Below are 121481 nucleotides of genomic sequence, written 5' to 3' on the forward strand. Positions count from 1 at the left end.
TGGGTGTCACCGAAGTGGTAAACGTCTGAGACCTGCATCACCTCGTGCTTTCCTCCCACATTAAGCTGACACGCTGTTTGATAACTGGAATACTGTTAAAAGCGGCGTTCAACCCAACTCACTCACTCACTCATAAACGAGTGAGCTAGCAAACAAGTTGGATTATCGCTGATTGGCGCCTCTTTAGAGAACTTGACCAACAGTGGCCCGATTGTTCGTTCTATCCAATTTCGTTATTTCCAAGTACACGCATGAACATTTAAAACAAGGTTTGCAATATTGTTGAAACGTCACGAACCTCTCAAACATGTTAATAAAGACAGAGTAAAAATTTATTTTGTAAGGATACAACGACATCTACTTCACCTTATCAACCAAGATACTGTGTCTGTAACCATGGCAACAATGCAGTTATTGGTCTGTGTATTGGTTAAAGATTGTTGAAGTACCATGGCACCAATAGCTGTGACGTCATCCACTGCCATGGTAACGTAGGCATTCTTTGAAGTACAGCTGGAGGAAAGGTTTACCATGAGAACTCTGAATACAATAACGACGCGGTAACGAGAAATAAAACTATAGCACCCGACGTATTCAGCACTCGAGTATTTAAAAAATTCAAATTCCACGTCGTTTGAAGTTAGTTTGTTGTTCAACGCCGCACTCAGCAATATTCCAGCTTTATGACGTCGGTCTGTAAATAATTGAGACTGGACCAGACAATCCACTGATTGACATCATAAGCATCGGTCTACGAAACTGGGATATGATGACATGCATCAAGCAAGCCAGCGAGTCTGACCACCCGATCCGATTAGTCGCCTCTTACGACAATCATGGGTTGCTGAAGATTAGTTCTAACCCAGATCCTCACGGATCTACGCGTCGTTTGAAATAGGTTAAGCTTTTCAATATTAAATTGCGATAAATGCAATGCATTATAACTATGTAAACGATAGATATTCATATTACACAATAAAGTTTGTTTGTTTGTTTATTGTTTAATGCCGCACTCAACAATATTCCATCTATAATTGAGTCTGGACCAGACAATCCAGTGATTGACATCATGAGCATGGATCCACGCAATTGGGATACGATGACATGCATCAACCAAGTCAGCGAGCCTGACCACCCGATGATGTTAGTCGCCTCTTACGACAAGCATAGTCACATTTTACGGCAAGCATGGGTTGCTGAAGACCTATTCTATCCCAGATCTTCACGGGCCTGCTCGATAAAGTAATATTTAAATTAAATTCCCAATACATATGGGGGCCCTAATTGGAGCTGGGACATTCAAGTGTTGAGTACGGTCAGGAATAACATATGCCGGTACAAACAAAGTTACAGAATACCCATGAAAACAATATTGGAGCATTCTCTAATATAGTAGATCACTTGAGAGACAGTCCTTGGCAAGCCTACAGCGACACAGTCTTCCCGAAGACACTAAAGCACCAAATTTAATTCAACCTACCTCCTAGGTTTCAGACAGCAAATTTGATCTACAACCAGAATACAGGAAATAAAGAATAACTGTCGGTACTTTGGCTTGTTCATCCTGGAACTCAAGACTGAAGAAAATAATGTCAAGCGTTTGTGCGATACGTTCTGAAGACAAGAACCATGTTCAAGATGTGTAAATATACATACTGATCGTATTGGGCAAACGTTAGCTGGGGCATGGGTTATACGAACACATATCTGGTGACTTATCGTCAAGCGGTTCACATACAAATGACACCATGAGTTATATACTAGTATACCTGATATATACACTGTTCTCTGATATATTGCCCCAAAATGTTCACTGACATATTGCCCTACTGTTAACTGATATATTGCCCTACTGTCAACTGATATATTGCACCCACCGGTAACTGATGTGTTGTCCACACTGTTAACTGATATATTGTCCCCATCGGTAACTGATATATTGTCCACACTGTTAAGTGATATATTGCCCTACTGTTAAGTGATATATTGCCCTCATTGTTAACTGATATATTGCCCTCAATGTTAACTGATATATAGCCCACACTGTTAACTGATGTCCTTATAGGTAACTGAAATATTGCCCTCACTGTTAACTGATATATAGCCAATACTCTTAACTGATACGTTGTCCCTACCGGTAACTGATATATTGCCCCCAGCGGTAGCTGATGTATTGTCCACACTGTTAACTGATATATTTCCCTACTGTTAACCGATACATTGCCCCCGCTGTTAACTGATATATTGCCAACCCTGTTAACTGATATATTTCCCCACTGTTTACTGATATATTTCACAACTGTTAACCGATACATTGCCCTACTGTTAACTGATATATAGCCAAAACTGTTAACTGATATATTTCATGACTGTTAACCGATACATTGCTCTACAGGTAACTGATATATTGCCCTACTCATAACTGATATATTGCCCACCCTGTTAACTGATATATGTCCCACCCTGTTAACTGATATATTTCCCCACTTTTAAGTGATATATTGCCCTACTGTTAACTGATATATTGCCCTTATTGTTAACTGATATATTGCACTCACTGTTAACTGATATATAGTCCACACTGTTAACTGATGTTGTCCCTACAGGTAACTGAAATATTGCCCTCACTGTTAACTGATATATAGCCATCACCGTTAACTGATATATAGCCCTCACTGTTCACTAAAATATTTCTCACACTTCAACTAGAAATATAGAACACGTATCCAAAACGCACCTACTATGGACGAAAATTTGTAGTAAGTTTAACATGTGGTTCCAGCAGGTACTACGTCAATAAACTAGAAGAACGTTAAAGGTGAAACAGGACATAACTCTTATCTGTATAGCATGGTCAACCTGCTCTGCGAGTCATGTTTCGCGTCCTTTATCTCTCCGGTCTAATCTGTCGAGTTCACCATTCGGAAGGTTCCCATCGTCCGATTCTCCGAATGGCAGTCCTTATTATGAGCTCGAGTCTCGAGTAGGCTGTCTGGAAGAATCCAGCATACTCAGAGGTGAACTTAGTACTATTATGTACACGACAAAATATCTTATTTCGCGGACGATTTCCGTAGTATACGACAACTAAAGCTGCCTGCTTTCAGTGGCTTATTGTAAAATCTAAAACCTTGTTAACCGATGTTATATCCGCTTGTATATATGCACTTATTATGTCATCGAAAATGCCAACCGTTATTCTTGTGGCTCGCCCATGACCATCGGAGCCCTTATCGACCTTTAGGGGTCAGATTTACTATCCGAGTTAGGATGGTTATATTTATATAAGATCCTCATTATACCCAGACATGGCATGGTAAATGACAAACAGCGCTCGGGTACAAGGGCTTTAAATGAGTAGGTTGTACGTCAATGTTCCTTCAGCTACTGGTATCAATGGTTCTATTATGGTGATTATTCAGAACTTTACTTAGCAAACCTATACCTAAACTGTACTGTTTCGTTTGTTGTTTAATGCAGCACTCGGCAATATTCCAGCCTGTAAAATATTGGAGACATTCCGGTACGATGACGAGTTAACATGTAAACGTTGACGTCATAACAGGTAACCGAGCCTGACCGATCCATTTAGTCGCCTCATGCGACAAGCATACTAGGTTCCTGGTCTATTCCACCCCGGGATCCCCATGAGTTTAACTAAAACGGAGTTTGATACGTATGTGTATGCGTATGTGTATGATTCTGCTTATGCCTGTTTAATTGTACAAGCCCAGAAAGATACCATGCTTCGGTTTAGACATGGGTACCCAACTCAAACACAGTATACTGACTCCATGCAGACCAGTCCTTGTTCTGTCCCCATAATGCCAATCGTCAGGCAGGGTAACAACAAGAACCATCTTTTAACATCTGTTGGTATGACACAGCCATCGAACCTCGAACATCGACTTTCCCCTCTGGGGGTTTACACTCTATCCACAATAAATGGTAGGCAGTCACATGCAGCTAAACCAGACATAACATTGAAAGGAAAAAAGATTAATTGCTAAGATAATTTTGTGGAAGAGGCTGCCTCTGTGGTCTAGTGGTTGAGCGTCCGCCCGGAGAGTGGCAGGTCCGGGGTTCGATCACCGCCCGCGTCATACCAAAAGACGTCAAAAGATGGTACTTGTTGTTACCCTGTCTGGTGCTCGGCATCAAAAGGGCTAAAATAAGGACTGGTCGACTTGGAGTCAGTTTTCTGTGTCTGAGTGGGGTATTTATGTTAACGTCATTGTATCTCAGGGGGCTAGCACAATAAGTCAGCATAAATCCAGACTAGTACACGCATGCATGCACACTCGTCGCTATGTAAGTGTAATAATCTTGGACACACCTTACCTTACCTCACCTTTAGTGGAAGAAACCCTGGATAAAAGAACAAACAAACTAAAGAGCTAACAAGTTTATTCCATATTCATCTTATAAATTGCAAGCATACACAAAGATATCATATTTAAAGTGAGTCCATTGAAGGCCCAATGCATTCTGTTCAGTTCAAGTTATACAGTTCAGGAACATTCTCACAGCCATAACTACAGCTAATGTAAGGCCACAGCACAGCTCATATACCAACACATGCACACAGCTGCATTCTTAGCATATTTATAGTGTTGACAGACCTGAGTGTCACTTAATTAGATACAATCCTACCAATACGTCAATGAGTGCAACTCTTACTTTGTCACATAGATAAGTGGCTGAATATACCTAAGTGTCATGTCATGGTGGTCATAGGCAGATTCGGGGGGAGGGGAGGGGGAGGAGGACGGGGGGAGGGGGTGTTGTTGGGGGGGGAGGAGGACGGAGAAAGGATTTCGATAGTCTGGACCCCTCCCTTTTAAACATGCTGGATCAACCCTTGGTGGTAATCATTTCAATAAAAGGGTCATAGGCTTCATGCAACTGGACAATCATTCTGCTCTGTCTTTCAGCCAGGGAGTAGTTTAAAACTGACATTCTCTTCCGTTTGAAATGTCAAGGTACAGTCATCTATTGTAATCTAACACAACATTCACCACAGAGATTCAAGTGCCCTACTTTGATAAAAAAAAAACGCAATTTTGATCTACCTCAGCTAGTTAATTGAAACATGAATATTTCAATGCATGTTAAGATGCAGGTACATGTATTGTTGATAAATAATTACATGCTGGCTGGCAGGCACTGCTGTGTCTGTGAAAGGAGGCCATTGCAGGGAAGACTGCACAATGAGGGATATCCCTGAATGTAATTCAATATGTTGGAATAACCTCCTCTGTAATGCAACGCTTACTGAATTCAGGCTGAGCTCATGGAAGAATGTTGTGACGTCCTTTGTAACACAAACACAATCAAATAGCATGTATTTAACGCCAAGAAAAAAGTTTCGAAAACATTTCTGTATATATTATTAATAATATATCTCATTCTCTGATAATACAGCCCATTTATAAGCAACAGCTGCACACAACTTACTTAATCTACCAACTTGTGTCAGATCGCTTTGACCTAGGTGTTGACAATTTCAGCTGTTGAAAGAAAGGGACAAAAGTTGAGAACTGAATGCTCTATATGCTCAAAATAAACTAAGGTACGAATAAATAGTGCACCTAATGCTTCAATCAAAATGCACATTGTACGGAGCACGTGTCTAGTTTATATCACATGCTTGTCATCTTGACAGGTTCAGTATGAGCATTTTGTGAGACATTTTAGTTTCTGATCTATATGCTTGAAGTTTCATACACTGTAGCTAACAAAACAAAAACATGTATAACACTGTCAGCAATAAATGCTTAAATCAAAATACACAATTTAAAGGATAAATGTATAATATTATCTATTATATGTTTATCTTGAAAGATTCACCATGGACATTTCATGTTAAATTATTTTTTTCTCATCTTATATATTTGTTTGAGTGAGTTGTATTTTATGCCTCTTTTAGCAATATTCCAGCAATATCATGGCGGCGGACATCAGAAATGGGTTTCACACATTGTACTCATGTGAGGAATTGAACCTGGTCTTTGGCATCACAAGCGCACACTTTAACCACTAGGCTACCCCACTGCCCTCATATTTGTTAAAGTTTCATACACTGTAGCTAATGAAACAAAAGCCCTCATAGGGAGCAGTCAACTGATGAACTGATCATAATTAAAAAAAAGCTATGGCTTTGTCAACAGCGAGATTGACAAGAGCATGTACATCAGCCATGGATTTATCTAGGCCTTCTCTTCGGCCGATATCAAGCCCTAAATCTGCAGCAAATATTAATAAAAAATGACAAGCTAAACGTAAAGATGACCTAGTCGGTTATCAGATATTTTAACTGGTAATAGCTTTGCATATATGTAACTCTATAAGTTTACGTGATTACATTGAATACAATGTTAGAATACCTCTTAAACTAAGATCAGAAGAACCTTTCAAATTCCTAATTTTGGACAAACACATATTTGTCACAATAAGCCCACCACAGGCATTGAGTTGAGAATCCTAGATACATCCCCTGAAGCACCTTAATAAGATGACAATACACAACACAACATAAAAATAACAATTCTAAATAAAAGTAATAATTTAATATGGGAAATATGTACAAATAGAAGACATAAATTCAACACATGAATTTACAAACAAAATACGACTACAATACATAATAATATGCAGCTGAACCTTATTATAGGAATGTTTGTTTGTTTGTTTGTTGTTTAATGCTGCACTCAGCAATATTCAAGCTGAGAAAGAACGAAAAATTTAATTGGGGCTTAAGCTTTTCTTACCACCAGCTTCATAATCACTCTTACAAAAACTAAAAATCACACATTATTTTCTGTCTGATCTTAAAACATGCCTGCAACATTTAACAAAATTGGCTAATGAAAAAGAGAGAATTTAAAATTGTAAAGAAAATTATCATCCTTAAGACCATGCTTCTTTTTATTACAAAGGGACCAATTATATTTCTATATTGGCCACCAACCCAAGGTGTGAGAAAATAATCTGTTAACCAACTAAAAAAATACAAATAAGCCTAGCATGATTACTGATCTAGAGTCAAAGTAATAAAAAGCTGGATTCTTCATGTGAGCTTGTCCATCCCAAGGTTCATAAGAATGTCATATGTTTCTTAAAACACATAAAGATGTGAGCATGACAAGGCCATTGCAAAATAATAAGCATCTTTTCTGAATCAAATCTACAATAAGTAAACAACATATCCTACTCCACTTTTGACAGGGATGTTTTTTTATCTTTCCATGATACCCAAAAACTGTTTGTCATTATATGTCAAGTGTATACTTAAATAGAATGACCTATCTGATAATCCCTATCAAGGCTGAGTAGAACATTTAGCGTCCATGTGTTGCATCCTTGTCTGATGTGTTCTTGTCGTCACTACACATATGAATTATGTAAGGTTCAGCTGCATAGTTAGTGGACAAGTGTTCTACAAGCAACAGCCTTCATAATTCAAGAACTAGACTGTTAAAGTGCTGCCTTTGGATATTTTGGTATCACTGACCATTATCTACAAAAGATTCTGAGAGTGGAGTAACGATTCATTGTAATATCAATGCATGGTGAAGCACACGATACTTCATTTCTCATCATTACACAAAAATATGAAAAAGATCTATTTGTATCCAAAAAAAAATACATATTGCTGCTACTCATGAAGCTAACTTATTAAGTCTATCGAATATTTTCCTATCTCCTGACTTATATAGATCTCATAATCATTCATTATAGAATTGAATGTTAGACTTTCACCTTCAGATATGATACATTAAAGTGATTATGTTGAAACATGTACCATGATACAGATTGTATCCAGGGGCATGTATCATATCCTGAGTCATGTCTTGTGACTGTCCTAGTGGCGGATGTGCATTGTCCACAGCACTGGATCAATCATCCACAATTATTCAGTGACATGAAGTTTGGGCTGGAGCAAACATGAGATTGTCGGTACTTTAGAACTGTAATTGTATTTACCATTACACTGGAGAATCTTCCATATGAGGCAATCAGTAGTTTTTAAATAACCTTAACATAAAAATCACCTGTACATATCTCCGTTCTATTATGATAAATAAACTGGAACCATTTGCTGGTATAGCTTTCGTATTTGCTGGTATAGCTTTCGTATTTGATGGTATAGCTTTTGTATTAAATGACTCAAATTACAGTGTTGAAACAAGCTGTGGTACTGCAAATACTAAATTTGCCTTGTGCCATCTCCTGTACACATGATACAAATGAGAAAGCTTGACAGCACAAGGACAACTTTTTTTCTGTGAAACAGATCATTTATAATGACGGCCTGCTTGATGATAACAAGCTCATGGCCAAAGGAATTCAGTGCCAAGTGCACCATCAGGGAGAAACTATGATATTCCAGGGTGAATATCATAACAGAATGGAGACATACTACACTGGAAAATCATGGATATGTATTAATCTGAAAGGGAAGAATTGACAGAACATGACTTAACATGCTACAAAGGAGTCTCCTTTTCATTTTCTGCAAAAGATATCCAGCACCATATGTCCGTAGTTTGTGCATAGAGGACGGAATGGGGGGGGGTGATGCCGAGATCAGTGAGATAACATCTTGAGTGCTCGGACTGCAGGGACGATCTGATCCAGCCTCTCTATACCTGAATCAGAAAAATTCTATATGAACTTAATGTTTTGAGCATATTGATTATAACGTCTTTAACTAACCAAGATGTCAGTGTTTCTGTATCACATGTGTCAGCATGTATTATGATACCTGTCAGTGTTGATCCACTGATATCCTTTTCACCTGGAGTGAGTGAGGTGGATTTTATGCCACTTTCAGCAATATCATGGGACACCAGATCTAATGGGCTCCAGACATTGTAACCTTGTAGCCATGTTGGGAGTCAAAGTCAGGCCTGCAGCATGACAAGTGAAAGCTCTAACCTCTGGGAACCCCACCGCCCCGTTTCTCCTGCATATGTTGGTGTGGACACCTTCAAACAGTACACATCATGACTGTACAAATTGATTTACATGAAAACAAGCTCTCTAAGTGTATCTGTGAGCCATCTTCCCAAGGCAAGGGGTTAACTGACTTTAATAGTCCAGCTCTAACCCTTGCCAAACTAGGCTGGAATTCTGTGGCTTGATTGTAGCGCCACAAGTGGCTATTACTAGGTATGTCCCTTCTATGACCCTCCAATTGACCAATCAGATTCAACCTACCATATTACTTGAACTAACTTCTAACTAATTGTCAAGGCGGTCTCGTCGATAATAAAGATCTATATTGATATAAAATAGGTCTAACCCTACAAAATGCATCAAGTTACTTGAGAACCTTGATTTAAAACATGAAGAGATTTGGAAAATATCTGTAGACGTCCAGTCGAAGGTACAATTGCTTTCCAAATCCTGTAATCGTGCTAAATCTGCACAGCAGTTTACGAACCAGATTTGATTTCATTATGCGATTTTGATTGGACTATGCATAGACTCGATAGTCCAGCCAAAACATAATTCCGAAATTCCAGCCTAGTACAGCAAGGATGGAAAAACTGGACTTTTATAGTTGGTTAAGTTCCTTGCCTCGGGAAGATGTCTATGAGCAAACTGATGAAAACATATATACCTAATATCTGCAACAGCTTCTTGGTGAGTTCCTGAAATGGAGGGAAGAACTTCCTGTGCTCATCTAGTCTTCGTATTACTCTGTGAATGGATACATCAGGCAATGTAGGAAAACAAGGGGAAGCAAAGTGACATCGGCGCTTGTACCATGCATACATTATCTTACTACTTAAATCAACATCAATCATGATAATAAGTATAATAATATTCCGCAACCATAAAGGTGCATCTACCCCATGATGATGACTAACAGATATACTACAAGACAAATGAAAAATGGAGTTATGAGTGAGTTGGGTTTAATGCCACTATCAACATTAGAGCATCAGCTTAAAGGAAAGGAACCCCATTGACAGAATGGATTTGGTTCAGAAAGACTAGGGCCTTGTTCAACAAAGTGATCTCAGGGCTATGACTGTCTGAAATCAATGTTAAAATATGGGAGAAATGATCGTCTGAGCGCTGAGGTGATGTTGTTGGATTTGAGGCTAGGCTCAGCAGATCCTGGCACAACTAAGGGACACAACCATGAGTCTTCATGTCCTTCAGGGGTATGAGGCAGTGAGTCGAAATAGGGTTATAGATTACTGCACTTATATGGTGATTGTGCATGCATGTGTGTTCTAGGCTGTTTGTATTATTTAGTCTGGACTTTAGACGTTTTACAAATCTTGTCCTGGCCTACTGAGATACCATGCCCAGTTTCACATGGATATGCCACTTAGACACATTATGCTGACTTCGGTTCTTGTTTCATCCCCTTAATGCTGAGTGCCAGGGAGGGCAACAATAAGTACCATTTTTTTCTGTGTTTTGGTTTGATGCGGTCTGGGATCAAACCACTGAAGTTCCGGTCTACAGGCAGATACTCTATCCACTAGACCGCAGATGTTGTCCTCAGGGGTATGATGAATAGCAGATATCAGATCTTGAACATGTCATTGCCTATTCAAATTTCAATGTATCAACTGGTATGGTGATGACAAACCTAGAAACATAATCTGAGCGACCAGGAATTCAAACCCACAATCATTGGTTTCTGGTGTAGCCAAGGGACACAACTTTGCAAAGCGAATTATGGTGCCTTACACGACTGGGCCACCAATGCTCACGTGATATAACTGAGATACTGTTGAAGGTGGTGTGAGGCTCAGTGAACTACAGGTCTACTCACCCATCCAGGTCATCGGTCTGCAGCAGTTGCTTCAGCTGTTTGGCTGTGGTGGAGTTGTGTGCCTGACACAGCCGCCCTACAGAGTCCACCACTGCCGATGATTTACTATCATCACCTTCAACAAAAACAAACAAATACACTCAATATGAGTATGGTTTTATGCTGCTTTTAGCAAATTTCCAGAGCATTACCACGGCTGGTGACACCAGGAATAGGTTTCACATTGAACCCACTGACTAGAGGTAAGGGGGGGGGGGGGGGGAAATGGGGTTTAACGTCGCGTCCAAGATTATTGCACTTATATAGCGATGTGCATGTACGTGTGTGTTTGTGTGGCTGCTTGTACTAGTCCGGACTGATGCCGATTTATAGTGCTAGCTCACTGAGATACCATGGCGCAGTTGAACATGAATACCCCACTCAGACACAGTATACTGACTCCAAGCCGACCAGTCCTTGTTTTAGCCCCTTAATGCTGAGCGCCAGACAGGGTAACAACAAGTACCATCTTTTAACGTCTTTTGGTATGACGTGGCCGGGGATGGAACCCCGAACCTTCCGCTCTCCGCGCGGACGCTCTACCACTAGACCACGGAGGCGATGACATTGGCATGAGGAGCACGTGCTATTACATAAGGCAGCCAGCCCTCTGCCCTGTAGGGCTGGGACCATCCACCAACTGTGCAATCCAATACGTATCACGATACCTATCACGATACTTGCATGTGCTCTTATCTGTGGTCGCTAAGCCATCTTTTTCATAGACAGGATGGCTAAATACCTGATTTACATTCAGCAGTGTGAAGTATGGCACAAAGAATGAAAATATTGATGTTTTCACTATAAACTTCAGTGTTACATTTATTAAAGCAAACATTAAAGGTAAGAATCGATACTCTTTACTTTGTGCGCGACTTTGATCGATACTTGTATCAAGAAGTAAAAAATCATGATCCACCGATGCAGAGTGAGTGAGTGAGTTTGGTTTTATGCAATATTCCAGCAATATCACAGCGGGGGACACCAGAAATGGGCTTCACACATCGTACCCATGTCGTGAATCGAACCCGGGTCTTCGGCGTGACGAGCAAATGCTTTAACCACTAGGCTACCCGATCCGCCCCCCACCGATGCAGAGAAAACCAGGGAGTGCCTTCTAATCATCGTGATCATAAATTTTCAAAGTTACATCAGTTGCAGTTCTAGTTAATTTTACCTTTGTTATGAGTCTTTACAGCATGCTAAACAATGCCTTACACAAAGACAACCTAGTAAAATGAGATAGATTGATGACCAAAAACACCACTCTCAACACAAAGATACCATGTCTTGGGTACTTGACAGACTGCATATTCTGAAGTTGTATTGTTCAAAAGCACTGATCTGTTGCCCTTGTCAAGGAAACCTGCATTTTGTTACGATGTTATCAGGTCATACACCGTTTGTTCAACATGCTGAAATTGTGCCAAATATAAACAGCTATTATTTTCTTCTTCAACAACCATCGCTACCCTAAAATTGAGCATAAGGCAAATTTTAAAAAAAACATTAAAAAAACAGCTTTGAAAATATTTTTTTTAAGATGTTCTTCTCTGTATTTAGTTAAACCATTTACTTTCAAAGCTTTTTGTTTGTAAACTAATCTTAGATATTATTAGATTTTCCTTTTCTGCCTCTTGGCACTTGCCAAATTGGCCAAATATTGGTCATAAAACAGGATAAAAAACTTGTACCACTCTTGCAAACTGAAACCTGAAAACAGAGCTATCGGATGTTTAAAAGCAAGAGTTTCTCACCAAGAGATAGGATGTTCCTGAGGGTGTTCATGACATTATAGACCTCGCCTAGCTTTGTGTAGAGTTCCGTCATTCGGGGGAAGACGCCAGCAACTGAGGGGACATCAAACAGGGTCATAAAGTGTTCAACAATATTTTCCATGTCAGCTCTTGAAGTGTGTTCTTGGCCATCCTGAAAAAAAGCAACATAAAACTTACAAGCTAAATTAACAGTACAGGGTATCTTTCCACAAAGGGATCTTAGTGCCATGAATATCAGAATTTTAACAGTTAAACACAGACTTATAATAGCTGTTACAACAAGATTACTTTGTGGAATAGGCCCCTGGAAAATGTCTGCATCGGTTTGAGACACTAGCCATTTATTATTGGTTGTGAAGCTGTAGTCTAGTACAAAAATCATCTGAAACTCGTCTAATAACAGTTAACATATCAATACTATAATCTACCAAAATAGATAGCAAAAGACAAGTTCAGGCAAGTAGATTCAATTTGTTTACAGTTATTGAATATATTCTGCATTTTATAATGTCTTTAAGAGTGCTTCAGAAAACTCAACTGAAGTTGTCAAATACAGATACGTACCCTCTTAACATTAGAGCCCTCCTGTTCTGCTACGTTCTCGAGCGTGTCAATTATTTCCTCAACACTGTGACCTCCAGTCAGATGAATCCTTGCCCATGGAGCAAGTCTGTCTAGCAATGAGTTGATGGTCAACTGGAGCTCCTGTTAGAGAGAAACCTTGTGTCAGTCTACATCTTTCTGTACGTCATTGTGACTTGTTCACCTTTGTGAAGTGGTGGTGTGGTGTGGTGTGGTGTGGTGTGGTGTGGTGTGGTGTGGTGTGGTGTGGTGTGGTGTGGTGTGGTGTGGTGTGGTGGTATGACGTGGTAGTGGTAGTGTCAGGCGAATACTTTATTTAAACTTAACAAACATGAAATACTCATATCCCCCGCCAGTATGACATGTCCACCAGGCACCAGTTCACCACTAGACCTATCTATGTGCCAAGTTTGGTGAAGAAATATTGTAGGGTTTTCAAGATCTGCCCCGGAAACGAGGACTACCGCCATTTTCAGTCAAAGTCAAAGTTGTTGTCATGGAAACTAGAAAAAAAATATTTTTTTTAAATCCCAGACTATCAAAAGGCACCAGTTCACCACTAGGCCTACCTATGTGCCAAGTTTGGTTAGGATATCTCTCATGGTTTTTGTGTTCTGCTCCGGAAACGAAATGTGATGGACGGAAGGATGGAAGGACAGATGGACGGCACCCATTCCTATATCCCTCTTCCACTTCGTGGCGGGGGATAATAAACCATCACCTTACCAAGTAAGTTGGCACCTGACTTGTGGGTGAGCAGAAATTCAAAATACTCTGTATCCTGTAACTGTACTATTTGTATCCTGGGTTATTTCCCATAATTAGCTGTATCATGTTTATGTACATGATGTATCTAACCTACAGTCATAAAAATAATCTTACATATCATTTTATGTTAACACATGTAATACATTTGTGTAAATTAGAAAAGAAAATAAAACAAAAAAGTGAAAAACAAAATAATAACATTATCCATACCTAACTCCTGTCCCATACCTGCATTGAAGCAATATCTTTGCTCCAGCTCTCTACCACAAACATATCATGTTGCAGACTCTTGTCTGACACCTGCATCATGTGGTTCTTGGGGCTGGATCTCTGACCTCGAGTTCCCTGGTTTCCTCGGTCCACGGCTTGTACAATGTTGTGAATACGTCTGCAACACTGTAGCAGACATACCAATCAATAACAGTGGAAACATTGTTTAACTAACATTATACATAAACTCATTACATTGTCATAATGATTACTGAAGTTTTATTGTTCTTTAACACCACCCTCAGCAATATTCCAGATATGTGACAGCGGTCTGTAAATATTTGAGCATGGACCAGACAATCCAGTGATTGATATCATCACTTCGGGCTTTCCTCCCACATCAAGCCGACACGCCTTGCTATAACTGGAATACTGTTAAAAGCGGTGTTAACCATTCCTCACTCTCTCACAGTTATAAGACGGTTTGTTTGTTTGTTGTTTAACACTCAGCAATATTCCACCTATATGACAGTGGTCAGTAAATAATCGAACTTGACCAGACAATCCAGTGACTGACATCATGAACATCACAGCTGCATGTTATGACAGTGCTGTAGCCATAACTATGTACTCTGGACTGAAGAAAGAAAACAAGGGAAGAGAAAGTCTGCCTATTATTTCCTGATCGTGTCACAAGGTTGCATGAGTAATTTTGATGTGATTTTCATTTAATAAATATATAAGTATATTAATATATATAACTCAAAACAAGTTTTGTCAGAGATAGAGCGATAGTGAACAATCTTATTTCAAATGTCGATCAAACTATTAAAAAATGATAATAGTTACTTGGCAATTATATACCCCATCATAAATACTGTTTTTTCTGATAAAACAATATACAAAAGAAGATAAGGTTTTGGTGTCTCAGTAGGGACCGCTTGGTATAAAGATGACCTACAGATTGGTCTAGTGGTTGGTCTGAGGTCCCTTATTCGAGGAAGGTGCTTGATATGGCAAATAAGGTATACTGATATACATGAATGCCTGCATACAGAAATGTGTAACTGCAATGTGGGTACATGACAGGGATGTGATTTGAGTCCATGTTGTTTTCATTATTTATCATGTTTAAAAAATGATTCAACCGATAAGGTAGAAAGTTCTGGTTACTTGGGTATTCAGTTAAATCCATGACTATTTTGCCACTGTTTGCAGATGATGCGATTCTCATCTCTCGTAGGTTTATAGATCTACAAAGGCGATTAAATGTATACAAAGAATACTAATTACGTGTAAAGATGGATAAAACTAAAGTTGTTGACTTTAAAAAAAGAGGAATTATTTCAAGAAGTGAAAAGTGGTATTTTGGAGATGATCTTATAGAACTTGTTCCTTCTTATAAGTATCTTGTTTTTTTATTCTTCATGGAATAAACACCTCATTGCAATTAAAGAAGGCACTATTCGGATAAATTAAAATTGTTGTCAAAATTCAGACACTTACCATACGATGGTTTTTTTCAGAGTATTTCATATTAAGATTGTGTTAATATTTTTGTATGGTGCAGGAATATGGGCTTTAGATGTTAGTTGCAATAGTGTTATTGAAAGAATACAGATGCAGGCATGTAAATATTTTCTTGGTGTTAAATTGTCAACCTTGAATAATGTTGTGACAAATGCGGGAGATATCCAATATTTATTTATGGTTACAATCATCCACAACGTCAGTCGGTACTTGCTGAAGAAAGGTAATGCCAGAAATGTAAGTCATTTGTAAACATGTTACATCTGATCTAAATACGTAGTCGAGCTTACTAACTTATGATGTATACATGTTCGTAACCCAGGACAGAAGCATTCATAATTACCCCTTCATATTTCTTGCATTCTCTAAGTTCTTCCTTGATGCTTTGCATACACATGCTTATCCTTTCAATGTCATCTATACCAAGCTCAGTTGATATGTCCTGAAAGAGAATTAGACTTATATCGTCATATCGTCAACATGGTACAACACCTAATTAATATTAACAAAGATAACAGTTTAGCAAGAGGTAGCTTATGATATGTACTAGAAGTGGGATGATACACTGATGCTTTGGTTAAACACATTTTTTTTACTTCTTGATACAAGTATCGATCACAGTAGCATGCTAAGTGAAAAATATTGATTCTTATATAAAATGTTTGCTTTAGTAACTTTTACACCATACACTAATTAGAAGTGAAAATTAGTTGTGAAAATGTAAATATTTTCATCCATTGCGCCATACTTTGACACTGCCAACTGTAAATCGTCGGTTGCCAGGTAATTGGCACAACAGATAAGAGCACATGCATGTATATTGATACATATCGGATCATGAGCACGGTATTGTGATACATATTGGATTGCACAGTTGGTGTATCGTACCAGCCCTAATAATATAATTTGTCCAAAAAGAAGTAACTAAATTTAGAGCTTTTCCTTCAATGTTATAAAGGAGATATCTCCATCTTGTTATGATTAATAAAACATATGTGGCAATTAAAAAATGTTTATTATCAATCATATGTTCAACGTACATAATTCATTTATACATTTCTATCGGAAGCAAAAGGAATTATGACTGAGATATTCATCATGCCACAAATGGCTGCAACATTGCCGATGCAGCATTAAGCAGTATGTACTCACTCATCATGTCATAGATGGATTAGAAAATGCATGAGTGTCTCACAAACTATGGTTACCCTGACACACCTACCCTGAGATATTGTTGACAGAAGTCCAAGGGGAGATAATCTAAATCTTCAACTCTTGTGCTGTATTTTCTTTTGAGTCTAAAAGGATCTTTGTTGCTCTTCTCTCCTGGGACACTAGATAACAGAGGCCAACATGGAGCATTGTTAAGTCACTGTGGCTCTATAACCTACATTATTGACTTGAAACCTGGTTCATAATGAACCATGTAGTACACCCATACCCCTAGGAGACTAGTGGAAACTGTCAAAATGGAAACATCTGACTTCACAAGCAATGGAGTGAGTGATTGACTATAGTTTTTGCCATGTTTAGTAATATTCCAGAAATATTACAGCGGAAATGGGCTTCATACGTTGGACCCATGTGGAGAATCAAACCTGGCTCTTCAGCGTGAGGAGCGAACGTTTTAAGCACTAGGCTGCCCCACCGCCCCTCAAGCAATGGAATTGATAACACAAGGGTTATGTTCAAACTGCTTGTTTTTTCATAAATTTACGGTCAGCATTTGTAAGCTTATCCTTTGAGTTCCATCTTGGTCATGGGGTTTGGCATGTAATAATAATAGTACCCTTGATACCACTTGACTCGACACAGAAGCATGCGCTGTCAGAATGCTGTCACTGTATCAGTGCACATTTATATTACATTCTCAACTTCCTTGGGAGTATACAACATTGAAATACATGTTTAAGGAAGACACCTTTGATTGGTTACACGTTTATGGGTCTTACGGACTCACAGATGCCATTGTGATATTTCATAAAACAATTCCAGTTTTCATTATTCTGGTGTAAGTTTCTTTTTCAATAAATGTTTAAAAAGTAGGCAAACAAAAGGCAAAAACAAGATAAAGAGAATTGTAAGAGTAAGAAAACTTTACATTCTAGATTATCACTTCAATATCAGAAAACTATACATTCCAGATGATCATATTCAATATCAAGGATGCTCTCTCAATCCCATGCTACCTGATGTTATGTGTGGCCAGGAGTTTCTCCAGCTTCTTAACTCTCTGTGTAGCAAGTCTGTAGTCCTTCACTTCAGGCCTGAAACACAAGGCAACACACTACAGAACTTGATGGAAATGCAATTTTTACCTCCGCTACTTAATTATTTTTTTTGTCAAACTAATGTCTTTTTTATATTGTATAAATATAACAACAATATATGTATATATCAACTGAACCCATCACTGAGAACTGTTTTCCTCAAATATGTAGAGAAACAAACAACTGCATTAATTATATCAAGCGAGCCTCATTGTAACAAAGAGTTTCTTCAGCTGTAATTCACAAGCTGTAACTGGGGAATTGACCTGATGGTGAAAATAAACTAGCCAACAGAGTGAATGTTGTTTTACAACAGTAACATTTCAGCTACAGCATCATTGTCTATTAAGACAACAGTGGACGACATTCTCAGCAATGGTCAGCATCATCAGGATAACATGGCACGCACTCAGCCATGTCTAAGTTTTACTACCAGGGCCCTTATTCAAAAAGCAATTGCAGCGCTACGACTGCCGTAAGTCAATGCTAAAGACTGGGACTTAGTGCTAAGATTGGAATGCGGAATGAGGCCCTGGTCCCCTTGTAGCATGTGCATACAATAATCGTGGGGAGACATTCATGAATTCCGCCAGTTGACCCACAAACTACCTATTACATTCAAGAAACTGACTCTATCTGGCAGGTCCTATTCATACGTGTTATAACAACAGTTAATATATGACGCTGCACTCAGCAATATTCTAGCTGTATGAGTGTGGTCTGTAAATAATTGGGTTTGGACCAGACAATCCAGTGATTGATATCATGAGCATCCACTCACGCATTTGCGATATGATGACATGCATCAACTAAGTCAGCAAGCAAGCATGGGTTGCTGAAGACCTATTCTAGTCAGATCTTCATGGGTCACTAGTCTATACGTAGATGCAACCAGTGTAACATACTTGGAGCCCATATCCAGCTGCATCAGCTCCTTCTCCTCCTCCAGCCGCTTCACCCTCTTCTGCAGCGACTGGGTACGCTTCTCGTATGACTGAAAAACATGTTACATGCATGTTAATATATTTAAACTCAACATGTACATCATTTTTTTAATAATAAAGTAAGCAATATATAAGAATAACAGTTCATGATATACCACAGGGCGGTATTTTTGTATGAATCCAAATGAAGTACCCTTGGCAGGCAAATTGAGAAAATAATTGTAACTTTGTTCAAATTTGCGTTATTTCTTAAAAATATAATTTTACTAAATTCTGAAGGATGGTAACATGGCACTCAATGCAATAATGTATGACCAAGCATTACATCTACTTCTACTTTAGTGATCCATTTACCAATGAAGTAAAAGTCACTCTGACGAAGTCATCCCTTTAATTTTAACCATAACCGCAGGAAGTAGGAAATTTCAATTTGGGAATTTTTACTGACATTTGCTGCAAAGCTGGGGTCAAATACAGGCCTCTGAACAGGTCTAGATAAATCCCAGGTCATGACAGACACCATTTGTCGCCAGAGTTGTAACTTTTAGGTTATTCAATGTTTGAAGTGCTCCTACTTGATTCCATTAACTAGGGGAGACAACTCTCTTTACATATACATTCGACAACAGCAAAAACACAATTTTACTTGATGCAACTGATAGTAAAGTGGAATCATTAGATCTGGACAAACCTTCACAATTCCCTTGACATTCTGTGAAGGGTTTGGGTGATGAGAAAGGTAGGACTCTTCACTGTCTTCAGCACCGAATGGCAAACCAGATCTAGGGGGTAGAGAATTCCGATACTAATGTCTTGACCAAAAGACAAAAATCAAGGTATTAATCACATCCAGTGTCTGACTTTATACCTCAGTACAGCCAATAAGGCTAAGCTAGCAAGCCTTCAGGGATACAGCATCGTATCAAGAATGGCACCATGACAACAGAGATCATGAATAAACAACAAACTTAAAATCTTGTGGACATGCAATCCATCAAAACTGCCTTGTGGTAAGTCCCTTACCCATTTCCTTTTTCCTTATCTTGAAGTTTCATTGGTCAGTAAAATCAGTAATGAAAATTAAGAGCAGGTACTTTGAGATTGCAAAAACCATGGGAATGGATCCAGATTATTAAATTATATGACGTACATGCATGTGTATGGCTGCTTGTACCAGTCTTGTACAAAATTCCGGTTTTACAGTGCCAGTCCACTGAGATACCATGCCATAGTTTAACATGGATACCCATCTCAGACACAGAATACTGACTCCGAAGCAACAGTCCTTGTTTTGTCCTCAAATGCTGAGCCCCAGCTAGGTTAACAACAGGTACCATCTTTTAATTTCTTTTGGTATGATGCGGTCATGGATTGAACCACCGACTTTCCGCTCCCCATGCAGATGCTCTTTGCACTATACCAAGGAGGTGGTCCCTAGAAGTACATGATCTGACCTCAAGGAGCTATAGAATTTACCTGGAATGATCCAGCTCCCTCTGCAATGTGTTCACTTGCCCTTCATATGCATCAATGATGTCAAGTAGTCTGAAATGCAGGCAATCTCATCAGTTAACTTCATCGTTTCCACGTGCAGAAGTTCTAATTCATCATATTTTTACCAAGCTTGACCTATTTTAGAGCAAAGTATTCCTCTTAAGAACCATAAAATTCTGACACAAAACATCATGCGTATAAATTTTACTGAATCATGTCATAGGTCCAATAGTATAATTTGAAAATAATTTGCAATTAAAATTCTGTTGAAATTAGAGTTAAATAGATCAAAGAGCTAATTACTTTTCATCCATGACACTATGTGCTCTTGAAGTCCTCTTCTTGAATTCCTGGAAAACCTGATTTTGTCTGTTGATTCTTCTCGTCTCCTTAAAGAGAATAATACAAGACAATATTATACCCTTTCCAAGACAAATCCTACTGATCTAGTGCTGGGTGTGTTAAAAACATGTGAAGCTGGATGGTCATGAATGGAATGTGTTGTACATCTACTGACAGACTAACCATGCTAACTATCAAGCTGACACCCAGAAATAACAGACATACATTAAATAAACATATACTGTGTTAACAGGAGAGAAATTCTTCATAAAGGTGATGGTGATAAGAAAATGCTCAGCTCAAAGCTAGTTGCCAATGTAGTGGCCATAAAATTTCCGAGACATACTGATCCAAGGTTGAACGCCTTGTCCACACGACCAAAGATGTTAACCCCATCAGCAAGATGACAAGGTAAGGATGTTATCTGTCGGATGACTCAACGCCCTGCTACATACTCCACTGTCAACAGAAGGCACATCCCAGGCCACATAGTTGATACTGAGACTTATTTTGCTCAAAGTTTACATGAACATGCCCAGCCCCCCATTGGGTGCCAATGTAGTGGCCCTAAAATTTTCGAGGCCTGAGATGGGATTCAGACAACGGACCTTCTGATTCAAACCTGCAAGCTGACAAGATAAGGATGTCATCTGTGGGAAGATGCCATACCCTGCTACAAAAGCTAATCAAAGTCAATGTGTTCGGACTAAAATATACTGAAAATATTGCAAAGGGAAAAGTTTGGGCTAATATCAGAGTACACATCGGTTTTGGGGACAGACTGTCAATTGGTGAAGCAGCAAGTTTCAAGGCTCCAAGACTTCCAGGACACAGGTCTTGATGACCACCCTGCAGTCACTCGCCTCATCAACCATCCGCTTCAGTTTCCTCCTCAGCATGTCAATCTCCAGCTCCTGTTCCTGAGACTGCTGTTCCAGCTGGCGGTGTTTGGACACGATAACATTCTTTGTGTTACGCAGCATCTCTCCTTCGTCTTTGTGGTAGGATAACCTGCTCTGTGCATCTTGCTCCAGCTCCTGTAAGTCGTACATACACTTCAATAAATACCATCAGCATTATCAAGAACAGCATGACACTACTGTTGTAACCATAGCATATTGCAGGCAACATATATTTATAAACCTACTGGCTGTTTGTGTAACTCGATATGGAGTTTTTGAAATTGTGGTAACACCTCGCAGGAGGTATTACAACGATTGTAACACCTCGCAGGAGGGCTTACAACGATTGTAACACCTCGCAGGAGGGCTTGAAACAATTGTAACACCTCGCAGGAGGGCTTACAATCATTATAACTTCCGTTCAGATTGTAACATGTACCTAATTTTCTTGAGTATAGTGCGCACTTTTTTTCGAAAAAACACAGCTGTGTAGAAGGGGGTGCGCATTATACACGAATTATGAGTTTGGATGTTTTTTTCCCCCATGGAAAGACATTACCGTGAGCAGAAAACACCAGAAATACCATGTCAACAAATCCATACTGAAGTACGCAAAATAAGTCTGACTGGTCAGACTGGTTCCATGTAAAAAATAATACCCGGGAATAGCGATCGGCTGCTTCACTTAGGGTTATTATTATTTTAAATATGTTTAGTAAAGGCTGCATATAATTAAGAAAATAATGGAATATATTATTCCTGATAAAAAAAAATAGTTTCAGATACAATTGTTGCCGATCCTTGCATTAAAAATCCTATAAAGTTATATCATTGGGTGTGTCTTGACCGAATCACCGGTCGATTCCAAGAAAACGTGTGTACAGCTGATTGCTGTTTCCGGCTTAGTTTACGAGAAAATACACAAGGTAATCCTAATCCCTAGATATAAAACAATGCCTAGCAGAACAATAAATACTATTTAAACGTTAAATAAACTTGTCTGGTGATTTTTTATCTCAAATTTCGAATTTGTATTGACGAAGTTTCTCAGCACCCGTTCGTTTGCCGGACTTCGCTGAAAGGGTACGGTGAAAATTTTTTCTGCACATAATATTCAAATTTCTTTTTTTCCAAAATATTGAACCCACTAGAGGGGGTTGCGCATTATACATGGGTGCACACTATACTCAAGAAAATACGGTAATGAAATGTAAAATCAAATGACAAATGTTTTCTTTATATTCCCGAGGATCGAACTCGTAACCTTCATATCTGTAGCCCAGTGAGTGTACCACAAGGCCACAGAGGTGTTGATAAGCAGCACTGCTTTTTAGAATGTCCTTTTCAAGATCTGTACGCCAGCAACAGGCTGTACAATGAATGAGCGTCAGTCAAAGCAAAACGTGTAATAGTCTCAGCCTACGAGACGCATGTGCAGATTTCGTGACATTGCGAGACGCACGTGCAGATTTCGCACCGTTGCGAAACCCACGTGCTGAGGTCGCCGGTTTCATTGAACCGAGTTCACGACTGCAGGCGATATTTCATCTCCGATACAGGTTATACATTTGAGAGTTTTTATTACAGTTATTTAATTAAAAATGTTGTCTATGCGATGAGTCAGTTTATAAGTTGGACAAACCATGTCTCCTCGAGATTACCAGAGATTGTAAACCCTCACATTCGGGACGTTCCCTCATGTGAGGGTTTACAATCCCTAGTAATCCCTCGGAGACATGGTTTCTCCTACACATATATCATTTTCACTATCTTCATTACCTAAAGTTAAAGGTTAACATGAGCTGTCATAAATTCATTTGACCGTGACCAGCAAAATTCAAGACCTACACAGACACTAAATCTATGTGGGAATTATCAACTGTCGACTCACCTGCAGAGTCATAACATGAACAACCCTTCATGGAGTGAGTGAGTGAGTGAGTGAGTGAGTGAAGTTGAACTGGATCATGAGGACAGGAACATGTGCCTGATCTGTATGTGTGTGAGTGTGCATGTGAAGCAAGTAGAAGGCCCTACCTGCACTCTGGCCCTGGAACACTCCAGCATGACCTTGAGGTCCTTCACCTTGTTCTGATACTTCTCCATCATGGAACTCTGTTGCTCTGGCTGGTCACTAAGATGCAGAACAAACACCATTGTCAAAGTCATAGATAACATTCATAAGTGTATGTGACATTCTTTTTCCTAAAAAAGCAATACTTCTACCGATCACACCTATGCACATTGAAAGAGAAAAATAATTCATTTAGCATTTATTAGGAAAATCTCACAAAGTATAGCTAGTAAGAAATAAGCCTTATAAGTATTTAATCATTTACCTTTTAAGTGTTATCTGAATAAACTGATTCAAAATTGAAAGGAAAAGAAATTCACCCATAAGTAGCCACTCTCAACATGTTAACATACAGAAAGGGGGCTAGTCTATCTCATTACATAATGTACTGACTATTTGCCTGCATTTTGATAAAGATTCATTTTATTTAACAACATCCAATAACTTGAACATGTTGAAAGAGCAATAAGGTTATTTATCAATGTTGATGTATCAGCCTCAGTACTAAAATGGATCTCTAGAAACAAAGAATCCATTCAGGCTTTTATCATGTTTATAATTCCAATTCTTTTCTCCAATTACCACAGTAAGAGTTTCACCGGTTCATGGCAACGAAATGATCTGACGTTCAGTTGCAAAAATACAACAGGGAAGTAAAAAATGGTAAATCCATGAATGGCGAGTGACTTGAAGTTCTGGAAGTCAAAAAAGGTGTTTTACAATACAGCAGTGTTTTATTTGAAAACTTTTTGAAGCCTTGACACAGAATCTTGCTGAAATTAGCCTGACATGTCACATACCTCAGAAGAGATGTCAAAGTATCTCTCAAGGATTCACTTGTCGCAAGATCAATACAGACAACATTATCTGAAATACAACAGCAGCATAGTTACTGGAATATTGCAATCTCATTATCAAAGGACAGAAACATGATAACGACCTCCTATTCAGCATGCTCATGTAAACATTTATAAATATTTCTACAACATAATAACTTGTAAGGAATTCAATTTGGGATTTTATAAAAAACGGATTACGTTCAACAATGTTCAATGTGGACATGTTAATTTGACTGAAACATAATTATTTACCTGTTGCAAGAGAAATATCTGCAGGATGCAGAAGTTTAACTTTTGCATAACCATTCAACCGCAACAAATGATTCACATTGCACCATGCTTTCACTTCACCCTGTAAAGAAACAGAACAAGATTAACATGCATAAAACAAGGAAGAATCTTAAAATAATCTGACCATACAAACAGTCATATTGATATTTTTTGTTTTGGAAAACCAATATATCCATGGAATACCATAATGATTATCTTTTCATCTAACTTCAGTTTTTCACAAGCTTAGAAAATTAGAAATAAGGGGTAAGAAGAGGCATTTGGTCTATCATAAAACAGCTGGGACATACCCTTCATCTATCATCATGATCATATGTAGTAGATATGTAATGACAGGGAGACAGGCATTGATTACAGGCCTCTGTCTCTCACCGTGCTCTCTACCACCTCAGTGGTCTAGTGGATAGAGTGTCTGCCCTATGGTTCGATCCCCATCCGCGTCATACCAAAAGATGTTAAAAGATGGTACTTGTTGTTTCCGAGCCAGGGGCTCGTCATTAAGGGAAGAACTCCAGGAATGGTCAGCTCAGTCAGTATACTGTGTCTGAGAGTAGTGATTTTGACACAAAAAGCTGTATATCCGTCAATAACTTGGACCCAAGAAATTTAATATAAGTCAATGGTAAAAATCAATACATCAAGTAAACAAAAATGGTGGAACAACCATAACAACACATCAATGCAATACCATTTGTGATTGGATGAATATATGTGATCAGGTGATCTGGCCAATGAATGTCACGATAAGAAAAGGGCTTGACTAAGTCACTAGAGCTTTGACAGCCTTTCCCTATAATACAGAAAGTATGATGCAAAGACACACTACTCAGAATTTCAATCATGATTTTTTATGGCTGTGCACTGGTTTATTACATCAACACTGTAAACGTGTACATGTTGTAGGACTAATCCTTAAAATTTACTTTATATTTATGAAATTATAAAATCTGTGACACCTTGCTTAGCATTTCTATAGCTCAAAAGTTAAACTACCGTACTTAAAAAAAATAAGTCAAACTTAAATTGTATCTGTCTATGACCAGTGACCAACTACCATCTGAAACTCTGGAGTGGGGTATTCATGTCAAATTGTGGCATGGTATCTCAGTGGACTAGCACTATCAATCGGCATCTGTCCGGACTAGTAAAGAAGCCACACATACTCATATTTATGCATGTCACTATGTATTTGTAAGTGCAATAATCTTGACGTGACGTGACGTTAAACTCCATTTCAGCTCACCTTCCTCATGATGCTCACCTCATAGTCATAGCCAGTAATATCCATATTGTCTTCCACATCAACTCCTGGCTCTGTCATTCGAGGACTCTGAATATTCAGTTTATCATTAAATATGCATTAAATGTGACATAATATGATCTGTAATTATTAGTGGTAATGCCACACGCTAGCAAGCTGTTTAAAAAAATTATGGGGTTCAATAACAATGACATGCATTACCTCTTACTAAGCTTATTTCTCAGTACAGAAACCTTTCATTGAACAGCAGGGTTAGAAACTTACAGTTTTTGTCCACTAGTCCTTATAATGATAACAAAGAGCAAAACCCTTAAAATGGGCCAATTTCTACTAGTCCTCTACTCCTTAGGATACCTTTACCATTAGGCAACTTGGTAAGGACTACAGGACTAGTGCCAATTTGAAGCAATTTCTAACGCTGAACAGTGACATACACCTTTTAGCTATTCAAATCTTAAGTATTTCAAAACTACAGGAACATGCATTGGGAAAGTTCAGTACATGTATTCTAATAAAACCATGCACACTGTCAACTGCAGTATTTAGTGGACTTTTGTGAATTGAGATTAAACAAAAATTTGATCTACTGTAGGCAAGTTGTTAGTGATCACATGAATTTGACACATCCCAGAAAACCATTTCAAGTAATCAAAACTTTAATCGACTTGTTAATGATCAAATCTTGAAATTTCTTTGAAACATGCATGCTGTTCTGACATACAGTTGGTCTTGTCATGGTCGCCAAATGTAGATATGGTAAATGATAATCAGTCATTGAGACCATTCTCTACACGAGTGTAAGTGGTTTAAACATACTGAAGATCACAAGGTTTAACAATTTTTATCTGGATTCACAATTTAATGTTTTTCTAGACTGAATTTTATTGAAATCATTAAAAATAAATTCAGGCAGGATGCGCAATAACACAACAAGTCTTCTCTCGAAAAGTGAAAAATAGAATTGGAGAGGGAAATGTCTATTGAGTGGGTGCCATTCTATTAGTATTTTGGTATAACTTTCAGTAAACCATTATATTGGGATAAGCACACCAAAAGTGCAGCTTTTCAGGCTAGAAATGTCTTGTTGGGCATCTTAATGATAATACATAAACTTAAACCAATTCTGTTTGAATTATTTTTTAGGATATTTGACACTAAAATTATGCGTATTTTACAGCATGGGTCTGACTCTCAACACCAAATTACACAGTATTGGGTAAATTTGGCAGATATCTTATCTGCATTTTTGCATTTAAAAGTTCTATTAAATTTTGGATTAGATTATTGCATATGCCAAATGAAAGATATCCAAAAAAGTGTTACAATATACTTTTACAAGCAGTAAACTATGGCAAAAATAACTGGGTTTCCAAATTGAAGTATTTGTCGTTTGGACTTAGATTTGGCTATGTATGCGAATCACAAACAGTAAGTATAAGAATCCTTTATCGGGGAACTAATGACAAGATTAAGATGTCTGTTTGAACAGGAATGGCATGCCTTTCTTTTCAGCAATTCTAAAGCCAGAAATTACAATTTCTTTAAAGGTATTTTTGGAACAGAATTAAACCTTAAACATGTAATAATAGCAAAATTCTGCATGGCCATGGCACAATTTTGTAGCAGTTCCCATGGTCTCAAAATAGAAACTGGCAGGTATTTCAATATTCCTAGAGATAAAAGGCTGTGAACTCTTTGTAATGAAGGTTACATCAAAGATGAATACATTTTTGATGGTTTGTGTCTGGTATAAAACACTGCGTGAGAAGTGCATACCTACTAAATTTATATCATACCCTACACTAACAAATACATTATGCTTTTGGCATCAACGGATATAAATGAAATTCGACACCTGACTGTGTATATTTATTATGCAAATTGCTTCAGAACGATCCATGTTGACTGATAATATAATTATTGTTACATATTGGCCTAGTATTAATCGCTGACTGACCACCTGTATGAACATGGACCGGAGGCCTACATTCTTCACGAATAAAGATCTGTCTAATACTTATTCATGCTGTATTTACTTTTCATTTTTCCAGATGCACTGATTACAGTAAAATCAACAGAACATCAGTCTGTATACTTGGTAGAAATATCTGTCAACACCGTGCGAAATGTTACCAATGTTCATAACATGTTTTGACAAGTCTGTCGTATTCAAATTTACCGCCAGAACAATAGAATTTAAAACTGACAGTACATTGTACTCTCTATCTTTGTGAGCGTTCGGAAAATTGGTTTGGGCATTTAGATTTAACTCGTGGATCAGTAATCGTTTGAATAATTGAAAGTTAACTTACAATCCAACGTTGTTTGCCAAAAGACGCCATGTTTGTTGTTTGACAGGTGCGCACTCGGGGACGGGGAAAGTAACTCTATCGTCAAAATATAGAACACATTTAAAAATACAAAGAAAATGAACTTTGTGTAAGATTGGGTAATCGGATCTGTAAAATAGTAGGTTTGCTCCCAACCGTAGGGTATCGTTGAAAACATTTTGCTGCGAAGTTACCCGGAAGTGTGTAGATTTTGAACTGTTGTTGCCGAGCAGCAAGAAGCGGCGAGTACGTGCAAATATTAGGGTTTGTGTGACTCTCTTCTTTTCAACTTCTACTTATGTCTATTCAAAATCAACGATCATAACGAATAAAATCTTGTCAAAAGTAGTCAATATTGACTTATATGCAGGACCTATAATGCTTGCGATACACAGTCCAGTATGCCAAAGTAACAATAATCTATAATATGATGTATAATATCATGTGATTGCCCAGTATTGAAGCACAGGACCATGTCACTAATAATAATAACAATAAAAAAACTCGAGGTTTTTTTTGTTATTATAAGTTACACGGTCCAGTGATTGAAGCAAAGAAGGGGTCCCGTGTAAATATTTTTGCTTTGGAAAAAAACACGGCAGTCGTATGGACATGGTGTGCAGCTGTTATGACTGTGCTTTTTTAAATGCTTAATAACAGCCATCATTGCGACTGTCGTTTCCTGTACCGTTGTGTAGCACGTGCATGGTCATGGTGAAATACCGGTAGCCTACATTATTACCCACGTGGTACTTACTACATGGACAGCTATCATTACAAACTGTTTACATGTCAAAACACCTGCACAGAATTTGACCTTTCTGATTCTTCTTTGGATTGCTTCATTCATAAACTGGATTACAGTATTGCATTTTTCGAGTCAATAAAAATAGATATTGACCTCTTATTATGTTCATTATTGTTTTAGATGCTCATTTCATATCATATAATTATAATTTGCTGATTAAACATGAAGAATAATGATACAAGTGTGATAACTATTACATATTAGTCAGTCTTACTGATGGTTTGACAATGTAACATTGTTTTTTTATAACATTTTTAAGTTTGTGTAAATGCATTCGTGACTCTCAACAATGTATTACATCTCTATCCATTGTTGTTAGTTCCCCAGAACCAATTTGCCACCATAGCTATGTTTAAGGCCCTGTTCATATAACACATTGCTAAAAAAAACATCTGTCAAATACACATGATGTATTCTTAATTGATACCCGTGAAGATCCGGGATAGAATATGATTTCAGCAACCCATGCTTGTCGTAAAAGTCGACTATGCTTGTCGTAAGAGGCGACTAATGGGATCGTGTGGTCAGACTTGCTGACTTGGTTGATGCATGTCATCGATCCCAATTGCATGGATCGATGCTCATGATATCAATCACTGGATTGTCTGGTCCAGACTTGATTATTTACAGACCGCCGTCATATAGCTGGAATATTGCTGAGTGAGGCATTGAACAACAAACCAACAACAACTATTCATAATTGAAACAATTGGTGTTATCACCCATTTCGACTTTCATGAGAATAAAATATGTTTAAACTGAACAAGTTTTCGACTCTCGTTAGCATACTGTCTCAAGTACAACTGGGGGTGCTTCATAGCACGAGGACCCCCTCCCCTATCTTAACATGAAACAGGAAACATATTTCTGGCTGAACGATCATTTATGCACACATCTTGTTCAATTAAATGTGTCGAGGGAGCACTCAAATAACCCCCGTAATGCTGAAATTAGTTACACATACATATCACAATAGACCCGTAAAGATCCGGGGTAGAATAGGTCTCCAGCAACCCATGCTTGCCATAAAAGGTGACTATGCTTGTCGTAAGAGGCAACTAACAGGATCGGGTGGTCAGGCTTGCTGACTTGGTTGATGCATCTCATCGAATACCATTTGCGTGGATCGATGCTCATGATATCAATCACTGAATTGTCTGGTCCAGACTTGATTATTTACACACCGCCATCATATACGTGGAGTATTGCTGATTGAGTCGTTAAACAACAAACAAACCAAACCAAACATATCACAATAATGCCAAACTCTCACTTCAGAAGGGTCTTTTTTAGTTGGCTGTTGATTTAAAGCTCATGAGTGAGAGAAATTCTGTGACAAGAAGGATGAAGACTGACATCACTTGTGAAACAGGGTCATGTTGGAAAATGGATCCAGGGCATTTACCATAAAAGACTTGAGGTACAAGGATGTGTTATATACTCCTCGGGGATCTGAGCATGACACCTCATATGTACTCAATACATTGATCAGTGCAGTAATAATGTAGCGCTTCGAGCATTGCGTATGGAGTCATGTGCATTACAATCAGATTATTATTATTATTTTATCTTATCCTGACTCATACAAATGAGCAATAAGTATGAGTCAGGATAAGTATAAATGATATTTTTACTCTAAAAAATACATATTTGTTATTATTCTAAATATTATTATTATGGTGAAAATTCTCTACATTCTTTTATAGGTTAAACAGGAATATGTCCAGTGACCTTGTGGCCACCTGGGAGGTCGCTCTAAGTGATGGGGTGCACTCGATTGAATTTGAACATGGGACTACCACGGGCAAGAGAGTCATCCGCGTTGATGGGAAGGTGATGCTGTTTCCGTGTTTTATTAACTCATCGTCAATACTTCTCATTTTGTATAAACTCTTGAGGATACAAACATGTTTAGTCTTCTGGACTGAGCATGTAACCTGACATCATTTTCATTAGATCTCAGTGTTAATGTATGGACTTCTTTAGCAAAGCTTACAGGCCAAACGAATTGTTACTGGACTGGGGCTTCGGAATAGTGGCTAAAGTCACAGACTGTAGTATCCTACGTACCTACATAGCCCATGAACACATACAACCACATCCCAGTGTAGTAGTGTCATGTGTCATGGAAGAAGTCCATCGAAAGCGCCAAACTCTGTTCAGGAGCTTCGTACAAACTCAGCCATTGCCTCATATTGAGTGAGTGAGTGAGTGAGTTTTGGCTTTACGCCGCTTTTAGCAATATCCCAGCAATATTACGGCGGGGGACACCAGAAATGGGCTTCACACATTGTACCCATGTCGGGAATCGAACCCGTGTCTTCGGCGTGACGAGCGAACACTTTAACCACTAGGCTACCCGACCGCCCCGCCTCATATTGAAGCAATGTATAGAGTACATTGGCACGAAGCTGTTTATCATTTGTGTAATGTAAGAGGGTGCCACCCCCCTTATGGTACGCCCTGTTATGTCATATTCTGGATGCCACAGTGCAGTACGCCGGATGCCACGAAATGTTTATCTGGTTAGCGAATGCCAATATTTCAATGTTGAAATTTATATTGCATCTTTTTTTTCTTGCAAAGATTGACAAATTAATAAAAAGTTAGCTCTGACCGTACATGTCTTATGAGCAGGCATGGCCATGCAATCCATGTGAAATTCCAATCTAATTTACTTGTACTAGCTGTGTACACTGATATGACTCTAGAGTTCTTAACTTGGATGCCAAATAAATGATGTGCTGGATATACAGTAAACCATGTTTATTACAAACATGCTTATACCAAACTGATAAACACAGCAAACTTATTTTTTGCTCCCGGCCATTTGCTGTATGTATGCTTGTTATGAACTATGGTTATAACAAACAAAAATGAGTGGTCCCTTTTAGTTCGTTATTACCATAGTTTACTGTATAGAGATGCTGTGTGCGTTCCAGTTGCCAAAAATGTGTTGCAGTATGTCATGTAACATGAAGGATTTGTGATTGATTTAATGTCTTCCAGTAAATTATATAGAAGCTTTGGTTGGTTGATGCGATCCCATATCAAGACATCTAACCTTGCCTTTTGAATTCCAGGAAATTCATCGAGAAGACTGGATGTTCAAACTGGTTGGCAAGGAAACGTTCCAAGTTGGCAAGGCCAAGTGTGAAATCGCCATCGAAGCAGTCAGTGGATTTGCCTATGAGTACACCTTGCAGGTTAATGGCAAGAGTTTGCAGAAGTTCCGTGAGAACCAGAGGAAGATCACGCAGTCCTGGATACTCCACATAGGGGACAACCCAATCAGGGTCACCATGGGTAAGTTAAGATTTGTTTGTTTGTTTGTTCTTCAACGCCGCACTCACCAATATTGCAGCTATATGATGATGTTCTGTAAATAATTGAGTCTGGACCAGACAATCAAGTGATTGACATCATGAGCATCAATCCACGCAATTGGGATACGATGACAAGCATCAACGAAGTCAGCGATACTGACCACACACACCCATCCCCCCCCCCCCCGATCCCGTTAGTCACCTTTTACTACAAGCATAGTCGCCTTTTATGGCAAGCAGGTCCTTCAGTGACTTGGTTGATTGCATGTGTTCGTATCCTGATGATGGGGATCGTTGCTCACAATATCAATCACTGGATTGTCTGGCCCAGACTCGATTATTAACAGCCGCCGTCATATAGCTAGAGTATTGGTGAGTGCGGTGTTAAAAAACAAACAAACAAACAAATACCATTTCCAAACATCAACCAAGAAAACAAACAGCAGATAAAAATTCCTTTCTGTTATTGTTTTAAACTTTTCAAGGTATTGGTGAGGTAGGGATGAGGTCAGTCTCATTAAAGTCAGATCTTAGTTCTTGCTACCGCTAAACAAAGATCTGAAGACAGCCCATTAGGGGTCACGTCAGAACGACCTTTCATCCGACCAATCAGAGCGTCGCTTACCAGATTATGAAAGTGGCAACCTAATCATGCAACCTCGAAAACTTTAACATGGGGTATTGCGAACGATAGTTACGGGTTTAACGACTGAATCCTTACAATCTAGACCATCTATTAGCCATTCCAGAATGTTTTTTTGTTCAGGTTTCAAATTTGTAATCGAGAATTTGTCCAAATATGTTTCGAAGCATTGTCGCCAATTTGAAATTAGTGCCGTAAAGCATGAGAAAGGTGCGTTCTGATTGGTCATTCCATTTGTCGGTCAAAGTTCACGCAAGGTCGGTCTGATGTGACCCGTAATGGGATCTCCTCAGATCTTTGTTCAGCGGAAGCGAGAACTAAGATCTGATTTTAATGAGATTGGGGATGAGGTGAAATGAGGTTTAAAGTCGTGAGATTATTGCACATGTGTGGGTTTGGGTGTGGGTGTGTGTGGCTGCTTTAATTAGTCCTGGGTAATGCTGGCTTTATAGTGCTAGCCCACTGGGATGCCATGCTGCAGCTATTACCAGATTTAATGGGATAACCCACTCAGACACAGTATACTGACTCCGAGCTGACCAGTTCTTGTTTTAGCCCCTTAGTGCCAAGGGCCAGGCAGGGTAACAGCAAGTACCATCTTTTAACGTCTTTTGGTATGACATGTCCAGACATCAAACCACAGACCTTGCACTCTCTGGGCAGACACTCTATTCAATAGACCACAGAGGCGTTTTATGTTATTCTATTGGAGCAGGAAGATACTTGATCCAAGGAATCATAAAGTATAGGTTTAAAAAGAATTAAACTAAAAAATGTAGCTGGAAGCAAACAAACTGTTTTGAACATATTGTGTGTTATGTTCCAGAAAAGGACACAGTTGATGTATGGGTGAACGGAGACAAAGTCAACACAGCAGTAAGTACACTTAATCTTAAATCTCATCCATCAATCAGTAGCATCCATGATACCAGCTGACTTGTTCTCGCACCAGCAGCAGGGTGGCCAGGCGTGCAAGGATTCTATGATCCTAGATTCTTCCTGATCAGGAACCTTGGGTCATCATTCCCATATTCTTGCTTGTGGGTGTCACTGAAGTCGTAAAAGGCTAAGATGTGCACCAATTCGGACTTTCCTAACACCTTAAACTGAAATATTATGATATAGCTGAAATACCATTCAAAGCATTGTTAAACCCTATCTAAATTCAACTCAGATCTTCATTCTCTTTACCGCTAAACAAAGATCCGAGGACATTCCATTACTGGTAACAGCAGGATGACCTTTCTTCGACCATTCAGAGCATTGCTTACCTGATCAGGGAAGGGTTAGTTGGAAAGTACTTTTAAACAAAAAGGTTAACACAGGGTATTCCGCAAGACCTATATAGCTGATTCCGTCAAAATCGTCTATCTCCCGCTTCAATGGGATAAACATTTGAAACAGAAGAGACTTTCCATAGCCCATGGAAGTATTGCTATTCAATATCGGGCATCTATTAGACATTACAGAATTTTCAGTTTTTAGATTTTGAATCAATGTTTTTCAAAGTGCTGTCTGGTATGGAAGTTGTCAGTTTGAAACTTGTGCAGTAAAGCTCAAGAAAACTGCTGATTGGCGAATGTCATCTTTCTGTTATTCATTTTATTGGTCGGTCCAAGGTCGTGACATCAAATTGGATGTCGTCTGATCTTTGTGTATCTGATTTGAATGTGATTGTGTTAAACCCAACTAATTCTCAATCCAGGCCGAGTTTGTTGATGATGGGACCGAAACCCACTTTGAGATTGGTGCTCATTCTGCCTACATCAAAATCTGCAGCAGTGGCAAGCGTCGGAGTGGTCTGGTGCACCAGCTGTTTGTTGATGATGTGGAGATACCCACCGTTAGTGACTGAAGAGGGAGGAGGGTATCCATCACAGGAAGGGATAATCAAAACACTTCACCTCATTTCATACAGAGATATGATTGCTTGTGGAATAATTGTAGAACTGAGCCGAGCACATGTGAATGTTTTGTGTGATCTTTTATTAGAAATATCATGGCATTAACATACCTCAGTTGTCTGACAAAATACATTAGAAGGTATATTTATTGGTCAACAATTTTAGAGACTAAGACATTAATGTGTTTATTTTCTATTTTTCGTTACTTGAATAGATCGAATAGAGCTCGCCTGGAGCAGACTGAGTGAAAGGCATCATTCAGACGAGTATGACTGTCCTCTTTTTATCACAGTAACCAAATATTAGTTGTTGTCTTATGGAAAGAGGAACAGATCAGAGCGAGAAGAAAAACTTCTAGAAAGTCTTACATTTTCAGTAATTTTAATGTTCAAATGTATCCAGTCTCATTAAAGTCACATCTTAGTTCTCTCTATCGCTAAACAAAGATCTGAGGATATCCCATTACAGGTCACGTCAGAACGACCTTTCATCCGGCCAATCAAAGCGTCGCTGACCAGATCATGAAAGTGACACAGTCGGAATGTGTTTTCTAATCATGCATCCTCGAAAACGTTAACACGGGGTATTCCGAACGACAGTTACGGTCCGTACAACGGATTCTGTCAAAATCATCTTCTCTCTCTCGCTTCCGTGGGATAAACATTTGAACAGAAGAGGTGTTGCACAGTACTTTGGAAGCACTGCCATGCAACCTCAGTCATATATTAGACATTCCAGAATGTTTGTTTGTTTGGAAGTCGCCAGGTTGAAATGAGCGTCGAGCTCGAAAAAGCTGCTTTTTAATTGGCTGATGTCGACTTCTCGTTAGTAATTACAGTGGTCGGTCAAAGTTTGCGAAAGGTCGTTCTGACATGACCCGTAATGGGATGTCCTCAGATCTTTGTTTAGCGGCAGCAAGAACTTAGGTCTGATTTTAGTGAGATTGAAATGCATCAACGATAAAGAAGTACCAAATGGCAAGCGCTCTTTACTGTTCCTGTTCCCTTCTAATTCTTTTCACAAACTGTTTTTAAGTTTATGCTTGTCATATTTTCTTTCCCAGAATCAGATCATAGTGATTCTCCTTTTGTCAGGTTTTTCATAAATCAGGTTCTTTTGCCTTTGGGAGAAACAGTTACGTTTCAGAGACTGGTATGGCAATGGTAAGATGATGTATGCATAAATCCTGGATATGTGTTCTAGCATGTTCTATCTCAGTGCTTGGCATCTGGAAGATTGTAACAATATAGCATTGCATACTGTTCCATACTTTACCGTCCATGTATAGAGACTTGACATGTTACAATAATAAGCCTTAACAATTTAAGGACTTGAGGCTCTGTAATTTTGTCAACAATATATATCATGATATATTTAGCATTTTTGCCTTTTATCTATTAATTGACAAAATATTTAATGTAATTAGAAAATGAGTATCACATTTGTAGTTGAACGAAGTAGTAATTTAAAGTCTATTCAACCACCATCCTCCATCCTCCACCAGCCACCTTAGTGAGTGAGTTGGGTTTAACGCCGCTTTTAACAGTAGTCCAGTCATATCATGGCGTGTCAGCTTAATGTGGGAGGAAAGCCCAAAGTGATGCAGGTCTCAGACGTTTACCACTTCGGTGAAACCCACGAGCACGGGTATGGTGCTGACAAACCTAGAAACATAATCGGGGCGAACCGGGATTCGAACCCACAATCATAGGTTTCCGGCATGCCCAAGGGACGCAACTCCTCACAGCGAATCGCGGCGCCTTAGACGACTGGGCCACCCGTGCCCCCCCACCCACCACCCTCCTTAGAACAAGTAGTAAGTTTGTTTGGGCCTAATATTGCTTGTGTGTTCCTGTATTTCTTTGTGTTTTTCATTTATTGGTGTATAGTATGTTTTTTATTATTATTTATATATATTTGCACATTACAATCCAGAAAATATAAGCAGACCCAGTTTTTCAATGTCAACCATTACTTTGAAAAGGCAGCACAACGCAACGCAACACAACATACATCAGACCATATACTCACATATCGCACAACACACAAAAACCCCACACACTCACACATCACAACACACATGCACACACCACAACACACACGCACCCACCACACACACTCACACACATTCATACCACATACAATGTGTCAGTTAATCCTTCAGAGACAACTATTAACGGCATGTCAACCTAGCCTCCAGACAATATTCTAGCTTCACGTTTGACAAGTAACATTAAAATACATGTAAAAGTTTCAATTAATTCATAACACATTTTATATTTCCATTTGCATAATTATCAGATAAATAATGATTTTTTTGCAATGTATGGTATAGCCCCTTGATATGAAGATATTGTCTATCTGTCTTTGCCGGTTTTATTTGGTTCAGCTATGTTTATCAAATATATAGAAACCTCAAAAGACTTTTGATTTCACTTTGTTATTTTTTTTGTATTTTTAGATGCAAATTAGAAGTTTTGTGGAAATTGGGGTATTTTGTATCTTACTAGTACTTGTGTTCAGTGGTTGTGTGACACATCAGATCTGCTCTATGTAGCGAAGTACATAGACGTGTGTTACAGAGTTGTTCCCCTTGCACTTCAAGTTACGTTGCTTGATACTGTAATTCATTTGTTGATTCATTTTCATTTTTGTTGATCATATCATAAGCAATAATACTCACATCCACTTTTCTTTCAAAATGATCTTAATAGGTTATACTGTTCATTGTTAAACCACTAAAAGAAACTTGTAAATGCATGATGCATACAATTTTTCGTCATAACATATTTACATAAGATGTCCATAGAAACTGCTTAGCGTAAAATAAAAATGGTTATTGTTATCACCCTCAAGTCTCGTAAAAGTTTTATGAAACTAGATCTAACAACTCAGTTAAACCAGTCAGTGTTTGGTATTTGCAAAACACAAATTGCAGGAATGAAACAGCTCAACCAGCTGTCCCCAAGTTTCCATAGTGACGGACTGATGATCTGCGTTACCATGGAGATGATTTCACATCTTAGATTCAACTTCACAACATATCCACTATTTGTGTGTTTGTTCACTGATTAAACCAATAAAATAATACAGAGCGACAGATAAGCAGCGTATTTGCGTAAAGTACACCCCCCCCCCCCCCCCCCCCCAAAAAAAAAATATTCAAACCCCAATTACTTTCAATTAACTTGCTTACAGAAACGCATGCATTAAATGAAAAATATATAAAAACAGCATGCGTATATACCCAAATGAAGCTTTTTCAGCATGCGTACAATGGAGCTAATTGCCGAAACACAATAACGAGCTAATTTACTTTTTGAGTCAAGCCTATATATTTAAAACAGTTATCATGGTTTTGTACATCTGAAACATTATTTCATTTTCTTTTTTAATCTTAAAATGTCTACTCTTTTGGGGAAATACCCAAAAGAGTGATGAATAGATGACTGAAAAAATATTGCTTACCCAATGAAAAATGTAATAATCCAATTAAAATATATGTCATCGCCCAGTTGGCGGTACACGTGCTTTGCAAATCCGAAATCTGCACGCCAAAATCCATGTTGTTCCTTACACAATTTTGACTGGACTATTCATAGACTCGTTAATCAAGCCAAAATGTAACTCCAGAATTCTAGCCTAGTTCAGCAAGTGTGGGAACAGGACTTTTATAATCAGTTAGCTCCTTTGCCTCTGTAAGACGATTGACTCATACCACCACCACCCCCCATCAAGACCCTGTGTCATGTTGTGTACATTTTTCATCAAGTTGTGTGTATATTTTACTTTTATGATTGTGTTTTTCATTTCAAGACAAGAGTATAATACTTACTGACATGTTTTCTTTATTTTGGGTGTCATAAACAATCATTTTACACTTGGTGTTTGTGATACTGTATGTTTGTGTGCTTGTATAATGCATAATACTATGTACACATGCAATGTATATGAATCTGTCCAAAGGTTCACCATTTTTAAGCTTGTTGTTTAACATCAAGTAAGTATTCAACAGACCAAAATATAGCAATCAGGGTATTTTTACTACTTTGCAGTTTATTCCCGACATTAGAATAAAAAGGGAGATTGTTTTCATAAGTCATTTGGACTGAGAAGTCGGTTATGCTTGTTGTCATGGATACAGTTGTCATGGTTTTCTGTGAACTTGCAAGGTATTGATATTCATGACTACACTAAAAGTGTGAAAAATATTCATTCCATTTAAGGTTTTGAGCAATCTCATATCTTAACTCTAATGAGATATTTCTTTGCTCGATCTGATCCCTCCATATGAGGTCATGTTAGGTGAAATTCTAATCAGCCAATCAGCATCAAGGCTGTTTAATTGTCGGATGGAGTACTGTAAACGAAGCTTTCAAAGTTTATAATAAATTTAACAAACACATGATAACTGACTATTTATGAGAATAACATCATACCATAGCACATGCATACAAGACTAGTTTCTTTGGCGTTAGGGGATTCTCATGTTAATACTAACTACTACTATAACTATAACAATGAAACCTGTGGTTGAGCATCAACCTTAACCAGACACAAATTACATGCCCAAGCATTGGGAGCAACTACCCGCATATAGTGCCGCATGTATAGTGAGTGAGCATCAGCGGAATGAGAAGCTGCTTGACTGACCATCAGTCATTACTGACCCCAGCATGGGGCGCAGTCGAGTATATGACTTACGCTTCTGAACATCAGAAACAGTATTTGGCAGCATGTAAACCAATAAATAAATAAATAAATAAACATGTACAACAATGAATGGTTTGGGGAAAATATCCCCGAAACATTATGGACATGTTAAAACTACCTTCTATGAATCATCATGAGAATCCCTGTCCCTACTGACACACATTTGAAAATGTGATTAAGCTGTTTGTGTTATTATAAACCCAGTCAATCTCATTTACAATCACATTTCTGATTTCTGTTTCTCAAAAATGAAATTAAACGGCCAGTTCCGAATGTAAGTAATAAAGACTATGAATAATATAGTGTGTATTTACACACCTGGTCATTTCTGAGCACTATGGCATCTACACCCAACTGGAAGTACCATAGAAGGAACATTTGGCTTCTGTGTTGATTGTCAGTTTTTTTCAATTGAATTTTCCGAATTGAGGTGATAAAGAAATTAAGCTGAATTGTTTTAGAAATTTCAGAAATCCTCGCATCCTTCATTTACACGGGGCTGTCAAGGTTCACTCAACATACATGACCTTCTATGACAGGGTTGTGAGATCTTCACACAGTTCTTGTATAAACACAGTTCATATAAAATGTAATATGTAGTCTCTGAGTCATGACTTGGTGGTAAGTCAATTATTGTTATTAGTTAACGAGTTATGTTGAAAGATTTTTTTTCATTAATAATGGAAATATTGTTTGTTGATCTGTCTATGGCATAATATCCTACTGATGTGTGATGTGTAGTTATTTTATAACCCTGTTGTCTCAGCGAGCGTGTTGAGGATGTCTTGTACAGCATGTTCATGAATGTTAGTGAATATGTGATCAACTGACACTAAAGCCTTGTTTAACAAAACTGTTTGTGTTTTATTTTGAATGATTTGGTCTTCATTTTATCTTCACCTAGTTGCTGATCCCACATCCACAGAGATGCTAACCATCATGATATTCATAGAATCATTGCCATATTTTGAACCAGGGCAGTGTGGTAACCTTGTGGTTAAAGTGTTTGCTTGTCATGTGGAAGACACAGGTTTGATTCCTCCCATGGGTACAATGTGTGAAGCCCATTTTTGGTGCGCACAGCAGTAATATAGCTGTAATATTGTTGTGTAAAACTCAACTTACTCACTCACTCACTCACTCACTCACTCACTCACTCACTCACTCACTCATATTTTGAGCCAAATTTCCCCACGTACAGTTATGTGAGATATTTGATGAAATTTGTTCAAACACATCGCCTGTAATTTAAACTGTATCTTGACCTTGTTACATATGGTCTGGTGGCAGAGCATCTGCCCAGAGAGCGGAAGATCCAGAGTTCGATCCCCGTCCGCATCATACCAAAAGACTTATTGTTACCCTGCCTGGCGCTCAGCATTAAGGGGCTAAATAAAACAAGGACTAGGCGGCTCGGAGTCAGTATACTGTGTCTGAGTGGGGTATTCATGTTAAACTGTGGCATGGTATCTCAGTGGCCTGCACTATAAAATCGGCTTAAGTCTGGACTAGTACAAGCAGCCACACACACACACGCACACGCGCACACACACACACACACACATCGCTATATTAGTGCAATATTCTTGAACACAACGTCAAGCCCCTTTTCACCTCACCTCATTGCCACATATACATTCCATTAATAATCAATTCATTATAATTTATTTGGCTTGTGTGAGAAGCTTTTGTTATAAAGCAAAAGAGGATTTAAACTCAGACCAGCTATTAATGAGGACTAATTGAAGAAACAACTAATTCTGGATGTGAATTACCCTGAATATTTTAAATTTAAATGTGGGTCAGGGATTCAGATCCCTGCATTCCCTTGCCATTATTGATTTAAGCTGTGTAATACTGACGTGCTACTGCTGGGTGCTGATATGGATATCCTAAAACATTTTTAAAACTATTTACTTATCTGTAACTAACTTTAAATAGGGATTCTGGATCAAAAACAAATCATGGTGTTGATTTGGAGGGGTCAAGCATATTTTTAAATTGCCATGGTAAAATTCTGTTTATTCCAATCAGAATTATCACTATTTTAGTGCAATAATCGTGATGGCAACGTTAAACCCCATTTCATCTCACCATACCAATCAGAATGCATGGTTTAAAAATGTCATGAGGAAATTCAGTTTGTTCCAATCAGAATGTGGTATTTTAATATGTCACATGGTGGAACATTTATTATCCCACACAACAAAGTGGGGTCTGGATGGAAGAACAGTTCATCCATCTGTCCATCCATCTTTCTGTCCATCATCTGCTTCTCAAAGGGGACAAATTTTCTGATCTGTACCTCTTGGACTGCAGTCACATCTTGATCCGGGCCTTTTCACCCCAGTCAGCTCATGATCTGTACCTCTTGGATTCCAATCACACATGATCTGTACCTCTTGGACTCCAGTCACATCGTGATCTGTACCTCTTGGACTCCAGTCACATCTTGATCCCGGCCTTTCAGCCTCCAGTCACATCATGATCCAGGCCTTTTGACCCCAGTCAGCTCATGATTTGTACCTCTTGGACTGCAGTCACATCTTGATCCCGGCCTTTTGACCCCAGTCAGCTCATGATCTGTACTTCTTGGACTCCAGTCACTTCAAGATCCGGGTCTTTTGGACTCCAGTCACATCTTGATCCGGGCCTTTTGACCCCAGTCAGCTCATGATTTGTACCTCTTGGACTCCAGTCACATCATGATCTGGGCTTTTTAGACCTCAGTCACATTATGATCCGGGCCTTTTAGGCATCAGCTCATGATCCGGGCCTTTTAGACCACAGTCAGCTCATGATCCGGGTCTGTTAGGCCCCGGTCAACTCATGATCTGTACCTCTTGGACTCCAGTCACATCATGACCTGTACCTCTTGGACTCTAGCCACATCATGATCGGGGCCTTTTAGGCCTCAGTCACATCTTGATGCGGGCCTTTTAGGCCTCAGTCAGCTCATGATCCGGGCCTTTAAGACCTCAGTCAGCTCATGATCTGTACCTCTTGGACTCCAGTCACACCATGAGTGCGACTTTAAACAACAAACAAACAAAACTATATCTTTAGATCGGTTATGTCACTACAAAACTTTCCTTATGAAACGAAACACTCGGATCCACGTCACATTCGTAGGGCGTTCTCTCCCTGAGTGCTCATACATGTTAAATAACGTTTGCCAGTACATGTTATGCACATTCTGTGACCTACGTGTGAGATGCTGTAGATGTTTATTTCACCGACAAACGTTGAAAGAATTTGGATGACTTCATTTTAGCGAAAAAGGTAGGTTACATTCTTACTCAAAGGTCACGTCTTTTTCGGCCTCGGAATTTCCCCTGGCAACATTTTCACATCATATCTAGAACAGAAGATACGACCTTGGATTGAAGTAACAGATGATTCATGAAACACAAGATGGTTTTTGGAATGATTGTTCTACAACTGATTATTCTGATTAGTCTCTGTTGGAAATATGTCAGAAAACCAAACCTCAGATTTCATTCTAGTTCTTTACGAATTTCAAGAAACCGTCGATTATGTAGAAAGAAATAGGATGTCATCAAAACACAAATTGCAGGAATGAAACAGCTCAACCAGCTGTCCCCAAGTTTCCATAGTGACGGACTGATGATCTGCGTTACCATGGAGATGATTTCACATCTTAGATTCAACTTCACAACATATCCACTATTTGTGTGTTTGTTCACTGATTAAACCAATAAAATAATACAGAGCGACAGATAAGCAGCGTATTTGCGTAAAGTACCCCCCCCCAAAAAAAAAAAAAAAAAATTTTTTATTCAAACCCCAATTACTTTCAATTAACTTGCTTACAGAAACGCATGCATTAAATGAAAAATATATAAAAACAGCATGCGTATATACCCAAATGAAGCTTTTTCAGCATGCGTACAATGGAGCTAATTGCCGAAACACAATAACGAGCTAATTTACTTTTTGAGTCAAGCCTATATATTTAAAACAGTTATCATGGTTTTGTACATCTGAAACATTATTTCATTTTCTTTTTTAATCTTAAAATGTCTACTCTTTTGGGGAAATACCCAAAAGAGTGATGAATAGATGACTGAAAAAATATTGCTTACCCAATGAAAAATGTAATAATCCAATTAAAATAGAAATCCTTGAGTAAAAACTCAATTGCTCAAAAAGTAATCTGGAACTCTGATAATAAGTCCTGACTAAAGGCCCCAAATTTGACTGACTACTGACTAGCATCTTCCCGAGGCAAGGGAGTTACCTGCATATAAAAGTCCAGTTCCCACCCTTGCCGAACTAGGCTGGAATTTCCAGACTCAATTGTAGCGCCACCAGTGGCCATTAAGAGTTATGTCCCTCCTGTTGACCAATCAGATTCCACCTCTGAAATCACTTACATTTGCTTCAGAAAAAATGGCAGCGCCCAGTCAAAACAATCTGATCAATATTCAAGATCTATATTGTAATAAAACAGGTCTTATCCTGCGAAGTGCATCAAATCGGTTGAGCACCTTGATTAAGAACATGAAAAGATTTGCAAAATATACATGTATGTCATTGCCCAGTTGGCGGTACACATGCTTTGCAAATCAGAAATCTGCACGTCAAAATCCATGTTCATTACACGATTTTGACTGGACTATTCATCGACTCGTTAATCCAGCCAAAATGAAACTCCAGAATTCTAGCCTAGTTCAGCAAGTGTGGGAACAGGACTTTTATAATCCGTTGGCTCCCTTGCCTCTGTAAGACGATTGACTCATACCACCACCACCCCCCATCAAGACCCTGTGTCATGTTGTGTACATTTTTCATCAAGTTGTGTGTATATTTTACTTTTATGATTGTGTTTTTCATTTCAAGACAAGAGTATAATACTTACTGACATGTTTTCTTTATTTTGGGTGTCATAAACAATCATTTTACACTTGGTGTTTGTGATACTGTATGTTTGTGTGCTTGTATAATGCATAATACTATGTACACATGCAATGTATATGAATCTGTCCAAAGGTTCACCATTTTTAAGCTTGTTGTTTAACATCAAGTAAGTATTCAACAGACCAAAATATAGCAATCAGGGTATTTTTACTACTTTGCAGTTTATTCCCGACATTAGAATAAAAAGGGAGATTGTTTTCATAAGTCATTTGGACTGAGAAGTCGGTTATGCTTGTTGTCATGGATACAGTTGTCATGGTTTTCTGTGAACTTGCAAGGTGTTGATATTCAAGACTACACTAAAAGTGTGAAAAATATTCATGCCATTTAAGGTTTTGAGCAATCTCATATTTTAACTCTAATGAGATATTTCTTTGCTCGATCTGATTCCTCCATATGAGGTCATGTTAGGTGAAATTCTAATCAGCCAATCAGCATCAAGGCTTTTTAATTGTTGGATGGAGTACTGTAAATGAAGCTTTCAAAGTTTATAATAAATTTAACAAACACATGATAACTGACTATTTATGAGAATAACATCATACCATAGCACATGCATACAAGACTAGTTTCTTTGGCGTTAGGGGATTCTCATGTTAATACTAACTACTACTATAACTATAACAATGAAACCTGTGGTTGAGCATCAACCTTAACCAGACACAAATTACATGCCCAAGTATTGGGAGCAACTACCCGCATATAGTGCCGCATGTATAGTGAGTGAGCATCAGCGGAATGAGAAGCTGCTTGACTGACCATCAGTCATTACTGACCCCAGCATGGGGCGCAGTTGAGTGTATGACTTACGCTTCTGAGCATCAGAAACAGTATTTGGCAGCATGGGGTTTGATTCCCCACATGGGTACAATGTGTGAAGCCCATTTTTGGTGCTCACAGCAGTAATATAGCTGTAATATTGTTGTGTAAAACTCAACTTACTCACTCACTCACTCATATTTTAGATCTAAATTTCGCAAATACAGTTATGTGAGATATTTGATGAAATTTGTTCAAACACATCGCCTGTAATTTAAACTGGATCATGACCTTGTTACATATGGTCTGGTGGCAGAGCATCTGCCCAGAGAGCGGAAGATCCAGAGTTCGATCCCCATCCGCATCATACCAAAAGACTTATTGTTACCCTGCCTGGCGCCCAGCATTAAGGGGCTAAATAAAACAAGGACTAGGCGGCTCGGAGTCAGTATACTGTGTTTGAGTGGGGTATTCATGTTAAACTGTGGCGTGGTATCTCAGTGGCCTGCACTATAAAGTTTGCTTTAGTCTGGACTAATTGAAGAAACAACTAATTCTGGATGTGAATTACCCTGAATATTTTAAATTTAAAAGTGGGTCAGGTATTCAGATCTCTGCATTCCCTTGCCATTATTGATTTAAGCTGTGTAATACTGACGTGCTACTGCTGGGTGCTGATATGGATATCCTAAAACATTTTAAAAACTATTTACTTATCTGAAACTAACTTTAAACTAGAAAGTGTTTTTACTCGTAAAAACATATGTCTCCCCCCACTAGAAATTTCAAACAACTAATGGGCACCACTTCAGTGCTGGGTTAATGTGTATACAAAGTTTCGCGAAAAAATATTAAACGGTTTCTGAGTTATGGTCAGGAAACAAAGCTTACCCCCATTCAGAGCCTATGTTCAAGTTATCTCCATGGAAACGAGAAAAAATAAAAATGTCAAAAATCTCTAAATAGCAAAAGGCACCACTTCAGTGCTGGGTTAATGTGTATACAAAGTTTCGCGAAAAAACATTAAACGGTTTCCGAGTTATGGTCCGGAACCAAGCTTACCCCCATTCAGAGTCTATGTTCAAGTTATCTCCATGGAAACGAGAAAAAATAAAAATGTCAAAAATCTCTAAATAGCAAAAGGCACCACTTCAGTGCTGGGTTAATGTGTATACAAAGTTTCGCGAAAAAATATTAAACGGTTTCTGGGTTATGGTCAGGAAACAAAGCTTACCCCCATTCAGTGCCTATGTTCAACTTATCTCCATGGAAACGAGAAAAATAAAAATGTCAAAAATCTCTAAATAGCAAAAGGCACCACTTCAGTGCTGGGTTAATGTGTATACAAAGTTTCGCGAAAAAATATTAAACGGTTTCCGAGTTATGGTCCGGAAACCAAGCTTACCCCCATTCAGAGTCTATGTTCAAGTTATCTCCATGGAAACGAGAAAAAATAAAAATGTCAAAAATCTCTAAATAGCAAAAGGCACCACTTCAGTGCTGGGTTAATGTGTATACAAAGTTTCGCGAAAAAATATTAAACGGTTTCCGAGTTATGGTCCGGAAACCAAGCTTACCCCCATTCAGAGTCTATGTTCAAGTTATCTCCATGGAAACGAGAAAAAATAAAAATGTCAAAAATCTCTAAATAGCAAAAGGCACCACTTCAGTGCTGGGTTAATGTGTATACAAAGTTTCGCGAAAAAATATTAAACGGTTTCTGAGTTATGTCCGGAAACGGTGGGAACGCCGACGCCGACGGGAACCGTTCCAAAAACAATATGTCTCCCTCCATTCTGGAGGAGACATAATAAGGATTCTGGATCAAAAACAAAATATGGTGTTGATTTTGAGGTGTCAAGCATATTCTTAAATTGCCATGGTAAAATTCTGTTTATTCCAATCGGAATTATCACTATTTTAGTGCAATAATCGTGATGGCAACGTTAAACCCCATTTCATCTCACCATACCAATCAGAATGCATGGTTTAAAAATGTCATGAGGAAATTCAGTTTGTTCCAATCAGAATGTGGTATTTTAATATGTCACATGGTAGAACATTTATTATCCCACACAACAAAGTGGGGTCTGGATGGAGGAACAGTTCATCCATCTGTCCATCCATCTTTCTGTCCATCATCTGCTTCTCAAAGGGGACAAATTTTCTGATCTGTACCTCTTGGACTGCAGTCACATCTTGATCCGGGCCTTTTGACCCCAGTCAGCTCATGATCTGTACCTCTTGGATTCCAATCACACATGATCTGTACCTCTTGGACTCCAGTCACATCATGATCCGGGTCTTTTGGACTCCAGTCACATCTTGATCCCGGCCTTTTGACCCCAGTCAGCTCATTAATTTGTACCTCTTGGACTCCCGTCACATCATGATCCGGGCCTTTTGGACTCCAGTCACATCTTGATTCGGGCCTTTTGACCCCAGTCAGCTCATGATTTGTACCTCTTGGACTCCAGTCACTTCAAGATCCGGGTCTTTTGGACTCCAGTCACATCATGATCCAGGCCTTTTGACCCCAGTCAGCTCACGATCTGTACCTCTTCGACTCCAGTCACTTCAAGATCCGGGTCTTTTGGACTCCAGTCACATCTTGATTCGGGCCTTTTGACCCCAGTCAGCTCATGATTTGTACCTCTTGGACTCCAGTCACATCATGATCTGGGCTTTTTAGACCTCAGTCACATTATGATCCGGGCCATTTAGGCATCAGCTCATGATCCGGGCCTTTTAGACCACAGTCAGCTCATGATCCGGGTCTGTTAGGCCCCGGTCAACTCATGATCTGTACCTCTTGGACTCTAGGAACACCTTTAAGGCCCCGGTCACATCTTGATGCGGGCCTTTTAGGCCTCAGTCGGCTCATGATCCGGGCCTTTAAGACCTCAGTCAGCTCATGATCTGTACCTCTTGGACTCTAGGAACACCTTTAAGGCCCCGGTCACATCTTGATGCGGGCCTTTTAGGCCTCAGTCGGCTCATGACCCGGGCCTTTTAGACCTCAGTCACATCATGATCCGGGCCTTTTAGGCCCCAGTCAGATCATGATCTGTACCTCTTGGACTCCAGTCAAAGCATGACCGGGGCCTTTTAGACCTCAGTCACATCATGATCCGGGCCTTTTAGGCCCCAGTCAGCTCATGATCTGTACCTCTTGGTACCATGAGTGCGACTTTAAACAACAAACAAACAAAACTATATCTTTAGATCGGTTAAGTCACTACAAAACTTTCCTTTCCACGTCACATTCGCAGGGCGTTCTCTCCCTGAGTGCTCATACATGTTAAATAACGTTTGCCAGTACATGTTATGAACATTATGTGACCTACGTGTGAGATGCTGTAGATGTTTATTTCACCGACAAGCGTTGAAAGAATTTGGATGACTTCGTTTTAGCGAAAAAGGTAGGTTACGTTCTTACTCAAAGGTCACGAGTCTTTTTCGGCCTCGGAATTTCCCCTGGCAACATTTTCACATCATATCTAGAACAGAAGATACGACCTTGGATTGAAGTAACAGATGATTCATGAAACACAAGATGGTTTTTGGAATGATTGTTCTACAACTGATTATTCTGATTAGTCTCTGTCGGAAATATCTCAGAAAACCAAACCTCAGATTTCATTCTAGTTCTTTACGAATTTCAAGAAAACCGTGGATTATGTAGAAAGAAATAGGATGTCATCAGGATGTCACTATTCATGGTGAGAGGTTCACTAGTTTTATAACTATTTAATTTATTTTCTCTGTAGGATAAGTAATTAGGGTTTTAAGAAAAAAAGACATAAACAAACATTATAGGTTGGCGCTTGCTGTTTTAAACAATAGTGTTTTTTATTTAATACTGCTATTTTACCCATAGGGGCGTCAGGGTAGCCTAGTGATTAAAGCGTTTGCTCGATTCCCTACATGGGTACAATGTGTGAAGCCCATTGCTGGTGTCTCCCGCCGTGATATTGCTGGAATATTGCTAAAAGCGACGTAAAACCATACTCACTCTCTTACTGACTCTACACACACCAACCGGTTAACAATCATTGTTGTTTTGGACATTTAATGCCACAGTATTTTATTTTGTAATTCATGTATGACAAAAAAAAGACGTAAAAAAGATATTACCTTCCTTAAACGTTTTGAAAAATGTTCGAATCAATGTGTTAACATACAAAATTGCTATGTGTACATGTTACAGTAAACTACGTTTATAACGAACACGCTTATAACGGATACAACAAACTCGTGTCTTTGGTCCCGAACATTTGCTGTATATATGTTGTAAATATGCTTATAGCGAAGTACGGTTATAGCAAACTTAAATTAGTGGTCCCTTTGAATTCGTTTTAACCGTAGCTTAGTTTATTCTGATTTAGGAACAGTGCCTGAGGTAACACGAGAACACAACGTGATAGTAGCGGGATACAACGCGCGTTACATATTGTGTGAGTCAGTGTGTCGTCATGCGTATTTGATTAAAAATTGTGAGAATAATGACATTTTTTGTGTACCTTGTCGTCATTAATCGTAGGACATACTCACCAGATTAGTTTAGAACGAGTAAATTGGGTTTACCCCTTTATGAACAAAATATGTATTTCGGTCACATCACGGCGTGTCACATTATTGTGGGAGGAAAGCTAGAGTGACATTTAGTTTCAAAAGTTATCTTATGTAAAGATAACATCCAAATGGAGCCCAGAACAATGCTTAGACTTGCTAAATCATTCTAGACTTGAGTTGGTTTCCTTTTGTAATTTACACACTATGGTCTGGGAGACAGACAAGATGAAAGCCCAAAGACCTTACCACTTGGTGTAACCGTTGTGAACGGGTGTGGTGTGATAAATAAATATGTGTTGGGATGTGTGAATGAATCCAACAACCAGCAGATCCTGACAATGCTAAGGGACGCAACTCTGCATAGCCCAGCAGTGTCATTTCACATACCATATCTACTGTATAAAGTTATTTTCCACTTGACAACGGTATAAGGATCTATACCGAAACGTCGCCTTTACAGTAATTAAAGAAGTTGTTATCCATTAATCGTGTCTACTTTGTCATCCGTCAACTTCTAAGTAATGACTATCAAACAATGATTCCATAGGACTTCGGTAATTGCACCAATACCCTGTGCGACCTCTTCGGACGCCCGGACAGGCCTGGCTATGACACCTCATCCATCAAGTGAGCCTCATCATTGGGTATGCGGTCCTGCTTCCCAATAACACGTTCCAGCAAACGTTGTTCAAAGGTTTGGGCGTTGTCTTATCTGTCACCCAAGATGATCCCAGAGACGTTATATCGGGGAGGTCGGGTGAGCGTGACGGCCAGGGCATCACGGGTTCGTTAATGATGTTGAGAATGTCCTGGATTATTCGAACAGTGTGGGCCTGGCATTGTCCTGTTGGAACGGTATTTCTTGTGGCTGTCCGTTGTGAAAGGGAAGGACTGGCTGTAGAATTACATCCATGTAACGTTAGGCGTTCAAATTTTCACGGATGATGCGAAGACGTGTCTTCCTTTCACCTTTTTTAACTTGTACTATGTGTTCCCGTGTATTTTCAGGTGATGAATTGACTTTCCTTTGAATGTGTTTGTGACGGGTGCCACCGTTGGGGAAGGATACGCGCATCATTTCGCGAACACCTGGTATCATCACTATTTGATAGTGATTCAAAAACACATGCTCATGATATAGTCGGAATCGTACAGTCGACTCTTCTATTGGATATAGAAAGGGTTTTGTCGCTTTATTATTATAACTAATCGTTCACCTCTCACTTGATACACACACATCTGATCATCATGATGGAGGGGCTGTCGGGTAGCCTAGTGGTTAAAGCGTTCGCTCGTCACGCCGAAGACCCGGGTTCGATTCCCGACATGGGTACAATGTGTGAAGCCCATTTCTGGTGTCCCCCGCCGTGATATTGCTGGAATATTGCTAAAAGCGGCGTAAAACCATACTCACTCACTCACTCATCATGATGGAACAATTTGGATCTGTTTCGCCGCTGAACTGTACCCTGGACCAATCAGGGCACTGCCAACGTCGCACAGTTCGATACGACTGACGTTCATTTCGCCGTTGTTGACGGGTCATGTCAATGTCGATGACGTCAAAGATGGCGGTCCTCCCGTGGGGTGGTCACACATGGTCTCCTGCTCTGTGACCTGTCCCCTGTGTGCCCAGCCTGTGGGTATCGCTGAACTAGTCTGGCGACGGTCAACTGGCTTCACCCGACCTTCTAGTAATATCGGTTTGCGTAGCCCCATTCGGCGCCATTCCAAAATCCCCCCATGTCTGTTCCGCTGATAACCTTAACATTTTTCTCGCGTGCCTTGATGAGCTGTGATGTTTTGGCATCCAATAGCTTGCTTTTTATACCCTATATGCATTTGCTATCTTGTACAACATTCAGTACAAATAATTCTTCTCATAAAGCACGGACTTCTAACAGTAAGAGGATGTTGGGTGTGTTTGGAAAACCGTTTTCAGCCTGCTTTCAGTTTCTTTTAGCCAAAGTAAAAAAAATCTACTCACAATTTAACAACATGCACATTCAAACAATCGGTAGTTAATATAGGCCTATTCAAACATTCAGTCATTCGCAGCCAAGGCACAGATGGCTATCACCTAACCTGTGTCATATATCTTGTATATATGGTGTAAGCTGTCTCGCATGTCTGCACCTACCACCACACTTGCGAGTTGGGGAAAGGATGGCCATGTCGTCTAATGTGCTGTGCAGAGTTGCGTCCCATGGTATTGCCAGAATACTTCCATACCCGTGCTCGTTGGCTTCAACAAAGTAGTAAACCCAACTCCTCACAGCCCGTTCGCATCTTCCCGAGGCAAGAGAGTCAACTGACTATACAAAGTCCAGTTTCCACCCTTGCCGAACTAGGCTGGTATTATGGAGTTGGCTGGACTATGCATAGTCCAATCAAAATCGCGCACCGAAATCGAAATCGGTTCGTAAACTGTCGCGCAGATTTCGGTCGATTGCAGGATTTGTAAGGCATGTGCACCGCCAACTCGTTGTCAGCAGATATTTTCCAAATCTTTTCATGTTTTTAATCAAGATGCTCACGTGACTGGATGCATTTCGCGATGTAAGACCCGTTTTATCACAATATAGATCTTGATTATCGATTAGATCGTCCTGACCGGGCGCCACCATTTTGTGTGAAGCAAACGCAAGTGATACGAGAGGTGGAATCTGATTGGTCCATAGAAGAGGCTTAGAAGGGACATAACTCGTAATAGCCACTGGTGGTGCTACGATCGAGCCCAGTATTTCCAGCCTAGTTCGACAACTGGACTTGTAAAGCCAGTTAACTCTCTTGCCTCGGAAAGATGTCCGTTCGTGGAACTCCCTACACTATCGCTGCCACCAGTCACAGTTCCCCAGTGTAATAGGCGACCCAAACCATACTTGGAGTTGAACTCACCTCGCCGTCATGTTTACAAACAAGTGATATTTTGTATGTCAATTTGAATTTCTGTTTCGTTTCAACTATAATGTAATTGGTACAATAAGAATTCTGTAAGTGGGAATTTGGATGTTTTTCCGTTAGTCCGCAATCTCGAACCAATCTGATTAAACAAACGAAAGGTAAATTCATTTCAAAACTCACTATCATGGCATTCCAAAACAGACAGTTATATGAATGTCATTGCATTTGGGGTTAGAGGGCAACTTTAGATTCTTGTAATGGCCGCTTGCACACTGGCGGCAACGAAGATGCCTGGAGGGTAGGCGTAACGCGCTGGGAGGGGCGTTGGTGTAAACGTGTAGTGCCTGCATCATTTTTGGGTTTTCTTCCCCCATTAAACATTATATGGAGGAATGCTGTTTAAAGCTGTGGTAAACATAACTCGTTCACTACATTCGCCATTTCCCCGAGACAAGGGAGTTAACTGACGATACAAGTCAACTCCTAGATGAACATGACCATGAAGCAATTATCTTAACAGACTCCATGGCAGCAATTAAAGCTATAGAAGCTGGCACAAATGGATCCACAGATGACATTGTTTATGAGATATTTAAGCTGGATTCCTTTCTAAACACGAAGTACACTGCAAGCGATGTAGGAATACATAGGAATGAGATCGCATATCATTTGGCCAAATCTGGAGGACAAAATCCTAAGGTTGATGTATGTATTGATGTTTTCGACCAAGCCCCACAGAGTTTGAAACTGTTTTATCGCAATCTAGTTCAACAAGTTCGCAACAATGCTGGGATGCTGGCACTACCGGCCGCGATATGTACAAACTTAGACTATCCGTAAAATCGGTTTACTTGATGAGTTAATTCCGACACCGACTTGGACACTATGGGGAGTGAGTGAGTATGGTTTTACGCCCCAATATTCCAGCAATATCACAGCAGGGGACACCAGAAATTGGCTCCACACATTATACCCATGCGGGGAATCGAACCCGGGTCCTCGGCTTGACGGGCGAACGCTTTAACCACTAGGCTACCCAAAGGCAACTGAACACTGGGCTAAATGCCTACAGGAGTATCATTGATGAGGCGGTCCCTCCTAAATGTGGCCACCGTCATTTTGAAACTACCGAAATATATGTTCTGGGCATAATTACATAAGACAAACTCTCAAAAATGCAGGGGCACGGGTGGCCCAGTCGTCTAAGGCGCCGCGATTCGCTGTGCAGAGTTGCGTCCCTTGGGCACGCCAGAAACCTATGATTGTGGGTTCGAATCCCGGTTCGCCCCGATTATGTTTCCAGGTTTGTCATCACCATACCCGTGCACATTGGATTTCACCGAAGTAGTAAACGTGTGAGACCTGCACCACTTCCAACATTAAACTGAACGCCATTATATAACTGGAATACTGTTCCATGCGGCCTTAAACCCAACTCACTAACTCAGAAGTGTTGTGCTTGATGATAAATCTAGTCCATGTTGTGTTGTGCATTTTATGATGGTTTTCAGAAAAGCGGGCGAGAAGAAGGGGAACAAGATGGAAAAAATCCACCTTTCACAATGCAAATGTTATGGTTTTAAATAGTACCAACACTCCAACTTGAACAGCTGCTCGGCGGGGCTTGATACAGAAAACAAGGTCGACATATTTTCTCATCATCTTCAGACAAGAAGTGAGACTCTAACAATGGCTATTTGTTTTATGCATTTATACCTTACAAAATGAATTGAATATTGGTTCGTCTACACTTGGGGGCATGGGTGGCCCAGTAGTCCAATCCGCCGCAATTCGTTGTACAGAGTTACGTCCCTTTGGCACGCCAGAAACCTATGCTCGTGGGTTCGCCCCGATTATGTTTCTAGGTTTGTCAGCACAATACCCGTGCACGTGGGTTTCACCGAAGTGGTAAACGTCTGCACAACTTCCGTCTTTCCTCCAATCTCATTAAAATCAGATCGTAGTTCTCCCTACCGCTGAACAAAGATCTGAGGACATCCCATTACGGGTCACGTCAGACCGACCTTGCGCGAACTTTGACCGACCAATGGAATGACCAATAAGAAGGCAGCTTTCTCGTGCTTGACGGCACTAATTTCAAATTGGCGACTTCGCTTCGAAACTTATTTTCGATTAAAAATTTGAAACCTTAACAAAAAAAACATTCTGGAATGGCTAATAGATGGTCTAGATTGTAAGGAAACAGTCGTTAAACCCGTATCTATCGTTCGGTATACCCCATGTTAAAGTTTTCGAGGTTGTATGATTAGAAATCACATTCCGACTGTCACTATTATAATCTGGTAAGCGACGCACTGATTGGTCGGTTGAAAAGTCGGTCTGACGTGACCCCTAATGGGATGTCTTCAGATCTTTGTTTAGCGGTAGCGAGAACTAAGGTCTGATTTTAATGAGATTGGTCTTTCCTCCCACATTAAACTGAACGCCATCATATAACTCGAATACTGTTCAAAGCGGCGTTAAACCCAACTTACTCACTAACTCACCCACGCGTTATCAAGGCTAGCACGAACTTAATTCTTATATATAATGAAAAACGGGGTCATGGTAATTCAGCTGTATAGCCTTTGCTCTATATATAATCAGAATATGTATCTTAATATAAAAAATAACAATAATTCTTCGTGAGTTTAACGCAACATACAGACAATGATTCGGTAAGCTAAACATATGTTTATTCCTCTAAATGTTACAATTTTAAACATTCTTTCAGATACATGTACACACATATTGCCTAGATGCTAACAGAACACCATAAAGCTTTTGGTATCACATCACCATGTCGCTTCGCCGTATGTGTATTGCAGATCCTCAGACGGGCAATGGCATGTCGCTCCCCGAAGCAGCTGTAAAATCCCTTCCTTACATGTTTATACCGGTCATTAAATTACCTTGTCCTTCGAATATTCAACCAGTTATGTAGTAACGCTTGACAGTAACGTTACTTGGCTATATATCATCGTGTAGGCTGATATTACCCGAGAAAATTTATTTCGTTATAATTATCATGTGAAAGACATTGAAGCCTAGCTATGGAACCTGCGTTTATTGCTCTGAGGACGGGGAATAACGGAAAGCTATTTTGTGGTGACGTCACAATGTGTCTGATATGGATGTATGAATAATTAACCAAGGGCTTTAAGGTCGACACAGCTTAGTTAAAGGTTGTTTCTACGAATGTGTTGATGTTTTTCCCAGTTAATTACTGAAACGAATTTTAGAAATACGGTCGTTCGGTTAGACATGTTGCTACTTTAAGAGAGCTACCTAACATGGACTTACACAGAATATACATACACAATGACATCTCATTCTCCCCATGGCTGTAACATATATTTATCTAGCTTACAGACATACAGCGTTATAATTCAGGATCATAGTCATCTTTATCCGAACACGATATTACATGCAAGTACACGGTGTTTGCGATCAAAGATTGTCTTTCCACATTGCTTGGTTATACCATTTTCGGTACCGTCCGGTTGATTTCTTCTAAATTCTTGACGCCATTTTTGTCCTTGAATCAACACTTTGATTCTTTATTAAATATCAGCTTATTGCCATATGTACCATGGCGATAACCTCTGACCTTGCTCGGTCGACCTTCACCTAAACGTAACGTCTGATGGCATTACTGGCAGTTTGGCAACCATTCCACAACTGCGACCTCTTCATCCTTGAACCTTCCTCAGTACAAAGGACTTCATGACTGCGTCAGGGCAACGTCGATGTAACGAGGTCAGGGGTGACGAGGTCAGAGGTTACACGTCAAAGTAGGTGACCTGAGTGGCTGTGATTGCTCCACAGAAGCTCAATATGGCGGCGGCGACAATGACAGCGGTGGTGCTGCCGACGGCGTGGATGATACTGCCGATGGACACTGAGAGAAGAAACTGGGCTAGGAATACCATGCTGCTTATCAGTGCTACGTCAGTTCCGAGACCACGCACCTGTTCGTCCTGGGGACGGTTGAACTGAAACAAGAAGGGACAGTGAGTGAGTATATGTTTTTACGCCGCTTTTAGCAATATTCCAGCAATATCACGGCGGGGTCACCAGAATGGGCTTTACAAATTGAACCCATTTAGGGAATCGAAACCGGGTCTTCGGCGTGTCGAGTGAATGCTTTAACTACTAGGCTACCCGACCGCCCCATATGAAGGAAGAGCTACAGATAAGTCACAATCTCATTAAATCATTTTACTCCGATATGAAACCTCTCTGCGGGATGGACCGAGGCTTCTAAATTCGGTGGTATGGGTGAACGAAGCATCCAAAATATGCTTGAGTTCTGTATCTCGAAAATGAATATAATTGGGAAGTTCAGAAAGCAAAAACATAAACCCGCGCTATTAAATTGTTCTGCATGCTTTGTCTGTTTCTGAGCGTCAAAACATCAACACCTTTTACATATCTAGAGGTTGTACTATCGAGGGTAGCAATTTGCTGTGCAGAGTTACATCCCTTGGGCACACCAGAAACCCATGATTGTGTGTTCGAATCCCGATTCGCACCGATTAAGTTTCTAGCCGTGTCATCACCATACCCGTGCTCGTGGTAAACATCTGAGTATTCCTCCCACACTAAACTTACATGCCCTGATATAACTGGACAACTGTAGAGTTAAACCCAACTCACTCACCCACTCACTCATTCACCACTCCAAATTAACATAAACACTTGTCTTTTGCTGATCGAAAATATCCTATGCCATATTTATAAAAATTGCTTCCTTGAAGCTATGCAACTGACATACACAATTATGAATCCAGAACCATGCAAACGCACACTGTACGCATCATGAACATCGATCCTTTGAAACTGCCTTATCCTAAATTTGTCTTTTTTTAGATAGTACCACGTGAGGGAAATATAACCGAGGAACATTTTCATCTAAATGATATTTGGCTGTTTCTTGTGTATTATTATCTCGTCAACATCATATAGCTGGAATACTGCGGCGTTCACTGACAACTAGCTCTCTGATTATTTTTTATAAATCTCAATTACTCTCTCTCTCTCTCTCGCTCTCTCTCTCTCTCTCTCTCGAACTCTCTCGAACGAACGAACGAACGAAGATCCGAGGTAATACATGCACAGCGCCGGACATGACAAAGTGTATACCATGGATCGTCGTGGTTTACCGTGTTAAAAATGCAACAATCGCTATACGAATTCCCGAGATCTATGGAAAATGACATCACAAACGATATTTATTTTATCGACTTCCTTGGCTGCTATTTTCACAGTTCTAAAATTATCTCTTTGCCTGAAAATTGATTCAACCTCACATACACATTGCCAAGAAGACGTCGATCAGTTTTAATTCTATAACAGGTTTCTTTTTATAAACAACATGGCTTCAATATCCGTTGTTCATTTGAGTACTTCCCTTCGCTCTTTGACGTAACAAGTTCTCCATTATCCCCTTTGTAAGAATTCTACCGTGTATTGATCGACCAGTCCTGACTTCACTTCCCTCCCAATCGCGTATTGTCAATAACAGTAATTCTGATGTAAGTCGTCACCGCTGACGCGTCCTCCGCGGGACTATTTGGCATATCGGAGAAGAATTACGTCCCTATAACTGCGAAGAAAGGTTCAGATCTGTGGGTCTAAATTAAGGGAGTAGGATCGCTGAAATCAAGCCTTGATTCCCTTCACGTAATCCTCCTCCGTAATCGCTACAATCCAACCGGATGGCATGAATTCCAAGTGCCTTTTTTGGCCTGACCTTATCACCACACCACCACGCGGAGTGATAAATACAAACGAATTTCAGCGTTGCCGTTATTGGCTGAGAGGTCGTTAAATCGACAGACTCCGTCACTAGCCAGGCAGTAATTTAATGAAGGAATACAAACGGGTTTTGAACAAGGCAGGTATGACGTTTACTGGATTTAGGGACAATTTGGACACATGTTATGATGTGAGGGGGAAATTGATTCAAATTACGACTTGCCATCAAACCTGAAGTCTCACAAAATATCGCCCTGACAGACGTGACGATGCGATACCCAAACATCGCACGTTCACTTAGGTCTAGAGGCTTCACCACAGAGCCATTAGCAAATATTTAAGCGTATCAAATTGTCACCCTTCAAAGGATTCAAAACGATACATCAAATATAGTATGATAGCTTTTATCGCTGTCGTAGAGATTCCGATTTCATTTAAAGTCCAAGAATAAACTTCTGACCTTCATGAAAAGCATTCCGACATTAACTGGTGATATATCGTTCCCGCACGTTTTGATATAAAGATATTGCATGATGAAATTTCAAAAATATAAACCCCAATAGAATGAAGATGAATATTCTCACCAATCCGATTTGCCATTAATTAGTTTTCTTTATGTAGATTCCTTCAGCATCCTTTCAAATCTATTACAGCGGAATTGCCAATTTTGCTGAAAATGTTTTTCTACGTCGAACCAGATATGATATTAGTTCTGAAATTGAATCTTAAGTAGCTCCTTTCATTACCAAAGTGTTAGTAATATATACTTGACAAACATGTTCTCGTATTAACTAGAAACATATTCTACACAGAGAAAATAATGAAACGAAGCATTTGTCTGCATTGTAATATGTATTTCGAATGTAAACACATGCAAGATCTGTTTTGATCTAAACGTGTTTAGGAATGTGTTTTTAAATCATAAACGTATTACACATTTGGTGAATTCTATCTAACTTGTTTAGGGTCTACCAACGAAATGAGCTCTCTTCTTACAGCCTGAACACAACCTGAACTAAACATCCCCTTAATCTAAACATGTTTAGAATTTAAACATGTTAACGACAAAGGGTATGTCATTGTGTTTTATCCTTATAATTTGAACGTGTTTAGAATTGAAACGTGTTTAAATAAAGTGCATATCATTGGGCATTATGTCAAATATGGATAAGATGTATACTAGTGAGTGAGTGAGTTGGGTTTAACGCCGCTTTTAACAGTATTCCAGTTATATCGCGGCGTGTCAGCTTAATGTGGGAGGAAAGCCCGAAGTGATGCAGGTCTCAGACGTTTAACACTTCGGTGAAACCCACGAGCACGGGTATGGTGCTGACAAACCTAGAAACATAATCGGGACGAACCGGGATTCGAACCCACGATCATAGGTTCCTGGCGTGTCCAAGGGACGCAACTCTGCACAGCGAATCGCGGCGCTTTAGACGACTGGGCCACCCGTGCCACCAGATGTATACTAGTATATATTGAAATCAGACATACTTGTTGCAGTGTATGACCCTTTATTGCATGTTGAAATTACCATAATCTTCCTAGCACGTCATCAGTGAACATTTTTAGTGTAACCGTCAATCGTTTCTCTGATGATGATGTTGATGTTGAGCTCCACTCGCGAAATAACTTGTTTCCTCCAAATGGCCCAGACACATGTAACGTTATTCCGATCCTAATAATGTTTGCTTCTCCTCGTTTTAATAAAGTTTTGTAAAGTCATGGGATGATATCACCTGTTTCAAGTATAGATTCTAGTTAAAGCACTTTAATACAATACCTATACAGATAGTACGATACTGCCCACATGATAATATTAACAAGTAGAAAGATAAATGCTAGCAATGACGCTGTACAAGTTCGTGTGACGTTAAGGGGCGGTGGGGTAGCCTCGTGGTTAAAATAGTCCAGCAATATCACGGACACAAGAAATGGGCTTCACACAGGGTAAAAAGCGGCGTAACACATACTCACTCACTCACTCACTCACTCGTATGTTGTTAAATGATCCTCTATTTTCTAAACACGGTATATAATGGATCCCAACGAACCGGAATTGGCGTTTTTTATCCAACATCCAACGTATGATAATTGTCCCTTCTGAGAAATATAATACATGTTTATTGCACTGGAAGAAATTGTGTTAGTGTCAATAGTTTAGTTAAACAGCGAAAATGATTTCAATGACAATCAGAAACCTTTCTCTGTTTTTGCCGCATGGTCCTTATATTAACACCATTGACGTTACTTTAAATCTGGTCGACAACATTTGAGGAAATGATCGCCCGTAAAGCAGTCTCGGCAATGTGAGTTATGGTAATGCGATGTTTGACCTCATTAATATTGACTGATTTCGCTGTCTGTCCCACCAAACAGACCCTTCTTTATGGGAGGCTGTCTGTAAACCTGATCTGAGGGCCATCAAGAACAGAAGTCCATGTTATCAACATGCAACAGGCCGATAACTAATGCGGCGTTGTATAAATCGCAACCAGTGTTTACTAGTACTAGGCATCTTCCCGAGGCAATGGAATTAATTGACTTTAAAATCCCAGTTTTCACCCTTGCCGAACTAGGCTGGAATTATAGAGTTATATTTTGGCTGGACAAACGAGTCTATGCAGAGTCCAATCAACATCGCGTAACGATGTCGATTTCCGGTTCGTAAACAGGATTTGCAAAGCAGGTGTCAACAGATATTAACCAAATCTTTTCATGTTTTTAATCAAGGTGCTCACGTGATTTGATGCACTTCGCGATGTAAGATCCGTTTTATCACAATAAAGATCTTGATTATCGGTCAGATCGTCTTGACTTGGCGCCGCCATTTTGTTTGAAGCAAATGCAACCGATACGAGGGGTGGAATCTGATTGGTCCATAGGAGAGGCTAAGAAGGGACATAACTCGTTATAGCCGCTGGTGGCGCTACGATCAAGACCAGGAATTCCAGCCGAGTTCGGCAAGGACTGGACTTTTACAGTCAGTTAACTCCCTTGCCTCGGGAAGATGATACTAGTTGACCAAATGGTTAAAGCGTTGGCTCGAGTTTGATTCCCCATATGGGTACGATATGTGAAGCTCAATTCCGGTGTCCCCCGCTGTCATGCCTGGAGTATGCAAAATATAGGTTTCCCCATTCACTCGTCATTACGTCACGGTAGGGTATACACTATGTTCTTCCATCACCCGTAAATACATAGTCCGGTCTGCAGTGTAGTCGTTATATTTAGCCAACGAATCAGGAGAGGTCCAGTGAGGAAGCCGACCAATGATTGCCTAGTTTATATCGCACCAATGGCAATGTTTCTCGCATGACATCGAATGCAACATGTGTCACAGTCTTGTGGTACCTGCTCTACACATTGTTTCAATGTCAGACGATGGTAGGGTTCTCACCAAAATCATTCAGTGAGTTACATACAGCACGGTCGTCTCTCCGCAGTTCGTTGTGCGGAGTTGCGTCCCTTACGCGTGCCAGAACCCAATGAATCGTATTCCTAGTTCGCCCTGATTATGTTTCTAGGTTTGTCAGCATCATAACCTTTCTATTGGGTTTCAGCAAAGTGGTAAATGTCTAAGACCGACATCACTTCAGGCTTTCTCCAACATCAAGCTGACACCCCGTGATATAACTGAAATACTGTTCAAAGCGGCGTTAAACTCAACTCACTACGTTTATAATAAGAGTAGGGGGCGGTGGGGTAGCCTGGTGGTAAAAGCGTTCGCTCGGCACGCCTAATGCCCGGGGTTCGATTCTCCACATGAGTACCATGTGTGAAGCCCATTCTGGTGTCCCCCGCCGTGATATTGCTGGAATATTGCTAAAAGCCGTGTAAAACCATATTCACTCACTCGCTTATCAATGAATTACAACCAGGAAAATACTCCGCCTAATCTCACCCTAGGTCATCACCAAGTAGCCAATCACGGATCTGGAATTTGATCTCACATGCATACTAGTTATCTGGGGTAAGAATCCGTACTTTGCCACAGCTCGCTAAAATTAAAATATTTTCAAGTTATGTAATGAAGCCAATTGCCAGGAAATTAGCAAGGGTTAACCACCAATTAGTTCTTTCCCCGAAGGGGCGGTCGGGTAGCCTGGTGGTTAAAGCGTTCGCTCGTCACGCCGAAGACCCGGGTTCGATTCCCGACATGGGTACAATGTGTGAAGCCCATTTCTGGTGTCCCCCGCCGTGATATTGCTGGAATATTGCTAAAAGCGGCGTAAACCCATACTCACTCACTCTTTCCCAAAAATCCGATATATATATACTTCATATACTTCATACTTCCTGCCATACGGAAACCTATTTATACAGCAATATTTGACAGGCGTTTTATGTCCTGATCATAACCTTTTCTTACTGGCTGTGCATCTTGCGCCTGGTGCGGTCATTATTTTATGATATATATCGAGCGGCTGTCGCACATGCTGACCAGACGGACACTGAAGCCAGACAGATGGAATGGATACCCCTGTGTGGACCAATTGGTCAGATCAAATGTGGTCATGTGTGTTCGCGTACAACCACATGGGAGTCAGTCGAAGCCTCGGGTCTTTAGGGGTGAAAGTCACCTTCGAGGGGTTCCGAATACAGAGAATATTCTGGATGTGTTTTGTCAGTGAACTGCAACGTTGTACCTTGAGCGCTTGAACACTTTTTTTACATTTTGAATAGAAATATGGTTTTCTCCCTAAATTGATAATTTTGTTTGGATAAATTGAACCCCGTTAATCCGAATGATATGAAGCGTAAGGCGAAGCTTCTGAACCGGTGTCTGGATTAACGAGGCTACACTGTATGTTTTTTCCGGATTTGCATCTGACATTCACTTTTTATGTCTAGAATTAAAAAAATAATAATTAATGTGAGGTTTGGAAGAATCGTGAAGGTTTCGGATGAGAAATGAGTGCCGTTGAGATGAGAGTCGGCTTATCTAACAAGAGTAAACTATGACTAGGAGCATGTATGTAAGTTCACATGTGTTGTGCTACCGGTAGGGCGGGGTCTGCTGACCACCTTTGCGCACACCTGGTGCAGATGATTTTTAGTGATCTATTCATATAATTGTCACCGTTATTTTGCCTTTTTGCGCCTTATGGATTCTGTTTCGGCGGATAATCGAGACTGAATATTTTTTGGCGTTGACGTTTTATATAACTGTTTTAACGAACACCTAGTGTCATCATTGAAAGTGTATGATTTCTATGAATTAGTTGCTGCCGTTGTTTTTTAAAAAAATGTTTCTTTTAATGTGACTTATATGAGTATGTATACCCATATCATATTTTGCCGCGAACAGCTCCCCCCTCCCTCACTCACTCACTCATACCCCTAAAGCATTGATGTCTGTTTACTTATCAACAGTTATAAGGACTCGTCTCAAACAGCTGTTTTCAAAGAGTGTGTGAGTGAACTGGATTTTACGCCGCTTTTGGCAATATTCCATGAATATCACGTCGGGTACACCAGAAATGGGCTTCACGTTGTACCCATGTGGGGAATCGAACCCAGGGCTTCGGCGTGACGAGCAAACGTTTTCACAACTAGCTTACCCCAACACCCCTTTTCAAAGATGATTGGAACACGGAAATGCCTATTTTAAGGAGACACGCAGTTAACAAGTTATATGTGTTTTTAAAAAATAGGACTGGAAACTCCAACATATGCTGGACAAACTAGTACATACATTTAATGATCGATATTTAATATTTCCAAATCGCGATACTGTATGTGGCAGGTTCCCATGTGGTACAAATGATAAAGAGAAGATAGTGTTCACCACTCTTTATTGGCTGAGTCCTTCGTAACATTAAATGTGTTCTGAAGAGTAAAATAAATATACTCTTTAGTGATAATAAAGCAAATAAATCAATTTTTTTTTAAAGTTTTGAAAAGTATTCAAACATTCATAATGTTCACCCAAATCATCCCCAATAAAGGTTACATTTCATTTTGAAACAAGGATTTCTCCTTAAATTTAACTCCCTACAAAATTCACATTTACGGTAAATAAACATTTTCTTTGACTTATATTTACGCAACAAAGAATAGTTATACCATTTAGGTGATATAACAATACTTGAAAACATTACAAATACTTCCAGCATATATTTTGAGCACTCAAAGAAGATTGAAAATCGAACAACACGCTCTTTGAAAAATGCAAAATGAATTATCAGTAAAGTTGACGTATTTCCAAAACTTGCATTTACGACATGATAATATATTAAACAAAAAACAGTATTTCATACCTGAAGATTAGTGCTCAGCCGCTAACTCTCTGCAACACACAGAAATTCTCACACATTTGACCATCGCGGGTCACTCACGCTCATCGCAGGAGCTCGCAATACACAACAGGGAGTTATCATTATTTTGGAGCACAGTACATATACCAAAACGGCTTGATCAAACCGGCAAACTAAAATATGTCTTTCTTGGCATAAATGAAATTAATTATGTTATTTCAGATTCAAATGTCATATCAACCACCATGAACATTGTATTATAATATACCCACTTCTCTTAAACTTTCATGTAAGTAGGCATCCAATTGATTTCTATAATTTGTTAGCAGAGTTGAAACATAGGAATAGTTTGTTTTGATGAAAATACCACAACGTCAATATTTTGTGTGTTAATAATGAAAATAAATAGATTGTTGATGTGTTTACTAAATAAATAATTTCTTGGATACATCTGGGGAAAAATAGATTGCTCTAACCCCCACCCCAAAACCCATAAAAATCACATGAATGCTCCTTAATCATTTTCTATTTTTTTACCAACGTCGGTGACGTTGACGGACATAGTCACCTATTGACGTTCCCGGTTTCAATTGAATTCCCACTCGTCAAGCACACATCAAGTTTATTTCCTTATATGTCAGTGACAGTGGAATAACTCGAACCAAGAGTCGAATGATCTCTTATCGTCTTGATTTTTCGTCTTAAGTACGTTGATATATCTGTGATCGAAGGTTCAAGCCGACATATGATCTTTGTTCAATACAGTCCCTCTATTTTCACGCCTTCGTGTTGCCATTGTGTGGCGTACCGTCATGTACAGCGCTCGCGCCGTGATATAAAAGCCGACATGGATAAAAGCGGACGTCATCATTATTGATTACTTACAGAGTAGAAGTAAATATTGTGAGGATGGCTTATTTATCACTTCTAGGTAAAACGCCAGGTCTGTTGTCATAAATTGCCTTCCGATAGTAAACACTAAGCGAGACACGAGAGCATTTGATCTCTGATAATGGCCTTTGGGTATACTATTGGGGCTTGGCTGAAGGGTCACGTTCGTTCATTCTGTCGTGGTACATGTATCTTACGCTGGCCGTATGATTGTTTGTATTGGCTGATAATTCAACGCTAATGGGAATTATTTTTCGAAAATGATGCTTGAATTGCCGAAATGCCGCAAAAATATATACATTGATGGATCTTGGAATTTTGTATCTTGTTTTCTATGTGTTCGGTCTGATTTTGGTGTGAAATGAAAGAAACTTCTTCTTTTTTAAACCACCCTTTGTAATAGAATGGTATTCCTTAATTGTGCAATCTACCAATAGTGAGTGAAATGCTTTTACGCCGCTTTTAGCAATATTCCAGCAATATCTTGGCGGGGGACACCATGGGCCTCACACATTGTACCAATGTGGGGAATAGAATCCGTTCTTTCGGCTCGATGAGCGATGACCTACCCCACCGCCCCGCAATCTCCCAATAGCTGGGTTGGCAACAGTGGCGTTACCTGACATCCACCTTGAACTTTTACGGTACCTGATGACAGTGGCGTTACCTGACGTCCACCATGAACGTTTACAGTACCTGATGACAGTGGCGTTACCTGACGTCCACCTTGAACGTTTACAGTACCTGATGACAGTGGCGTTACCTGACGTCCACCATGAACTTGTACAGTACCTGATGACAGTGGCGTTACCTGACGTCCACCTTGAACTTGTACAGTACCTGATGACAGTGGCGTTACCTGACGTCCACCTTGAACTTTTACAGTACCTGATGACAGTGGCGTTACCTGACGTCCACCTTGAACGTTTACAGTACCTGATGACAGTGGCGTTACCTGACGTCCACCATGAACTTGTACAGTACCTGATGACAGTGGCGTTACCTGACATCCACCTTGAACTTTTACGGTACCTGATGACAGTGGCGTTACCTGACGTCCACCATGAACGTTTACAGTACCTGATGACAGTGGCGTTACCTGACGTCCACCTTGAACGTTTACAGTACCTGATGACAGTGGCGTTACCTGACGTCCACCATGAACTTGTACAGTACCTGATGACAGTGGCGTTACCTGACGTCCACCTTGAACTTTTACAGTACCTGATGACAGTGGCGTTACCTGACGTCCACCTTGAACTTTTACAGTACCTGATGACAGTGGCGTTACCTGACGTCCACCTTGAACTTGTACAGTACCTGATGACAGTGGCGTTACCTGACGTCCACCATGAACTTTTACAGTACCTGATGACAGTGGCGTTACCTGACGTCCACCATGAACTTGTACAGTAACTGATGACAGTGGCGTTACCTGACGTCCACCTTGAACGTTTACAGTACCTGATGACAGTGGCGTTACCTGACGTCCACCTTGAACTTTTACAGTACCTGATGACAGTGGCGTTACCTGACGTCCACCTTGAACTTTTACAGTACCTGATGACAGTGGCGTTACCTGACGTCCACCTTGAACTTTTACAGTACCTGATGACAGTGGCGTTACCTGACGTCCACCTTGAACTTTTACAGTACCTGATGACAGTGGCGTTACCTGACGTCCACCTTGAACGTTTACAGTACCTGATGACAGTGGCGTTACCTGCCGTCCACCTTGAACTTTTACAGTACCTGATGACAGTGGCGTTACCTGACGTCCACCATGAACTTGTACAGTACCTGATGACAGTGGCGTTACCTGCCGTCCACCATGAACGTTTACAGTACCCGATGACAGTGGCGTTACCTGACGTCCACCATGAACTTGTACAGTACTTGATGACAGTGGCGTTACCTGACGACCACCTTGAACTTTTACAGTACCTGATGACAGGGGCGTTACCAGCCGTCCACCTTGAACTTTTACAGTAGCTGATAATGGTGGTGTTAACCTGACAAGATATATAACGGCTGAAAAATTGCCGTGTCCCTTAAACTATTGCAGCAGTTGATTACTGTGGCGTTATCATGACATTACTTTTAATCTACTGATATGGCTGTTGTCAGTGGCGACGGGTTGACGGTGATGTTACACTATTGAAGTAGTTGATAACGTCGACGTCGTATTGTTGGTCGGGCCGCCTCAGTGGTCTAGAGGTAGAGCGTCCGCCCGGAGAGCGGAAGGTCCGGGGTTCGATCCCCGACCGCGTCATACCAAAAGACTTTAAAAGATAGTACTTGTTGTTACCCTGTCTGGCGCTCGGCGTTAAGGAGCTAAAACAAGGACTGGTCGGCTCGGAGTCAGTATACTGTGTCTGAGCGGGGTATTCATGTTAAACTGCGGCATGGTATCTCAGTGAGCTAGCACTATAAATTGGCATCAGTCCGCACTAGTACAAGCAGCCACACAAACACACACACGTACATGCACGTCGCTATATAAGTGCAATAATCATGGACGCGACGTTAAACCCCATTTCACCTCACCGTATTGTTGGTCGCTTTGAACTTTGGCCGTATCTACCAACGGTGGCGTTCTCTTGACTTTGATTACAACTATTTCTGTAGCTGAAATCTGTGATGTTTAATTGCCGTTTGCATTAAACTATCACAGATAACCATCGCAGTGGCTACTAAAATAAAAACAATATAATAAAAATATATATAATAATAAATAATACTATAAAACAAAAATAATATAGTCATGAATTTTACTCTTCGGTACTTACCTCCCCTCGTGTGTGATAGTTTGCTACCAATAAGTATGGCATTGTGAACAGGGTGGCGTACATTATTCCGGCCGTTGGGGACAAGACAATAACCGCCACTTTGTGTCTCACCAGGGAAAGTATCACCATTCCTACAGTATACGTCAACTGGCCGCACACGTACACTCTTTTGGCTTCTGTAATGCAAAGACAAATATGGTAAGTAAAGGTTTCCGTACATAATTATTTGTAAATAAAAAACGACAAAACAATGTCATAACCATAGGAAATATCTGCTAAATTCAGATTCCAATGTACGATTTAGATTGTATCCAAAGCATGTGTTTATGTTTGTTTGTTGTTCAACGCCGCCCTTGGCAGTATTCCAGCTATATGACGGCGGTCTGTAAATAAACGAGTCTGGACCAGACAATCCAGTGATGGACATCATGAGCATCGATCCGAGTAAATGTGATACGATGACATGCATCAGCGAGTCTGACCACCCGATGCCGTTAGTCGCCTCTTACGACAAGCATGGGTTGCTGAAGACCACTTCTAACCTGGATCTTCATGATTGACTGGTCACAAATCACAATACTGATGATATCGCAGAGGCGGATACAGCTTTTTTGAAAAGGGGGGGGGGTGCACAACTAAGATCTATTTATTGTCTTTGGTGGTAATTTAAACAGAAATAAAGATTTTTTTCGAAATAAATAGGGGGGCACCCCCGCACCCCCGCACCCCCCTCTGTACCCGCCCATGTATCGGGTGATCGTACTGGGCAGAAACCGATGCATATTTTAGACTTTTACCACTTTGGTAAAACGGTGCTGACAAACCAGGAATATAATCAGGAATTCCAGGATTCCAACCCACGATCACAAGCTTCTGGCATCCATATTGAACAGGACCAATATTTGTCCTGCTGTTAGGATGGAAACTATATATCATGTGGTCATCACATCCAGCATCTTCGCTCAAATCAGCTTCTGTTAGTTGCAATCTTTTCGTAGAAAGAGGCTGCTCGATTTGCCTCCAAAGGTAGAAATGTAGACACCACAGGCTGGAGCGGCCGAAATATTGCTCGCAATAAGGAAAATTTACTATTGAAAAGTTGATGTCATCCCTCTTGTAACAACTGTCTCTTAATCGAGTTTCCATCAAAGTATTTGTCTTGTGTAATAATGAATGGAGTGAGTATGGTTTTACGCCGCTTTTAGCAATATTCCAGCAATATCACGGCGGGGGACACCAGAAATGGGCTTCACACATTGTACCCATGTCGGGAATCGAACCCGGGTCTTCGGCGTGACGAGCGAACGCTTTAACCACTACCCGACCGCCCTGTGTGATAATGAAGTGAGAATTTATATGAATTCATTTGCTGTGAACTAAATATTATGCGCGAAGGCACCTTCCATATGTATTTGCTATATGGTACTGTCGCTTTTCACGGCAATAAAAGTGTGGGGTAGCCTAGTGGTTAAACGACGGCCCGTCACGCCCGGAAACTCGTGTTCGATTCTCCACATGGGTACAATGTGTGAAACCCATATCTGATTTCCAAGATTTCAACTGATTTCCCATACACCAATCGCAATAAATTGAGGGTCGTATCATAAGGTGGAACTAATATGAGTGTGGAGTTTAACGTAGTGAGTGAGTGAGGGGTGAGTAAGTGAGTGAGTTGGGTTACCTCGGCAGTATTTCAGCCATATAGTGACACTATGTGTGGGCGGCGGTTAGGGCTTTAGTGGTTGAGGTGGTTGGTGTTAATAACATACATTTGTCTGAAATTGCTACCAAATGCGAAACTATAGGCACAGCCCGATATGGGGGCACGGGTGGCCCAGTCGTCTAAGGCGCCGCGATTCGCTGTGCAGAGTTGCGTCCCTTGGACACGCCAGAAACCTATGATTGTGGGTTCGAATCCCGGTTCGCCCCGATTATGTTTCTAGGTTTGTCAGCACCATACCCGTGCTCGTGGGTTTCACCGAAGTGGTAAACGTCTGAGACCTGCATCACTTCTGGCTTTCCTCCCACATTAAGCTGACACGCCGTGATATAACTGGAATAATGTTAAAAGCGGCGTTTAACCCAACCCACTCACTCACTCAAATGCGATATACTGCCGATATTCAATTCATCCAGAACTCCAGAAATGACATGTTCGGTTTCAACATGTTTGACTTTCTTTCACTGTTATGCATACACGGAAAACAGTGATACATAAAAAAAGATGTGCACATACATCACAGTGATTAAATATAAACAGTAATTGTCGTCACGCAATGCTCAGAAATACAGAAAGATCCCCATCTATTTATATAATGCTTGGGATTAAGCCGACAGACTTGCTTTTGCAACACAGCGGGAACTAGATACATTCCCCATTCAATCACAATGACAGAGAAGTGGCTTAACTCCCGAGTCGGGCTCAGTGCTCAAAACATGACATTAGCTAAAGAGGATTCCTCGATGGATCGCCTACATTCGTCCAGCAGGATTTATTGCTTGTTTTTACGTCAACTTTAACGCTGTTGCTCATCCAGCTGAGAGAAGTCTTTGAATTGTAAAATGGGACTGGATAGGCGATGTAATACAATTGCAGTGACAAGATTCAGTTCTGGTCGACAGATCTGACCAAATTCCCCTCGGTACAGGCTTCCTTTGATCCTCCAGGGCTCATTTTGTCGTGGACTAAAGGGAGCCTTACTGACACTGAGGAACCAGTGTCTCGTACCTGGTATGAGTTAGCAGTTAATCAGTCCGGATGTAACACGGAGCATGTATTTACAATTCAGATTAGATTGGGGCATGTAGTGTCAGAATGTTAGCTGTACATGTAGTCAAATCCAGGGGCGGTCGGGTAGCCTAGTGGTTAAAGCGTTAGCTCGTCACGCCAAAGACCCGGGTTCGATTCCCGACATGGGTACAATGTGTTAAGCCCATTTCTGGTGTCCCCCGCCGTGATATTGCTGGAATATTGCTAAAAGCGGCGTAAAACCATACTCACTCACTCACTCACTCACTCACTCACTCGTGAGTGATGAATGTTAAAGTGAGTGAATTTGGTTTTACGCCGCTTTTAGCTGTATTCCACAATATCACGGAATGGACGCCAGAAATGGGCTTCATACAATTTACCCATACTTGGAACCGAACCTGGCCTTCGGTGTGACGAGGGAACGCTTTAACCACTAGGCTATCCTATCGCATTGTGTCCATTTTCAGAGGTCCAGAGGATGACTATGTTTAACTGACTTTGTTATTGTGTTAATAGATAAATCAATAACTGTTAGGGGACATCGGCATAGTAATTTGCTTGTCAGAGTTGCGCTCCTTAGACGGGCCTGGATATCACGATCGTGGATTCGATTCCCAGATTCGCGAGTCTTGGTTTGTCAGCATCATATGATTCTGAGAATCAAAACGACCAAAATATCCTGACACAAGTCTACACAACGAAATGTTGGATCAATATCAATACACTTTCGTCGAGCAGAATTCATTAGAATTCTATAATTTTGTTAGGCAACAATAGATTCATACTTTTAAGGGTAATTCAATACATATGTGCATATCAGTGCTTTGCGTAAAATGGTGTCGATGTCCAAGTGACTAGGGACTAAATATATTACTTACTGAATGTGCGAACGAGCTTTTCGATGCAGAGCGAGTAGACAGCACATGAGAAGGAGTACAGGGACATCCCGAAGGACCCGAGTCTTACTCCATCATCGTAGCGGTTGTGAGCGTCGCTCCCAGTCGGGGCCTGAGGATCGCCATTGTAGACAACCTGCCCCACAAAATCTGTGAAATATAGTGAGTAACAGACGAGGGACATCCAACAGAAGAGATTCGTTAAACACAATATGAATAGCGACCGTGGCATTTTCACTATGGAACGTAAATATGTCTTTAGCGTAACGTCGGTGGATATCTCAATCGGGTGGTCTTTGTCGTCGGCGTTTGATGACGTGACGGTGCCTTGTGATTGCGTCAGGGTGTGTCTGTCGGCTTCCGTGTGTTGCTCCATGTTGTTTCCAGAGGGCAGGTCATCCTCGGAGTCGGCTGTGTAACCTTTATGAAGGTCATGGTCAGAATGGAGCTTCTCCAACCCTGGTTTACCCAGAGCGCCATAAGTCTGTTCGTTTGAGAAACCAATTTCTTCTTCCTCATCATCGTCTTCCTCATTGGTGAACTTACGATATTTTGATTTTCCGACTTTCTTTTTCTTCTTCTGGATTTTGTCTTTAGAAATGCCCAGATCCTTTAGTTCCGTTTCCTTGAAGCTGGTGGCGGTTGAAATGACGCATATGATGAACACAATGAGGACTAGAAAAAACACAACGCGTATATGGCCCCCAAAAGCTGTACCAAACTCTGTCGCGTTCCAGTCCACCCCTCCCATGATGTAGCCAATGCTGCCACCAATCCCGGCCATGACCGTAAACATGGTTAGCCCAGAGGAATGGTCCTCGGGTAGGGTAACGTCCAGTAGGTAAGCCCGGCTTGGTGACTGGCAGGCATCACAGTTGAAGTCAAGCATTGCGACCCCGACTATTGTTAGTATTATTCCTCGAAAATGGTCTTTAGATATACTATACGTTTCTGGTTCGGTGGTACCAGTTACCATGTCTGTCCCTTCCGCTATCGGTATTGGTGTTACGTCTTGTAAGGAAATATTGCCTATAAAGCTTCTCTTTGATGCCTCGTGGTAGGATTGATTATAAACATACCTGTATGTGTTATGTAAGGTTTCGTTACCTTTATCTCCCAATAATATCCCTATACTCTCACCGTTAGGGACCAGTAGAAGCCCTAGCACTATACCTGCTGATAATATAAGTATAAATGGGCGCCTACGGCCCATCTTTATTGGGCATCTGTCACTGAGGGAACCCAGCACGGGTACAAGAAAAAAACCCAACACTGGGCTCAGACACCAGACAAGGGTCATCAAGGCTACTGGAACCCCTAATTTCAATAAAATAGGGCTCACAAACGCTGTCTCTGCCGCATAGCATAGTTCGATGCCACATACGGCGGTAGATAGCCGAATGAGTTGCAGTTTTGACTTCCGGCTGACAGTGTGGTCGCCATCTTGGTTTTCGATGTTGACCAGTCCTGCTAAACCAAGACCGACATACTGAACATATGGATGGTCCTTGAAGGTTTTCAAAGCGCGGATTATACCCACAGACATCGTTGTCAAATTCCGATGATTGTCTGAGTATCTGAAATAGAAAAAGAAGTATAAAATTTGAATGTACACTGTTTGGTGCCTTAAACACCTTAAAGCATTAAAAGTGCTTACCTGTCAATGTTATTGCGAGAATAATGAGACATAAAATCGGTGACAAAATAAAACGAACGCCAGCCTACACGTAATAGGGCAGATCATACGTTACCCGTAGGCCTGTTTGTTACGCTGTTAGAATGCGCGGCCGCTTTGTCCCATTAAATACAAAGACAGGATCCCAGTCTTATATGTGAAGGTAATATCAGGGTACCGTTTCACTAAGTGATCGTAGCGCTACGTCTGTCGATCATCTAGGTTAAGGTTTAGGAGATACGATTATCTTAGCACTACGTCTGTCGTTCATCTAGCCTAAGGTTAAAGTTTAGGAGATACGATAATCGTAGCGCTACGGTCGTTTTGTAAAACGGAACCCAGGACATGTAATGTTATTTTGAATGCGTGGCCTATAACACCGGAGGTCGAATATGAAAGGAACACATGATTTTCAAACTGTCCTTGTGTTTAATTAAAACGATTTAAACAATGCATTAGAGATGAGTTATATTTATATTTATATATATATACCGATTATATAGTATTAGACGGATTCACCATGGTAATAATCGTTTGTTTGTAGCACTGTAGGTCATTATTTTCTTTTCATCTGTCGGCGAGAATAATGAATCATTACTCGATATCGCACCAACGTGATGAAACAATAGCATTAACGACAGCTCCGCCCACGACAAGATAACGGTTCAGTGCACCCAACATTTCGCTGATTAAGCGATAATGGTAGTGCAGCATCTCGCCACTGATACCGTTAAGCCGTAACATTAAACAAGCCCTTTTTATGTCGTTAGCGTAAATAGCTACTGATCAGGCGGTCATCTAACGCGGTTGGTGTTTCTGTTTCATTTAACAGATAACGCTACTTCCTACAGAAATAACAACCCAACCTGATGATGTTCCTAATGCTAGTCTACTGTTGTTAAGCCAACAAGAGAATGGTGAATCAAATTTAGGAACTGTAAAACGACTTGCTTTTCTGAAGAAGAAACTTGTTCTACCAGATCCAGTAAACTGGGTGACATCAACGCCATCTGGTTTTGCATTTGAATGGTTATAGTTAGATACGTAAAGGGTTCTTTCAACAATTACCACTTAACAGTGGCAATAACTACATTTTAAACAACCAGAGTCCTCCTTTCCGTCGCTATGGTATTAGGGTACTAACGGAAATGGGTTTACGTTGTAGAGTATCGTAAGATAACCTTTGTACCATAGTAAGTTTGACAGAAATCGGTTAATAGGGTCAGGGGTTATAATCCCTTTTATAAAGTGAGTGAGTGAGTATGGTTTTACGCCGCTTTTAGCAATATTCCAGCAATATCACGGCGGGGGTCACCAGAAATGGGCTTCACACATTATCACCATGTAATAATATTTATCGGACATTCGCAGATTTAATTGGTCGTTACTATCTAGATGTGCAAATGACTAATCATTTCTAGAATCCCTCTCTACTACGACCATCTGTTGCTAAATGCAGGTTTTATAAAAGGGGGGCGGTCGGGTAGCCTAGTGGTCAAAGCGTTCGCTTGTCACGCCGTAGACCCTGTATCGATTCCCGACATGGGTACAATGTGTGAAGCCCATTTCTGGTGTCCCCCGCCATGGTAGTGCTGGAATATTGCTAAAAGCGGCGTGAAACCATACTGACTCACTCACTTTATAAAAGGGATTATAACCCCTGACCCTATTAACCGATTTCTGTCAAACTTACTATGGTACAAAGGTTATCTTACGATGCTCTACAACGTAAACCCATTTCCGTTAGTAAACTTACAGTAGGTCATGAATATTTTTTGTTAGAATATGTTTTGGTCAAAGATACAAGACCAGGGATCTAACGACTCAGTTATGTACATAGTGAAATTCTGTGCCTCGATACGGGTGTCGAATCGCTAGGTCAGGTGTCGACACAGAACTATACATCCATATGAGGATGTAATTTAAAAGGATGTGGACATCAACTTGACATGCTGTGTTCTGCTTGTACAAGCAACAGGTCTCAAGCCACTGGCCAGCTTGGTTACTTGTCATCATTACTTGCCGTGGTTACATGTATTGCATGTGTTTGTGACAGATGCCATCGGTCGAACAGGATACGCTCACCTTTTCGCGAACACCTCAAATCAAGACTATGTTGTAGTCGGAATCGAACAACAGACTCTGCTTTAAGCAGAGATTTCTTATGATTATGAAAATGGTTTGGTCGCTTTTATTTATTGTTTGACTCCACTGTACTAAAGCTGTTCCAGTTAAGCTGTTATCCTTTGCTGATAGAAATTTGTCCTTGGCATCCTTGCCAAGTGTCGAGATCGTGTATGTTATCGCGTGCTCACTATCGGCATATGTGTGTGGTATCACGTCAGATTGTTTGTGACTGTCCTCCCAGTTCTCGACATACAATTTCTCTCTGAAAGGAGGAGGCACAACTTGTGGGGGCCTACAACAAACTACGTTTCAAGACATACAGTTAACCATTTCGCATTGTCAGTACAACCTGGGGCAAAATTATTTTTTTCAAATAAATATAAGCGATAAAACCCTTTCCATATTCATAAGATATCTCTGCCACAAGCAAAGTCAATCCGATGATTCCGACTATATGAATCACTATGTTCGCAAAAAGGTTAGCGTATCCTGCCCCATCGGTGACACCCGTCGGAAACACATGCAAGGCAAGTCAACTTTTCCCCTCATAAAAAAAACACAAAAACACGGGAACATATGGTAAAAAGTCAAAACAGGAAACTGCATCGGACATCATTTTTGTTACTGATGTGTCAAATTTGGAAATGCTCTCCACATGTCTACCATAAAACCTTTTTAACAAATTCCCAGGTCCCTAGGATATCAAAAGATTCATCCCTAGCGATGATTCCTGGGGATAGGTTTCAATGAATGTGTCGCTTCCATCGCTTTTGGAAATTTAGTTTAAGTTAAGTCCAACAAAGCTTACACTGACCCCAGTGCCACTTTCTGCCATGCCAAAGACGTCATCGATCACAACAGAGCACCTAACGCACTAGAAGACACCGTAAGCATCCACAGGGTGCTTCAGCGAGTCTGATACTTAACGTCCTTGTCCTGAAAGCATGCATATATCTACTTCTTTCTACGGCTATAAGCACGCTTCCCGAAGACTACTTTAGAGGAACATGCTCACACTCTCCTAACAGATTCATGGCCGCCAGAAAAACGTGATCTAAAGGTTTCAGTAGAACCAAGTACATATACTTGCGTTAGTGCGTGTGATATCTTTTAAGTAATCGCTATCCATTCCCGTCACATTATCTTACCGTCAATTCTTTGTTACATAATGACAAGCTCAATAAAGACACCATGTTTGTAATTGGCTTCAAGTCTTCCGTGCCGTGTAACTGTTATTGGAGCGTGGCAGTGATTGTAGAGATGGGTCTTCTCCCGTTGCTTCAGCAAGACCAAACACTTCAATTATCGACATTTTGAATCAATCACTGGATTCCTTTTCCCGGTGTGACATGACAGTGCTGGCATCATGGGGCAGAAAGGAGGGAATTAATATTAAAGGCTTACTTTGTACGACTTAATTAGAACACACTAGCTCCGATATAAAACAGTCATTTGCTGTTCTATGATTGCCGTCCTCGGGAAATGAGCATGTCGAGGAGGTATTATATTCTCGGGACATACAGCCCTGGACTAAAAAAATAGACGCATTTTCATTTGAGGTAATGAATGTATTGAAAGAGTGTTACAGAAGACGCGGCAGCATGATTAATGAAAAACTGATTGAAATGAGATTTGGTTTTTTTAATCATTTTTCAGTTTTACCTCTTTAGAAGCATTCGAACAAATATTGAGAGAATGAGAACGTCGATTTTAGCAATGTTCTGGCAATAGCAGGACGGAGAGACCAGAAATGGCTTCACAATTTGTACCCAAGGATGTCGGGATTCGAAGCAGGGTCTGCGGGGTGACGAGCGAGAGCTTTAACCACTAGGTTACCTAACCGCCAACTGACTTAAGGTTTGTTAAGGATCTTCATTAGTTTCATGGATGTGTGTATTGAGCACATACATAGGGCACGAATACAGACTCAAAATACATTAGTGGGCTTTAGCACAATTCCAGACACCTAAAGAGGGCTTCACATATTGTACCCATATTTGGTATCGAACACGTGTCATCACACGTACATGCACGTCGCTATATAAGTGCAATAATCTTGGACGCGACGTTAAACCCCATTTCACCTCACCTCACCTATCACATATTCGACTTTTGAAGGCGTCATTAAACCTTAACCTCATTCCTTGGACAACAAGAATGGAATGCTTTGTTAACATTATTTAACATATTAAGTTCTTATATTACCTTTCAATCACACTGTCTTTGGAAATTCAATTCAATGCTAATATGCTGGTAAAATTGAGTTTAATTGATGTTAAGTCTGCTGTCCCACCGAGTCGACCAGATATCTGATTATAGTATAGGCTCTTTGTTCAAGCAGGAATATTCATAGTTATGTAATATTTCTCTATCTGTTAAACTGTCTGGTTGTTATCAAGTGTGAGTTCTGATGTGAGTTATGTTAATATCCACCATATATACACAGTCACTCAGTCAGTCAGACAGTCAGTCAGTCAGTCAGTCAGTCAGACAGTCAGTCAGTCAGTCAGTCAGTCAGACAGACAGACAGACAGACAGTCAGTCAGTCAGACAGTCAGTCAGCCAGACAGACAGAGAGCATGACAGCTTGACAGAATGAGACAGAGAGTAAACACAAATATACAGTCATACATTTGACAAAACTATACTTTAAATATACATTAAATTTTAGAGTGACAGCTGATTTATCATATTTTACAGATAATCATTGTAATGCGCTTCATATTTCTATCAACGTTACCTGTGTGGCTACACTAATAAGGATGTCTCTCCTGATGTGTGGCTTACCCATGTAAACATATCAACTGTGATAACACCATTGTCACAGCGATGAAGGCGGTGGGGTAAAACAATACTCACTCACAGCGGCGTTTATCAAATTACGATATGCAAGTACATACACATGTAGATTTGTACAAGACAAGAGACACAAATAAAAGTTGATCACAAATCAAATTTAAAAAGAATATTGACGGTCAACAGTATCATGGCATTCACACTTTCAGAAAGAGAGATGTGGTGAAACGTTACGTCCAAGATTATCTCCAAGTTGATGCCGATTTATAGTGCTAGCCCACTGAGATACCATACCGCTGTTAAATATGAATACCCCACACAGTATACTGACTCCGAGCCGACCAGTCCTTGTTTTAGCCCCTTAATGCCGCGGGTAACAACAAGTACCATCTTTTAAGGTCTTTAGGTATGACGCGGCCGGGCATCGAACCCCGGACCTTCCATACTCCGGGCGGACGCTCTACCACTAGACCACGGAGGCGGTCTTAAGATAAAGCGATTAGATAATTATGTTTGCAGCTACAACTAAGATTGAATATTGTTTCAGCTGCAGCTACAACTGCAAAACTATAAATTCGTTGAATTAAAACTTAACACCTTTCAACAATGTAACTATTGTGGCACACAAAATGTTTTTAACAGCCTGAAACATAACTATTTTTCAAGAATTGTCTTGGACATTATTTTCGATAAGCATAGGTTACTGGAAACTCACCCGGAATCTCCCGGGGTTGTATTGTTGGTAAGTTAGAGACGACGGCACCAAAAGGTGAATGTTACTGTGCGAGCAGTAAATGGCCAAGATGAATAAAAAACGGCGTGAATATCACCGTGACGGTGCGTTAGTCAATGTAAATAAAAGCTAAAAAATCATTTCCACAATCATAAGAAACATCCCCATTGTCCATCGTCCGATTCCGATCATCAAAAGCATGCGTTTACGAATCACTTTCAAATAGTGATGACACTCGCTCTGACAGTTTATTTCTTCATTGTATTCAGTCATCTGAATGACATTGTCACTCTTTCCTCCTACACACAGAAAAAACTATTTGGGTTTATTTTCGTTCAGGGTGATGTCACTAGAACGCAGGTTTCCCGATCTGTTAAACTTTCCATTTCTCCCAATGCCGGTTGATCTGGCATGTTGGCACTCTCCTGGTCTAACACAATGAGTACACGAGAGTCACGTAGCCAGAGGAAGACAGCGTGACCTTGGTCCCCAATGAACATTCACTGGTTCAAGAGTAATCAACATCTTTAATGTCGTTACCTTAGGCCACGCTGACCAATGAATGTAAATAAGTTCATCAAAGCGTTGGGTGATTGTAAATGTCATGTCTCATTACGGCGACAAATTCCTTTGAACTATACGGCCACATTGGGGTCTCGGTGCTGGTGAATATGCGTGGTGGTGTATACAGGTGTGGTGGTGTTGATACGTCGCGTCGGTGAAGCATATGTTCTATTAAGAAGATGTTACTGTACTTTGCCCAAAAAAATGTAAAACGAGTCACATTCATATTGTAGACGATACATGAATATGCGAGATGAGTTTACATCACGGCGCGTGAGATTAACGTCATATGACGGCAAGTGAGCTTATTGTAATATGACGGCGAGCGAGCTTAACGTCATATGACGGTATATAACCTAACTTCATATAACGGCGAGTGAGCTTAACGTCATATCACGTCGAGTTAGATTAACGTCATATCACGGTGAGTGAGCTTAACGTCATATCACGTGGAGTGAGCTAAACGTCATATCACGGCCTGTGAAATTAACGTCATATCTCGGTGAGTTAGATTAACGTCATATCACGGCGCGTGAACTTAACGTCATATCACGTCGAGTGAGCTTAACGTCATATCACGGTGAGTGAGATTATCGCCATATCACGGGAATGAGATTAACGTCATATTACGACGTGGGAGCTTGATGTGGGACGAGAGCCCGAAGTGCATGTCGCAGACGTTTATCACTTCGATAGTCTGTTGCCAATTTTTAGCATAGATCTAGGCATTAGTGTCCTGTCATATTTCCGACTCAGAGGGTCCACTAGCTTATGTCAAAGCCTAGTTCCATTAGTGTATTCAAGCCTACTTTTCTCGGCTCAATGGTGGCGCTACCCAGTAGAGTTGTGTCCCTTGTGATGAAAACTATCCAATCAGATCGCTGCTCGAATGGCTTCGGAGAGATCACCACCATGCCAGAAGAAGTGGCATATCAGATTCGACGTTTCATGTTGTGGCAGCCACCACGTTTTCGGAACCCGGTTGTTGATTTTGTAAAACGTTCTCTGATTGGACTATAGATATGTGCGATAATGTCCATTTATATTTTAGAACAGAAAAGTAGGCTTGACATGGCAAGGGTGGAAACCGGGCTTTGATATAAGCTAGTGGACACTCTTGCCTTGGAAAGATGTTGCCCTATGTGATAAGGAGACTTACTGGGGTAATAACCAGTGTCCTGAGAGAAAAAAATAACGGCTTACCAGCTTCAGTGACAGTGCGATTAGTGATGTCATTTGATTGTGGCGTCGTGGTAACGGATGGCGTCAAAAGGTCTGCAAAGCATTTTGAGGAGATATAGCTTGTTTTAGCAAGTTTTGGATGACAAATAGTAGTTTTTTAACGACTTGAATCAAATTTGCTGGGACAGCCAATTTGCCTAAGCGGCGCATGACGTGTGTTAAAAGATTTCAATATATCATGTGTTAGAGACAAGATTTCGCCAGTCTGATTCATTGGCCAAAATCAAACAGAATCTTGAGACTGAAACCCGAACACATGAAAATTCCCATCCATCCATTAGTGTCTAAGCACTAGGCACAACTTACTCAATGGTTCAGCAAGCCCATATATCAGATATTGAAACGCGTAATGACCACCAAACAGTCTGTGTGGTGGGAGGGTTGTCTTTCCACTGCGTTGTAGCACGTTACCTAATTGACAGTGCTCCTAGATTTAGCTGGGCATATTTGAAGCGCTGTAAGTCCGCGGTCACTGTGACTAGATATTTCTGTATGGCTACATGTACGTATTGGGTCTTGAGATTACATCAATGACTTGGCCTACGGATGTCGTGTTATATTACTGTGTCTTTCACTTGACAACGAACGTGGTTGATTCACGTCCATCTCTATGCACTGAATTAGGAGGACGGTCGGTTATAATCTGTCTGTGGTAACTCAGGAACTCAAGTTGCTCTTGCATAGCAGGCTCGTGACGCTTGCTTAGAGGGTCGGGATGACTCCGGGGACCGCCAGTCTATTAGAAGGGGACAAATGGAGGATTCTGTGTCCGTGCGTGTTTGTGCGCGTGTACGTGTATGTGTATTTGTGCGTGCATATGTGTGTGTCTGTGTGTTTGTCGGCCGCGGGAATGTGGATGTTGGGTGCCTTGGTTTTAAAAAAATGTTGTTCCTTTTGTATTAGCGAAATTACAAATGGAGAGTATTGTATTTCCTTCATGGTATAGTATAACAACCCGTCCTTCCTTAGTTTATGAAGGTGTATCAAAGTCAAGTCAAAGCTATTTACTGCATGTAAGGCCTCCGGCCCATATACAAGAGAGTTACAAATAAGTAGTTTACATATTTGGATATATACTCATGTTTAACAATTTGTTTCTGAAGGGGGGCGGTCGGGTAGCCTAGTGGTTAAAGCGTTCGCTCGTCACGCCGAAGACCCGGGTACAATTCCCGACATGGGTACATTGTGTGAAGTCCATTTGTGGTGTCCCCCGCCGTGATATTGCTGGAATAATGCTAAAAACGGCGTAAAACCATACTCACTCACTCACTGTTTCTAAAGGGAAATTGCATTTTAACATATATAGCCAGTTTTGATATAACAGCATCATCTTTTGAAGAAAGGAGAAAAATAAAAGCAGGTACAGAATAATTTGACAGATAGCGTTCTGGTATAAACGGTCTTCTTAGATCACAATAACAAGGGCATACAAAAGTAAAATGAATTTCATTTTCTATAGCTGAATGACATAAGGGGCACAGCCTCTTCGACTTTTCAGTGGACATTTTTCTTCCTTCATTTATCATGAGATCTAACAATCCAAGCCAAAGTTGAATAGATGGACATCGAAGGGTTCTTGATGTTAATGTAGATAAGTATTTTTCTGGTTGTATCATAACCCGAGCCTTCCTGAATAAACTCAAACAATATGACCTCCCTTTATAAGGTATGTAAGAGTATCGACCCCTACCCACACCCACCCATCCCCACCCCTACCTTTCAAAACAAACACACCTTACACAAACATACACACTAAACCCTTCACCCCTACTCCGAAGTATGTCATGTTTATGTTCCACCTGTAACTATCTGACCTGGACTCTAGCTTTGTTTTTCTTCGTCCTCCAGCTGAACACAGTATTGATGATAACCGATTGTCCCATTATTTAAAGACAAGATCATTTTATAATTCCTATGCAAACAAAACAATGAACTGTATTAAAACAATGAACTGTATTGAGTCATACATTTGTAATAAGCCCGGTATCAAACGACTGTAAATATGACAAACAATAATTTTCTACCTAGGTATCTGTCGGACGCAAGAAACAATACTATCATTCCGTAAGATGATTATTTTTTTATAAATCTCACTAACTCCCCTCTCTCCCCCCCCCCCCCCTCTCTCTCTCTCTCTCTCTCTCTCAATCTCCTTATTTAATGCCTGTGTGGCTGACACACGTTACTTATACCCACGATAAACTATTGCATTTCAATATTTACGACTCGTTCATGTTTGCTTAAAGATTTCAAATCCACGTTTTTCTCCTTTCCATAAGCTGGATTAGATCACGGCGGAGAAATACAGCTAAAAAACGAGGCAAAGGCTTGTTTCGATGACAATAAAACTACCTCGTAAACAATTACCAGTAGGGCAGCTCGATAACAGTGTAATTGATAGGAATGGGACAACATCGATTGAGTTATACCATTCCTTGTTTTAGCGATGAAGCAAGCATTCCGGATACAATGTAATTCTTATTTCGACAAAACTTCCCGTTGAGAAGGAAGGGCGTAGGAGGGGTTCTTACCTGACCCCGTGCAGAGCGTCGTGTCAGGCATACTTGTTAAATAATCAAAAACGTGGAAGGTGATCGTTTTTCGTAATCGACATAATTCTAGTATGACAGTACAAACAAAAGTGTTTCCATAAGCGATTACAATCTGCTTTGATTCCATATCTGAACATTCACAGGCGTATTATATGAAATAGTGAGTTTGATTTAACGCCGCTTTGAACTGTATTGTAGTCCTATCACGGTGTGTCAGCTTGATGTGAGGTGTAAATCCGAAATGATGCAGATTTAAGATGTTTACCACTTTGCTGAAACCCATGGATTCTCCAAAGTCTATGGTGTCGATCAAACATTGAAACGATCAGGCTAAATCTGGGATTCGAGCCATCATTGGTTCCTAGCACACCTAAGGGACGTAACTCTGCGGCGCTTTAGAAGACTGGGCCACATATGCCCCCGAGTATAAAACAATTTTTATCTCAATCATGTGAGGTAAAGAGGCTGAGCCAATTGCCAGTTCCTTCAAGATTGTTTATGCCATGTTATCCCACTCAGCCAACTCGATAAGATGATGTATATTAATCCAGTAGTTGTCCCTAATTACACAATTACTGGTGACTTATGCATATTGGATGTCCGGTAATGGCATGGACGGGCATGTCTATGGTGACACGAGGGGACACGTACTTAAAGCATTATCAACACTTTCTTCCAGAGTTCTACTCGCCGAACTGTCGGCATGCAAGAAAATTTCAAACCATCCAACTGATTTGTTCCTAAATTAATAACCCGCACAAGGAAATATGAATATATATAATAAGTTTGCGCCATTTTTGGAATAAATATACATAGAATAGCTTGTCAGATACAAGCCAAAATTCAGATTGCATTGATGATGTCCTCTACATGTTTCAGCTTTGAGTAGTCCATGGAACAATTTCATGTATCTAGAGTTTAAGTTTTTCAGTTATTTCCTAAAATGACAGCTTACTGTGGGTAGAAATCTCGATGTCGGACAAAAGTACACATCCACATAAATGAAACAAAGCAAGAAATGGTATTCAATGGTGATATATTTGATTCGGGTATCATTGTTGTGATTTGGACCTTACGTTTGCAGTTTCTGGCGACTGTTTTCAGCCTAGTAACGGTTTGATAACGTTTGTACTTTCTGGGTCAAATCCAATTTTCAAGTGTATATTATCTTTTGCCCGGCAGTTTAGTGTATCGCTAATGCCGTATCTATGAAAACAAGAGGGCGCCTAAAACGGAACCTTGTCTACCTCTTGATATGTGGATGTGGATGTGGATGTGGATGTGGATGTGGATGTGGAAGTGGATGTGGATGTGGAAGTGGATGTGGATGTGGAAGTGGATGTGGAAGTGGATGTGGAAGTGGATTTGGATGTGGAAGTGGAAGTGGATGTGGATGTGGATGTGGATGTGGATGTGGATGTGGAAGTGGATGTGGAAGTGGATTTGGATGTGGAAGTGGAAGTGGATGTGGATGTGGATGTGGATGTGGAAGTGGATTTGGATGTGGATGTGGAAGTGGATTTGGATGTGGAAGTGGAAGTGGATGTGGATGTGGATGTGGATGTGGAAGTGGATGAAAACAAGACGGCTCCTAAAACGGAACCTTGTCTACCTCTTGATATGTGGAAGTGGATATGGAAGTGGATGTGGTTGTGGATGTGGATGTGGATGTGGATGTGGAAGTGGATGTGGATGTGGTAGTGGATCTGGAAGTGGATCTGGAAGTGGATGACCAACTGAGAATACACTATCTTTTTTGCACAGTACTGCTAGATAAGTCATCACTCAAGGAGCAAAATCTATTTCGGTTGGAGGCTAATCATTACTACTTTGTATACACGAGCTTATTAGACATGTCGACCAATTCTTCAAGACTGAGAAACATTCACCTTTGCTGTGTTTTGTGTCTGTCACCGACAAAAGGTGGACTCCCGTTTGATGCATTGTGATGTTCACACTATGACTTGCTTCCAGGCTGATTGTCTCGCGCTCTGTTCTCTAAGCGTCTTATCCAGATCTTCTATTGGGTGCTAATGGTATCACAAAAGGTGTTTTCCCTTTAAGCTAAATGCCCTCTTAGACAGAATGTGAGCTCCTTTGCTGCCATATTGTGATTGATTGAAAGGTTAGAAGAAGCTATCTTGTATCTAATGAGCACTGAAGCTGTTTTGATTTTCCGCTATCAAAGGGGACGCTTCAAAGTGAGGCTTACAGAGTTTTATTTTAAGAATTAAATTTAGAAGACGCGAGCTACTTCGAGACTGCATGTTTCTCTTTATTTAACACAAAGCTTATTAGATGACGTTTGATATAATATCACGCCCAGAGCCACAGCACGATCTCAGCGTCTCGACTCTCGTAAGTCAATGTTAAAGTATGGAAGGTGCCATCGTCTTATTTCTAGGAGCCTGTGTGGAATGACACCCGTGGCAGTAAAGGTATTTAGTACCTTGTCATCACCTTAAAGCCTTTATCTCATTAACGTAAACATCTGAAGTAGGGAAGCAGAATATTTGCATCAAATGTCAACATGTGCACTTTTCTATTTTGGGAGTACAATATGTTGGCGAGGAGATATAATATTCCTAGGATGAGAAAGGGGACATATGCTATTCCAAAGATGAGAAAGATATGATATTAGCGAGGTTAAACTTAACTTATTAATTCCAACTCCTTTAATCAAATGAGTTAGGGCTGTCCTTACTGATACTACATCTTCTAAAACGACACTTAAAGGTATTATGCTATTAGTACTCACTGGCCCATAAGAGAATCTCGAACGGTTTGTCTATATAATGTATCCTTTAGTTTCAATAGCTGATATATTATATTCTATATCACAAAGTACTTATCCCTCTATATAGTATGGTACGAAGTATATTGTTTAACACCGAAAACTGTGTCAGTGAGTATGGTTTTACGCCGCTTTTAGCAATATTCCAGCAATATCATGGCGGGGGACACCAGAAATGGGCTTCACACATTGTACCCATGTCGGGAATCGAACCCGGGTCTTCGGCGTGACGAGCGAACGCTTTAACCACTAGGCAACCCGACCGCCCCTTACCATCCGGGGATATGACAGTGGCCGGTAAGCACTAACAAAGGGGAGACATAACAAGAACGACATATCTCGAAGATTTTCACTCTCGATATCTCTCATTCTCTGGATCTGTGTATAGAGGTGTATGAAAATTATTGCCCGCCGTCCGAGACAACCAAAAAATGTCAGTCAGGCAGCTAAGTTTGGCTGACAAAATTTTCGATTTTGTCTTACATAGTCAGCATATTTTTTAGATAACTGAATGCCAGTTGACGTAAGCATGAAAACATGTACTATGATAACAAGAATGGATTTTGTCTCGACTTTCTGAGTATTCTTGACCTGTATTTACAATTCCAAAACGAAATAGTTATACCATCTGAATAAACATATAGACTAGTAAATGAAACGTTTTTAAGGCGCTTACATAGAAGTTAGTAGACATCTAATTAATGCATATGATAACGACGATTTTACATGGTAATCTTCAATGAAGAAAAAGAATAGTTTATTTCTTCCAGGTTGGAGTTTTAGGAAATGAATCGATCGATCTTGGCAACAGGAGTGATGCATTGAATGTAGCAGCTTCCTGTTTTTATGTTTCAGCGTGTATATGCACTAGTATTCATGGCCCAAGAACACAGGGCACTATCATCATTTTGTATTGTGGTAGTTATCCACAAGTGTTCATTCGGGTTCTGATTGAAATTGTCCTCATCGTTAACCACAAGATGTGTACTGCAAACATATATATGCTACTGGTAAATATTAAGGACGACTCGATTCTTTCATATTACTATAGTTAACCTGTCATGGCATGATAGGTTAACTATTAATAGTAAATTGAAAGAATCGGTGGTCCTTAACCCTTTTTGAGTAGTATAGGCACGAGAATATAATCCAAGAAACAATGCAACGTGTTTTTATAGAGACAAATATAACCAACAGTTTTGAATGACAGTCCATCATACAAAATTATTAATCATATTAGGAAATATGGTATTACTACGTTATAAATGTGTAAATAAAAGAGACAAAACCCTTTTCATAATCATAAATATAAAACGTCAACGACAGAGAATAACAAGTGTTGATCATCTTCCAAAAACAGATAATACTGGGCTTAAAAGGCATAGCGATGAAAATACTGTGAACAGATCACTGAAAATCAGTGATGACACAGGTGTTCGCGAAAAGGGTAAGCATGTCGTCGTCCTGCTCTACCGGTAGCACCCGTCACTCACACAATTTGCATTAAAATAGCACGACTCTCCCCATGAAGTCTCTGCTTAAAGCACAGTCCATTGTACGATTCCGACTTCATAAGCATGTGTTTATGAATCTCATGAAAAGAATCTATTGATCTAGAAAGTAACGACATCAGATTATGTACTTGGATTCTTCGATTCCATATTCACTGTAATGCTATACGTAAAATAGTGATATATACTACGTTAAAGGCAGTGATATATGCCATGATATATATCAGCCTCAATGTGTTGACAAACATGCACGTGGTCACGTTATATATTTTATCGATGCAGTGATATATGGTATGCATGATGCAGTGATGTATACTCTTTCTTTGGTTATATGCCACAAAGTGTTCGGAAACATCATATGTTTAATAATCTGATGTGAGGGGGCTTCTTAAAAATATATAACGTCAACGCCAAAGAACAACCAGTCTTGATCATCTACCAACCAGATGACATTGGGCTTAAAAGGCAACGTAGCGATGAAAATGCTCTGAACAGATCACTGAATCTCAGTGATGACACAAGGTGTTTGAGAAAAGGACACGCATGTCCTGCTCTACCGGCATTACGAGCCACCCACACAACTTGCTACCTAATTTTCTCTGTTCTAACATTAGAATATTGCATTTCTGATTTTACCCATGTCATGTCATGTAAAGGAACTGATGGCCAGGTCATGTCTATTTATTATACAATACACCGATACGTTTTTATAACACCATGTTAAACTGTGTATCGGTTGACGAAAATCTGCCAAATATTTCAGTACCATGGGACCAGGCTATAGGCGCAGAAACACCCCAACACTGTTATTGTGTATATTTTCAGGATATTTGCAAAACCATTTAAAAGACAAACAATATATACATGGCGAACATAACGACTGTGGTTTGAAATTTCATCGGTACAAATTAGTTTAATTCATCACGCTGTATACATACATAAGGACAATCAATAATTGCCGATGTACCTGCCGCTCAACGTCATTTATAATTCATTTGCATTAATGACAAACCGAGTTTCGTATTATCTATACTTCCACATTTAATGGTTAGTAATATGAACGACACAATGGTCAAAGAAGTGACGTGGGTAAACTTACCAGAATAGCCAGACTGTGACAGACTGTAATTCCTGCTTCGACAGTTACTGCTGGCCTGCCACCTCCATATCGATCTGTTGCGTGTAATACACGTGAGTTCTTTGTATATAAAAGTGTGGTATATCTCCCATTGATTACAAAACGGTATCACAGTCTGTGACACTTGCTGTGATGATCCTTAACAGTACTCGTCCTCGGCTGAGACAGAAGTCCTAAGTGACAATCTTTTCCGACTATATATTGAGTCTTGAAAAAAAGATCGGTTATTTAAAATGAGTCGCGATTGTTTTCGAAAACAAATTGGTTGATTCCTGTCCGGTTGTGTGTGTCAGTGTAAACTTTCTCAGTGTCCCGCCTCTATCTGATGGTACCCTCTGAGAGATCCACCCTCAGATGAGACTCCTCCTGCGAATGTGTCGCTCTAATCCACACGAACCTTAATAGGTTCCTCTTTAAAGCGATTCTGTTCTATGAATAATTCCACTGCTTGTCTTCCTGTCGATGGAGAGTCCGGGAACACTTCATTAGGCACGGGCTATGTTGTCATCGGTCTGCACGACGTCGTGCTGCCCAGGTCGGCGGGGCAAGCTGTGGACGTGGACGGTCCTCTACACTCTTCACGCCAAGGAACAGATTGTTTTATTGATAAACCCCTGCCTTACGACAGACATAATTATCCTCTCGCTTTGATAGCGACGAGCTGAGAATCGAATCAAAGCTTTCATTGAGCCTGTGGTTTGATTGATCAGTTGGGCTGACTTGGAGGTGAGAGAAAGCGCGCCAAATCGCACACGTCGAGCAGACGACTTGAAATGCTTTATGTGGAATACTGTCATATTTCATCTGTTGTTGGGGGAGTTAGACCCATAATTCATAGAAAGCAGCGGATCGGAAGCAATTTATCCCTGATGATGAGATTGAAGATTAAATCAGGCAGGTAGCAATGACGATGTTTGTGAGATTAGCAGGCGGTGGGACAGGCACGAGGACAGGGGGCAGAAGAGAAGGGCGAGGGTGGGTGAGGGGTTCACCTGGCTGCCAATAGCCATTAAGACATGCCGAGCGTAAACATGGCTTAGTGTATGCGCAATCTAGGCATGGGAAGGGGTGGCAATTAGTCCTGATTACTAGTTATGCGTAAAATTCCCTCATAATATCTGCTCATGAAGTTCAGTATTACTTATGTTATATAAATTACACATATAGATTTTCCATTTTTGTCTCGTAATATAATTATCGCCAAACTCTACCAAAGTTGATATTTGACGTTGTTACTTTGAGTGCATCATTTAGATGAAGGAATAGATATGGATTCTTTTACAACTCCGATTCCAACGAACGACAAGGGACCTTCCAAGTGTGTGGGTTTCTTTATTCACAGTTTAAAAACCTAGTGGTTTAAGCGCTCGCTCGCCACACCAAAGGCTTGGGTTCGATTCCTCACATGGGACACAATTCGTACAAACATGTCCTGTTCGTTGTGATATTGGTGAAAACGGCGTAAAACCCAATCTTACGCTATATATAGATATAGTTTACGTTTATACGTATGATCTCGCCTCATCGGATATAGTATTTACGTTTAGTTATCAGAATGTCCAAATCTGGTTACAGCAACGCTGAGCAATTGGCTTGTCTTTGCATGTGTTTGTAACGGATGCCACCGGTGGGGCAGGATACACTGACCTTTTTCTCGACCATTTTGAATCATCACTATTTGATAGTGATTCATGTGCTCATGATATAGTCAGAATCATACAATGGACTCTGCTTTTAACAGAGATTTCTAATGAATATGGAAAAGGTCACTTATAATTTACCATAGTTCTTCTCAGGTAAAAGGGCAGAACGGTTTTGACAGATGGGGTGATATAAGTGTCTGTATGTTTAACAGTACACAAGTTACAGATTGTCACATCGCAAAAATGGGGCAAGGATGGGTGATGGTGAAATGAGTTTAAGGTCGCACTGAAGGTTATTGGAGTTATATAGCCACGTGCATGTGACGTGCCCACCAGATACCATGCCTCAGGTTAACACGGATACCACACTCAGTTACATCAAATTGACTCCGAACGTATGAGACACTACAACTCGAGTCTTCCTTATGACAAGCGAGTCTATATCTACTTGGCTATTCCACAGCCCATTACCCCCAGTCAAAGGCCTCGGTCACCTTGTTTAGCATTCACACCATGATGTTAAATGTATTCACATCATGGTGTTAAATGTATTTACATCATTATGTTAACTTTATTCACACCATGATGATAAATGTATTCACACCATGGTGTTAAATCTATTCATACCATGATGTTGAATGTATTCACACCATGATGTTAAATGTATTCACACCACGATGTTAAATGTATTCACATCATGATGTTAACTTTATTCACACCACGATGTTAAATGTATTCACACCGTGGTTTTAAATTATTCACACCATGATGTTAAATGTATTCACACCATGATGTTTAATGTATTCACGTCATGATGTTAACTCTATTCACACCATGGTGTTAAATCTATTTACACCATGATGTTAAATGTATCCCACAGGATACATGTAAAATTGTTATGAGTTTGATCAAAATAAAGCCAGTCGATTCAGTCAGTACATCATCCTGTTATTGATTTCACAGTTTAAATGTTCATGAAATAGAATATGTTGCTATTTAAAAAACATTTAAATATGTCATGATAGTGTCGCATACGTAGAACGTAGAACTCAAAACCCTACCTGTGCAAATATGGTACGAATCTACGAACGCCAATTTGATTAATTATGTATTAATTGCGGATAAATGACCACAGAAATATCGAAACTGATCGATTTAAGGATTTAAATATCGTGCGAGACAGTAGTGTAGATTGCACTATATGCTTGTCTCTCAGTACACCAAATTCTTTGCATAACGGCGATTTCATCATATTGTGTAATATGGCTAGTATGTTCGCAACTACAATGCATAGATGAACACTGGTTTAAAGTTTAAGCATATTTTCATTTCGGACACTGAATCAGTATTGTTGATGTATATCTATTTGAAATAACGCCACATAAAGCTCCATAAACAAAGAGACCAGAATCTTTGTATGTATCAATGACCCTACACTAAGACATTAACAAATCGCCATGACCTGAACACACGATGTTCTTCGCGAACACCTGGTGTCATCACTATTTGAAAGTGATTCATTAACACATGTTCATGAAAATCTTTGCATGTGTCACTGACCCTACACAAAGACATTAACAAATCGCCATGATCTGAACACACGGTGTGTTTCGCGAACACCTGGTGTCATCACCATTTGAAAGTGATTCATTAACACATGTTCATGATATAGTCGGGATCGGACAATCGACTCTGCTTTAAGACGATCTTTCTTAGGAATATAGAAAGGTATGGACCCGAGGCTTTTATTTACCACCAACTACACAACAGAATACTTTGTCATATTCGGGTTATCAATGAAGATAAATGAATTGATTCAAATGCATTGAATTTAAGTGAAATTCGCCGAAATATACCACTTTCATTGATCACATGGTAACTGAACCTGTTTTGTATTGATACACTGATGTTAAGCGAGGATGCTGGGGTACCTTTCTGGTAAAAGCGTTGATTAGCCACCAAAACACCTGGTTAGATTCCCAACATAGGTATATGTACATGTGAAGCCAAAGTTTATATCCTATACATGCTATAATAATGCTAATAACGGCGTAAAACACGACTCACTCACTGAAGGAAAAATATCGTAAACAAATAATCAGAAGAGAAAATCATGTTAAATGACACGAATATAGTTAAAGGTGTGTTTTCCTTTGCTGTCCATTGACGTCGTTATCCTCATAGAACAGTACATTGATTCGGCCGTGTAGTACTTATGACCCTCACAATTATTCACCAGCACATACGTGGGTCATATTGATCCCATACGCCTATCATTATTTCAAGTCCTCCTTGTCAATAACCAATAAGTGCAACCTCATCAAGTCTAATTGACCCAGATTTGTTTTACTACTACTGGCTACTTTTGACTATGTCCAAAATTCTTACAGTTGTCAGCGCCTTGGAATATACAATATTAAACAAAAGGAAATATGCACTCATCTCGTTCGCGATCGAAGGGACGTTTGTTTTTACTAGTATACTCAACAACAAAAGTTCCTGTGACATCAATATTTTCAGTGTATTTTTCAAACAAGTAAAGTTTGGTTTTCAATATTGTATTACATGTATGGAATCAAGTCACAAAAACGCAACTGCTACAGACAACAACCACTCAGAAGACAAAATTACCAATTATTCAACATTACGAAATGCCACGTCTGCGAGCCATTGGTATGCTTGAAGGAGGATCGAGTCAACGTGATGTTGTAAGACAATTTAACGTCCACAGAAACACCATTTGGTATTTATGACAACGTTGGCAACAGACGAATGCAGTCAGAGACCATCCTCGGAGTGGCAGGCTACGCGTAACCAATAATCGACAAGACAACTGGATTCGAACAATACACCTACGAAATCGATTCCAACAGTGACTACAAGAAGCATCCCTGGCCTTCGACGAATATCTTCACAAACCGTACGTCGTCGCCTCAGATGTGCAGGGATTGTCGACAGAAGACCCGCCAGACGTCCCATTTTGACAGGAAACCACCGTCAAGCACGTCTAAAGTGGTGCAGACAACGTCTCCGTTGGACGGCCATGCAGTGGGGACAAGTTCTATTCACTGTTCACCTCAGCCACAGCGATGGACGGATTCGAGTTTACCGACGTCGAGGTGAACGTTACGTCAATCGTTGTGTCATGGAAGAAGATCGGTTCGGGGGCGGCAGCGTTATTTTATGGGGGGGGGATTACATAGTATACATGCCCAAACCCTTAACATAAGTAAGCGTGTGTTTCGCGAATTTTCGTCATTTTGGGGGTCTTATTTTGATAAGTATTGTAAATGTAGGAGATACGCATATTGTGTTTTCAATTGAGATGTTTCGAACGTAAATTTGATACCTGTAAATCCAATTCGACGTCGACTGCATTTATGTGCCATCTTCTGGAGGTAAGCATATGTGTTTGCAATTTATATGTCTCGAACGTAAATGCGTTAAGAATAAATCCCATTGACACTGACCCCATTAGCGTGCGATATTAGGACATAAGCATACTGTGTTTTCAATTTCGATGTTTCGAACGACGTAGATTTGATACCTTTATATCCCATTTGACACCGATTGCATTTGCGTGCGATATTTAGGAGATAAGGATAATTTTTATTGTGTTTTCAATTTATGTTTATGACGTAGATTTGATACCAGTAAATTGCATTCGGCACCGACTGCATTAGAGTGATGTTTCCTTTACAGTTGGTTAAATACATTACGATCGGTTTTATCCGCATCTGTTTCATGTACACAAACTATAATTTACACCTTGGTGCTTCAGTAGTTAGTGAGTTGGTGAGTATTTCAGCAATATCACGGGGGCGGACACCAGAAAAATTTACCCCGGGTCTTCTGCGTGATTAGCCAACGCTTTAAACACTAGGCTACCCCACCGCCCCTGGTGCTTCAATAACACCCAGAGAGAATATCACCATCTAATGCAGACGCCATTTCAGCAGTATTAAAACGGTATTATCCCAGATAAACTGAAGCAACGTTTTGTTCTAAAGAAAAGAGGATGACCACTGTTATGTTCTGGCGCGACAGACATGGTGTCATAGTACGTGCCAGGGTAGTGTTAAATGCCATGCTGTGTTGGTACTACTGGATTAAACCATATATTTAACCATAGATTATTTTCTCCGTTGTTGTAGAGGCCTTTGATGGTACCATTTAGTTAACATACTTAAAGTGAGTGAGTGAGTGACTATGGTTTTACGCCGTTTTTAGCAATATTCCAGCAATATCGCGGCGGGGGAAATCCCAGAAATGGGGTTCACACATTGTACCCGTGTTGGGAATCGAACCCGGGTCTTCGGCGTGACGTGCGAACGCTTTAACCACTAGGCTACCCGACCACCCCTACGATGTAAAGTACAGTATGAGCGACAATTGCGTCCTCCCAAAGTAATTTTATAAACTCATTATGTCATTATTTCTGACTGTTGTTAACACATTATTTAAATGTCATTTTATCACTATTATACATGAATACGTATATGCAATAACTGTCAGTGCAGTGTATTTTGAGAAGACTAGGCTCGGGAATATCGGCAGTCCTAGCAAATTTGATGGAGTTATTTTCAAACATCACATCGGTTATCCGTTTACTCCAACTTTATTATGTATATCAGAACAGTTCACAATTACGTGAATTACCAAGAGACGGTTACCAAGAGACGGTGTCTATGGTTCCAACATGGTCCTCATAGCAATGGCTTGACATAGCCTGAACACAGACCCCCTTTAAGACACATTTTAATGTCTTAATGTCAGGAGGTCAAGCACTGTAAAACAGGTATTGGGTCCAGAAAAGTAAAGTAGCCGCCCCCCCCCCCCCCCCCCCCCACACACACACAGGTCAGCCACCCGTGAAGATCGCAGCCCATGCTTGCCGTAGAAAGTGACTAAGCTTGTCGTTAGCGGTGACTAACGGGGTCGGGTGGTCAGGCTAGCTGACTTGGTTGATGCATGTCATCGTATCCAAATTGCATAGATCGATGCTCATGATGTCAATCACTGGATTGTCTGGTCCAGAATTTATTATTTACAGACCGCCGTCATATAGCTGGGATATTGCTGAGTGCGACGTTAAACAACAAACAAACAAATCATGTAATTTCCACAGTTATTTGACCTTCACGGTCAGAAAATCAAGACTTGTTATTCTCTTGCATTGACAATTTATATTTACACATTCCTAAAACTGCATCAGTTAAGCATCGACTTGATGCATATTTTGTCTATTCTCATGATCGCAATGGCGCATTAATACGTACATAACAACGACCATGAGTGACACTTACACCGCAAAACAGTTTCAGCCATATCTGTTGATTATCAAGGCGATATTGATAAGGCAAACTTAACAAGATCCAAGAAGATGTATTAAACGCTCTAAAACCATAAAGTTTCAACGCTTCAAGTAGGTGAATTCAGTCGAAGCACTTATCAATGAAATTCAAATCAGGAAGTAGTCTGACCTTAGGTTATCACCATGAAGCAATGACCTGGAATTCGATCTGACATATATGTTTGATACCAGATAATCTCAACTGGGTTTCTCACCTACAGGTGTAAATACATAAGTTGTCTTGATTATCCGCTGAAACAGATTCCATTCGGCGTAAAAGGCAAGAAAGCCATGAAATGTATATGAATGGATCACTGATAATCAGTGATGACACCAGGTGTTCGCGAAAAATGAATGTAAGTCCTGCACGACCTGTAGCACCCAGCCCTCACCAATTGGCAAATGAATTAGTGTTTCTTTATTGCCAGACGCCGCACAGCAGTACTCGATTCTTCCATGGGACAGCGTCACGTAAACAAACTAGAAACGCAGACGATAACGCATTAACTGATTTTGTTGTAACTAAAAACGATGTGCCAATTATATAAGATAACATAATGTTGAACGTCTGCTGTGTACAAGTGAAGATATGTGGCTTATAAGTAAGGAAAAGTAAGTAATAGTAAGTTTTGAAGCACTGTGTGTGTGTGTGTGGGGGGGGGGGGGGGGGGGGTAGTTGGGGTTGGGTACTGGGGTGTGGATGAATGTAGAGGCCAGACGAGGAAGACAATTTGACACATATAACACAAGATAAGATAAGATTGTATGTATTTGCAACACGGGTTTCATTGGCCAAAGTTACTTCCTAGATTCAGCGGGAGAAAACACGTTGCGCACAGTCTACGAGATTGCACAAGCAGTACATGACTACAGTCATTGTCCCTCGTATACAGGTAAGCAGCTCTAGAATAGCCGAGCAAGAGATACGTCTTCTCCGGAGACATAAGGATTTCGACTTCTGTATACTTTTGACACAATCTTCCGATGCTTCTACCCCTGTGTCTCTCTGTACCCAATTTCTAAATGTCTTTGATCAAAGGTCAAAGATCATTGGGGGCGGTCGGGTAGCCTAGTGGATAAAGCGTTCGCTCGTCACGCCGAAGACCCGGGTTCGATTCCCGACATGGGTACAATGTGTGAAGCCCATTTCTGGTGTCCCCCGCCGTGATATTGCTGGAATATTGCTAAAAACGGCGTAAAACCATACTCACTCACTCACTCACTCACTCAAAGATCATTGACCCACAGTTCAGTTCCACGAACATTGGCTGATACCATGTTCTTTTGTTTACAGGAGGACAAGCAAAGACACCAAAAATCAAGTGTTCAAAGTCCTGATGTTTAACTTAAGGGAATAAGAGGGAAATCAGAACTAAGGATACAAGAACTAAGAAATTTAGGATTGTGGAACTCAACACCGTATAGGAACCAAACATGTAAAAATGTAACGACAATGCCACAGAGCAACCTGATCGTCCGCCGAAACAGTCTCAACTGAAATTAAAGGCAAAATAGGGCTGAAAACTATATGAAGACCACTGAAAATCAGTGACGACACCAGGTGCTCGTGACAATGGCTTACGTGAACCTGAATCTTGCCTCGTTTCGCCAGTGTGCCCTACATAAGAAAGGTGAGCTTCTGTATTGTGAAACATGTATCTGTTCACTCTGTTCCGCGTGTCACACTGAACAACACATGGGCTGTATCAGCGTTGTTTTACTATCAGCCATGGCGCCCCGTCTTAAAGTCATGCTGGAAGGATGTAGGGAGCAACTGCGATCTGAGGACAGACTTATAGCGGAGAAGTTATCAAACAAGAAGAACATGCTTCATGGTTTAACTTCAAGGATAGATCAGTCTGAGCAGGATGCCACACAATATCACCACTCAATTGGTGACATTGACAAAATAGCGAGTGTTTTGGAACTATTGAACGAAGTGAGGAATAGAGAATGTGGGCGGCTGATTAGAAGTATTGACTCAGAAAAAATATACCAGGCGAGGAATGAAGAGCTAATGCTGCTAATTGAAACAAAGGGTTTCAAATCTGGCGATATACATGACAAATGTGAAGCTTACAAAACCTTTAAACAAAGTCGACTTAGCGATTTGTACCTAACACCCCCTGTCTTCTGTCAAGTTGTGGATGTCGAGTTTTGTCCTCAACGATCTCGGTACCCGGAAATGGATCTTGGCGATGCTGACAGTGTTTTCCTTACCTACGAGGAGAGGCAGAGCCCGGGACTACAACCAGGAACCATTTTGCTAGATATAATTGATACTAAAATAGCAGGGGATTCTCGTGTCCCCTTTATACATGGTATCGTTGCGCTGAAAATCAAAGACATGAACGTGGTTGTTGTGTCTGACTACGCCAACAGAAGACTGAAATCCTTCTTCTCGATTGGAACACTTGTGTACGATTCCATGCGGCTTGATAGTCCGCCATGGAATGTCACTGTACTCCACGATTTGATAATCGCTGTAGCTGTTCCTGATGAGAAAGCTATCCATGTGATCAGTGTTACCCCACATCTGAAACGGAAAAAGACAATTTCTGTGTCAAAGAAATATCATGGTTTAGCCAGTCTTGGTTCCGAGCAACTTGTGGCTGGAGCGGAAGGATGCGTTGATATCATTAACACTTCAGGTGAAATATTGCTAACTGTACAAAACTGTGAAACGACGTTGTTGAAGTACCCGTTTTTTCTCAGTACCATTGAACATCACACTATTATTGTCTCTGACTGCGGAACGAAAACCTTGACCTTCCTCACACAAGAAGGGTGCGTGAAAGCTCAGAAGACCACAGTTAGTGGGAGACGGTTCCATCAGCCAGTCGGTGTCAGCAGCAACAACAACGGCGACGTCGTTGTCGTGGACAGGAACGCTAACTTGGTACTGATGCTAGACAGCAATGGTGACTTCGTAGCAGACATCCTGTCATCATCTGTCAAGCGGATAAGGGCGGTGCACATCGACGGCCAAGATAGAGTTTATCTTACTCAGAAAGACCGTTGTGTACATGTTTTCCAACTCTTGAAAACAAGGCAATAATCTTTAGGAATGTGTATTGTGTGCTTTCGAAGCTCTTATACTTTAACGCAGACTTACGACAGTCGTGCGGCTGCGATCGCATTGTCAAACGGGCGTCAGTTAAACCTCATCTTCTTAGACCAGTAAGTATGGCCGGGGTTAGTAGTGTAGTACATCCCCGAATAGACTTACCATGAAAATAGAAAATAACAAAGGCGCTTTGAGAAAAACCGTTAGTCAAAATATTCTTCTGATGACCTAACGTCGATTAAACAATCGATGACGTCATTGACGACATTCTACTTTAACTCACCAATCAGCTTCGATAATTTCTGTGTAATAGCGAAAAGAAACTTTCTTTTTCAAAAGTAATCTCTACTAAAAGCAGAGTTGATTTTATGATTCCGACTGTATCAAACTAATGTACGAAATATTCGTATATGAAACATGAAACATCTTGACGCGTTTTATCCAAATGATCCTTGAAGAATCCTTCTTTTAATTCACCTTTCGATCACGAACGATCGCTTACACGGATGGGTCGATCTATGAGATGTGACGATGCCACTTGTAGTTTTAGAACATTGCAAAAAATTCTTGAGTCCACCCTGCTGTTTATCTTAGCGAACATGAGCAAACACCAGAAAGCAGTCATTAAACTTGCTCTTTTAACCCTTTTGGGTTACAGTTAAAGAACAACCAACGGCGAAGAGGAACTTTTTTCTCGAGATAATAAAGGATGCGTTTGGCGGAGGGCCTAGAACAATTCATTTCCGAGATACTCGTATACTCCGTAATTCCGAGACTCGAGTTGTTGTATTTATTATTCATTATAATTTTTAAAAATATAATGAAGAAAAATAAAGTGTATAAAATACAATACCTTTTGAAAGTAGTCAATCTATCGTACTGGTGCACGATGGACTTATCGAACAAGCTGTAACCCTCCATCACACCAAGTACGTGGCATGATAGATAGATAGATAAGATAGATAAGATATTTTATTTGCGTGTCACGCAGTATAAAATACGTACATTCAAAGTACAAGACAAAATATATAATATACCACCCGGCCGGTTGGCCTATGAGACACGAGAGATCAAAAATAGCTCAGTTTTATATAAAGAGATTATGCTAGTATCAAATACTATCAAACAAGTCAATTATTTTTCTATTTTGTATAAATTGAACGTCATTGCGTGTTAACATTTAAGGGTAATACCTCACAGTTTTCATCCAATTGCTAAACATATATCACGCCAAGTTTATATATTACTAGATACATAAACACACTGAGCTATTTACATCAGAGAGTACAGAAATTAATGCATAGCGACCAACGTTTAAATTAAATTTCATTCGAAAAATATAATGTCACCTTTAACCGTAACATCGGTTTACTCAAAATCTGACCTTAATTAAGTGGGTAATCTATAGATACAAAATCTTAAAACTTTAGCCAATGATCTGTAACATGTCAAACTGTGAACATTTTACAAATGAATATACATCGTTCATATGGATATTGTGACGCGGTGCTAATTAGCGTCATTTCTCATTCAATTTTCCCAGTCAATATCATATGTAATTGTACAGTTTGAAAGAGAATTGTATTCTCTACCTTCGTATGTATATGCTTTTATTGTCACTTTTCAACTTTTTATGTAATTCATGATTTTGGGTCACTGAACACATATTTTGCCCATGTGTATTCGCTGTTTATTGTCCCTACCAATTTCATTTGAATATTTATTGTTGTATATTTTATATCAGTGTATAGAACTTTTTATGACCTATACGCTCATAGTTCATATGTGTATATACTCATAATATAATTTTAGTTATATTACAAAAACCGTGTTCTAGAAAACACACTCTCATTAACAAGACAGGGTTGTTTAGCTTTAAGCCAACGTAATTAGGCTTATCTCCCATTGGTTAATCAATTAATTAAGTGGACAATTAGTGATGGTCAATTAGGGGCTCTTTATTTTAAAGGCCGACTCAAATCTTAAGTAAATCAGTAACGTCTCGGCGGACTCAGGTCACGCTGCTGGCTGCTCACTGCTGTGTTACTGCTGGACTGACCTAGGACTCCTTGACGGGATTTGGTGAGATCTTGAACTTTCTCTGAACTGTAAATGTTTGGATAACTTTGTCATACCCACATTTGCTTATTTTACCCCTTATTATACCCTTTTTGTAAGTTCGTAGACTATTCTGCTTGCTCTTACATTTTATTATAGGGTTATTTGTACTTGTAAGTTCATAGAACTAGCTATTTGTATCTTACAGTACTTTGGGAAGATATTTTGGGTAAAATCCTTATTTACGCTTAAAGCGTTGTAGTTCTTTTAAATCCACCTATTATCCCTTAGAGGTAATTATCCCGTCCTTTTGAGTCCCAGCAAATTGGTCCAATTAAGAGCTTATGTTAATTGGTCACAGCTCAATGTCTCAAGGTGTGAATTCCTGTCAGACGTAGACGTTAGCATATCCATTGTCTCGTCTAGCGTCCGGTGAGATTGATTAGCACAGCCTATTTAGTTGTGAGTTTGTCAACTCCATCTTTATCTATCGGGTCCTACATACCTGTTGTTGTAACCCCTACTTGAGTTTGATTGCCTAAATAAATAAACTGTGAGTTTTAGATTACACGCCACTTGTTTGTATTATTTTTTCTATCCTGACCATTGCTATTCACTGCCTGACATGCGGGTCTAAGTCGATCCCCATGGCAGACTAGTGAGGCGATCTTGGTCACCGTGATAATATACAGGGTAACTTATAACGTTGGATTATTAAAAGATTGATTTGACAGGGGTAGACGGTAATGTCAAGATGAAATTGTTTTTTACAATTTCTAATCAGTCACCCTAGTCCAGGATAGGATATTATTAATTATTATTTTTGATCAGACGGTACAAAACATCAATAAATCAGTTGCAACGTCAACTATTTTCCACGTATACAGTGAGAGAGACATTTCCTTTTTGGGGGAGACCGCCTCCGTGGTCTAGTGGTAGAGCGTCCGCCCGGAGGTCTGGGGTTCGATCCCCGGCCGCGTCATACGAACAAACGTTAAAAGATGGTACTTGTTGTTACCCTGTCTGGCGCTCGGTTGTTAAGAGGCTAAAACAAGGACTGGTCGGCTCGGAGTCAGTATACTGTTTCTTAGTGGGTTATTCATGTTAATCTGCGGCATGGTATCTCAGTGTGCTAGCGCTATAAATCGGCATCAGTCCGGACTAGAACAGACACACGCACGCACGCACGCACGCACGCACGCACGCACGCACGCACGCACGCACGCACACACGTGCAATAATCTTGGACGCGACGTTAAACCCCATTTCACCCCACCTCCCTTATGGAGGAATGTAGTAAACATACATACTATGACAGCAACTTTGGTGACAGATTTAAGTATTTGAATATTGTGAAGTTTTATAATAAATAGAACCACATACAATAATGATTGAATGTATGAAACGTGGAAGTTTGATCTAAACGCCTCCCTGTGAACACAAGGTCGGTAGACGCTCTTTCAGTCCGGCTTATGGGCGTTCAGGGATTTGATAAATCATTGCTTTAAGGAAAGCGTGGAAAGATCAAAAGTATCTCTCTTCGAATTTAAAAAGAATTCGCACAATTCATGTTGAATGAATGCCGATGAACAGGCAGGAAACAACACACAGTATATCAACATATATCATCACAGTGACGTTGAGGAGTCTTAACCATATCCTTCAGTGGCGATTACTTTTTCTGATTATTATGAGCATTGTACTGAAAATGCACAATAATTTAACTGCTATATATTTTGTATCATTGTGCCTTATGTCTGAAATACGTCGTACATAAAACCTGAAACATCTTGACGTGCTTCATTCAAATGATCCTTGAATAATCCTACAGTACTGTAACGGGTTGGGGGTGGGGGAACGTGGTTGTCAGGATGTTTTCTGTCCCATCCCAACCGTCAGTTTCAAAGAGATATTGTTAAAACGGATTTAAAAGAAAACTAACAAATAATAAAAGTCAATTGAAATCTTTACTAGTTGTTATACGTACAACAGACATAGTTTTTACACACGAGACGTGTATGTAATAATAAATAATCATATATTTAATGACTTCAAACGATCGCGGGAACGTGGGCGAAAACCGAAGGTCTTGATCGTTTTCGACCGAGCCTGACTATTACAATTACTTATCACTAGACCCACGCATGTCGTAAAAGGCGACTATGCTTGTCGTCAGAGGCGAATAACGGGATCGGGTGGTCAGGCTCGCTGACTTGGTTGATGCATGTCATCGTATCCCAATGACATGGGTCGATGCTAATGTTGTCAATCACTGGATTGTCAGGTCAAGACTCGATATACAGACCGCCGTCATCTAGCTGTAATATTGTTGAGTGCGGCATTAAACAACAAACTAACAAACTTATCCCTATTTGATCATAAACGATCGCTTACACGGGATGTGACGATACAACTCGCAGTTTTACCTCACTGTCAATGTTTCTCAAATCCGTCCTGCTAATATTTCTGATTTCATTACCAGTTTAATGTGCGAGGAAAACCCAAAGGGTGACCAATGGAAGTACTGGAAGACCGAGGGTCACACATTTGGGATTCGAACCAATGAACAGCGAGGCCTGGAGGCAAGGCGACTGGTGCATCTCTGTCCAACGACTTGCTGTGCCTTTGACCACTGACTGGCAGTGTCCCTACACCAAATAGCATTCGGATGATATTTTACTTTGTTAAACACGATGTCATAGTTCTTTCTAATTCTTCTATTACTAATGTCATTTATGGTACACGAGGGGGCACGAGTGGTCCATTCGTCGAAGGCACTAGAAACCTAGGATTGTTGGTTCGAATCCCGGTTCGACCCGATTATCTTTCTAGGTTTGTCAGCACCATACCAGCGCTCGTGGGTTTCACCGAAGTGGTAAACGTCCGAGACCTGCATCACTTCGGGCTTTCCTCCCACATTAAGCTGATATAACTGGAAGATTGTTAAAAGCGGCGTTAAACCCAACTCACTCACTGTGGTACATGAATGATAGATATTGTATTGAAACAGTATATATATTTTCATTCACAAGCTATTTCCTTTACTTCCAAAACCAACACCCTGTATATCGCCAAGCACTTGGAACTAGCAAAATTTCTTTATTAATATTTCAAATGTCTTATTCAAATTCAAGGCTTCAGTAAAGCTTTCATTGTGGAAAACAAGTGGGGGACAGTTCCTAATTTGACGCTTCAGTCACAAAATGATGTTCGATGAAATTTTGACATGTACCAGAAGGGACCGTGTTTTATCAGGTGAACGTTTGACTTGCCTTTGCGTGTGTTTGTGACGGGTACAACCGGTGGGGCAGGATACGACCACTTTATCGCGGACACCTATTTGATCGTGATTCATAAACACATGCTCATGACATAGCCAGAATCGTTCAATGGACTATCTATATGAAATGTATGACTGAAAGTAATTCCTTTCACATATGAATTCCAAATACTAACATACTGGTCTGAGCAAGGTAACCATTTTTTAGTTTATTCTAATATTCTAATTGTTATCATATACAATATGTAAATATTTTCAAATAAAATACATAGTCGTAATTTTAAAACAAAACACTGATCACAGAAAAGATGCCAAGTTAAATCGATTTCATTTTGGCAAAACCTATGGTTAAAGAACAATATTTTTATATCTCAAAGTACAAGTGCGTCCCAATCTGTTCACGAAACTTGCCGCTGACACAGCCACGTTAACGCATCGTGCTACCACAATGCTCATTTTACCGCTGACCCATTACGAAAACATTATGGAAGCCGAATAATTAGAAAGAATCTAACTCATCTGCTCTTAACAATACAATTACCCCTTCGTTTGTTGTGTTATCACTGGTATCCTGCTTTAAGTCCCACGAGAAACGGTCTTATGTCCGCCAAAATGCAATGATTTGCAGGGATTACTGCGTTTCACCAAAGAACGTCTGGGAGTCGTCACTGGAATGTTTACCTTCTTGCATGTTGCTGCCAAGAACATGTTGTCTTATCACAAACTCTCTCCCAGAAGAGGACTTAGATTTGTATCGTTGATCCTGCAAATAGTCTTGGGGAAAATGTGATCGATGAATAAATCAGATAATGGTGCCATCTCACCGTCAGCTCCGAGGTTTATGGGGATTTCTTCGTCGACGTTGTGTTTTAAGTGATTAATCAATGGTCATGATTTGAGTAATGGAAATACCGTTATTAGTAATAGTATCAGGTTATTTCCAGTGCATGCTTTAAGACTGACAACTGACAGATAAGTAGATCAATGGACTGGCTAACGCAATGATTGAAACAATAATTGACAGGCCGAATTACGAAATTGTCATCGAGTTGTCGATGTGACGTCACATGCAGTAATTGAAGTGGTTTCCGTCCATTGCGTTGCAGTCGACTTAATAAATAAATTGGGCATTTAAAAACATTAAAGGCTGAATTAGTTGTGTTGCAAACACCCTTCATTTCATAGTTAGAGAAGGGTCAGTTGTTATTGTTATGGCACTTGTACAAGTAACATCAATTGTGTGTATATTTAGGGTGTAGGAACAGAGCCTAAACATCTGAGTTTATCTTTCAGGTTTTGTTGATCATGCCGAGCGTGATGAAAGTTTGTTTGTTTGTTTGTTTAACGCCACACTTATCAATATGACAACTATATGACATTGGTCTGTAAATTTATCGAGTTTTGGCCTTAAAGTCCAGTGATTGCCATCATGAGCATTTAGGATATGGTGCCATTTATCAATCGAGTCAGCGAGCCTGACCATCCGATCCCATCAGTCGCCAGATGCTCATGGGTTGCTGAAGACCAATTCTTGCTCGGATTGCCACGTGATGTGATGAAGGAGCTATCCATGTTAAGTCATATATGAATGTATGTCATTAGCGACTCAAATCAAAAGGAGTCACTGTGTATGTTGGGTGGGTGGGTTCCAATCGCCTTGATTATATTCCTCTAATCACCCGTACTCGTCGCTTCCACCCAAGGGTAAGACAATGGCATGGTTGGGAAAGGGAGGGGTGCTCGGCTGTGACAAATTCAATTTTGGGGGAACCCACAACACATTATATTTCAACACATTCAACATGCCCAGTGAAATAGTCGGTCCCTTTAAGTTTGTGTTCTGTAAGACTTCAGGCTTCCTACCAAGCTGGGGGCAGCCTTGTGGTTAAAGCGTTCGCTCGTCACGCCGAAGATCCGGGTTCGATTCCCGACATTGGTACAATGGCCCATTTCTGGTGTCCCCCGCCATGATATTGCTGGAAGATTGCTAAAAGCGGCGTAAAATCATACTCACTCCTACCAAGCTGACATTGCGATCTAACTGAAATACTGTTCAAAGTGGCGCAAAACCTTACTCACTCACGTATTTACCGCGGATTGTTGCAGTCAGTCAATCACCGTGAGCTATTACCAAACAAACACTATCCAACAGGATTGATTGGTAAAGGGCTAGTAATTTTTGCAAGTAATTCAAATATAAGATTCGTAACATTCGCTGACACATCCAAAGATGAAGATGTACATATCAATAGCAGTTTTACCAGAGATGAAAACCGTACCAAAGTTAATTAGTCCCTCGTGTAGGAGAAAACTAAACATAAATCAAAACAACAGGAAGGAAGACTATCGCGACTCCCCTGACGTACTACACATTGAAGTCAATTAGAAACCGCCGATGAATACTACTCGGAGCTAACGACACGTTAAAGTGGTTCTAAAAAAACTTGTTCCGTCGGCAACGCCACTGGTCTTTGCTTTAAAGAATTTCAAAACAGCTCATTATAAAATTACTCCATACGTTCAAACCTAGAGGTAATGCCGGTGCATTTAGTGCACAGGGTTTTGTGATATTTTTTCTTGATCATTTCTGTATCAAATAACGGCGACTTATTATGCAAATACAAGAAGAAATATTGCTAAATGCATTCTCGTTGAATCTGCTGAGTGTTTCAAGTGATCAATCTCCTGAATACCACGTGTTGTATATGACCCGTGAGGATCCGGGGTAGAATAGGTCTTCAACAAGCCATGCTTACCATAAAAGGCGACTATGCTTGTCGTAAGAGGCGACTAACGGGGTCGGGTGGTCAGACTTGGTTGATGCATGTCATCGTATCCTGATTGCGTGGATCGATGCTCATGATGTAAATCACTGGATTGTCTGTCTACACTCGATTATTTACAGACCGCCGTTATATAGCTGGAATATTGCTGAATGTGGTGTTAAACAACAACAAACAAACAATCATTTTGTATATTAGATGTCAGAATGACAATTATATACCATAGCTTCCCCACAGAAACTGATATTGTCAGTTTATGGTGCCATCACGGACACACATGGATGGAATATAGTTTTTCCTCAATCGGAATAAAGTCTCCTACTCAGATCCGAAACGGTTGCGGTGCCACAGGGACGCTTGGTACACGAGCTTGAATTACAATAAAGAGATACCAAATTGACACAAATTGCTATCCCCTTCTCAGATTCATCTGCCACAGATGGAGGTCTACAGTATATTAGGCTCTGTAGCCTCCCGCTATATGGATTTAACGAGACACATTGTTAGCCAATTCAAGCGTACGGCGCATAAGAAAAGTAAAAGAAACCAGGAATATGAAAACTTGTCCAATTTGTCTCCCGAAATGGAAGGTCTTGGTTCTGACTACATCGCGTAATGACCGGGAATTGAACCCAAATGAGGCATATGAAATACAGCGCTACCGGTACCTTCCTCACAAAGCCCGGAGCAATCAATTGCTTGGGGGTCTTCACAAACTGATCAAATAAATGAAAATGTAGGTTTTTGTCTTCTTTTCAGTGTTGATTAAGTCAGATAGCTGAATTGTTTTCTTCATGGTCGGTATTGTAAATACAAGATACATTATAGCCTGTCCTGCTTCCTTTGTTTGTAATATTGATGCTACGTTGAGGTAGGGCTTTTGTCATATTGAAGCATTTTGTATTTTACTCATCGTTGCTTCGAATCGGCATCAGCGTAATTGACATTTTTTAAGATGAATGCAGTATTGTACCGTGAATACTGGATCTAATACTGCAGTGAGATTAAACAGCCTTATTGAATTATTATAAATGTCTTATTTATCTCAGTGCTTAATATAGCAAGAATACTCGACAAGATAGAAGCCGGCCGCCCCAGCCGAATCGTTTTTACTGGTGCAAAACTGGGTTACAGAACATCAAGAAGAAAATCAGCAGCAGCCAAGTCAGCCTCCATCCAGTATACGAATCAACCAAACTGGAGATGGAACTTGCCCCATTATAGGCATAGAACCCATCCGTCGCTATATGGCTAAAAATAATGCAGGTGCAACGTTAAATTTTAACTCACTCACCCCATAGAACCATCCAATAATATCTTGGGCGTACCAACTCAAGTCTACACTCTTTGAGTGTGAGAAAGCAACAGGATGGCCAGAAATACCACGAATAAATGCAAAACATTGAAGCAGCATTCGAACAAAGCCATGTCAATGTATGCATACATGTCAGAGCAGAATATTTGCGACCAGCTCCGGCGACTGAAGTTGCATATCCGCCGTGAGCCTGGTGAGCTAACTGCCAATCCTCCTCAGGCGCCTTTGTTTGAATCCAACAGCAGCAGACCCGAAATTGCAAATGAACGTTCGCATTGTTTTCCCTAAATTACCTGATGCAGTTCTCACTGATGACCCACACATGGGCTCACAAAATGAAATCCCTGATGCCTCGAAGATTTTGAGTTTTCCCCCTATTCCGACCCCGCTTCTGTCAATGATGTTTCTGATGATCCCTTGTGTATTTTGTTTTATAAACAAATCTGTGATTTACTGATTGAGAAACGGAGGCCAAAAACACAATTTAAGTAATCATCTCTATAGAATCAACTTCATTAATCAAATGACATTATTTCTGTTGCTCTCAATACGGACTGTTCTTTGCATGACATTAACTGTTGCGTGTATGCTGCTGCTCGAACATTGGAGGGACTCCATACAGTTTCCAAAGACAATGAGCCCCAAACAGGTAATAAACAAAATCATCAAAATGGAAACCAGTTCCAAATTAAACTAAATGAAACAAGGAAAACTACATCCTGGATAGAAGTTTGCTTGAAATTACGTTCCTCAGGGCAATCAATGTCAATTGATCAATTTGGAAACAAAATGAGAAAATTCTAAATCAAATTCTTGATTCTCTGAAAGCCAAGTTCCTGGTTTGGACAGAAAGAAATAGAACAAGATCAAGGATAAGAAAAATAAGTTCATTAAACAAAATAATCTGTTCAAATTTATTGAAAACATTTTACAGGCAATTTTAATGCAACTAATGGCAGTGATGAGAAAAGACCCATCATGGATTCCAATGAAAGGTTTTTGGAAACAGGTGTGGTCTAACCTCGAGGAATCATGACTAAAGGGGTTACCATTGTTAGTAGAGGATAAGATTGTACATGACAAAATAAAGTTACCATTTCTGTGTTTCAGTACACCTGATTGCCTGAAATATATAATTAAAAAATCCAAATCTAATACGGCTCCAGGACCTGATGGTATTCGAAACTGGTAATGGAAACTGTTTTCTTGTATCAATTACTTCACTGTTATAATTTAATTTTGGATACAGGGGATGTTCCGCCTTGGCTGTGCAAAGGTCGAACAATACTTCTCTCAAAGAAAGGTGATTTGACTGATCCCCCAAACCTCCGCCCTATTACCTGTCTGAATTCACAATAAAAAATAATTCTAGGGTGTCTTACAGATCTTGTGTCATGGTACTGTGCTTCCAATGACATTATTTACATGGAGCAGAAAGGAGCCAGAAAGGGATGTTGGGGTTGCAAGCATCAACTGTTGGTTCAAAAAGTTACCCATGAAGACGTTACCACCGTAACCTCCCAATGTGTTGGATGGTCTACAGAAAAGCTTGTGATTCTGACCTCACGAATGGCTTTTGAAGCTACTGAAATGCCTTGACCTTCCGAGCAACTACCTGTTATACTCAAGTCTTTAATTAATTCAGATGTATTCGCAGGGGCGGATTGGATCTTCGGAACCCATTTCTATTAGAAGAGGAATAATCAGGGCGATTCTTTTTGTCCTTTGCTTTTCACTAAATCCTTCAAGCTTTTTGCTCAGCAAAGAGCAATGTTATCATCATGGACCCAACTCCTGGGAGGAGTTATTGACCATCTTGTGGAATGTCAGACCTACACGTACTTAGGGATGCAGATTAGAGACAAACTTCAGAATGCCTCTATCAAAGACAAACTACGGGCAGAATACGAGGAATGGTCAAAAAGTTCTAAGCCTGACTTACCTTCAACTATGGGCCATAACAAAGTGTACCAGTCAATGCAGTACATTGTTTGAGTAGTTCAAGTGTATTTGTCCGTTGAGGCCGCATGTATATCAGTGACATCCAGTTGAACGTGATAAGGGTCCAAATGGACACACAAATGGAAAAAAAACGAGTACCGAGCAGTCATCACGTTTTTGCCTTTAGAGAAAAGTACTCCCCAAGAAATTTATTGATGATGACCAAAGGTTTGGACGGTCCCTCAACTTCCATCAATGAAGATTCAATCGAGGATGTAGAAAAACGACAGATAGACGTATTACCATTGCTGAACTTGAGGAAGACACGGGTCTAAGCCATGGATCTACTGAAACTATTATTCATGAACATTTACAGATAAATAAGATATCTTCTCGTTGAGTGCCAAAGTTCTCAATTCTCATCTTAAGGAAAATAAGAACTGACATTGCCAGATAGCTAATTGATGAGGCTTTTGTCAAGTTAAAAAAGCGACGAATAACGAGTGATGAAACATGGGTCTACCACTATGATCCCGAGGCAAAACGTCCATCCATGGAATTGCACCATTCCCCTTCTCAGGCACCAATTAAATTCAAGTCTTCAAGATCAGTGAAGAAAGTTATGGCCACTGTATTCTGGGATGCAAAGGGCGTGATCCTTGTTGTTACTTAGAAAGTCAAAAGACGATTACCGGTGCCTACTGTACCGATTTGCTTCATCGCCTGAGAGATTATATCAAAGGAAAGCAATGAGGAATGCTGACTGCTGGAGTCCTACTATTTCATGACAATGCCTCTTCTCACACAGCTCGACTTGCAAAGGCTGCTGTGCGACAATGTGGGTTCTTCATCCTCCATACTCGCCAAACCTGTCACCAAGTGATTTCCACCTGTTTCCTAAACTGAAAGAACACCTTCGTGGAAAACGCTATGCCGACAAAGTTGACCTCAAAGCTTCCATGAATGGGTTTTTCAGGGTGGCTTTAGAAAACTTCTTCTGGCTAGAATTGAAAAGCTTTACTATCGATATGAGAAGTGTATTGAAAAGCAGGGAGATTATGCTAAAAAATAAAATTAAAAACACTTTCACAACTGTTGGTTTTGTTTGTTAGGCTTAGAACTCTTTGATCAGCCCTCGTACAAATGTAGACTTGAGAAAATCCGGAGTTCATCGCTGAAAGCTCGCAATAAAGTTAAAGCCTCAAATACTTATGCTGTACCTGTCCTTTCGTATTCTTTTGGTGCTGTTGATTGGACGAAACAAGACATTCAGGGTATTGACAAACTCACACGTAGGATCATGTCAGACGATAGATCCCACCAGCCTCGCTCTCCCCTCAGTCGCTTATGACTACCAGTTATGGTGGACGGGCGTGTTTTGATTAACGCCGAGGCTCTTCGTGATAGCATTGTATTGTGCACTTTAGCACACATTTATTTGTCTGATGAACCTCTTGTGACGCATGTCAAGACAACAAGGCATTTCACAGTGTTTTTCTAACGAGCTAAGGATAGGGGACATAATCTCAATGACAATGTTGATTTTGTTGATAGTTCTGTATATCTGGACGGGATAGATATGAGTGTCAACCCAGCGAAGTGTCACATCAAATCGGCCCAGTTTATAACGGACAGGTTTTCTGAACGACCACAGCATCAAGTTTCTTTGAACAGTGTTTTGAGAAGACCAGCAACCTTGCAGAGTCCTCTTGGATGAAGTCAGCTGGTCTGTTCCCTGCTCAGTACCAATCACTTCACACTTGAAACCGTCAATGTGTGATTTTGGAAAATGCAGGGGGCGTCATGGCAAATGATGAATACAAAATTCTTTTGAATATGCCCGTTTACAGCATCAGATGTATCCAGGCCAACAAACCTGATCTTGTCCTTTTTGATAAATCATTTATAATCATTGAATTTTCTGTCCCTTTTGACACTAATGTGATTGACAAGATTGAGGAAAAACATGGCAAATATGCAGACCTCGCTTTCGAAATATCACGCTTGCATCCCAAGTACCAAGTTGTCCGACTCCCAATTGTTCTCAGTGCCTTAGGTTTCGTACCTCCCAATCTGTTGACTGACATCGGGAGAGTACCCAGGTTTGCTACCAGGAATACAGCCCTTCTGATGCAGAATGTAATGCAGAAGGCTGCAGTGTTGGGAAGTCTTCACATTCTCCGAAAAGTTCTGGGTGGGTTCGACCAGTCCCATTCGCTGTCTAGGCTGCGTGTAGAGGGGGCAGGGGCCCTGAGCTGATGATGAGCCTAACCAGCCTGACTGTGCCAGGATCACCCAAACCCTCTTTGCTGCATTTTTATTTTAATCTGTAAATAATAATAGTAATAATAATAGTAATAATAATAATAATAATAAATTAGAAGAAGAAGGCTATGTCTATTCCGCAAACTTGCGGGACATTACTGCAACATTATTACTGATAACTCTTGACATTTATTATGATCAGAGATGAGCGATATCGCTCGGAATCTTAATTTGTTATCACCTTTACGACCTACACATATCATGATCAATGCCATTATCTTGTTGTCACAGGTATGCCAAACAGTTTTTAAAATATATGTAATTGAATTATAAATATTAATGTATCTACCCTGCTTTCATTTCCCACTGCACCCACAACCCCTTTCCTGTATATTTGTGTGAGATTCCAGTGTAATTGAAGCCCTATTTTGGCCACGTCCTAGACAGCCACATACCTTGTTAATTGTTTCCCATCATTCCATTTCCTGTTGGTAATCCCTAAGCCCTAACGTGACATACATACCAAATCGATCGTATTTCAATTTGCACGTCTTCTATCAGAATAACGTTAGTTCTAACAAGCTTGATAAGGCGTGGTAGGCAATTAGTTAACATGTGAATTTCAAAACAGTGGTAAACTTCCATCCCGAAGAACACGCATACACAGTGCCATACATCCCGTATGGTATTGATTCTATTCTACTTTGTATGCATCTTTCATTATTGTCCCAGTGGTGATTCTAAACCTTCAGTTTATACGCGTTGTCTGACAGAACTGATGGGTCTGTGTGACGAGTGGTTGATTTAGATATATTAGTTGAAGACATGTATTCCGATATCATGTCAAACCAAGTCTGTTAACGTTATTTACTCACAGATTATACACATGAGCCCTTTATTTAAAGTGTACATGACCGTGGGCTACGTACATACGTACATACTGGTACAATGATGTTACATAGTATTAGAGTCCTTTCAGTGTAGGCCGCCTCCGTGGTCTTGTGGTAGAGCGTCCGCCCGGAGAGCGGAAGGTCCGGGGTTCGATCCCCGGCCGCGTCATACCAAAAGACGTTAAAAGATGGTACTTGTTGTTACCCTGTCTGGCGCTCGACATTAAGGGGCTAAAACAAGGACTGGTCGGCTCGGAGTCAGTATACTGTGTCTGAGTGGGGTATTCATGTTAAACTGCGGCATGGTATCTCAGTGAGCTAGCACTATAAATCGGCATCAGTCCGGACTAGTACAAGCAGCCACACACACACATACACGTGCATGCACGTCGCTATATAAGTGCAATAATCTTGGACGCGACGTAAAACCCAATTTCACCTCACCTCACCTTTCAGTGTACCTATCTCTAATAGGGGATGTTAGTTCGTCTATAAGAATATACGTTCACGGTATATCAGTTTATAGGCGTCATGGTTCTTGGAAGATATATATGATCACGAACACAAGGTATCACTATCTGATTCAAAAACATCTGCTCATGTTGTTGTCGGAATCGTACAATGGACCTTTAGCAGATATTTTTATGATGAAATAGTTTGTTTTTTTGTAGATTTTATTATATCGCAGGGGGAGACACCACAAATGGACTACAAACGTTGTAGCCACATGAGGAAACGAACCCGGAGCTTCGGCGTGACGGGCGAACGCTTCAACCACCTGGCTATCCCACCGCCATTACAGGAGGAACACATAGGTGGCGGCTTTGTTGAAGACGAAGAATCTTTACACGAAGTTGTCATTTTACTCGCCAACATCAATAACCAGACAATCCGAAATTGGTGGATCAAGGTTACAACATTAAGGGCCCCAGTAGAGCTTTCAAAAGGCTTATGCTACACATGTTGAGGACATTTCCAAATTTGACGCATCAGTGACAAAAATTATGTCGGACGTAAATCCCTACATTGACTTACTCACCTTTTCGCGAAAACCTGGTATCATCACTATTTGATAGTGATTCATAAACACATGTTTGTGATATAGTCGGAATCGTGCAATGGACTGTTTTTGGCAGAAATTTCTTATGAATATGGAAAGTATTTTGTCCTTTTTAATTTTTATACATCATAGAGGTTCCGTCCCCTCAAACGATGTATCATTTACAAGATGCATTTATAGTGCTTTGAAACCATGAGCTACATATAGGTTCACAAAAACTGACGACAATTATCCATAAAGGAAAGGTAAGCTTACTTAAAATAACGCTACACACACACACACACACACACACACACACACACACACACACACACACACACACACACACACACACACACACACACACACCTCACCTCCTTGTATCCAGTGAATAAAAAAACCGCCAATGACAGAGATTAACCAGTCTCGACTTTCTGCCGTAACAAATTCCATTGGGCGTGAGGCAAAACGGGTGACCGTTATTTGAATACATTAAACTACGGTTATAACGAACTAAAAGGGACCACTAATTATAGTTCGTTATAACCGTAGTTCGTTATACGCATACATACAGCCAATATACAGCAAATGGACGGGAGCAAAAAACAGTTCGTAATATCCTTATACACGTAGATAAATGAATATCAGTGACGACAACAGGTGATCGCGACACACAGGGCAGGTAGGTGTATGGCCGTAGGGCCAAGGTAAACATGTTTACAGCTCTAGATGACTACAGTTCGTGTCGATACACACAATCACACGCAGTCACAAACTCTTGCAACGTAAATATACCCTCCCAGTGTACCCTGCAGTGTACACGTACGTGTAGCCCCGATCACCGGCGCCGTTAAGGAATGTCGTACGACCTAAGGCCCGTGCCTTTATCGTCAAGGGGAAAACCTCTTTCCCGATAAGGTCGCGAGGTCGGGACGGGATAGCATATCATTATATCAATCTAGGGCAAGTGAATCTCATAAATGACAATAATTGACATTTACTTTCTTAATCTTTGAGAGCCACGCAGAAAATTTCGGCTTACCCGTTTAACAACTCTGCTATTGGTCGCATGATGAACTGTGGATTGTACTCTCCGAATATTGATAGCTGCATGAGTGAGAGAGTGAGTACGATTTTACGCCGCTTTTACCAATATTCCAGCAATATCACGGCGGGGAAACCAGAAATGGGCTTCACACATTGTGCCCATGTCGGGAATCGAACCCGGGTCTTCGGCGTGACGAGCGAACGCTTTAACCACTAGGCTACCCGACCGCCCAATAGCTGCATGAATTGTAGTAACGTAGACTTTGATCTGTAAATATTTTGCAGCCACATATAAAAGCAGATCGCGGATACAATCAAGTGTTGTTATCTGAGAGATATCGTATTTCTGTGCACGGACTTTGGCTGTTGACACATTCCAGCGTTAACTTCACTTCAGGGCGCAACAAGGGACAATAATGTTGCGTTACTTGAGGTGACAATTGCATAGAGAGTGAGTGAGGTTGTAAGCCGAATTATTGCAACCGCAGGAGACACGAAACATTTATTGCACCCATGTCGGAATCTAGTCAGGGTTAACATCGTGAACACTGTGCCATAACAGAAATGCTATACACAGCCATACACAACGAAATCGACAAAAAAAGCCTTTCCATTAGCATGTGAAACCGCTGCTAAAACGACAGTGTCTTGTTCGATTTTGATTATAACATACGCTCTAAAGGATATGTTAAATGTTCTGAGAGCATAAATCACTTAAAGTTAAGTTATTTAAATTATCCAAAAATATGTCAATTTCCCGTATCGTATGGATCATACACTGTTACCCACAAGACAACATGCTTGACAACTGACAGTGTTTTAAAGGGTCGGGTTCTTTGTTTCAATCAAAAATTAAAATAAGTCCCTACCGCCTTCCTCACTTTTGACAAAATTGTGCCCGAGACAGCCATATGCATGACATGTGTTTATGAATCACTATCTAATAGTGATTATACCAGGTGTTTGCGATAATGTCAGTTCATATGGCCTTAGCGTACCTGCCACTAGCTCATGTCAAAGTCAATTGTTCACCTGAATAAACATGGAAAAGCGATAGTTTCTAGATATTTTTTCACAATCCATGCAATAAACAAAAGGGAGAGACAATGGACGTTGTATATCATGTGGTCACTTTATGACGCACTGAAAATGCCAAATTTGAAAGTTTAATATATTGTTATGAAAGGAATTTATCATTGCTGACCTGGGTTTTTTCTATCCTTTTCACTTCTGGCAGGATAGTGTTTTGTATTCGTATGGCTAAAATGAAGGAAAGGAACATTCTGGATATATCTAACTATGCAAATGAAATATTCACCACGTTTTGACTTTTACATCCAGAAACTTATGATTGTGGGTTCGAATCCCGGTTCGCCCCGATTATGTTTCTAGGTTTGTCAGCACCATACCCGTGCTCGTGGGTTTAACGTCTAAGACCTGTATCGCTTCGGGCTTTCCTCCCACATTAAGCTGACACGCCGTGATATAACTGGAATATTGTTAAAAGCGGCGTTAAACGCAACTCACTCACTAACGTGTCTACGCACGTATATATGTCCATTGTTAAGTAAGGAAGCCATGTTCACTGGGGTACAGATCATATTTTCCTCATACAATGTATCACTCCAATTTGATGAGGGGCCAATAGGATGAGACAGGGTGAGTACATTAGTCAAGTGTATTATTATATATGTTTCAACGTGAAATGTCGGTCCAAATTGTTAGTGACTAGGCGTACAGGGACTGCTCACAGTTTCTCTGATGTGGTAGCTCTTGTGTAGGACCACATAGTGTCTTTCTTTCCATAGAAAGTCGGCGTGGAGGTCACATCAGATCAGATTTCGTGGATGTGTGAAATTACGTAAGTCTAACGGTACATGTGACGAAGCAACTTCGCGTTATCAAAAAGAGTTACTATTTCAATAAAGTATAATATTATGATTGAGTTGAGATTAAGTGGAGTTAAAAAAGGCGTGCACATTTGATTAGGGTTACACATTTGACGTAACAGTGACCAAGGTAATGTCCCATCCAATTCCCAATTTTGAATTATATTATATGTTCCCATGTTAGTTCAGGTGAACAACTGACTTGCCATTGCATGTGTTTGTGACGGATACCTTCGATGGGGCGGGGTATGCTCACGTATTATCAATATTTGATAGCGATTCATAAACTCACACTTTTGCTTTAGTGTAAACCGTACAATGGACTCCGCTTTTAGTAAAGATATCTTATGATTGATTTTGTAGCTATTATTATTATTATTGTTGTTGTTGTTGTTGTTGTTGTTGTTGTTGTTGTTGTTGTTGTTATTATTATTATTATTATTATTATCATCATCATCCACCAATACAACATAATCACACGCAACTAATTACTTGAACTGATTTTGAAGCTGATGGACATCATGGTAGGGCAGGACATGTTATATAATTTGTATCGCTATGTTGCCTTTTACACCCAATGGAATCTATTTCAGCGGATAATCGAGACTGGCTATTCTCTGGCCTTGACATTTTATATTTCCATATCTCAATGTCCCTATCACATGTTCAATAGTTCATTTCCTTTCCCACTTCTTTAACACAAAACACATTGTGATGTAAAAGGCGAACTGGTCGAACTGCTATTACCACAAGCTATTAAAAAACACCGAAATATCGCCCGGAAATTAGTATCTGTGCCAATGCGTATCCTTGTAGGATTGCACAGGCTTTAATTATTCCCTTATCACGACACACGTACGCTAACAGAGGGTTAATTCACTTCTATACGTGCGTCAGTGTTGAAACACGGCGAGAACTGGCTTCCCTGACATAACAACCATTATCCAAATGCCTAAGCTTGAACAGCCCAAGAAACCCTTCACCACCGTAGTGTTTAACAGCCGATTTGACAATTTCAGTCTATCGACCCACAGCGTGTAGCAGAAATCGCTAGCAATAAGAGTTTGAAGAATGCCAAGAACAAACTTTTGGAGGTCTTTAAATGCCGTGCATCGCATTACAGGGCTTCTGTGACTCGGTAACAAGGGGAATGGATTGTTAAGGGAACAAAACTGTCTTGGTTTGAGTGGAGGACTTATCGATTCTCGCTGTTCTTGCTGGAGCAATTGATGCGGCAATTTGTTCTTGCCCCACACTGTATGACGTTGTCCCGGGTTATTTCAGGGGAACAAGTGTGAATTATTAACTAAACCAAATCCGAACACAAATGTTGGAACAAGCAAGTGGCCTCATTAGTCAATATAGAAACGCTTTGCTTAATCCTACATGTACTTGTATTTTAATTACTTGTGATCGATTGAATCAAATTGTTGACACGACAAACAACGGGTTTCAGCTTCGTGCGTAATGTCGAGATTCGTTGAAATAAACAGCAAGGTGTACTTGATGAGATTTTCTTTCATTTTTATTGTATATTTATTTCACTGGTGAATAATATAAAAAGTCAACGCGAGAGAATAACCAGTCTCGATAGTCTGTGAGTGTGTGAGTGAGTTTGGTTTAACGCCGCTTTTAACAGTATTCTAGTTGTATCGCGGCGTGTCAGCTTAATGTTGGAAGAAAGCCCGAAGTGATGTAGGTCTCAGACGTTTACCACTTCGGTGAAACCCACGAGCACGGGTATGGTGCTGACAAACCTAGAAACATAATCGGGGCGAACCGGGATTCGAACCCACAATCAGAGGTTTCTGGCGTGCCCAAGGGATGCAACTCTGCACAGCGAATCATGGCGCCTTAGACGCGGCGTTAAACCCAACTCACTCACTCACAAGACGAAACCAGTGAACTGGTGCTAACTGCACACCGGTCTCGGGTAACAATTGACGAAACGTTTATTTTTCTGTTCATATATTGACATTTTCGCCACAGAATAGAACTGTATAGTAAATCTTTTTTCATAGTTCATAATGTTTCATCACCATGATAATGTTCCTGTGTTTGTTCAGGTGAAAACCTAATCTATATGTTCCCGTGTTTGTTCAGGTGAAAACTTGTTCTATATATTCCTATGTTTGTTCAGGTGAAAACTTGTTCTATATGTTCCTATGTTTGTTCAGGTGAAAACTTGTTCTATATGTTCCTATGTTTGTTCAGGTGAAAACTTATTCTATATGTTCCTATGTTTGTTCAGGTGAAAACCTAATCTATATGTTCCCGTGTGTGTTCAGGTGAAAACTTGTTCTATATATTCCTATGTTTGTTCAGGTGAAAACCTAATCTATATGTTCCTATGTTTGTTCAGGTGAAAACTTATTCTATATGTTCCTATGTTTGTTCAGGTGAAAACTTGTTCTATATATTCCTATGTTTGTTCAGGTGAAAACTTGTTCTGTATATTCCTATGTTTGTTCCGGTGAAAACTTGTTCTATATGTTCCTATGTTTGTTCAGGTGAAAACTTGTTCTATATGTTCCTATGTTTGTTCAGGTGAAAACTTGTTCTATATGTTCCTATGTTTGTTCAGGTGAAAACTTGTTCTATATGTTTCTATGTTTGTTCAGGTGAAAACTTGATCTATATGTTTTTTTGTTTGTTCAGGTGAAATCTTGATCTATATGTTCCCGTATTTGTTCAGGTGAAAACTTGATCTATATGTTCCCATGTTTGTTCGGGTGAAAACTCGATCTTTATGTTCCCATGTTTGTTCAGGTGAAATCTTGTTGTATATGTTCCCGTGTTTGTTCAGGTGAAAACTTGTTGTATATGTTCCTATGTTTGTTCAGGTGAAAACTTGTTCTATATGTTCCTATGTTTGTTCAGGTGAAAAATTGTTCTATATGTTCCTATGTTTGTTCAGGTGAAAACTTGTTGTATATATTCCTATTTTTGTTCAGGTGAAAACTTGTTCTATATTTTACTATGTTTGTTCAGGTGAAAACGTGTTCTATATGTTCCTATGTTTGTTCAGGTGAAAACTTGGTCTATATACTCCTATGTTTGTTCAGGTGAAAACTTGTTCTATATGTTCCTATGTTTGTTCAGGTGAAAACTTGGTCTATATACTCCTATGTTTGTTCAGGTGAAAACTTGTTCTATATGTTCCTATGTTTGTTCAGGTGAAAACTTGGTCTATATACTCCTATGTTTGTTCAGGTGAAAACTTGTTGTATATGTTCCTATGTTTGTTCAGGTGAAAACTTGTTCTATATGTTCTTATGTTTGTTCAGGTGAAATCTTGATCTAAATGTTCCCGTGTTTATTCCGGTGAAAACTTGATCTATATGTTCCCATGTTTGTTCAGGTGAAAACTTGATCTATATGTTCCCATGTTTATTCAGGT

The 121481-nt window shown here is 40.2% G+C and overlaps 5 protein-coding genes across 8 annotated transcripts in view; 2 read left to right on the top strand and 3 right to left on the bottom strand.

Annotated features, from left to right (window-relative positions):
* LOC124136001 (glycogenin-1-like) overlaps positions 1-1617 on the bottom strand; it is a 16972-nt gene extending 15355 nt beyond the window's left edge. The window contains exons 1-2 of the mRNA XM_046501737.2: positions 1481-1617; positions 367-513 (exon numbers count right to left, since the gene is read on the bottom strand). Of these exons, the coding sequence (XP_046357693.2) occupies positions 367-513; positions 1481-1563 (230 nt within the window). The 5' untranslated portion in view covers positions 1564-1617. The remainder of the gene's footprint in view (positions 1-366; positions 514-1480) is intronic.
* A 2775-nt stretch (positions 1618-4392) lies between these two features.
* On the bottom strand, positions 4393-28492 carry LOC124135928 (centrosomal protein of 70 kDa-like). Of its 2 annotated transcripts, none has more exons than XM_046501622.2 (19): positions 28438-28492; positions 26126-26194; positions 24826-24925; positions 24535-24601; positions 23698-23794; positions 21622-21795; positions 20720-20805; positions 20399-20467; positions 19614-19704; positions 18884-18972; positions 17898-17975; positions 16931-17042; positions 16052-16150; positions 14197-14364; positions 13183-13323; positions 12598-12769; positions 10802-10916; positions 9629-9708; positions 4393-8651 (listed from the first exon to the last, which is right to left on the bottom strand). In XM_046501622.2, exons 1-19 carry the CDS (start codon positions 28465-28467, stop codon positions 8590-8592), a joined length of 1899 nt encoding a protein of 632 aa, XP_046357578.2. In that variant the 5' UTR covers positions 28468-28492; the 3' UTR covers positions 4393-8589. The 2 variants fall into 2 exon arrangements, with proteins under 2 accessions (XP_046357578.2, XP_046357579.2); XM_046501623.2 differs by lacking the exon at positions 28438-28492 and adding an exon at positions 28162-28267.
* Positions 28493-28656: 164 nt separating this feature from the next.
* Positions 28657-36688, top strand: LOC124135927 (fas apoptotic inhibitory molecule 1-like). 2 transcript variants are annotated; one of them, XM_046501620.2, is made up of 5 exons: positions 28657-28719; positions 30970-31096; positions 32347-32569; positions 34059-34108; positions 34938-36688. In XM_046501620.2, the coding sequence occupies exons 2-5, from the start codon at positions 30983-30985 to the stop codon at positions 35085-35087; spliced, it is 537 nt and encodes a 178-aa protein (XP_046357576.1). In that variant the 5' UTR covers positions 28657-28719; positions 30970-30982; the 3' UTR covers positions 35088-36688. The 2 variants fall into 2 exon arrangements, with proteins under 2 accessions (XP_046357576.1, XP_048237965.1); XM_048382008.1 differs by having other exon boundaries at positions 28682-28701.
* Positions 36689-55707: 19019 nt separating this feature from the next.
* On the bottom strand, positions 55708-90088 carry LOC124135925 (proton-associated sugar transporter A-like). The gene is made up of 4 exons (XM_046501617.2): positions 89473-90088; positions 72362-73956; positions 68732-68907; positions 55708-57023 (listed from the first exon to the last, which is right to left on the bottom strand). The coding sequence occupies exons 2-4, from the start codon at positions 73923-73925 to the stop codon at positions 56811-56813; spliced, it is 1953 nt and encodes a 650-aa protein (XP_046357573.1). The 5' UTR covers positions 73926-73956; positions 89473-90088; the 3' UTR covers positions 55708-56810.
* On the top strand, positions 68855-102202 carry LOC124135926. 2 transcript variants are annotated; one of them, XM_046501619.2, is made up of 2 exons: positions 68855-68929; positions 97802-102202. In XM_046501619.2, exon 2 carries the CDS (start codon positions 98081-98083, stop codon positions 99563-99565), a length of 1485 nt encoding a protein of 494 aa, XP_046357575.2. In that variant the 5' UTR covers positions 68855-68929; positions 97802-98080; the 3' UTR covers positions 99566-102202. The 2 variants fall into 2 exon arrangements, with proteins under 2 accessions (XP_046357575.2, XP_046357574.2); XM_046501618.2 differs by lacking the exon at positions 68855-68929 and adding an exon at positions 97274-97400.
* The last annotated feature ends 19279 nt before the right edge of the window (positions 102203-121481 follow it).

Source organism: Haliotis rufescens, unplaced genomic scaffold (assembly GCF_023055435.1).
Source record: "Haliotis rufescens isolate VD_foot unplaced genomic scaffold, xgHalRufe1.0.p SCAF_4, whole genome shotgun sequence".
NCBI classification, from domain to species: Eukaryota; Metazoa; Mollusca; class Gastropoda; order Lepetellida; family Haliotidae; genus Haliotis; species Haliotis rufescens.

Bases quoted from the DNA above. Each gene is read 5' to 3' on its own strand.
- LOC124135925 (XM_046501617.2), bottom strand. From the start codon at position 73,925: ATGTCTGTGGGTATAATCCGCGCTTTGAAAACCTTCAAGGACCATCCA. The intron at 68,908-72,361 runs GTAAGTAATATA...TTTGCATTACAG, and splicing joins AAAGCTCGTTCGCACATTCA to AAGCCAAAAGAGTGTACGTG. The intron at 57,024-68,731 runs GTAAGTACCGAA...TTCTTGTTTCAG, and splicing joins ACTATCACACACGAGGGGAG to TTCAACCGTCCCCAGGACGA.
- LOC124135928 (XM_046501622.2), bottom strand. From the start codon at position 28,467: ATGGCGTCTTTTGGCAAACAACGTTGGATT. The intron at 24,926-26,125 runs GTGAGCATCATG...GTTTCTTTACAG, and splicing joins TTACTGGCTATGACTATGAG to GGTGAAGTGAAAGCATGGTG. The intron at 20,468-20,719 runs GTAATTAGCTCT...CCTGCATTTCAG, and splicing joins CATAGTGTCATGGATGAAAA to ACTACTTGACATCATTGATG.
- LOC124135927 (XM_046501620.2), top strand. From the start codon at position 30,983: ATGTCCAGTGACCTTGTGGCCACCTGGGAGGTCGCTCTAAGTGATGGG. The intron at 31,097-32,346 runs GTGATGCTGTTT...TTTGAATTCCAG, and splicing joins TCATCCGCGTTGATGGGAAG to GAAATTCATCGAGAAGACTG. The intron at 34,109-34,937 runs GTAAGTACACTT...TTCTCAATCCAG, and splicing joins GAGACAAAGTCAACACAGCA to GCCGAGTTTGTTGATGATGG.
- LOC124135926 (XM_046501619.2), top strand. From the start codon at position 98,081: ATGGCTTACGTGAACCTGAATCTTGCCTCGTTTCGCCAGTGTGCCCTA.